Here is a 144179-nt window from a genome sequence, read left to right as displayed (position 1 = left end):
CCCTCCGTCTTCACCCTCTAGTGTTTGTTTTTCTTCCTGTTTTGCATGAGCGGCATGATAGAAATGTCGTCAGTACACCAACTGGCTCGCTGTGAATTCTCCAGACATTGTACCTGCTCTGTTCACACATGGGCTCAATCATTCACCGAATTCTCTTGACTATTCTTCCCTACATCGCTCTCACCCATTCAGAGAACCTGTTTGGGAACTACTACGAGAAGGGGGATCTGATTGCCAAGAGCTTCACTGAGTCAGTGGAAGACCAGGACGAGCCTCTGACCAACGCAAACCGCTACGTGTTGGCCGACATCACCAGCTTCTTTACATTGCTGGTCGGCATCTACTTCCCCTCTGTGACAGGTAAAACCTGTGTGATTATATGGATATTTATTAAATTAATCATTCATTATTTTGGGGGGTGAAGGGTTGTATTGTTAGCACACAAGTTTTTGTATTATGCATTTACTGTATATGAACTAATTAATATTCTGCTGCTTCTAACTCACCCTGTGTTTGTACGTGTGTAAATCTCTTTGACCTTGTTAATGTTTGCCTCTCCACAATCCGTTCAGGGATCATGGCTGGCTCCAACCGCTCTGGAGATCTGCGTGATGCCCAGAAGTCAATCCCCATTGGGACCATTGCAGCCATCACCACCACCTCCTTCGTCTGTATCCTCTCATCACTGCCCCCTGCAGGATAACATAATATTTGTGTTTTCCACACAATTTAAATATTTAAAATAATGCGAGTTTTCAGTCAGATATTATATCTGTGGATGAATATATATATATATATATATATATATATATATATATTAAAACCTACTTATCAGCCCAGATAATTCATTATAAATTAGATAAACTACCCAGGATAAATCCTAAATATGACTTTCTTTGGATGATGTTAAACTTTATTGCCATCATTGGTTGAAGACGTACTCAGATCTTTTAGCTAAATCCTATGTTACAAGTAAAAGTCCTCAGGTAAAAGTATGGAACTATTTGCATCAAAATTTAAATTTTCAAATTGTTTTTTAAGATAAGGGATCATGTCAGACACCACGGGTCCAATGTTGACGGGACTGGAAGCGATGATGCACTGTGGTGCTTTGCTCTGCTGCAACAAAAACACTGATTGGCCTGCAGGGAGCAAGCATAATTAAAGGTCAACCTTTTAAACTATGAACGGCCATAACTCTGACAATACCAGTCTGATTTTGACTAGCAGGATATTTTTTCTGTTTGTTGTTTTATGTTTTTCTGATTGGCCCAAAGTATGACTGTAGGATTCACGGGAGATTACGTTGACTCTTTTCTTAAATCATAGCGGCATGGCTAATGAATCAGTTCGGTGCCACAGGTTCAATAAGGGCTTCTGAGTCCTCCAACATTTTATTAAATATTTAATTTTTTTGCTGTAAAATTATTGTACAGAAGTTAAAGATGCTTGCACAGTTATGGCACATAGTCACATAAAACTAAAGGTCACTGAGCATTAAAAAAGAAGCAAGTGAAAAAAGATTTGGCTGTACTTGAACAAACGAGGCAGATGTGATTAAAGGCCTCCAACTCTGAAGCAGCCATCTTGAATGTCTTCCGTGTATCTCAAAGTAATCAGCTTGGGGTGTACTCAAATTTGATTAGGATCTTTAATTGCATCAGTGGGCTGCGTATGCAATCACAAGTTAATAAAGCAGAAGGAGATTAGTTACAATGTCACTGATCTCTGAGATATTATCCTAAACAAAATCGATTGACGTCTTTTCCCAGCAAACACAATTGATTGGTTTATCAGATCATTAAGTGCATCTTCTTTATAATCAAGTCCTGTCAATCACTAAACAGGTCTTCTGTAAAGAACATTCATGCCAGTTGGACAAATCTAACATATCCACCTGCTTATGTACTTTCCTGAGCCATAACTGCTTAGACATGTCCAGTGTGATTCTGTTCGGTGCCTGCATCGAGGGTGTGGTCCTCAGGGACAAGTAAGTCCACCCTTGGTTAGCCGAGACAATAATGTATATAATGATTGATAATATGCTTACAATACAATAACAAACTGAAAAAGTAACCTTTTCCCATCTCCTTAAGGTTCGGAGAGGGAGTCCACGGGAATTTGGTGATTGGCACGTTGGCATGGCCATCACCATGGGTGATTGTGATTGGCTCCTTCTTCTCCACCTGCGGGGCAGGGCTGCAGAGTCTGACAGGAGCTCCTCGTCTCATGCAGGCCATCGCAAAGGACGGCATCGTGCCCGCCCTTCGGGTCAGTTCGTCTACTCATTTATACAATCACAATGTTAGCTTCCTTTCTAATGGTTTTTCATACCAGGACAAACACCACTCCAGACAGACATACTCTTTAAAAAACAGCGGTGGTAATATATTTCTGTCTTGTCCCTGCAGATCTTTGGTCATGGAAAGGCCAACGGAGAACCCACCTGGTCCCTCCTGCTGACAGCTTGTATCTGCGAGAGCGGCATCCTCATTGCTTCCCTGGATGCAGTGGCTCCTATTCTCTCCATGTGAGAACTGAACTCTCTCTAATTTACTGCCTTTTTTCAAGAACCGATGGTGAGAGATTTCCGAGCAGCCAGTCCCCTGCTATTCCTTAACCGATACAAATGCCAAATTTTATGGGCTCAGGTTTCAGCTCACCACATAAAAAGGCAGACCGCTTTTCTGCTCTGGTAATACATATAAATACCAGTGAATGTGACAGCTATTGAGACAATACACTCTTTGGACTTTAATCAGGGTGAGATCACTCTGTTATGTCACAGGACATAAGAAGAGCTGGGTTTGAATGGAGATTCTTTGTTTCTGTGTGTCCTGCAGGTTTTTCCTGATGTGCTACATGTTTGTGAACTTGGCCTGTGCTCTGCAGACACTGCTGAGGACTCCAAATTGGAGGCCCCGCTTCAAGTTCTACCACTGGTCCGTTCAGCAGTTCAACTGAGAAAATAACAGCTATATTAGTGTATTTTAAAAGGATTTTTACATTTGTCTGTCTGTCTCTCTCTTTACAGGGCTCTGTCCTTCCTGGGGATGAGCTTATGCCTCACTCTCATGTTCCTCTGCTCCTGGTACTACGCCATCGTCGCCATGGTAATTGCCGGCTCTATCTACAAGTATATCGAGTTTGCAGGGTAAGTGGAGCACAACCTCAGGAGAGATTGGATTCGCTGGCTGCCTTTGGGTTTTGCTGGAGTGTGTGTGTGTGTTTGTGTATGTGCATACTTTATGTTAAAAGTTTTCTGCTTCTCAATCCACACATCAATATTTTTTTTTGGGAGTTTAAAAGGAAATTGGTGTTTCTCCGTTGTCTGTTGGGGCTCCTGTCACTTCCTGTCTTGTTCCATGTTCACAACACCAAACATAAATTAAATATATGGCTGAAAACGAGGTTTCTTTCGCACGTTTACAAACAATTGAATTCTCAGCAATAAAACAGGAGAAAAAACGATGTGTGAGGTAACAGATGCCAGACTACCTTTGATTTTACAGGTCTACGTTGCCTTTTTGTTTAGTTTTAGTTTATTATTCACAGTGTGTGCTTCCATTGGTGCTGCTATTGTTATGTGACGTCAGACAATTGTTTCTTCATGAAGTTGGTGTAGATGGATTTATTTTACAAGCAGGAACTCCGACTTCAGGTGGCATTCCATTGAGCTTTTTCTAGTAAGAGGTTGGAAATATTTGATTTCCGAGTTGTCTGGAACGCAGCACAAATATGCTGTAGGAAACATGTTAACACCATGTGTTACACTTAACATACTTACATCCATAAATATGGGCAGATTTTGAGACAACCTTACCTCAGCCTGTCCACTACCCTCTGGTCCTGCCAAATGGCTTGATACTCCCTCACTATGAGGGGGAGGGGCAGCCATCGCTCAATAAAATTCCATCTGCCGTCCTGGCTCCAAAATGTTAGAACAAGCTCCCAACTGACATCAGGACAGCAGTCCTGACCACTGTCACCTGCTCAGACTGCACCTTGGCCCATGAATCATTACTATACATATATATATATATATATATATATATATATATAATGAAAAGCTTTCTAAAAAAATGTAGCATTTAATCATTTTTATATACTAGCATGATTCTTGCACTATTTGGGTTATATCTTCACGGCTGATTGTACCCACTAAAAGTCACTTTGGATAAAAGTGTCACCTAAATTAAAGTAATAACTGGCCAATGGGCACAGACGTGTAACCACACACCTCCACCCCCTCCTGAATAGGAGCAAGACCCTCCGCTCTGCATCTGTTTCAGTTGTGTATTTGCCTGGTGAAGCAGAACTCTCAGGTTTTTTCAGGTCCGTTGGTTCTGTTGCAGCTGAACTTCAGTATTTGGATCACACTTGAGAAAAATATTGACGCTATTATACTGAATACTACGACACGCTATAGAAATATAAATGGAAACCAGCTAAGAAATGAAATGAGTGTTCTGTTTTCTTAAAGTGGTGCCTGTGCTCAGTCAGTAATCCATCCATACTTACAATGGAGTATTACCGAGCCATGCACACTGAGTGTCTAAGTGCTGTGATCCCATGTGGTGAGTGACGTCATGTTAACTTGACATTTACCAGTGAGTCCTAAACCTCAATCATACTGCATTAGGTCAAACTGTCGTCTAAAAATAGATAATGCTGTGTGCTGACTGTATCACTGCCACTGTTTAAATTAAGAATGAAGCTGCAAAACTATTCATGTTTTGATTGAGGAATATTGATTGATTGGTACTTGTTTGTGTCACAGTGCGGAGAAAGAGTGGGGTGATGGAATACGAGGTCTGTCTCTGAGCGCTGCACGTTACGCTCTCATGCGGCTGGAGGAAGGTCCACCGCACACCAAGAACTGGAGGTATGACGCACTGACCCAAAGTCATACATGTTGTTGTTTTATTGTTGTTCTAATTAACAGAAATGAACGTTTGTTTGTTCAGTTTCTCCTAGTTAATGTGATTCTCCTCATCACAGCTGTCAAACAAGTGTTTTTGAATTCATATTAACACATCAACCTTTCATGTTGTTTCTCTCAGTCTCTCCTTCCCAACTAGGACTTGTACTGGGCCCACTCGGCCATTTCTTTTCTCACACTTTTCTTTTAAGCTTCATCGCTCTCACTGCCCTGCATTTCTTTCCCTCAACTTTTTTCTGCCATGTTTTCACTTTCTCTCCCCTCTTTTTCCCCCTCTCTTCAGGCCCCAGTTGCTAACGCTGGTTAGTACAGACGCAGAGCAAAACGTGGAGCAGCCTCGTCTGCTCTCTCTGACCAACCAGCTGAAGGCGGGCAAAGGTCTGACCATTGTTGGAACAGCTCTGGCGGGCACCTACTTGGAGAATCACGACCGGAAAGAGCGTGCAGAGCAGGTAGGGAGCCCTAAAATTCCTTTAAAAGAAAGGTTTTTAAAATCACATAATATTCATTCCTATTCATTTGATATATCATAATATTCACAGGTTTCTTATTAAACACAGTGAATCCACAAATAGTGTAAAAGTGTGGACTTTCCATAATAATTAAAATCAATGTCAAAACTGCAAAAGTTAGCCATATACTGTAAGTGTCTGGAAATACGTGATCATTTACTATGTTTTGATAGAGCTGGGCAATATGGCCAAAATCTTTTACTCTTTCTGCTGGTCATTTCATGAATAAATTGTGTACAATATAAACATATAAAACGTTTATTTTCTGAGAAATTTGAGTTAGTATGTGCTCGTTATTATCTATTTAGTCAATATAATTATGCATCGTATTATTTCTATATCACAATACCATTACAATACAATTTCATTGTAAGTAGATAAATTATATTGAATTATCGTCCAGCCCTATTTTTTTGATAGTAGGATACTATATTGAGGAGTTTTACAGGCAAAACAACTTACACTAAAGTTGTCTTTCTCTTGTTATTACTTTCTTGCCTTTGTAGGCGCTGCGTAAACTGATGGAGACTGAGAAGGTGAAGGGCTTCTGTCAAGTGACCGTGTCCTCGAACCTGCGTGATGCCACCTCCCACCTCCTCCAGGCCAGTGGGCTCGGAGGACTGAAACATAATGCTGTGCTGGTATCCTGGCCACGCAACTGGAGGCAGGGAGACGAGCATCAGACCTGGAGGAACTTTGTTGGTGGGTCACTGGGAACGTAGATAAATTAATGATGTCATCCAAAAGCTTTGACTCTTCCTTAGACAGATTTTAGGGTAGTGTGTTGTTTCTTCAACCACAAACTGCAGGTTTTTTTTTTATGTTTTTCAATCTCCCTAATAAGAGTACAGCATGGAAGAAGGGAAGGAACATTTGCTAATGGACAACATAATTAGTCATACCAAAAGACGCAGTAACAAAAACACACCAGTTTAGATCAGAAAGCAAACACACATCATATAATCATATCGGATAAATGTCAAAGCTTTCCATTCAAACACAGCCAGAAAGCTACATCAAAACATCCAAAACCTTTAAAAATGTGAATGAATCTGTGATAATAGTTTCTGTGATGAAGATTTGTAGAAGTAGTATCTCTAACAACTCCGTCTCTCTGTACGTGTATGTTCTGCAGAGTTGGTCAGAGAAACCACCGCTGCAAGCCTGGCTCTGCTTGTCCCGAAGAACATTGCAGCCTTCCCGTCCAATGGAGAGCGCTTCACTGAGGGTCACATTGACGTGTGGTGGATCGTCCATGACGGAGGCATGCTGATGCTGCTGCCCTTCCTTCTCCGCCAGCACAAGGTACGGTGCAACAGTGATTCCTACAAAAAAAGACAAAACACGGTAATATTTATCAAGTACAATTCAGTACAAACAAGTAAAGAAGCAAAGCATGGTCTAACTTGTTACAGACAAAATAAACACTTTCAAGGTTTCATGCATGATTTGATATCCCATAATCCTTTGATAATATTTCCTGTAATGTTCTCTTAAGAAGTTGCAGTTTAAATACTCTGAGATGCAAATAAGAAATGGTTTCTGTAGTAGAATTATGTGGTGATTTTTTATAGTTCGAAGGAGGTATCAAGATCTGACAAATCACATCAAATAAAATAAGATTCACTAATGATAAAAAAAGAACAAGGGTAAGGATATGTGAGCAGTGTTGTTTTTGCTGTTCAGGTTTGGAGGAAGTGCAAGATGCGCATCTTCACTGTGGCCCAGTTGGACGACAACAGCATCCAGATGAAAAAAGACCTGACCACATTCCTCTATCATCTCCGTATTGACGCCATGGTGGAAGTTGTAGAAATGGTGAGTTTTCTTAAGACAAGACTTAAACCACTTATGTCAGAAAAAAAATCTCTTAAAGTACATACATCTTTAATCTCTGTGGAACACAGTAGGTTGCGTAATCAGAGAACCCTGCGATGCCTCGGGCTTGGCCAGTTGCTCTAGTGAACACGACTAGTATTGTGTGCAGGCAGAGGCATGACTGCCCTGTGAACTTCACTGTTTAAAATTGCTGATTGGTGTGAGGTACAGCATGAAATACAGCGTGTGTAGAGGCATAAGTATGCTAGCCAGATGGTCAAACTGGGGGAAATGCATCAATTTTCTTTTTAAAACCAGATATTCACATGCACTTAATGAAGCGATATGGCACGGAAAAGTATGCAAGAATAATTTTCTTCTATCAAGCTCTTTTTTTTATTCTTAACACATTTACGTGTGTCACTTTTCATGTGTTAAACCATGTGTAACACCATGAATGCCTTTAAGGAAAGATTGTCCAAAAGTGTGCGCCGTCATGCCCATTTGTACGATTCATCGCATCTCGCTCCTGTCTATGGAGCCAGGCTTTTCACTCTGCCTTCAGGTGCGGCCATTCAGAAAAGATATAAACACATCTGCTTTGAGACGAGGTTGGACAACACGTCATTTGAAGCAGTTTTTGTTCCAAGCATACCTCATGCAGGATTCACCAGGAACACAGAAAGCATCATATAAGGGATTTGGCAATGAATATGTGAAAAGCACAAAAGAAAACAATAATGAATAAAAGAAAAATGAACCGTCTGTTTCTTTCACCTAAGCATGACAGTGACATCTCAGCCTACACTTACGAGAAGACCCTGGTGATGGAACAACGGTCTCAGATGCTTAAACAGATCAACCTGAGCAAGACTGAGCGTGAGAGAGAGGTAAGTTTGTTTATGTCAAAGTTTTGTTGTTCTGAAATGCACACATAAACTTGACATGACTTGACGGGCGGACTTGTCATGGCTTGGCATGATTTGACTTGACTTGACACATAAGCCCCTTTGGACAAACTCATATCTGCGGTTAAATTGGAGCAGTGGGACACCCTATTTACCCTCTCTATAGCCACAGCAGCAACTGCTTTGCTTTTGTGAATCACAGCATGATGTTGTTTTGATCAAAGAGGAAAATAAAAGATATTGATTTCAGTGTACTGATTTCAGCACCTCCAAGTTCTTTGTTGAACTTTGAGATTGCCTGGTTCTCCACGTCAATAAATGTAATAAGAGCAATGTAATTATCCTCACTTTTACTTAGCTTTTTTTGAGAATCATTGCTGTGATATACAGTAAATAAATGTCTTGTGAAAACACATTCCTGACTTGCCTTGCTTCTCATAGATTTTAAGTTTCTTTATCTAAAAGATCTCTGCTCATATCACTCCTTTTCACTTTGCTTCATCTTTATCTTAACAGATCCAGAGTATCACTGATTCATCCCGTGGGTCAATCCGCCGTAAGAACCCAGCCGCTGTGACCACCCAGCTGAGTGTGACCGAGGACCCTCCAGCAGCCAGCAAGGAGGAGAAGCCTGAGGAAGAGGTAGAGCACATCCGACCTTAGTATGAAGTTTATGAGTGTGCACTCATGTAGTAGCCTACAAGACATATCTGCCAAACTCATTGTTAATTTGTTCTGGCAGAGGTCTGGCCCTCCACACAGACAGATCTCCAGCGGCTTGATATTGTACGGACCAATCACAACAGTTAATCTCATGTGGGCCGGGTTTAAGATGATGACTGACAGTGTAACGGTCCAGTTTGTAGGTCCATTCAGCGCATTTAACTGTCAAACTAGACATTGCTGATCAAATATGACTCAGTATTCTCTTAATGTATTAACTATTTCTAGCATTAAATATTTAGATGTAATTTGAGAAAGTTTGTGACCAGGCTGCCAATGTTTTCCACTGTCCAAGCTCCGCTGTTTCTTTGATGTGTTTGGTTGTAGTTTATGTTACAAGTAAAGAGTTTTTTTTCCCCCTCAAGACAGCCCATGTGACTGCAAAAGAAACCACGTAATATGCAGACGAAACAACGTGAAGCTCCTTAATCACACTTCTCTTTCCTCTCCCTCTCTCAAACACTGTGACTCTCTGTGACTTTGACCTGCATTCCACCTCAACCGTGACTCTTCCATGTAATGTACATGTAAATCCACATCCGTCCTCTCTTCCTCTCGTCTCATAGTCAAAGTCGGCCTCTTCCCCTGTGTCCCCCCCTGCCCAGGTCCAGCTCATCCACGACAACACCACCCCGACTAGCCCCGCAACCCCGGCCACCCCGCTGACCCCCACAGAGGGGGCTCAGAGCCCCGGGGAGCAGGTCCAGATGACCTGGACTGAGAAGTGTGATGGGGAGCCGGCCAAGCCGCCTGGCGCAGCCACACCAGAGGGCATCAAGGACATCTTCAACATGAAGCCGTGAGTGCTTTAAAATGCTAATTGAACCTTTACCTGTTGTAAAAGTGAACTACCTTTTTGTTCCAGACGAAAAAGAGCCTCAGTCTTCTTTTTTTCTGTACAATATAAAACCTAAAGTGGTCTGAGAGTGCTGTAAAATGATTTAAAAGGTTTTCTTTTAGCAGAACTTGGAATAGGTACACACACAAAAAACATTCACAGCTTAGTGTTGTCACGATACTGGAATTTCTAACTTCGATACAATACTTTGAAAAGGTATTATATTTGATCCTATTATCGATACCACAGAGAAAAATATATTATAGCATCATCTTTAATGAGCAAACACCACAACAATCTGAAAATTAATATAATTAACTGGAGTGAAGACCAGAAACACTGAGTGAGAGGAGGCGGGGCTATGTGGGCACTGCAGCGGTGTGTGTACGTGTGTCAACTCACTGTCAGAGAAAAGAAGGAGCAGAAAGAGCAGCGGGTAACCGTGCATCAATACTGCGGAAAATTAGTAACAAAACCGTAAAATATTCAGTATCGATATGCATTAACACTTCAATCTTTTTAACAAGACTACTTAGTACTGATAATCCTGTGTTTCTCTTCTTGCCATGCTGCAGCGAGTGGGAGAACCTGTAAGTATCGAAGTCCCTATAACCTCATAAAGCCATTCATATCTGATTCTGACCGCCTTGGCCACATGAGCAGATGAAGATGGAATACTTGTGTGTGAATGAGCATCTGTCACCTCGACCAGCTTACTTTCACGAAATGCTTCGTAACACGCTCTGAATTATCACCTAATCTGCGTGAAACACATTGACCTCATTATGTGCTGCTGTGTCTTCACTCAGGAACCAGTCCAATGTGCGACGCATGCACACCGCGCTCCGGCTGAATGAAGTCATCATCAAAAAGTCCTCAGAGGCCAAGCTAGTCCTCCTCAACATGCCCGGGCCACCCAAGAACAGGACAGGTGACGAGAACTGTATCCTTCAGCCAGAGAGAAGCGGGTTTACTGAGAGGAGGTCCTGATATGTTAGAGACAGGTCTGCTTGCCTTTTAAAACACAAGTAGTGAGCTTTGATACTGTTTGTGTTGCAGGAATAAGCTTTAAAACATCACAATGTCACACATGCAGTTCTGGATATCTCTGAATGTGGGGGGCTCAAAATAATTAATACGAACAAGGCTAGAGGCTTAAAATGCAGTCAAGTGAATCTGTATTACTTTTTATCTGAAAACTATCCTCAGGACTTATGAGAAAAGGGGGAAGCTCAAATGCACAGGGAAGAAAAATCACCTTTGTAACAAGGAAAAAGCAAAGATTTATAAGGATTCATATATAAGACTAGTCTAGATCAAAACTGTTTTACACCCAGAATGTCAATTGAAAAAAACCTTGCCATGTGCCATTGAAATATTGGCCTATACAAGTATAAATAACAGATCAGTTCATAAATTGACATTCAGGTGGTGTTAAATACATTGAACTTTTTAGTGGCGCTCTACAGATACAATCAAAATCAGTTTAAGCCTCTGGGCCCTTTCCTCCTCCAGGTATAAACTTAAAGTTAATTGGTTTGGTTTCGGGAACAAAAATAGCTGTCATTTGTTTGTTTTCAGAAAATATGTGTGAGATGGCAATGGGAGCAAATAAGTCGTTAGGAGAAGATAGAATAGCATTTGCAGGTAATATTTTAGTTTTATTCTTTTTGATTACTCTTTTGGTATACTGCATTTTGACTCAAAAAAGTTTTTGTCAGTTACAGTTAAGTAAAACAAATTAGGAAATATGTTTCTGAGACTAAAAGATCTAAACTCTTAATGTCATCTCCTGTCAATTTTGACTTTATAATCTCTGAGGATATCATAGTGTTGTCTGAAAATTTGATTTTTTTTTTTCTTCGATTGACTTCAATCCGGGAAATTTTGATGTTTTTTCTCAGAATATTACCTCCTTTCCCAGCCTACCTACAATGGCCCTGGTACGCCATCAAACAAGGTATAACAAGATAATAAGTGAGATTTAATGAGTCAGGTTTAGCTGTTTCCCTGTTGCCACTCTATATGCTAAGCTAAGCTAACGCTCTCCTGGCTCTAACATCTTCTCATCTAACCACAAGAAAGCCAATGAGCATTTTTACTAAAATTCTGAACCACTGATTTTACGCTCCAGTGTCAGCACATGCAGTATTTTAGTGCATGTATATATTGTAGGTGCTTTTTCTAGTTTCTTTAACGCTTCTTTCCAAGACATGGAATTCCTCGAGGTCCTCACTGATGGTCTCAACCGGGTCCTCCTGGTCCGCGGAGGCGGCCGCGAGGTTATCACCATCTACTCCTGAAAGAGCAGCCCCCTCCCCTACTACCTCCCTCCCCTACCCCACCCTCAGCCCTGTTCCTGTGTCACCCTTACCTCCATCAACGCTGCTTCATTATTATGTGGCTCTTACTGTTTATTTCTGTAAAATAGTCCTCTCACACCCAGCCAATAGCCCAGCTCAGCTTCAGCACCTCTCCCTCAGCTCCATCCCCAGCAGACCGATGAGCTCAGACACTACACCCTTCATCCTAGTCCAGTAAGCTGCTAAAGCTATCATCAGCTCTAGACTCATTTAGATGCTATCTAGATTTGTTCCTGAAGAGACCTCTTTTCTTCGCTAGTCTGTTATCTGCTGTAGTAATTCGCATTGAGTCGGAGTCACTCGTTTAGGTGGAGGTGGTGGTGTTGGGTGTGGGTTGTTAGCTGAGGTGTGAGCGTACATGCATGTATGTGTCCGTCTTTGTTTGAATCTGTACAGATTCTTATTGGGTTTTTTTCAAATACAAGTGTGGCATAGCAGCGGCTTCTGCTCGGAAAGAACGAGAGCCAGCTGAAATGAGCTCAGTGTAGGCTTGTCTGTTTAGTTCCCTCGTGGTGATTGGACACCTCCCAGCGTTCCAGCCTGTTGTCTTTGATGTGATTTATCTTTCAAGGCAAAAGGACACTGCTATCCACGGTCAGGACCACCAGCTGGATGGAGAATAGAGTCGTTACGTATGAACTCTGAAATTCACATTGGTATTCGAAGAAGACTGAAAAGGCACGTGGATCAAACCTGCAGTATTATCTTTAACCTAATCACTCCTTTTAGCATGGCGTCTTTATAACTGTGTGTGTTTACTTGTTCTGTTACCGCCATCACTGTCTTTCTACCTGTCCACCTTTCAACTCATTTCTTTAGTGGCTGTTCATCCCCGTGGCCACTGTTCGTGCCAAAAAAAATATAACAAGGCTAGCTTAGTTTGTAGAGATTGACACGTGATTAAAACTGTGAATAGTGCGTTTCCTACCAGAAGGCTGGTGTAACAGCGGAGTGGGGAGACAGTACAAACACCCCGAGGAGATTATCATTGCCAGCACCTCTCGACCCTCGTGTGGATCACTGTAAATAATGTACAAGCTCTGACGCGTTGTTCAGTATGAGTGTAGTATTTTTGTGACATACTAAAAAGCTTCTAGTGGAGAGAAAAAGTTCCTTCGATGAGAGGGACAGCTCAAAAACGCTATTATAAAAATTTATTTATCTATTTATTTATTTATTGGATGACATAGGCTCCTGTCACTATGGTAACCGTCATTGTAACCTCGACACGCACTGCACCTGCACTGTGCAACAAGTGAAATTTTGATGAATTCATCAAATTCATTGAATTGAAAAAAAAGCTAAATGTTATTTTTTCATCTAGAGAACAAATACATATTTATGTTTATAGACAAAAGTTACACGTATTAATGAAGTTATTGTATGTCATTTTGTCACTCAAAGATATATTGTTGTTTTTTGCCTGATTTAGAAACATTAAATGTGCCATATCAAAGTATTTTTCAAAGAGAAATATCGAACAAAAATGTTTTTGATTGAATTTGGGAGAAAGTGTGCTAAAAAATAAAAGGGAAACCGAGGTGTCTACATGAAACTAGTGCGGTAATGACACTGCAGTTGGAAGGTCACCCTATAGACGATAAAAGAATCGATGTTCAGACTTCAGATCTGAAGTAGACATATCAGCTTTTACCGAGGTGAGACTTCGAACATCTATCAGTTGATCGTTAATAGGGTCAAGTCTAGCTGGGAAACTTGCGTTGTCCACAAGAATGAACTCTATGCAGTAGACTCTCCAGTGAGATTTTATATCCTCTAGATTGGCAGAGATTTGAGCCTCACATGTCCCTTATCGAATGACTTGTGAGCAAATCATATTTAGGTTTTTTAAAAAGTGCAACTTGGAAGGGATGTGTAATAGCACATAGCTGAAATCCGGACTCATGTGATCATGTTATTTATTTTTTTACACATATATTTTGTATATGTAGATTTCGTAAGTCTTTAAGAAAAAAAATCCAGAATCATCTCACTCTGACCAAGGACAGCTGTCACTTTACTTTATTTCTGTTTCTTTTCTTGAAGAAACTGTTTTTGGTCATTTGCACTTGTAGTAGAAATATGAGTATAAATAAATAAATACGTATATATATATATATATATATATATATATATATATATATATATATATATATATATAGATACACAGAATATACAATATAGGAAAGCAAAACAAATTAGTTTCTAGAACTATTTACAAACAGTATTAAATGTTTTTAGTGTTGCTTGAATGTCGGACCATATGTTGTGAATGCTGCTAGTATCAATAGATTTATTTGTACTGTAAATAGAGATGACTAAAGCAACATTAAAGATGAAGTGAAAAAGGGTATAGAAATACATATCAGTGGTGGTGGTGGTGGTTTAACAAGACAAGGCTGTACCTGTAAACATTTGGCCTGAGATCTCTGGACAGCATTAGCTTTCTGTTTTATTAGAAAACTATACAATGATGCAATATTAAACTGAGGGCAAACCATCCACCCTTTTATTCTCTTTTCAAAACAAAATGCTCTCTTGATTATCACCATCTTTAATCCCTTAAGTAAAGTGAACCAATTCTAACGTAACCGCTAATTAATTTACTTAAAGAAAGCTATAGGAATCACCAAAATATATTTAAGTATGAATATTTATCTGTTAAACGTTACTATTTGCAAATTTCTAAACACAACTACCTTTGACACCTGTGATACTTAAGAAGCAGCCACTCCTAGTTTTTAGATTTTAGGGTGCCAAGTCGTGAAGATTTTCTTTAATATGCTTGTCACACTTAACTCTGACAAAGGGGTTGTTTAGCGCTCACAACAGTTTTTGAAGAACGTGGCTATTTTGGGATTGTCTCCACATTGCCTGCATCAACTGAGCCTTTTAAATTTATTCAAAAGAAAAGATATCTGCTGTTTATTGGAGAAGTTTATTGGAAATGAATTTATTTATTGAATAATACATGTTTTATAATTGCTGTTTGCATGGTACTGTGTGGCAATACTCGTTTTAGTGGTTTCTATAGTGATGACTTACACGTTCAAGGTGCAGAGTGTGGTAAAAGGTTGTCAAATGTTCTCATTGAGTTACACATTTTGAGAACTGTGGAGTGTTTGCTGCTCAGTTGGCGACATGGCTACCCTTGAAAAAAAGTATTTTGCAAAAAAAATAAGAAAAAGTATGAGTTCACTATATTGTTATTTGTTCTATTTCAATCTTGCTCAAATAGTCTTATGTAACGCAATAGGATATTTTGAGTTTGCGAATGGATGGGCCTTAGAAATGGTCATTTCACCTTTGTAAATATATATCACTTAAGTCAGAGACACTATAACCTACTAGTGTTGTCTTTTGTTGTACACTGTTCTATCACTGTGGACGAAGTCTTAGAGTTTTGTAAGATTATGTGCAATATTATTCTCACATTGGTAATTTTCATTTTGTCGGTTATGTTATTTATTTTCTAACAAACAACTGGAGGTGTCACTTATTTCATCAAAATGTTTGTCACCAGGTCTTACAGACAATAAAGATCTACAGTGTTCATCCCAAATGCGGCTGAGACAGCAAAGCACTTTACACTCTGACAGGATCAGTCTGCAGGAGTAGGGGTGTCGAACAAGAGTCAGCCTGCTCTGAACAGACTCTATCCCACAGTGGTCTCTGGTGGCACACGAGTGAATTACAGCCAGCTGTGGAGGTCTGACAGCTCAGACTATAAAACCTGATTAATTCTTATCATCTTGCAGCAGTTTTGAACTGCAATAAACCAGAGAACCACCTGCTGATTTTGTTTATATTTAATCATTTCAGCATTTTCTGGGGCATTTTTAGCATGCATCACATTCTTTCCTTTCTCTTGCCAAACTTCTTTAAAGAAGAATAATAGTAACTGTTAACTTTATAGTGCTTGTCACTCAATATGTGAGGTGAGCCTTCCCAGAATCTTTCCACCACCCCCAAATCCCCCTCCTCACCCCATCTGCCCCAAATCTCTGGCCTCCCCCATCCCAGCCATAAATCCACCCCAGCTCTGTATTTTAAATGTGATTGCAGTATAATTCTGAAAAATGATCAAAGAATATAAAACTTGCGCTTCCAATTCTGGCGCTGGCTCTGCTTGGACAACACAAGATAGTCGACTTAGAAACCAGCATGTCCCCTCTCCCCTCAACTGATCCATGATTTAGATCAGATCCTTTCGCCTGCACAACTGTAGCATGAGACAAACTTGCCGGTGATCATTACTCAGTCTCCATCCTTAAATGGATATTAAGGGCTCTGAAACACATCTGTTACCGGGTTGAGGAGGCTGTCCTGTTAAGACACCAACAGAGAAAATACAAAACAAGTCCCAGATTATGGCAGAGAGGGCACACACAGTCTGTAGCTGAGATAAGATCATACCCTTCAGTATATTTTCACAGAAGCATCAGACAGATGTGCCTGATGCTGGAGGTGAAACTGCACTTACATTTCACACAGTCGACCTCTCTGGGAGTTAAAGTGGCTATCTACGCAGTGCAAGCAGAGCCAGATCCCAGTCATGTTGTGTAACTCAGTGCATGCATGCAATTACCCTGAATAAGGTGTATTGAAAATATATTGGGTGTTTGTGGTATAAAAGTATTTTGCTATATCAGTTAGGAACTTTTCTTTCTAGTATGATTTTTTTTCTCTTTCCTTAGGACTGGCCAATCATTGCATCCAAGATTGATATTATTATTATTATTATTATTATTATTATTACAGTACAAGATTATATTTTTTATGGTAGATTTGTTGACAAGGTCCTTTCAATGTGTCAAATATTATCTACAGATAAACTGACTACCAAAGTATATTTCAGTTAACTACTTACATGGTGGCGTGCAAATGTGTGCTCCAGTGAATTAGACGCAGACAGGGGCGCAGATTTCCTTTCAACACTGGGGGAAAGATTTGAGCATCAAGCACTTACTTTCCTGCATTTGTTCAGACAGTCCACCAGACTTCAGTTAAGAGCTAAAAAAATATTGCTTTAATAGAATAAAACTATAAAAGTGCCAAAATAGTAGGAGATTCAGTTATTTAGTGTTGTATGACTATAAATATTAAGAAACCAATCACCAAGACTGGTCTGTAATGTCGGCGTAAAGACAAATTTTAAAGAAAAAATGAGACATTTTGGGAAATGGCCTAGCTTAATATTTTTTCACTTTTTACACTTCGGTTATTGTATGACTTAATCTAATTATTGAGCTTTAGGGGTGACGTTAGTAAGCCGGCTGCAAGTGTTATGTCGACATGTTCCTTTATATGCTACCCCTGATATCTTAAATAAAGATAAAAAAGTATCAAAATGTGCTCCCTGTAGTCTTACAGTACACTTCCCCGTTTGTTATAAAAAATACAAATATAGATGTCACAACACTGACACAAACACATGAGACACCGGTGCCATGTCGATAAATGCTTTGTGGGTTTTTGTTTTTTAATATTAACGGGGCAACGCATATTTTGATACTCTATTACAATATTTTACCTTTGTCAGGGGTAGCCTATTTTGACAGAACACATCCCCTATCACATAATGCTCCCACTACATAGTTGTTTTATTTTGCACCACTACTACTGTAAGACTATGGGGGGCTTATTTTCATACTCTATGTCTTCATTTAAGATTTCAGGGGTAGCGTATTTTGACAGACCAAATCTATTAGATCTCCTGGGGAATGACGTATTTCCAAAATTGTATTTTCCTTTGAAAAATCCAACTGATTTAATAATTACCAGTATTTCCCTACAGAGAAATCTTGTCACTGTCCGGGTTTGTTTTTAATTCACTGGAGTTGTGGGAAACATTTTTGTATGGATGCTTGCCAAATGTAATGGATGTAGATATAGATGATATAGACAGCATACACACAAAGACATACTTGTATCCAATTTCAGTAATGGGAAAGTGTTTTTCATTCAGAACTGTTCATAACTCTTCCTTGATACTGTACCTAGTCTTATGGTAAAGCCGTAGTGTGTTCTTTTCAGTTCTGTGGGAGTGTGTATGTGTGTACATGTGCACTTGTAACTGCTGGGGGCGGGGGTGGGAGGGGGCTAAGTGTAAATAAATCAAATACAGTTAGTGTGGAGGTGTTTTTTGTGTCAGTGTAAGTTAAATATTCTAAAATTAAAAAACAAACCTGTATTATTCTCTATTGTGTTTCATGGTACATTAAAAAAAAAGAGGAAAAAGTAGTTTTATCTTACATTTCAAATGCTTATATCTCTATGGCTTCTGGCGATACCCGTTCCATTTTATAGATTTGTCAGCACAAAATGCAATAAACCAATACCATTTTATTACAGCAATTGTGTCTTGAGTTTTTAATCACCTTTTGAGTTGACAATGGAAAATGTTAAAAAATAAAAAAGACACTCAAAAACTATAATGCATGACATCATGGTTGGAAAGGAAGTCATCATAAACTAAAACATACTGTACTTCACACTGGCAACTTTGCCTCATAGCTTAACTCACATGTAAGAAGAAACAAAAATACAGACCACTAGGTAGTCTGGACAAGTCATAAAATTGAATCAACACAATACTCAAAAAAAATATATTTACTAACTTAAAGCGTTTACAAAACAGCCAACCAACCGTACAATCTACCTACACACAAATGGTAAATTCACTGCACAGGGAATTGATGTGGTGTCTACTGGTTTCGAAGGAATCCTCACATTAGGAGGAGGTATTAATTCTCTACAACCCATCAGTAATGTCGGGGGTACATGGACATAGGTGGGACCTGGCCCATGCTGGGTGAAGGCCTGGGGGGTTGCTGCTGAGAGGAGTCAGGGCCCACCAGGTGGTTGATAGACGGCCCACTCTGAATGAGGGTGTCTAGCGCTTTCTGTACACTCGGGTTGTCAAAATTGATACCTGAAGCAGTGTTGGGGGGTCTTTGACCAACTGGTGGGACTTGCATGCGGCCCGGTGGGGTGCCATAACCCTGGGATGCACCTGGAGAGGGGCCAGTCATGGGCGGGCGAGCTTGGTTCTGGGAAAGGGGGGGGGCAAGGGAGCTGTAGGACTGCGATTGGGAGACGGAGGGCGGGCCACCAGCAGCTCCTGACACCCCACTACCGCTGTTAAACAGGCTGAGGATTTTAGCCTGCAGCTCCTGCTGATGGCTGGGGTTAGCTGAGGCGCTTGAACCCGCTGATAGACTGAGGTGGCTGGACTGTGGGGTTGTGAGAGTAGAAAGGGATGGAGGAGGCAGTCCTGTGGCGGAGGGTTGAACGTCATGATGCGCTACAGCAGGAGTTGAAGCTGCAAAGTGAAATGTTTAGTTAGAATTTGCTGCTCTGCAAAGGACAATACTCAACCCTCAAAGCTCCTGTTTTTCAACAGAGAAAATCAGAGCAATACTTCTAATTTACAATAGGAGAACATTTTGAAAGTCTATGTAAATGGAACAATAATCCCTGTTGAATAATGTAAGTTTGTTTGCTATAATTGATCCTCACCATACTAGTCAAGAAAAAAATTTTTTTTTTTAAACAATTCCAAGACAGAGATGTGGAACAAAATCCAGACTTCTTTCTGTATAAAAATACATTGTGAGGTTGAGCTGAAGTAAACAAGGTTTCACCAATCTGAGGAGGAAATAAAGTGGGTATCGTCCAAATGTAGGGTCTTGTTTCCGCAGACTGTTTCCTTGCTGAGCTGCATTGGATGACTGGTGACAATGTGGAAAAAGACCGCATCTTTGGAAAATACCCACTTTATCTGTCTACCTCATGCTGCCGAAGCCTTATACCTTCAACTTTCAAATGCATTTTGCACAGAATGATAACTGAATATTTTTGTCCTCAATAACAGAAATAACTTCCGAGAAGGACCCATTTAGAGTCAGTGTGGACAGGATGAATGATTACAGCTACCTATTTCTCTTTCTCATGCAAGTATTGTTTTAAAAAAAGATACTTTAAAAAAATCAAACTGATCCTTTAAAATCTGACGCTTTTTCGCCTTACCTGAAAGAGGGTCTGCAGTGCTTCGTAGGAGCCGAGCTCTTTTGTCCTTCAGGTAGGCAGCAAGACACTCTATTTCCTCTGGGGTTACAAATCTACCCGGAAATCACAGAGAAAAACCAAAGGCAGATGTAAAACATGGAAACTGCAATTAAGGTCTCATAGAAACATCGATTATCCACAGCTCCAACATTTTATTAATACATTTTTCATTCAAGACATTACATAATTCTTTTTGTCTCAAGATATTAAACCAGATACCTGTTTTCAGACAGCAGTGTGATGGTGGTGAGCGCAGAAATGGGGTGGCATTCTCTGTCAGGCTCCCTCAATAACACATCGTCTGCCATCTTGGCAGCCTTTCTGACAATTTCCTCACGTTCTTTTTCACGGTTTTCAACTTTGTAGGCGTCAAAATTGTGGGCAACCAGCATCATGGCGTCCTGCATTGGCATGTTTCGATGCTCTACAGCGATTAAGACACAACACATTTTAGAAGGTTGTAACTTCAACAAAAAGAGAAACCTTTGAAAGAATGTGCTATTTGCGGTTGGAGGGACCAAACTGACCCCACCAACCAGCAGATACATACTGTCATCTTGCATTACCTTGGGGTGTGCCGAACAAGAGGTTGACTGTGCAGGACCGATGGACCTGGTGCTGCTGAGTAATGATGATGGCGAAGGGAGTGCGGGCTCGACCTACATCCTCCAGTGCCTGGGTTAGTGACACTTCAGTGTTGAGAAAGATAAGATCCACCACCATGCCCAAATCCCGAACTTTCCGCCCGACTGTCTCAGCATACTCCCTACAGTTGTTTTTCAAGCACAAGGACACACGGGCAGACACAAAAACAGGAGCAACATGAAATGAAAACATGCGATATAATGGTGGAAAATAAACAGAGTGGTTACTGGTCCAAGATCTGCGTTTGCCATAAAGAACATAGTGTGGACATACTTCTGTGCCTTGTTGACGACAATCACAGAGCAGTCTACAGGACGGTCTATGTCGTAACGCCGCTGGAGTTCTTCATAGTACTGTCGATACAATTCATTACGACGACGCTCTTCTGGTCGAGCACGATCATTTAATGCTGAGGAGAGGTTGGTGGAGACTGGAAAGTCAGACATTTTCAGGAGTTGAATACAATTTTAAACAGACTTTAAAAAACACTCCTAATGAAGCATCAGTCACATAATTCTTGGTTCAACTCTGACACTAATTTCTGCAGTTGTAGAGAAAATCGAGTACACTGTCGTTTTTGAGACTGAAATACATAGTTAAAATAATGTGGTTAACCTGGATCTCCTGTTGCGTCTGCTGTCTAGTGATGGTCAACTAAGCTAGTCGACAAAATGCATTAAAAATGATACCCAGAGTTTCGGAAATCACTTTTGGGATGTTGGAAAAAGAAACTTCTGAAAAGAATATGGCCTGTACACTGTACCACACTTACCCTCCGGCTCACGGCGTCCATTCCAGGGATCTCTGAAAGGATCCCTGAAGGGTTCATCCTTCCTCCGGTAATAGTCCTCTGTAACACTGCCAGTGTGGAAGTATCGGTTGTAGTCATCTCTGCTGTACGGAAACATTTCAGGGTCAGAGGAAAATGTAACCACGGAACTCTGGAATTCCAACTAATGGGTTAAGTATCAGTAGTCACCTGTGTGCAGGATCCCGCGACTCTGGAGCTCTGGGGTCTTTGTCTCTGGTCTCCGAGCTGCGATACCGAAAATCACCGTCTCGAGAGTGGCCACTCGGCCTCGACTCTCTACCTGGATCCCTACCATCACGGCTGTCACGTGACTCACGTCCATCGCGGCTCTCCCGAGATTCGCGTCCAAAAACAGGTGAGCGTGACCGAGGCCGGGGCTCTTTGCTTTCCCCATAACTGCTATACGGGGCCCTGAGAGAAAATATATCAATTAGTGCAAGGACGGTCAGAGATAAGTGTCTTTTCAACAACCATTTTTTGAAAATGTCCAGAGATCCGTGTACGCAACATCGATTTGACGACCATTTGAGGTTCATTGACCGTAATCCAGCTCGAGAAATACACAGGTAGCTTGGCTGTTTAACCTTTTTGATCAAGGCAGGTTATTTTGCACATTTAGCGCAATTTGCTTGTGACGGTAACCATTTTGTTCTTCGGTAAGCCACATTCTCATACTGCAATTGGACACAGTGTTTAAAATGCTCATTTGCTTGAAATTCTCAGGAAAATTAGAACTAAAGTAGAACAGTACAGATCTAGTACGTTATTAATTTAATATATTTGTAGAAGAAAAATTGAACTCTCTACATATTATGTTGCCCGAAAGCATTTCTAAACCACACCAAGAACGCCACGCCCACACATTGCAGTGAAAACTCGAAAGTTTTCAGTATCGTTCGGTCACACATGTCTTTAGATGATCCTGACTGATTTTGAAGTTGATCGGGTTAAATCTGTAGGAGAAGTTTGTTAAAGTATGAAACGTGCAAATCTCCAAAATGTGCGGGGGGGGAAAACACAAAAAAACAAACAAATCGCCACTAAATTCAACATGGCTGATTTCCTGTTGAGTTTACGAAATACCTCCTATGAAATACGTTTCCAACAAGTTTGAATTTTGTGTGACGTTTGGTGAATTTTGAATATGACAAAGCTTCCAATAAGGCAATTCATTTGGTGAAAAGGAGGAGAAAAGTCATAATTCCTTCAAGTTCAATAGGTCCCTCTCCGACGACTTTGTCGGTGCTCGGGCCCTATATACCAAAATGTATTTCTAAAAAAGAAAAAAGGCACGTAAGACAAGAATCTTTGAGACAAAGACACTTTAAATTACATTCATGTGTCTATTTTATTTATTTCAACACTTGGAAAATTTTAATTTAGGATGCAACATCAACTGTCCATGAACCATCACAGGCCATATCTAACCGTACGGAAGCTTCCCATTAAGCGGACTTCACCACTGGTGGAAATGACAGTTGACGAACAAGTTATACGCTTTCGCTCTTTTGTATACACCTCAGAGGTGATGGTAGTTCTTTATACCCATTTCGCGTTACTTTACCTTCGTGGAGGGCTCTGCTGGGATTGAAGTTTAGCTTGCCGTCGCTCCACTGCCATATTTACATCTGAAAATAAATCAATCCAAACGTTGAACATAACAGTGACATGTAAATCAGCTCATGTTTTCACGCAGAATGGAGTGGCCGCGTCAATACGACCTCGATCCAAATAAATTTGAGCTCCAATTTCCATGCTTGAAAGTCCAAACTGGACGAGTCGAAATGCAGCAAGTCATGTTGCCAAATCTGTCGAACAGAGTTTAATGCGAAGAAATGAATGGAGTTATTTTCCCTTAAAAAATGGCTAACCTCTAGCCAAGCTTGAATATGCAAATCAGATTTTGAAATTTGTGTACGACTCCACGTTGAAGAAAATTTTGACAGTGTTGGAAATAAAACAAGATTTCACAAATTCAGGTTTTGCCACAATTTAATGATTATTGATGATTAATTATTATTATCTCATCTCATCTTCATCCGCTTATGATTATTTGCTTTGCAACCCATTATACTCGGGGGGTGGAGGTGGTGGACACGGAAAGTACAATGGAACGGTCATTCGAGCCTCCGTAACATGGCGGGCCTACACAGTGAACCGTTTGTGTTTTGAAACATCTTGTAACAATGTTGTAGCTGCCATTTGCATTAAGTAAATGTGTGCTAGATTGAAGTATTAATACCCTTTCCTCTGCAAAACAAATTAACACGTTTTTCAACTTTGTGCCAGGGCTGTAAACTAGCGGTCGCCACTCGCCAAATGAGACTAAAATATTCACCTGGCGATTTAATTTTGGGGGGCTACATGCCACGGGGCGGGTAAATGTTTGTCCCGATGGTCGTGCTCATGCAATAAATTATGCTGATATAGCAAAACATTGTAGTTGCTATAAAATAATAAATTATGACGGTAGCTAACGTTAGCGCTAAAGCGGTGATTTGTTGTGTGTCGCACTGAAGTAGCTCCCCCAGCGTCAATGCTGTAGAAAATAGTTCCCCTCAAAAGCAAAATAGCATACACGTCAAGTCAAGTTTGCGAGGGACTTTGATCCGAGCACAGCTATAATGTGGCACAGGAGCTCATTTAGAAACAGGCGGCCTGACAAGTCAGCCGGCATACTTTAGAGCGCACTCACACTGTCCATCCGTACCGTGCCCAAACAGGTTCCACGGGTAAAGTCTAGTTCGTTTGACCAGTGTGAGTGCAACCGCACCACACCTAGCTGCGGCCAGCTTGCCGGCTACGGGCCGTTTGGGAGAGGTGGGCTTTTGTAAAGCACGTTTGCACATGCACGAGCGTGTGCACATTTTATGTGCACCTGTTCGGACATAGAAAAAAAAAAGACAGACCATGCGCGGACATTTAAAACAATGGCGCCGAAAGGTTCACGTTGGTGTGATGCGGAGGTGGAGTGTTTACTGCAGATTTGGTCAGATGAAAATATTCAAAAACAGTCGACAAGACGCACAAAAACTCTAAGGTCTATGGAAAGATTTGTAAACAAAGAGACGCATCGCGATGACGTCAATCAATGCGTGTGACGTGTTATGGCGTGATGACGTATGGACAGGCAAGAAGCATTCTCGCGAGGCCCAGGTAGTGTGAGTACAAATGGCCCTGGCCCGCGGGGGGGGGGGGGGGGGGGGGGGGACATGTACCCCAAAGCCCGGGGCATGGTACGGACAAACAGTGTGGGTGCGCCCTAAGTCAGTGGCTGAGAGGCTTGCTCCGATTGTCAGCTACGTTCACCGGCAGTGACACTCACACCATGTAACTCTAGTGCCAACTACTGCAGCTCGGTTAGCAAAGTGCGACTGACCGCTGTATTTCCAGCGGCAAAAATGTGCCAGTGGAGTGTGATAAAGTGAAAACACAGTGAGAGGGTCAAAGTCCCGAGACTTTAACACAGACAACACCCAAAAACAAGTCCACGGTTATTTTAATGTCCACAGTGCCGTGGATACACATATCCTGATTGCCAGGTGGCCGTGTAGCCCCACCCTAAAGCATTCGCTGCGTTATGATCTATTTTTACTCTAAATGGGATCATTATTTACTAAATGAATGGCATTCTGTATTGAAGACTTGAAATTAGAGATTGAGACCATAAACTGTATGAATGAAAGTTTACAGCACACACTCCGACCCGGAAGAATGTATGTCTACTTATTTTTTATACAGTCTATGGTCATTACACATAACATGTCCACTATGAATTTGAGACTCTGTGTACGTATACTGTAAAAGTCCAGCAGACCCCATTACAGTATTAACGCAGAGCTCACGTCAAATGAAAGGGGAAACATCTGTATGGATGGTGGTGCAAAGAGGCTGTCTGCTGAAGACAGTGATGAGGAGTTCTGATTAGAGATGCACACTGGATCTGATTGGTCCCATCCGGAGTTCTGATGAGTAATGAATGAATGTTAACATTGTTTTGCAATGTTAAATTTTTCAATTTGCAAGCGGCGATGACTAGCCCTTGCGGCTGGGCCTTTACGCGACTGCAGGATGCTGCGCGAAGGGTTTGTTAAAAGACATGTGAAAACACATGACTTCTTGTCGCCAGCAGGGGGTGTTATGACTGTCAACATTAAGGTGTGGTTATGTTCAAGGCGGGACTCTTATGAATCATGAGAAATGTGGTGCAGATTGGAAAATGTATGCTGAAGTTACAGCTACTTCCTGTTTGAAGGCAAAAGGTCAAACTTGGACGTCATGCCACAGCAACACAGAGCCAAAAAAGGAAAAAGTGCAGAGTATCATTTGATCAGACATGTCTTTAGATGATACTGGCTGATTTTGAAGTCGATCGTGTTAAATGCCTAGGAGGAGTTTGTTAAAGTATGACACGTGTACAAGTGGAAAACCAACCATAAAATTCAAAATGACCGACTTCCTGTTGAGCTTAGCATATCGCAAGCCAAGAGGAGTTTTTGTACGCCTGGCCGAGTTATGTGCCTACCGGTTTTCAGAATTTTAGGTCACTCCTGGTGAAGGGGCTGTAATTTAGTGTTTGCCAATAGGGGGCGCTCTCACTGTGAGTCAATATTGAGATGGAGATGTGTTCAGGCAGGGACTCTTGTCATGTATAGGAAATGTAGTGAAAAATGGACAATGTATGCTCAGATACGAACAACTAACCCTTGTTTGGCGACAGGGCTGAATTTGGCGCCACGTCCACACGGTGCAGTGAGACGCAAACGCCAAGTATCTTTTGGTCACATGTCTTAAGAGGGTTCTAACCAATTTTGACGTCAATCGTGTTAAATCTCAAGGAGGAGTGTGGTAAAGTATAAAGACATGTAAAAACATGTGACTTCTTGTCGACAGCAGAGGGCGCTATGACTGTGCGTCAATATTAAGATGGGGTTGTATTCAGGACGGGACTCTTATGAATCATGAGCAATTTGGTGCAGATTGGACAATGCCTGCTCAAGTTACAGCTACTTCCTGTTTGAAGGCGAAAAGCCAAACTTGGGTGCAATGTGACGGCGACATGAAGCAAAAAAAAAAGGAAAAGGGCCGTGTATCGTTTGGTCACACATGTCTTTGAATGATAATGGCCGATTTTGAAGTTGATCGGGTTAAATCGGTAGGAGAAGAAACTCAACATGGCCGACTTCCTGTTGAGTTTATGGTATACCTCCAATGAAATACGTAAATTTCCAACAAGCTTAAATTTTGTGTGACGTTTGGTGAGTTTTTGAATATGACAAAGCTTCCAATAAGGCAATTCATTTGGTGAAAAGGAGTAGTAGGAGGAGAAAATTTATAATTCCTTCAAGCTCAATAGGTCCCTCTCCGACAACTGTCGGTGCTCAGGCCCTAAATACTAAAATGTATTTCTAAATAATACCGTGGCCTCTGTTCTAAGCATGTATTGCTATGTAATACTGTTATCTCAATGAAAAGTACTGAAACAAATACAGTAAATGTAACAAAAAGAGGCAATTTATTATATGGCCGGTAAAGAATTTACTTGGCCAAAGGATTCTTTCATCCACCGATCCCCTTGGCAGGTGAGCCAAAGAGTTAGTTTAAAGCCCTGGTTGTATTTTAGTAAAATTATTTCTAATTGATGTAGGTCCAGGCTTATGAAGCTCAGAGACTTGCAATATAAACATCAGTTTGCTGTGGGTGTCTATGTCTGTTTTTCCCGGGCGGATGCACTAGTACGCCTTTAGGATGGAAGCTGGAATTAGGGACGTGTACCAACTTTGATGGATTGCAACTTTAGATGGGGGGCAAGCATAGAGCTCCACTTTTATCATCATGTTCATGGGTAACTGGATGCAACATACCACATCATTAAAACAGCATTTAAAGACCAGTTCGTTTTAGGCATTAAACTTAGGTCGACTGATAGTGGATTTTTAAAGGCCGGTAATAACGATCGTTTGGAGCAGGAAAAAAGCCGATAGCCGACTAATTAACAATCTAACAGCTGTATGTTATGTGATTAATATAGAATTATTATATAATATTCATATATTTAATACATGGATGATTTAGTTGCAGTTATATATAATACAGTGTGGGGGGGTTAAGTGATCCACAAAATAACCGTAGTGGAGGGATTTGAATTGTGATTATGTTAGGATTTTACCTTAATCTTTTATCTTAGCCACACTCTTAATGGGTCTGTACTTTATCACTACTAAAGCAGTTTATGGCGCTGTGGAAAAAAACTGAAGCCATTCGCCACTATCAGGGCCAAGTGGCGGCAATTCCGATAGTTTGTAAAACGTCCTATTGGCGCAGATTAATCGGCCAAAGCGATTAATAGGTTGACCTCTAGTTAAATTAACTAAATGAGAGAAGGAACCATTTGTTGTGGTTAATCCTTACAAACCCATCAAATCCCCAGAACAGATAATCTTCAGGATAAACATTTTCATTGCCAAAAAAAAAAAAAAACCTTTCAGTAACTTGGTTGCTCGCTGTATACTTATAAAAAACGAATGATCCTCTTTGGCCAGACAATCATACCCATTGCAGTCAAGGCTTACCTATTTTATAACCTTTATATATTCGCCCCTTATGGCCTGCCTTTGCAGCTTCGGCTTCCTCAATGCGTTCAAATTGTACAAATCCAAACCCACGAAACATGGACACGCCTGGAAAAGGAGAATTTTTAAGTGGTAAAGACTTAGGAACACTTTAAAAACCTAACAGTAGGGACATTATTACAAATTTGACATGCTTGCATTTCATTTAAAAAAAAAATAATGCTACTAGACATGATTCAAATTATGGTCATGTATTAAGCGTATTGTTTGTATTGTGCATTACTAACCGACTATCTTCCCATATGTGCTGAACAGCTCTTCCAAATCCTTCTTTTCCATGTCAGAGGTCGGCAAATTCCCAACAAAAATGCGTCTCTCCAGTTCTCTAGGATCATTACTGCTGCAGGAGCGTGAAAATCTTGATGCCGATGTGCTGCGGCTTCTTCGGCGAGACATGACTCGATCCAAATGATTTGCTGGTTTCTTTCTTCGTGCGTCTCAAATGCTTGAAAAAAGTTTGGCTGTCTTTAAATTGTTGCCCACAATCCTGAAACATGTCAGTGAGTTAAGAGATCAAATTCCTTGGAAAGATGAAAAAGCAGAGCAAAAGTTGCAGAAATCGAAATCATATGAAAGTTCGGATAATTGAAACGCTGTGGCAAATTCATTTTCAAATGCAGCAAATATTCAAATTCGAAACAAATCGTGCAGGTAACCAAAAGTCCCAAATTCTTCTGAAACCTTGAGTAAAAAAAAAAAAAAAAACTTGGAACGCGTCGTGCATTCTGCGCCGCAGGTTTAACGCTGAAATGGAGCTTTGTGTACGCGTGAGCTACTTGAATTATGACACAGCAAAGGACAACGATGGGAAGTAAGTGTAAGATTAATCCAGAGCATATTCAACGAAAAATATAAATTCGCCACGCAAATCCAGTGATGCAAAATAACAGTGTTCCGGTTTTCCATCGTGTAGGGATGTAAAAAGCCTTGCATAACTGGTCCACAAGGTCTTTTGCTTGACACGGATGTATTTTTGTGTAGTACCACAGACGAGCCATCACCGTTAAAGAATGGCTTTAAGCCGATAGTGAAAACACGCATTTCACTGTATGCGACACAAAGCTGTGAACACTAGACACAAAACAAAATTGTGACATTATCCTGCAATTGTGAGAGAAAGTGGAGCAAAAGGCACAGATACCCTGAAAGAATCAACTGTGCAGCTTGATGAACCATTATGAGACTCTGCCTCCACAACTCAAAAACTGGACTCGCCGCATCCTATTTTACAATCCCAGAGCCAGACATAAACAACGTTTAACAACACAAGATTTGGGTCACATCACTCTGTGTCCCTCTGTAAAATTATTAGGCAGTGCACCGATAAGTTAAAATTACCCTCATTAGGTCTGTATGATTTAATGAAATAGCAGTACAGACAATTCTGTGTTCAAGTGTTTCCTACAAATTGGAATGCAGCATTTGTTTAAATCCTCTCTTCTCTTGAAATGGTGAAAATATCTTGAGGAAAAGTTGCATTGAAGAAATGAAATCACCTTGAAAGTGCCAAAATATGAAAGTTTTCTTGTTTCCAAAAGGAACCAATGATCTCAAGTCTTCTGAATAAGTAGATGTTTTGCGCTGCACACATGGCACATGGTTTCAGCAAAGGAAAATCTCTAGACTTTTTAATTCCCAATACACATACATTACAAACAGACATTAGAAAGTAGGGCTGTACCGAATAGTTCGAAGCTTCAATCACAACACTGACATTCGAATTCTGACGTCATTCAAAGCTTTTTTCTAAAACCTCAAAGAAAAAAAATTATACTAGGTACAGCCCTTTTTGAAAGTGAAGGCATTTGTATTCAAATTACCTTTAAGGTTGGATTTAATTTACATAATGCTTTTTAGGGAGCATCCCTTTACATACCCTAATTTGAACCTGGATGCCCTGGATTCTTTGTCCACAGAATTTAAAAAACCCCCAAGTGTCTGAAAGGAAGAGAAAATATAAATTAATAAGGAGTTACTCAGTTAAGAAAACAAATCACTTAAAATGCTCTTAGATGTCTGTAGTAGCTTGACACTACGCTGGTTACGGTGTCCTAAAGGAAAGACTGATCAGATGGAATGCAAGTCCACTGTGTTCACTTAACGCCATGTATCATCAGAAAGTTAGTATTCATAAAAAAAAACTCCAAACAAGGTTAATATATTAACTTTTAATTCTCAAAACAAGCTTCTTCCTGGCACAATTGATAGACCGCCAGTAATAAAATTATTGTTAATGGAAATCCTCATTTTCTTTTGTATATGGGCATGCGCAATTAATGGATGAGTAGTTATACTGCGTACACCGATGTCCTAGGAAAATTTCTTATCTAGATCGACAGTGTTAATTTCATACATTCATTCATACACTGAGCTGGTCTGAGAAAGAAGGGATACAATGCATAAAGGGGTAGACCGATTTCTGCTATTTTAAAATAATCGGCCAACACATGAGCAGGTTAAGCCGGTTATCATGCAGGTGCAACTGCTTCATTTAGACAAGGCTCATCACATGTGTTTGCAAACGTAGAGCCTGTAATATGCATAAACAAAGTTGTTGATTTTTAAATAAATTAGATTGTGGCCATTTGCCTTGTGACATTGAAAAAAACAAACATGCTTCGGGGCAGTTTTGGGAAGATGCGTAAAACATTTTGAGCCCTGGACTATTACTACTATTGACTATCATGTAGCTAAGGCCACTATTGAGAATGAGCAGACCTGACAATTTGGGAGGGGTCTGAACACGTCCCCCGTGTTGGAATCCCACGCTATCGCTTGCCAGGGCAACACTGCACCAGAGAGGTGAGTACATACAGAGTTTTGATCACAAAGAGACAGAATCACTGCATTTAACCTGAGATATGACGAGACAACTTTGAAGAGATGGAGAAGAATAAGGCAAAAGAAAAGGCTTCTTATAGGGACCGATTTACAACCAGCGCTGAACAGAGAGATTTAGTGAAGCTGGCAGATAGACGGCGTTGACCCACACGAGCATGCTGACATGTTTTGCAGCTTGTCATGCTTATTAATGTAAAGTTGTAATTGGATTTTAGCCCAGTGGGAGTCTGTTGGGGACTTCGAAGAGTCAAGTCAGTTCTGGCTAGGCTAGGGCCATGAACAGTGTGAGCAGGGGTGAAAGTTTTTATTTCTTGGCGCTACTATCATATTGAAATATAGTGCGCACACCGAAAACTACACTTATTTATTAAAGTCTACTAATCAAGCATTCACAAGGACTTCTTACCTTCTAGTACTTTTTAATCACTGTTAGTGTGAAAGTCTCAGACTTTGCAACAAATGTCTGTCAGCGAAAACACTTTGATTACCAGATGTGGTTAAGCCGTACACGCACTGTGTAGCTCGTTGTCTGTCCAGCGAAACACTGCACACATAATAACAGAAGATTGAAACATCAACATTTTTTTTCTGTATGTGTTGATTTATTTGGGAGACTTTGCAACAAACGTCTGTTTACTAAACACTTTGGAAACCAGCTGTGCATGTTGGTGCAGGAGGATTATGCCGTACATGTGCATTATCTCACTCGTTGTCTGTCAAGTGAAACACTGCACTGAAGGTTTCAAACATAATTCTTTAACAGTTCATAGCCAGATAGATGCAATCTATACCGGGGAAAACATGTTGCTTCTGATAATTTGACATTAGCAGGTGTGTTGTCAAAATGGCACACTAAAAAAAGAACATCCAGGCAATCCGCTACGGTGCGTTGGAAACACATGAAAACCATGGCTCTGTTATTTCTTTTGTCATTGTCATCCCATCTAACCTGTAAACCTGGGGGAAACACTGTAGATCACAATGGAATTATAGACTAAATTAGTAACCCTGAAATTGTGGTGGTGTTCTTTTTGTAATAGTTGCTAAAAAAGGCTGAGAAATCTAATTCCTTATTCCCAAAGCAATTTCAGTCATTCAAAAGCATTTCAGTGAAATGCTTTGGCGATAACGATGACCTGGAAAAATGAGAACATTCACAGGCCTAATCCCTTATTAATATTTTGTATCATTTGTTATGGTTAAACTGTTATATTTTATCAAACGTAGAAAAAAATGAAAAATTTGCATTGAATATCGGCCGTCCTGATTTCTAAAGATCGGCACAGGCCACAGAAAACCCATGTCGGTCGACCTCTAGAAAGACGGGACACAATGCATGTAGTGAAACGTTTCAGCTATGCGCGTGCACGCGATGGGGCACGCTGTTCGTGGCGTGTACGCGGAACTCTGTGGCTGCGGTCGCACTGCAAAAGGCGTGAAACATCCACGCCACTGCAGCGGGCTGTGAGCACTGGAAACAGGTAGTGTGGCTTCAGCCGGGCTGTTTTGTGTTTAAATTCAGATTATCACGGCTGCAGCTTTACTCCGCCACACCTCTGTGCGTTAACAGCTCACACATGCGCTAACGATGTAGCAACATGAAGCCGTTAGCTCGCTACTTAACGTTAGCATACCCGTGATCCGAAAACCAAACGGCTTCCCGGTGACATAGTCCAGCTACACGGATGTTTCATGTTTTACAGCACATGTCGTTATATAACAGACAACAGTACAACTCCCCACTCACCTTCGTTGTTGATTTTATCACCGGTTACAGCCTCTCAGCGACGGGGAGAGCTCCTGACGATCTCGCTGGCTTCTTGTAAAGCAGCTGCTTCTTCTTCTGCTTTGCGTTTTTTGGCGGATTGCAACACCAACTGTGAGGTGCCTGCCGCCACCTACTGAGCCGGAGTGTGTAGGACAGGCTCTAGTGGTTGATAGATTTACATTAAATTATCTTATATAATAACAATAATGAGACGAAACAAAGCAGAATAATATATATATATATCTTATTCTGCTTTGGGTGAATATATATATATATATATATATATATATATATATATATATATATATATATATTCACCAACTTTATCCTATAAAACAAACCAGTGTTACCTATAAACTCTATAAACCTGTCTCTGTCTCCCACACCTTATCAAATCCCACTCACGTCCTGCCTCTCTCGCTCTGTCTTTCAACATTGTCCACGATATATTTACTACATTGTATAATTACATGCGATTTCTGTTTTCTAACATACTGTACAAAGATCTGAATGAACTTTTCCCAATAAAAATAACGTCTTATTTAATCCAGTGTGATGGGATCTTAATCTTGATAAAACTACCTCCTCTCTTCTTCTTCTTCTTCTTCCCTTAATACTGTGTGCTCTGACTCTGTTCTGTTTTATATAATAAATGCTGCCCTTACTGTCCTCATCCCACTTCTTCTGACAAAATTCGGATATTTTCTTTTTGATTAGTGCTTTACCTTTGCCTTCAGTGGTATGCCTCATGCTTAAAGCAGTTTTGCCACTTTATCTGCACTTTCATTATCTTTTATTCCCACATTGGCAGGCGCCCAGCAGAATTCCAAAAAATACTATTTTTCTTTTGTTTACGGCTCTTCTTCCTTTTCTTCTTCTTCACACAGCTACTGTTGAACGTAGACGTCGCCCTCTACTGGTATTTTCAAACCATGGACATATGAAGACAGATAAAGATTTATACAGTAGGCCTATGTCTTTGGTTAAAACCAAAACCTACTGCTTCAGGTGAAACTATGTGAACACTCTGTGTCTACATACAGTGGTTTATGCTACAAATATGATGTGCTATCAGTATTTATACAACTATAAGCAGTATCTTATATATCCATAGTCCCTACAAAACCATCATGAAAATGGCATGTACATCTTCAAGTAACTACATAATCATATCAGCACAGTGTGTGTCGTAAATCCAAACAGACATGAATGCCCCAGCTGACGAGGTATTCATGTTGTCCGTCTCTCAAGGTAAATACACCCGTCAGTCCCACATGACGTGAACGCATCGGGGTTGCCAGGTTGGAATATTGACAGCTTCAGTTTGCATGTAAAAGTAATATAAATTATATGAATATGTAGATATTAATTATACATTTGATTCGAAACAACAAACAAACGTATAATGTTGTTATCTAATGCTATGTAAAAACATCTTAGAATCCATTATTTTGAAAAAAATAAATTAATAAAGAATACTATTTTGTTCTCGTCGTTTAGCACTTGACTACTTATTCATCTAAGCCGTCTGTGTGTGCCGTCTTCATTAAATGTATGTATTGTATATTTGGGAGGACAACATGGAGAGAAAGCTTCCCCACCACAGGTTGGGTTTGTGATGTTTGTGCTGGGAGGAGTCACGCATACCTGGCAACAACACCGACAGTCGCTTTGTTAACACTTCAGAAAGATGGCAGATTTCGAAGAGCTCAGCGATGAAGAGAAGGTACTCCTTTTATATATTCACACTGTGAATGTTTTATTGCTCGTAAAGTTTGTCTTGGAAATATCAGTGCTTTATGAAACAGACACTTTGTCAGCTGGTGAAGCGAGCTACACCCAGGCAGTGTTGCATTTGACAGTTCAGGGTTGTGCCTTGTTCCTGAGCACAAATACATAATGTGTGCTAGCTTAGTCCGACCCTCTTTGATTAAAATGACATGCTAGGTGTCTGATTTAACATGCATTTGTGTTCAGATTAATTGGAAATGATAAGCTAATGCTAAATGGAAGGAAGTCAAGCTACTTCCTGCATTCACAGTACGGATAATTACATAACAACACCCACACACAGTTTACTACAACTTAATTTAGCATCTTAAACTTGTTGTGATAGCTTCATAAATTAAAGTTAGTCACTAAAGTTTATAGAGTTTGCAGGTATTTTGTAATTAGCCTGAATGCGTGACTGAAGCCTAACTTTTTTGTTGTTGCAGTAGACAGAAAGATGCAGTCTTCCTGCAGTGTTATAGCGGTCTGCAGTGACTGGTGCTCTCCCTGCTTCATGCTGCTACATGTTTTGAAATAATGCTTTGCATTCCTAAAGTGGATGGTGTGACAGGAGGAGCCATCACCTCCCAGCATTACTACAGTGACCCTTTTAAAATAAATGTAAACCAGGCTTGAAATGCCCCTTTCTAGCTTTTATCGGATGTCTACTTCTGATATTTTATCTTTATCAGACATAAGCTCAAATAGTTGAACTGCATGGTTGAGTATCAGAGTCTGATCTGCTTTCTGGGCTTTGAATGGAGGAACTAAACAGGAGCATAGTTAAACTAGGTTACTCATTGTTATATGCCCTCGTGCCCTTTCAGCTGGACAGCTCGTTTGTAGGTCACTGCCAGCTGCAGCCTGAAGGCTTATCACTCCTGTCTGCCTGACAGACGGCATCATTGGCACAGTCACACTACAATGCGGCAGTGACATTAGGATGCAGGACTGGTTTAAGGTTATTCCAATTTCTCTATTGACCTTTCTGTGTGCTGCCTGATTGTGTGTAACTCTCCAATACCTAGCAGTCCGTACTGTGTATTACCTTATGGGAGCACTAGTACCTGCCACAGCATCTACATCTCCCCGTGGCTTTGACACCACATGCTTACACTTGCATACTGGATGCTAAGAAAAGCCCTGTGGTGACATACACTGTTTGCCATCTAAGGAGTGGCCAAAAGAGAGCTAACAAGTCTGCAGCCAAGTAAGTCAGCAGACTGCTCTCTGCTTCACTCTGGTGGCTGCCTGCAGGGTTTTCACTTCTCATATACACCACCTGCTGTATCTCAAAGGAGAATAAATTGTTGAGATTAAAAAAACAAAACCTGGAGCAACTAGTTATTAAGGAGAATGTTGTTATTATGCTCTGCCACGGTTTCAAAGTTAAAGAAACTCAACCAATAAGTTACACACTGTATTTGGTAGTAATGTAATGCCTCTTACTATTTTTAACTTTTATGACAATGTTGTTATATATTTCTAGGTCTGTGTTGCAGCTAATTTTGTGATGCACTGTCCTCCTGGAGAGTTCAATGAAGTCTTCAATGGTGAGCCTAATTTTTTGTGATCTGTAGGACTACCTACATTTGAGTGTGTATGGGACCTAGGGCTGGGCGATGACTCAACATTCAGTCATTTATCGTCTTTCAATGAAGTCGATATGAAAAAATCATACTGAAATGGGTATACATAATTACAACATAACGAGCATATTGACTCAGATTTGTCTGAAAGTATTATCTGAAATATCTGAGGGAATGTCATTAGAAAACTACAGTGTTGGTGTTAAAACCAAACTTTACATTATTTACCACATACTTGACCAGATAGTGTGATATACTGAAATAAAGTCCTTCTCTAGAAGAAGGAAGATGTATATCGTCACAAGGATGCCTATCATATATATTTTTCTATCGTTTCAATCATGATGTTGAAAAATCAGTAGCCAAACCACCAATCCACTCATTCCTGCCACCTTCAGAAGTTTTCTGATGACTCAGCAATAGTTGGCTGCAATGGAAAGGGGGATGAAAGTGAATACAGGACTGTTGTGGTCAACTTTGTCACTTGGAGTGAGCTGAAGCATCTACAGCTCAATGTGACAAACACAAAGGAGCTCGTAGTGGATCTGAGGAGGGTGAAAACACCTGTGACACCTGTCCCCATCCAGGGGGTCCCTGTGGACCCTTTAGAGGAGTAGAAGTACCTGGGGATGTACCTTCATAATAAGTTGAACTGGACTGGCTGACGTCTACAAAAAGGGCCAAATTCGACTCTACTTCCTGTGGCTGAGGTCCTTTAACATCTGCTGGACGATGCTGAGGATGTTTTATGAGTCTATTGCAGCCAGTGCGATCTTCTTCGCTGTCACATGCTGAGGCAGAGGGCTGAAGGTCGCAGACACCAACAGACTGAACAAACTGATCAGGAGGGCCGGTGATGTCGTGGGGGAGGGGCTGGACACCCTGACGACCGTGGCAGAGAGGAGGATGCTGTCCAGGCTCTGGTCTATCCTGGACAATGTCTCCCACCCTCTCTACGACACACTGGCCCAGCAGAGGAGCACCTTCAGCAGAAGACTCTTCGCACCACAGAGCGCCACAGGAAACCTTTCATGCCTGTGGTCATTAAACTATACAATGCATCACATCTTCTGTAATTCAGACTAAACCGCATACAATCTGTATAACTATATATATAGTTATAAATATTTATTCTGTTTTTCTAATATGTGTTGTCTGTATAATATTTGTGGTTTGTTTATCTGGAGTTTTTGTAACGAAAATAATTTCCCCCTGGGAAGAAGTATTTCTGATTCTCATTTGATTGAATAACCAGGGAACATGTTATATCACAAAAATATACCATTATCGTGATATGAAATAACCTATATTGGGATAGAAGATTTTGGCCATATCAGCCAGCACTAATGAGAGCAATTTGGTCTTCTTTTATGTTCTTTACAGATGTGCGAATACTCCTCAACAATGATAATCTTCTCAGAGAGGGCGCGGCTCAGTAAGTTTCATAATTTTCTCTTTTTTAATGTAGTAAAATGATGATATTCTGGATGCATATGCAACCTGTGGTTGTATTTTTGTTTTGTTTTGATACAGTGCCTTCGCCCAGTACAACATGGATCAGTTCACTCTTGCCAAAATTGAGGGATATGAAGATCAGGCAAGCAAAAAATATCTAGAACCCTTTCTTTTCATGCTCATTGAACCCACTGACGTTTAATCATTCTACATTATTAAGACAATGCCTGAGTAAACAGCTTTAGTAATAGCAGGTTTTCTGTACCCTGTAGGTCCTGATAACGGAGCATGGAGACCTAGGTAATGGCCGCTTCTTTGACCCTCACAACAAGATCTCCTTCAAGTTTGACCACCTGAGAAAGGAAGCCAGTGATCCCCAGCCCCATGAGGGCGAGGCAGCCCTGAGGTCATGGAGGGACGCCTGTGATTCTGCACTGAGGGTCTACATCAAGAATCACTACCCCGGTGGAGTTTGCACTGTAAGTTAGCTCTCTTCTGCACCGCCTTCAGCTGCCATGTTTAGCATCACACACAATGACTCACCCACTCATCCTGTTTTATCTGCTTCAGGTTTATGGGAAAACAATCGATGGTCAGCAGACTATTATCGCTTGTATCGAGGGTCATCAATTTGAGCCTAAAAACTTCTGGTAAGTTGATAGAGGATAATGATCTAATTTTAAGCTTCCATATCAAATTCACTTACTAGTGTTATGTGCAGCATGGATGAAGTGATGTGTTATTGTGTAAGGTGTGATTTGGATCAGTTTTCAAGTGTACTACATTTTCTGTTTCCAGGAACGGTCGCTGCCGGTCTGAATGGAAGTTCAGTGTCTCGCAATCTAAAGCACAAGTGGTTGGAGTCTTAAAAATACAGGTGTGTGGAGTAATTAACGGGTGCGGTATAAGCTTAGCTGTGAAGTTAGTTTTTTTTCACTGTTTTCACTATGTTTCTTTTTCCAGGTACATTATTATGAGGATGGAAATGTGCAACTGGTCAGCCATAAAGATGTCAAGGAAGAACTGACTGTGTCTGTAAGTTCTTTATCTTGTGATTTTTTTCTATTCTTGTTTATCCATGGTCTATGTCAGAAAAAGTGGAATTGATATTCAAAACTTGGACGTATTTGCATATTTCACATTTGCTCTATGTGTGTGTGTTTAAGTTGTTTAATAAACCTCTCTGTTTTGGCAGAGTGAGAGTCAGACTGCAAAGGTGCTTGTGAAAATTATTGAGCATGCAGAGAATGAATACCAGGTACGTGGGAGTTAAGAATAACGAGAGTTGCCACCATAGATGAATGAAAAGTTTTAATCATGGTGCCATGCATACTATCAAGACACGACAGATTCGTGTAAGCTAGATTCAGAATACTGCTTATACATTTTCAACAATACAATAGTAAATAATTGATAAACCTGTTTAATACTGGAGAAATCAGAATGAATATTAATTGATTAATTAGCTGCTGCCTTTAAAAATGGCAACACTAGTTTTGTCCCGCCCCACCAGTCCCCTTCGATTGGACAGCTGGGTAAAAACAGTGATAATGACGACAGCATTTTACACAAAGTTGAACACCATGTTCACAGAGCTCAGCACAGAATAGAGAGTATATGCTGAAAAAAAAAGTGAAATCCCCATTGTGAAGAATCTAAAAAGGTTTGCTGTCCTCGGAACAAAACGTTTTGGTGAACACACAGCAGTAATTTAGTTAATCTAGAGACAACATGCAGATTTCTTTCTTCTATTGAGCACCACGGTTTTCTTCGGTTGACTGCAGCACTACAGTTTTCCATCTAAAACTGTCCAGTTGACTGGCACTGATAGGTGACATCACGTAACGACTTGTTTATAGCTAGAAAGCACGACTGACAGGTGTTCCTCTCTTTGTTGTCTTTCAGATGGCCATCAACGAAAACTATCAGACCATGTCAGACACCATATTCAAAGCCTTACGCAGACAGCTCCCAGTCACCCGCACCAAGATTGACTGGAACAAGATCCTCAGCTACAAGATTGGCAAGGAGATGCAGAATGCTTAGAGAAAAGCAGCCGCTCGAGTTACGACAAACTGGGAAGAAGCTGATGCTCGCGCAAAGATGTGTGACGCATTATAACGTACTGTATGTCCTTCTAAAAGAGAGATTCGTTTTTTGTGGTTTTACAAAGGGTGACAGCTTCCGTTATGCACCATGAGGGGATGCTTTTATTTTTCAGTGACATTTGTCACATTACAGTGACAAATGTCATATGCAGACATATTATTTTTTAACAAATAATGCCTTTAGCAACACTGTGAAAGCCTGGGTCATCACCTGCTATTCAAATACTCAGTGAATAGAGAAACACACACACACACACACAGACAGTTTCTGACCCCTCAGTGCTTCAATATGGACACTCCTCCCAAAAACCCTCAACTTTTCATGTAGCAACTGATTTACACTCTCTATATAACATAACTGATATTCCTCACAAGCTTCCAATACCTCCTGTAGTTTTTTATTAACAGAAGGCAATATACTGTATGCAATTTGATAACTGAGAGACACTTGACGGCACCAAATTATACAATTTTAGTCTGAAGATTTGTTTGTATTTATGCATCCCTCTGGATGCAGGGTTGTAGCCAAAGCATAAATGTTTTTCTTCTTTTCCCATCCACTGACCATATTTTATCTTCCTTCTTCAAGTTCTTTTACTTGTCTTTGTTGACATTTTCGGTGATCCACCCTGGACTGATAAAAGTATAGGTGTCCTCTTGCCAGCTGTTTGCCTTTAGCTTTTGCTATATTTTTTTATACAAACTGTAAGTACATTTATTATTCTTGAAATAAAAATATGATCTTCAAGCAATGGTGATCATTTGTGCTTTGCATCATGTGTGGAGTTTTCTTTTAGAGAGCCTGGGCACCAGATGGTTTCTTGAGGTTCTAGGAATTTGAGCGTGTTGTGGACCTGAGGAGGAGTGTACGCTCTCAGTTCAACTGTGAGTTGTAGAAAACCAAATGTTATTGAGGTTTGCTTTATAATTAAGCATAGACAGTATGTCACTGGTTTATAACATCGACCTTTGATGATCATTTCATGTTTCGGGTCCATAAACAAGCATGTAAATAAACAATGTAAGTCTGTAATTTCTATGTGCTCTAATTTTAATTAGAGCTGAAACAACAGTTAATTTATCAATAAATTGATAATAGAAAATTATTTGGCAGCAAATTTAAGTAGAGCTAAACTGATTAGTTGCTTAATCAATTAGTCAGCAGATAGAAATTACACCAGCGGCTATTACATCATCAACTTCTCATTTGTACCAAATAGTTGGTGGTTCCAGCCCCTCCAGTATGAGGCCTGACTGCTTTTTCCTTGTTGTACATTATAGTAAACTTAAAATCTTTGGGTTCCAGACTGTTGGTTGCACAAAATGAAATCATCCTCTTGAAAATCACGATGGGTGTGTTTTTTCTATTTTTCTGATGATTGTAGACCAAACTATCAAACTATTGAGAAAATTAATAGCAGATGATAAAATAATGAAAATAATTGTTAGTTGAATCCCTTATTTTGGTTAAACAAGTAAAAAATCTATTTTAAAAAATCAATCAATTCACCAATTACAATCATTGTGTCAAAATGTATGATTACATAATTAATCGTTTGGCACATATTTTTTAAGCTTACTATTCTATTATACATGAAAGCTACAATGAATAGTTTAATGTAGCTAAGTGTATTTCAGGATTATGAAAAATTTAAACATATATCATATAAATATGTAGAAAAAATTGATGTTAAAGCCAGTTTTACATAACTCCACAGTGTGTGGAGAGCGATTGCTCTAAGACTGTCTAAAAATGTCACCAAAATAAAAAAGTGGTGAAATATGTGCTGCTGTGTGTTCATTTCATTGACTAAATACGCGCTAGAAAGCCTTCATCTTTTGTTCAGAATCAGCTACTTACCACAGGTAACCAGTGCAACTTCCTTCTCATTCATCCCCACAACGCTTTACACAGTCGGACGCTCAGCTTCTACTGACTTCAATGGGGAGCTGTAGAGCGGGTTGTTCCACTGCAGCCAAACTAGACGCTCATTGGATAAATGCTGGGCTTTTTCCCGCCCATCGGACGCTCAGCGTCTCTGGGCGTGATCACACTGTCCTTTTGGCCGCGGCCAAAACCGGTTTTTCAGCTAAAGTCTAGTACCTTTAAGCCATGTCTCCGCGTTCAACTGCGACCAGCGGACCGTCCACGGCCCGCTTGAAAGAGGTGGGCTTTAGCGGAGCCGTGTGCACATGTACGAGCACGAGCGTGCGCATGTGTACGAGCACGAGCCCTACGGCAGTAGCGTTATGTCCGCCTGTTCGGACATGTAAATAGAAGGAACAACAACAACAATGGAGGTGAAAGGTCCATGTTGATGTGATGCGGAGGTGGAGTGTTTACTGCAGATTTGGTCGGATGAAAATATTAAAAAACAGTCGACAAGACGCACAAAAACTCAGAGGTCTGTGGAAAGATTTGTAAACAAAGCCACACACACGCGATCAATGCGTGTGACGTGTTACGGCTTGAAGGCGTATGGACAGCAAGAAGCATTGGCCGAGGCCCTGGTAGTGTGAGTACAAACGGGGCTGGGGCGCGGGGGGGAGAGGGAGGGGGGACAAGTACCCTACAGGGGGCTGGCCCGGACGCTCAGTTTCTGCATCATGATTGGATGAGCTCTCTGAGGCGGAAACCTTTTTTGATTGACAGCTAAATGAAAGAATCAGCGATCTGGAAGAATAAACAGCCGCCACAGCATTTTCCAAGTTTTTCATTCCGTTGTTCTGAACTGATCCGTGGACTTTACCGATCCCCAGCGATTTTGTCTTTGTTAAAAACGACTAGCGTTGTGTTTGTCTGTTCTGTCACTCTGCGGTTTCTTTCCCTAACGACCAGCGGCAGCTGCGGAGCTTCTCCCCCAGTCACGCACACTCACAGGCGGTCACACGCCTAGTTAGTACCATTATCTTGAAAATAAAATGGTAGAATTTACAAATAAACAAACATTTCTGATGTAGGCCGGTAAAATTAGCTTCCCTTCCTTGAAAGACCAGCAGTCGCTACTCCTCCACACACACACATATGACTGTGTACTGTGCCTATGTAGCCCAGGGACAGAGGCGCTGCTGACCAGCGGGCAAGGCAGGCAACTGCTTGGGTCGATGACAATGACAACGTTTTTGTAATCTTACAACATAAATTAGGCCTACCACGTTTTTATTGTTTGATTTTCATTGTTTATATTAATATTTTGAAGATAACCTAAATGTGTACTTTTGAAATAAAAAATTGTTGTCAGTTTATGTTTGATAAAATGGCGATGAATACTGGTTCGAGGGGTCCATGGAAACAGAAAAAAATAAGGCCAGAGAACACAAAATGGCGCCCCATTCATTCCTATGGAGCGCTGCTCAGTGGCGCAGGCTCATGGACATTTAAAAAAGAACGGCCAGAGAACTTAAAATGGCGGCCCATTCATTCCTATGGAAAGCTGCTCAGTGGCGCAGGCTCCCATAAGGACGCCGCCATTTTTTAAAATGTATTTAAATTAAAAAATGTACAACACGTCCACTGTAGTGGACTAGAGGACAATTTTATTGGGAAAAGAGAGCCAGACTTAGAAGATGAAAAATGATGCCTGTATAGTGATATTATACCAAGAATAAATTCTTTATAACAACTTTATTCAAAAAAAAGGATAAATCACCATTTTAGATGGTTTTATTTGATAGATGGTTGCAAGGATGGTAGTTTATTTTCTATTAAAACTGAACGTATTGTCTTAATATGCCCATACTGATTGGTCTTCTTGAGTCCTTTGAGCATGTTCATTTGAAGACTAAAACAGTAGAACTAATGTCAAAGAGATATATTTATCTGTTATTTGTCAAACCTAAACCAATCAAATTTTGTCCTTCATTCTTCATGTTTCATTTGTAGCGGTGATAATCCTGGAAACATTTTCTTTTTTTGGTAATGCAGAGAAACATCTTGCATTTGGTACACCTCTTGTACGTCTTGCTTTTGTAGCCCTTATTTCTGCATCTTTCTGCATGCATGATATCCACCATTTCTGGCATGTGTGTGGCTCCTAGTCTGCAGACAGATGGCTCTGGTTGTGGGAACCTCATTTTTGTTGGTGGTTCATACTCTTCTTCACCGTCGTCTTTGTCAAGCTCTGGACTATCCAACAGCTCTTCAGCCATGTGCAATTTGTACTCTAGGTACTGTTCGGTGTTCTTCATTGGTCTGTTAAGCACTCTGATGTCTGACTTGTATTGGATCCAGGAGTTTGTGATGGCAACATCAAAGAAGTGAGTAATTACATGTGATGTCCACTTCTTGGTCCTGCTTGACATGCGATAAAGCTTAGCATGCAGTCACATAGGTCCACACCACCCGTGTTATCATCGTACTGCCTGATCACTGCTGGTCTTCTCACCTGGACATGGACTTTTTCTTTTTTGGACCAACTGGTGCAGATATCTTCAGGATCTTTCCCATATACAGTGGAAGCCATCAGCATTGATGCTCCTCTCCCCTCTTTTTGCAACTGTTTGTCTCCTGGCAGCTGGCACACCTTTGGGACTCGGTTCTTCATCAAGGTTCCAGTTGCTGGAATGCCCTTTGTCAGCAATGCATCCATGAGGTCGATTGTTGTGAAGTATCGGTCGAAGAATAGGTGACTTCCTGGGAGAACAGTTTCAACCATACGTAGGACTGCTGCTGCTCCAACGCCCAATCGTTGGCCCCTGAATGTTTTCTTCCCTTGGTACACTTCCAAATCCAGCATCAGACCATTTGGAGAAGCAAGGACAACGACCTTAAGGCCGGTAGGGTTTGGCTTGCCTGGAACATATTGCCTGACTGGACAGCAGCCTGTGAAAGGGATGATTTTCTCATCAATGCAGACCTTCTGAGACTTTGGAAGGCTGAGACAGCCTTGCCTCACACGGTCAAGTAATGACCTGACTCTGCAAAGAATGTCTGCCTCCTTTGTTTCCTCTGTTACAGCCCGGTCATCGACAATCTTGAGTGAGCTTCTCAGCTTGAAGAACCCATTCCTTACCATTTTGCTGCTTATAACTGGCACTTTTGTTTTTTTGCCCAAAACATTTTTATTCTTGGATAGCCATGGCAGGCCATGTAGACTGATATGCTGAAGAACATTTTAATTTACTGTGGAGTAGTATTCAGAGACAATCCTCTCGTTTGCAGGTCTCCTTCATTTGTGAATGCTGCCACATCTTCAAATATTTTCTTGTCAATGTACTGCCAAAAGTACTGAATTGGACTCCAGTTTGCACGGGTTGTAGGGTCATCTTGATAGTCTGGAAGCCCAGGTAGCACAGGTGAGAATCTATTGTGATGGAAAAAACACAAATAAATGAAAGTTAATTACAGGAATAATAATTAAACACTATTTGAATTAAATGGAGTCAGGGAGTAGTGCATAATGGGGAAAATTCCAGTGTAATGGATGTAACATTTTTTATTGATCATACTCCTAAGAACAGACTTTGTATTCTTGAGAAAATGTGCATATATTTCATGACACCTCTTTCGAAATCCTAAACCTCAAGGATCAATGAAAAATATTATCCTGTTATCCTGGAACTAAATAAAACATACGTGGTACTCCTGGCCCAGAGAGGACAACATCTTTCCTGCCATCCCTCTTTGTCTCTGTTACTGTATCTGTCATGTGATCTGAACTTCCTGCATCTTCTTCCTCTTCATCATCTTCTAGCTCAGGTTCAAACTCATTCTTATCTCTCTCCTCATCTAATTCTAACTCATTCTAACTCATTTAATATTACCTCTATTTTTTATCTTAAATTATTGTTCTGTGTTGTTCTGTTATTGTTCTGTTATTGTTATGTTATTGTTATGTAAATGTTATTGTTATTGTTATGTTTAGGTTTGTCCTGTTAAATGTTTGGAAACTGTGAGCAAAGCATAAGCCGGAGTCAAATTCTCTGTATGTCCAACATACTTAGCAATAAACCTGATTCTGATTCTGATTCTGATTCTGATCTGACAGCTCCAATTCTGAATCTCCCTCTACTATCCGATAAAGAATCCTCTCTGTCTCCCACAACAATGTTAAGTCATTAAGTACATGAAGATAGTCTTGGTGTCCACTATAATTGACATTCATAAAATTCAATTATTTCAAAACACAAATAATTTAACTGCTTTCAGACCTAAACATATAATTCCAAACATGCTAATTAACAAGAACATATATGAAAATACTAGTTAAAAAAAACAATAGATAAAAAATATTTGACTTACCTTTCCTCTTTCGATAAAATGCACTTGCTGCTGTGCCGTCCATTTTGGATGAAAAGAAACAGGAAGTTCCCAGCAACCTAGCCTGCACATGGGATATCACTGGAAAGCCCAGGATGTCCTCTTTGCAGCACAGAAGGACTTACTAGAGTGGCTCAAAAGACTAAAAGGAGACACATGTGAAACTAATGTCTAGTACAGAGGACACAAGTCAATGGGCTGGGTCTCAGGAGGATATGTGCTGTATTTACGGTTTGAAACCAGCAAAGTAATGTTTGTATTCTTTATTGAGCTTTTTTAAAATTTCTATTCCCTGACTAAGATGTGCCAAAATACCATCTAAAGAAAAAATAATAGTTTTACTGTCTAAGTACTATCTTGAATATAACTGGAATTATTATATTTATATATTTTTATTCATATATTTATTAGAAATAGTATTAACTAAATAAAATGCAAACAGTAAAGCCCAAAGTAGGCAAGTGCTGCAGTACCGCATGGTGGCCATACACTGTATTAAAAAAAGCCTCTTTGCCGGGGCCGTTTTCTCAACTTGATCCAATCGTACTCGCCTCTGGGAGCCGCCATCCTGTCGAACTTTGATTCCTCTTTATTTCCTCTTACCAAAAAAGGACATTGGTGTGACGTTAGGGGGAGGGCGATTTTGGCCAGAATAATGTAGGGGCTAGCCTAAAAGAACAAGTTACTAGATAAACGGAAGTGGGAGTCCTGTGTCTCTAGCGGAGACTACACCGGCTGCGGGAGTAAAGTGCAGGCAGCATTTAGGATCTATGATTTAAACTGATATTCAACACAGTACCATGCTCATAGACTGTAAAACACCGACCCTCATGGCCCGAATCCTCACAGTGCTCCAGATTAGCATCTAGTGTATGTGTCAGGCTGTATTGCAGGTCATGGTGCAAGTGAGGCTATTTAATTAGCATAACAAAGCTAACGTTAACACGGTGTTTTCTTAAATCATCGGTTTGTACAGTTTATCGAAGAGCAAACCATCTTGTCTTGGAAATATTACTTGACCTCAGTGTTCTGTAGGTGCGATTACGAAAAAGAGAAGCGAGTACGCCACATTTGATTACATTTGAGGAATTATAAGTGATATTTACGTATCTATTGAAAGAATGATGGCAGAAAGATGACAGAATGATGTCAAAAAGATGGCAGTGAGTGTGTTTGTCAGAGAGACAAAGACCGTACATTTTCAACCTCATTTATGTGGACAAAGCCTTGGCTGTTTATATTGTTTCATAGAGCCTACTAAAACTAAAGTATGTTAACGACAGAGAAAGAGATCTTAGGCCTGCATTTCCTGGTAATTCATTGAGGTAGGAATAAATGTGTGGGTATAGGTGCGTTTCCATTAGGGTCAAATGTGGCCGCTTGGAAAGTTTCAGGGCACCAAAAAAGGCCCGACAGGAATTTACGAGACTCCGGAGGTGACGTATCACTTTGAATGGGTTTCGATTGCCAGCGATCAGCTGATCAGTGATACAGCAATGCAACGTTCTTCCTCAAAATGAGAAGACAGTACAGTATAGTTTGATTTAAGGTGGCCTGTATGATTCACATCAACTTATGTACAAGTAACATGAAAGAAAACACTCCACCTTAAAAATTCTGGGCACTGTTAAAAAAAAAAAATATATATATATATATATATATATATATATATATATGTATAGTATGTTCACGCTTATATTGCATTAAAGTCCACTCAAAGTTAATTTCCCCATTGGAATGAATGGGATTCTATGGATTTAGGCATTAAAGGTTTTTTACATCACATGAGACATTGTTATGTTGCCCATAGACCGGGTATGGGTTAATTGTGTGGCTGATACATTTTTGACCTGCACAACTGAGGGAAAACTGATTCAACAACCATATTTTTTCTAAAAGTATGTACCCTCAGAATGTGATCTAACATATGTTTTTGACATGTCCCAATTGCCACTTCCTTCACTGTGTATAGGTGAAGTCGGTGTATGGATTTGTCGTTGATAAAAAACTTAACTTAAACCATATATTTCCTGAAAGCATATATATATACCCTGAGTTGTGATATCCTTTATATCCCCTGTGATATCCTTTATATCCCCTGAGTTGTGATATCCTTTATATCCCCTGTGATATCCTTTATATCCCCTGAGTTGTGATATCCTTTATATCCCCTGTGATATCCTTTATATCCCCTGAGTTGTGATATCCTTTATATCCCCTGTGATATCCTTTATATCCCCTGAGTTGTGATATCCTTTACTTTGAGTTGTGATATCCTTTACTTTGTTGCACATAATATGGTGTGTGGTAAATATTATGAAAATTTGATTCATTAATGCATGCACCATGAAGGGAAAACTGATTAAAACTAAAAACCACCTAAACCATTTCTTTTTCTGAAAGCATACCCTCGGGATCAGATCCAACATGGGTTTTGACGCCCCATCATCATATTATTATACGTGCATCCTGTGTTCAGAATTCTTTCTCTGCAATGCATGCAGATATGTCTATATTTAAGTAGTTAATAGCTCATTTCCATATTAAAAAATACAATTAAAAAATCTTGCAATACAAAAAAAAGCTTTGTATGACTGTGAATAAAAGGCTGGGTAATTTTGCAACAGTGGCATCAGAAAACCATCTCATATCTGTAGCCATCTTTATATGTCTATGTCTGTAGCTGTCGCTGAAATACGGCAACGTGTTACCGTGGCAACACCGGAAGTTAGTGAAGTTATCATATTCATTTCTAATTGTTATTTATTATTTTATTAAGTTTACATACATTTTTGATGAATACTAAATGCAGTTTAATTAATAGTTCTACTGTAAAAAAATGTAATTTAAAATAGTGTGAGAGGTCACTTCCTGTCCAAGTGACGTCAGACGTGAGTTGTTAGTGAGAAACAGAGACGAGAGGGAAAGAGGGAGAGAGAGAAATGAGATGAGAGGAGATTGCTACTACTGGCTAAGCAGGCGTACACGGTAATTACTCTGAATATTAAAAACTTGTGTACCCATGTATAAGTAACTAATCTGTGGAAAATATAAATGTAAAATGTATTTTATTTGGTTGCAGTTTTCACGGAGTTTCTTTGTGGAGAGAATAAAGTGGTTGTGGACATCAGTACGAAGCGTGAATCATTTAACCAGGGTACAATAGCCCTTCTTTATATGTCCCGATGATCTCTACCTCTCTATAATTTATCAAACTCTCCTTGTTCATTGAACAGTCTCTTGTTTACACCGGTGGCGATGCTGTCCTGTATTGGTGGGAGAGACACGAAGCAACTCATGTTTAACATATTGGCACCGCGGTGCAGCTGGTTTTATATTGGATATTCAACAGATATTCACTACGGTTCCAGCCTTGACTTCACTGAGGTTTGCCCGGTGTTGGCAGCAGGAGAACGGCCCCGGGACCTCGCGCTGCTCACACTGTCCTTTTGGCCGCGGCCAAAAGGACAGTGTGAGCACGCCAGTGTGTGGGACCCGCTCCGCGCTCAACTGCGACCAGCGGGCCGTCCACGGCCCGCTTGAAAGAGGTGGGCTTTAGTGGAGCCGTTTGCACATGTACGAGCACGAGCGTGCGCACGTGTACGAGCACGAGCCCTACGCAGTAGCGTTATGTCCGTCTGTTCGGACATGTAAATAGAAGGACGGACCATGCTCGGACATTTAACAACAACAACAATGGCGGTGAAAGGTTCACGTTAGTCTGATGCGGAGGTGGAGTGTTTACTGCAGATTTGGTCGGATGAAAATATTCAAAAACAGTCGACAAGACGCACAAAAACTCCGAGGTCTGTGGAAAGATTTGTAAACAAAGCCACACACACGATCAATGGGTGTGACGTGTTACGGCGTGATGGCGTATGGACAGCAAGAAGCATTGGCCGGCCCTGGCAGTGTGAGTACAAACGGGGCTGGGGCGCGGGGGGAGAGGGAGGGGGGACAAGTACCCTAAAGTCCGGGTCTCGGTCCGGGAGGACAGTGTGACTTCCCATAAGTAAATGACAATAATTTAAATTTCAATAGCTTCCACATCATGTAACCCAGTGACTCCAAACTTTTCTCACATTGTATTACTACAGTGATCAAATAACACACACCACTTTGTATGCTATTTTAGTGCTTTTTCTATTTTTTATGAATATTAATATTGAGAAATTGTCTTTCTTTTAATAGCTTCCACATCATGTGACCCAGTGACTCTAAACCAGTATCCAATTGTATTACTAAACTGATCGAATAAGACACACCACTTTTTATGCTATTTAAGTGCTTTTTCTATTATTTTTATGAATATTAATATTCTTTAGCTTAAGGGTACTTTCCCCCCCCTCCCTCTGCCCCTGCAGGCCAGGCCCGTTTGTACTCACACTACCTGGGCCTCGCGAGAATGCTTCTTGCTGTCCATACGTCATCACGCCGTAACACGTCACACGCATTGATCGACGTCATCGCGATGTGTCACTTTGATAAATGACAAATCTTTCCATAGACCTCTGAGTTTTTGTACGTCTTGTCGAACTGTTTTGAATATTTTCATCCGACCAAATCTGCAGTAAACACTTCACCCCTGCATCACACCAACGTGAACCTTTCGCCGCCATTGTTTTAAATGTCCGCGCATGGTCATTCTTTTTTTTTTCCTATGGCCGAACAGGCGCACATAAAATTACGTCAGAACCCCCGTAGGCCTCGTGCTCGTACATGTGCAAACGTGTTTTACAAAAGCCCTACTCTCCCAAATGGTCTGTGGCTGGCAAGCATGCCGCTCCTAAGCACGGTACGGTTGCACTCACACTGGTCAAACGAACTATGCTTTAGCCGTGACGCATGCTGGGGCGCGGTACGAATGGACAGTGTGAGTGAATATCCGTCAAATATCCAATATAAAACCAATTACACCGCGGTCATTTAGGCACACACATTCGCAGACAGTGAAGCCAAATTAATAAATTGGAACCACTTTAGTCACATATTTATTATTATTTATTTGTGCAAGCGTTTTACTTAAATGTTAAAAAAGATCTTTTAATAGTGAATCTAATATTTACTCTTTGTTTATTTGCCTTGTGTGCTTTTTGTATGTCTTACAGGAGCAGTGAGGAGGAATCGCGTGAGTGAAAAAGCCACTGACACCGAAAATAAACCACTACATCCTAAAATGGTTTAATCTGGCTTGCGACGTGTGGGTGGCCGCCATCCTCGCACACACCCACCAGCAGCTGACTAATGTTGGCCTACATGACATGACTAAACTTTACCCTTTATAGTGTGTGAATTGAAATATGTTGATTCTGGCGGCCTCTTTTGGCTGTAAGGTGTAATTGCAGGTGAGCCCTCCATCTTGTCGCGTTCATGGTCACTATGTTGCTGTGTCCCAAATTGCGCACTGCAGTGAGTGTACTGAAATTTGTGCACTGTGTGTCCTATGTACTGACAAGATCAGTACACTCATTTTCCCAGTAAGTGCTGTCTCAAATCACACACTGCTGCACACAAACTTTTCCATCAACTCTTCTGTCTCAGCATACCGCCAAAAATCCTTTTTTTTTTACATTTGTAATGTGAATCTAGTTGTTGCACCATTGCACTGTTGTTCTGCCATTTTCCAGGTTAAATGTGTGTCCAGTTTGCTATGCAGACAAAATAGCAGTGATTGAGGGCGTTGAGTGTTCATCGATCCACACTCAATGGTTTGGACGTTTTTAAGTGTGCAACTGGAGAAATGCAGTACTGAATTTTACCAACTTCCAGCGTGAACACACTTCAACCCACAAAAAAAAGCCAGTTTGAGGGTGGAAGTGCGCGATTTGTGACACAGCACGTGTGTTGACTATTTATTTTTATTTTACTTTTTTGACACACATTCACCTCTCTACTTCCAGTCCGTGTATGTTCCCCTCTTAAAAACACACAGGTTCCTTTTACACTTCTGCCATTACTACCAGCCCTACTCAGAAGTTGAGGTTCCCGGTTTCCGACTACAAGTGAACGCAGCATAACAGCATCACTAACATGGCGGCTTATTTACATCTAGCCCTAGAATGTCGCCACAGACACGGATATTGTAATACTCAGCAAAAATGCAAGTAGAAGTGCTTTCATTAGTCATATGATCAATCACCATTGTTTTAACTCACTCTTTGATAGAAAGGAACTTAACAGACTATTAAATAGATGAAAATAGAATAGAATAGAATGACTTTAATGATCCCAGACTGGGAAATTATTTTGTTACAGCAGTAGTGCGTCAGCAAATAAAAACTTTGTACATAACATAAATAGAATCCAATATATATATAGTGTATATATACAGTGCACAGTGTGCTATAAACAATAATAATATGTACGGCAAAATATGCCAAATATACTATAACAATAATAATATATACAAAACAAAAAACAGTATTATATACAGTGATTGTGATTGTGGCAGGAAAGACTTCCTGTATCTGTTGCTACGACAGCGAAGCTGAAGCAGCCTTCTGGAGAAGGTGCTCCGCTGTCTGACCAGTGTGAGTTGGAGAGGGTGGAGAGGATTATCCATGATGGATAACAGTTTTTTCAGTGTCCTCTCTACCACAGCCTCCAGAGGGTCCTGGAAAATCTCACAGACTTCAATTTTAAAGGATTTCTGTCTGAAGGAATTGCTTGTTATGTTGTTGTTATTATGTTATTGCTTTTTATGTTGATGACTTTTTATGGAAAATAAATAACAAAAAAATATTTGGAAATTTACAAATTGTGCCGGTAGCCTATTTGTTTGGCCTTAATTTTCTTATAGCCTAAATATGAATCACAGACCAGGGCCAGATGAGCCCCAGATGTCAGGAACAGATCTGGGCCAAATCTGCACTACAGGTAAGGGCATTAATTGTTGGAAAGAAAGAGACCGGCCTCGAACCGTTTAGCTGACCTGTGCCCAAATCTACATTTTGCTGTCTGTGCTTCAAGTTGTGATTCAAACGCCGTACTGTTGCATTCTATGGTGCAGTGTTGCCCTGGCAACCAGTAGCATGGGATTCCAACCATAAGACAATTCACCAAGACGTCACAACAATAACATTAGTTCTTCCGGGTGGCAAAAGCCGAAGCGTTCTCCGATGGCACCACTAGTAAACAAGCAATCTGTGTCATTTAACCAGAGTAAATGGCCTGAATTACTGGGTGATCTGCAGTGGAATCTATTTACACACTTCTAAGAATCTTCAAGTGAAATTTCATATTTGTACATTTACATGTCAAATTAGGTTAAGAAAGTGACGATGACAGAAAGCAGTCAGGACGTTTGGGCGACGCCTGAGCGGCTCAGGTGGCGGTTTACATTAAAATGACTTTAAGACTTTACGGTATGTTTAGGAGCTGTTAAAGCATGTCATTTCATTGTGAAGGACTGAAGTATGGTCCAGGATGTTTGAACATCATCGATGTCAATGTGGACTACCAGCGTTTACGGCGAGGAGATCGGGGTGTCCGACTAGGGCCGAGAGGAGCCCACGGCTAATTCACCGGTGTTAGCGTCCTTTTGACCACTCTGGTTAACACAACGATAAATGATGTCGTTAAAACGATACATTGTTACAAAGATAAGAAGTTAGACTGTAGCTTTACACCATTACATTAACTCAAAACATTACACCGTCATTTATATTTGTAGGTTTAACAGAAAGTTTGGCAGAATTTAGATAAAAACTGTCGGTCTGCAGACACAGATCTGTTGTCTGTGAGAAAATGTCTTCACATACACGATGATGGAGGTTTGTTCCCAGTCTGCCCCGTTAGAAGAAGCTCCTCCTCCACCAGGCAGCGGTCTGTAGCACTCGTACTTTTGACGTCCACTCGCTTAACCCTCACCCACAGGTCCCGCTGGATACTTTTTTTTCCTGAAGGAAATCGATAAAACCCTACACACCTTTTGCTGTATATGTCAGGCAGCTCAACCCCAAACACAACACATCTTCGTTTTTAACTGTGTAACACCGTCTACAGTAGCCAACTGGTCATCAATTAACCCAACACTGTGGGAGGAAGCCGGAGAACCCACACAGACACGGGGAGAATATGCAAACTCCACACAGAAGGGCCCCAGCTGGGATTCGAACCGGGAACCCACTTGCTGTGAGGCGACAGTGCTAACCTCCTTTGCCGCCTTACTTACTTAAAGGAATCTCTAAAATTAAAAAAGCAAGCAGTAATTACTAAATTAATATACTACTAAGAAAATACGTAAACATTTAAGAGCCATGAAATGTAATTAACAATGAATAATCTTCTGATTAGAAATAAACCTCTGTCCGTAGCTGAACAGTGCTGCTGTATTTTAACATTGGTCTTAGTGGTGGTACTTGAGAGAGCTTGGTATTTTCTCAGGTGGTTGTCAGGTACAAAGTTTGAGAACCACTGCCATACACCATAGACTGTATAAAAAAGATTAACATGGCGGACGGGCTCAGACCCCTCCCAAATCGTCACGTGTCTGCTCGTTCTCTATAAGTACAACAATTGCAGACGCTACTTCTTGTGGCCCTTGAGGCCTTTGTTAAGACCTTTCCCTCCAGTCAAATGTTGCGTTAAACTGCGTGAAATAGTGGATTTATACAACATTTAATCTAAAAAAATAATGGTAAATCAAATCCTGTGAAAGTTTCACTTCCACAGTGAAGGTAGCAGTCAAATGAATATTTGAGGAAATTGACGGTGACTGGTCAGCAGGTGAACTCGTTTGAGTCAGTCGGTTGTCAGCAGCTGCGAGTGGACGGCGCCAAAACCAGTATGGTGGCGTCGCTTCACCCCTCGCTTGCATCTGGACTGGACTTCATTGAATTCCTGGGAGACAGGATATCCATTACCGACAGGAAGGAGCTTCAGGACATCTACAATACTGAATTCAGGCGCAGGTTGGCTGGCTGCATAATAAACACACGTGTGTCACATGTCAGGATTAACTGGTGATCCTCGTGTGTGTGTGTGATGTCGTATGAGTGACCTTCACCATATAAAACACTCTCAAGAACACTTTCACTCCATCAATGCCTTTTACATTCATCATATATAGTGGTTTATGTCCTTTGTGTACATTTTTAGTTAATTTATTTAGTGTCCTGTATATTGTACAATATATCCTTTACACTGCACATTTTCAATTTCGTTTGTTTTTCTATTAGTTTTGCACTGTTTAGAATGTATTTTTTATAAATGACCTAAGTAGACTACTTATTGCACAGTCTGTCAGTGAGAAACGCACTTGAACTAGAATAAAATCTGCCATCTGACCACAATAGACATTTTGATTACTTCACCCATGTGTTTGTGTGTTAATGTTAACAGAGAAGGAATAAGAGACCCCAACTTTTACAGTGTTCTCAACGCTCTTGGGAAGTTCAAAAAAGCCCGCATAAAAAAGGGAAAAGTTTACATAAATGTCAAACCTCAGGTAAGATGAACTGTCATTTCTCTATTGTTATGAGGGGAATAATACAGGGGGGGAAATGAGGTAGCATTGTGGTATTTTTAATTCTTGCTGTAGGTCCGAGTGGCAGCTGATGGGCCCTGGGCCTCCTCCATTGATCACAGTACAAACAGTCCCAACACTGGCCCTCAGGAGACACCTGAGACACCTTCATCCTTCTCAACCCCCTCAACCCCTGTGCTGGCCCCTAATAAGCAGCTGGCTACAGAAATCCTACGAAAGTTGAAGGCTAACAGGTCGGTTTGTTTTAGTTAGTGAAACATTTGGCAGCATTATAAAGAAAACACTTAAAACAAAAACATTAAGTTTATGTCATGCAACACTAGGTTGAGTTAAGGTGAACATCAACAAGAGTTTGGAAGGGGCTCCTTTATCATGCTGGTGACTTTTCAAGGTCCAGCTTTACTGTCATTATGCAATAGAGTGCTGCAGGAACCAGTCCTGAAACCAGAAATTAGTCAGTATTTTTGCACTGCCCGTTCCCTTGTCACAAGGTCCATGGCTTTTTTTTAAATAGGTTTTTATTTAGATCCCTGAAACAAGGCTTGTGGCTAACACAGGCTTAAGAAATTTTAATGTTTTGTTCTGGGACATACAATACATCAGTCAGTACCCCACTTCTGCATTTTGAAGTTTGGACATGTCCTAAAAAGGTGGTTGATAACAAGTACCATTTTCTGCATTATATGTTTTTTTAAAAAAAGGTTTTCATATCAGCGCGTATCGGAAAACATATACACAGATACCAATAGATACGATATCGCTGTGAAAGGTTTGGTAATGTGCATAAGAAGACCAACATAACAGAGGTAGTATCATGTAGAATGTACAGATGCAGTGCAATGAACCATCTAGCAAGATGTGTAACATGTAGAGCTGAGGTTTATGAGAAGAGTCATCTTTTTGGACTGGAGTGTGGAGGATGAGGGGATTGAGGAGTCTCAGCCTGAGGAAAGAAGCTTCTCTGTAGTCTGGTGGTAGTGCAGCTGATACTTCTGTTTGGCTTGCAAGTGCGGCAGCAGGGTGAACAGGCTGTGGCTGGGGTGGGTGTCATCTTTTAGGATCCTCGGGGCTCTTCACAGGCACCTCATCTCACCGATATCACTGATGCTCGGTAGATGGGGAGCAGTCACATTCTTGTAGGTTTTAATAACCCGCTGCAGAGCCATCTAGGTAGTTTGTGATGTTTCCAGTCAAGATGCTTTCTATTGCTTCTCCTATAAAAGTTAACAATAATTTGGCCTTAAAGCTTTTTTTAACCACTAATACTGCTCCACATAACACCAAACCACTGCAGTAGCATGAGAAGAGTCCCTACTAATAAAACAAATTACCAACAGCATAATTGGCGACCCCAGAGTTTATTCAAAGTGTTTTGATAGACTAGTGGCCCTGGTTCCAGCTTCTCTCGTAGTAAAGTCCATTCAAGTCCACTACCAAATGCAATCCAAAAGGAAGGAGCCCATAGATGATTTTTCGCCGGAATAACACTTTAACTTTCCTTAAGAAGAGCAACCGTTGCTGAGCGTTACTATTCAGGGTGGATATGTGTAATGTCCATAACAGGGAGGTAATCATTTATTCTTTTCACATGCAGTATTTATGGCAAGGGTTGACATGGTGGTGCAGTGGTTGGTTTCAAACCTACCAGTGGATGGGGCTATTCTGTAGAGTGTGTATGACCTCCACGTACCTCTGTGGGTTTTGGAAGTGTTGACACGCATAGGACTAGTGCTATTTTTACACCATCTCACAGTTATGAGCCTTACAGTTGTGAACTCTGTCTCTCTCACTCTCAAAGGAAACAGTTTACAGCTAACAAGGGGGGCATCGAGATCACCTCAGACCCCGTGGCGAGCGACGGAAAGGTTCAGTTCTCTGTGGATCGTCTGAGGGAGTTGTTCATCCTCAGGTTCCACATCGTAAACAAGGGCACAGACAATGTCCACTTCACCTTCTACACTGCCCTGCACAGGATCCGCTGTTTCGCAGTGGAGGATGAAAGGGGAGTGACCAGAGCTCGTCCCCTGTTACTCTGCGCTGGTGAGACTACTAACACTCCTATTTTCATTAACAATAGCACACTGAAGAGAGGTAAGTAAAGATCTCAGCTCTTCCTTTCTTTCACAGGAGAAAGCTATGAGGTTGTTGTTCGGTACACACTGAACCACTATGGATATTTCCCTGCCACAATGTACTTTGAGTTCTGCCCGGATCTGCAAGGGCCGGTGTCTTTTTGCATTGTTAGGGAGATAGAAGCGTCAGCCAGGACCCCGCTGGCTGTGGAGCTGGGGCCCGTGGCTCCTTACAAACCACTTGAGGTGGTAACATACAAGCCTGTCAACACTGTGCAAGTGGAGGGAGTACCTCCTGAGAGGTAAGTTATTAAAAACTGTTTGTAAACCATGATTTTTCATTTGTCACTCTTCTGTAGAATGCTGACACGAAATGTATTCAATGCTTTGGTTGTTAAAGCACATTAAAATCTCATTTAATATGATGAAGTGCTTGAATTTGACTTTGGAAAATGTTGAGGAACCCTGAGAGAAGCAATTTTGTTCTTGGTTATTATAGGAAAACACAGATTTTACTCATCTTGAAGAGTACTGTAAAGTTGATTACAGTTGATGCAGTGTTGTTTGTAAGTTTGAAACCGAAAAAAATCTGTGGGCGTGGAGTTAAAAAGAAGTGAGGATTGAGGCTACCTTCGCTGCTACTAGCATAACACACCAGAATTTTCCAGCCGAACTGTTGATGGTTGAGTGGCATTGTGGGTAATAAAGAATAATAATAAAGAACGTGTTGAATTAAAGAGATATCTCAGGTTCTGCCATTAGTTTGAATACATTTAAAAAAAAAAATTTGTTTTAATGAAAGAACATTGAGCCTACAAATCACAGAGCAAAAGAGAATTGTATATTATTTTGTCTGTTTATTTACCCCCTCAACCCCAGTAGAGCGATGATAACAGAAATAAGAGGACTGGCCGATTTGAGTACTTTTTAACTGTCCATTGTGAGTCCAAAAATGTTATAGGCGCTGTAGCTAAAATGCTGATCCCATATTTTAAGGATTAATATTGCACAGAGTTTAGCAGATAACACAGCACACTGTTTAACCATCTCCAAATAGAATGAGTGTCACACCCTTGCCCAGCATCAGGAAATGAATTCTAACAGATTTAAGTACAATTTGATTTGGGAGCTGGTTGAAGCAGGTTTTCTACTTGTTATTGAAATTGATCAACAAATGGACCCAGAATGGTTTCTGAAATTGTGTTTTATTTATCATAATGTTTGGTTTTTGTTCTCTGCAGTACCGCGCAGCCCCTTAAGATGGCAGTGAAGTTAGCAGGCTATATGTACCCTTCTTACCTTGAGGGACTGGCTAAAGAAAGGATGAAGGAATCTGAGGAGTACTTCTCTACAATTGCCAGGCAGAGACTGCAATCAGTGAAGTGAGAGAACAACCTTATTATTTACAGCTAACCCACTTTTTTCTGGGCTCAACTCCCTCATCACCATGTTTGTGCCTGTACTGTATGTCCAGTGGCATGCTCAACTCTCCCTTAAAGATGAAGGCGTACTCTCATCTATTTCATCTCCTGCTACACCTGGAAGAGATACAGATGGGGTTCGACATCAGGAAGTATGACCTCAAAAATCAAACCATGACTCAAGACCAAACGAACAAAAAACTGCTCACACTCAGAGTAAGGAACTCTCACAGTAGAAAGTAATGAAAAATCTATCTTGTGAGTTTAAAACAGGTGTTTCCTTTAGTGTTAAGGAGACTTATTTCTATATTTTGATACTTTCGGAAAGCTTGTTGATCTACTGTTTATCTCAGTGAATAAAAACGTACTGCAGAAAGAAGGCCAACATGGATATTCTCTCCAATAGGTTCCTGGTGTTGCTGAGAATCGTCCATCTGTACTACGAGGAGATTGTCTTATGGTGTCCAAATCTGAAGATAAGGTCGAGCCATTGACTGTTTACATTGGGTATGTTCACAGAGTAGAGCTGGACCGTGTTAAGCTGGGCTTCTCAAAGAGGTAAAAGCTGGATACTGTATGAATCCCAGTTTATGTCTCACAACACTGTCTGAAGAACTCCTTTCACTCCAATTTTGTTTCAGGTTGTTGCAGATGTTTCTCAGCAACATGGAGTTTAACGTGGAGTTTACTGTCAACCGGTACTCCTTAAGGCTGATGCATCGGGCGGTGGACTTGGCAGTAAAACATCAGCTCGAAGAGGTTCTGTTCCCTTCTGCTGCAGCAGTGGCTAATCTCTCCATGCCTAAACTCAGGTACGGTGCCTAAACACATAAAGTTCATGAATAAAGAACACCAAAGACACTGATGTAGTGTCATTTGCAAACACTCATACCTTACCACCTTCAAGTGGTACTTGTAGTGCAGAAGCTTAATCTGTCTGGCATTGGTGATAAGAGCATATGAACTCCTAATGATGAGTGAGTGTGCTCAGCAGCCTTCACCTCAGTTTTTCCTGGGCACTCATCCATCATATCATACATATCAACAGGCTGTTCTCTGGTTTAATGCCATAAACCTGCCTCAAGTTGATATGGCTTAAATATGGAGAATTAGGTTGGCTGAGGACGAAGTTCACCGTTCTCTGCTTAGACTTGATTTTATCATAGAGATACAAATAAGGTTTTCATCTACACATTTCATCAGCCATACTTTTAGCCATATTTTTTAGCTTTAAGGGGAGACACTACAGGTGATTAGAGTAAAAGATCCAACAAATAGACATCACCATGAAACTTCTCCAGCTGATTGCTCACATTAAAACAATTAGTAAATTTATTACAAGTTTTCGGAAATTGTATAAAAATGATGTGAAATTGTATAAAAATTGTATTGTGTAAATATGCAGCTGAGGCATAGTAGAGGCTTAGTAGAGCTCTACAGATGGGAAATAGACAACTTGTAGTAAAATAAACACATAAGGTATATTTTGGGTTTCTCTCCATTAGTCTGAAAGAAGACATGTGCCTATAGTGTTTGACCAAGGTGGGACAAAGGTTTAAAAATCCATTGATTCTCACATTACTCTGCAGGATGTTCAATCGTCAGCTGGAGAACAACCCGGAGCAACATGCTGCGGTCCAGCGGATCGTAGCTGGATCATCAAAGCCTGCTCCTCATCTTGTGTTTGGGCCTCCTGGAACAGGGAAGACAATTACTGTTATCGAAGCTATGAGTCAGGTATTAAATGCTTAAGATGTGTTGTTATTAGTCTGCAGTTAGATGCTGAAAACTAATTTAAATCAGCCTCTTATTATATGTAATGGGGCAATAATTTAATGTTTCTCATTTGATATTTGATGACGTCATGGCTGATTTTACTGTTTTGTGATGTTTTATAGGTCAAACAATTAGAAGTTTGAGGGAAATAGTTGGCAGTGTAATTGGTAGTTGCAGCCCTTATATGAACAAATCAATCAGTCAATTGTACTTTTTCATCCCCGAGGGGAAATTCTTTAAAATTAATACACGCTATCATTTGCCAGCGTTACAGATTTCTATGTTTTATTTGAGCTCTTCTTACTGTGTGCAAGTGGGCGAGTCTTGTAAAGCAAGGTGATGTCAATTATTTCCACCTGCCAAACACAATTTAACAAAAAAAAAACAGTCCTGAAGAAGCAGATTGGTTTGTGAAATTCTCATTCATTTATAACTCAGCATGTTGTCAAATGTGTTGCTTATTCAGTTAGTGTTTGAACTTTTTTTGCTTGCATCATAGCTTTCAACATTAAATAAAATCAATAAAAGAAACGGCAGGCACATGAAAACTTAATTTTCCATAAAGCCGTGGCTGAATTTAGTAAATTTGTTCCGTAAGATCGATCACACATTTTCAGCTTGATATTTCCTTCCTTAAACCGGATGTATAGATTGATGAAATGTTCAAACATCTCTGTGATTGCACAAAATATCTGTCCGTAATGGGTCAATAAAATTAACAAGACCAGTGTTTAAAATAGACTGGTCAAGTTCAGTTATGCACTCATTTGTTTTCTATTTTGCATGTTTTTGTTGTTGCTTCCAGGACGTACAAGTTGCTACCTAAACGGACACAAAGGGAAACGGCAAAGCATTAAAATAATTTGTCAGTAATAAGTGATGAATTTTACTTTGCTTTACACGCTTCAACAGGTCATCAGGTCAGACCCGTCAGCCCACATCCTCGCCTGTGCACCTTCAAACAGTGCAAGTGACCTCCTCTGTGAGAGACTGTTGGTACACATGGATCCTCATCAGATTTACCGTATGTACACCAGCAGCCGAGACCCAAGAAGTGTCCCCAAAGACCTGCTGGTAAGCATCAGCTGGCATCATAACTTCCACTAGATCATCTGGTTACTGGCCATAAAATGACTATTATTGGTGCTAAATTCTCTACAAACAATCACAGGATAATCAGAGCTCAAGTTTAAGAACACTTATGGCGACAAATTATCTAATTAATGCAATGTATAAACCAAATGTATGCAACATTTCGAGTTTCAAATAAAACCAAAATTGTAAAACGTCACAGTAACTCTAAACGCATTTCAACAAGATTCCTCATCAGTGATTAAAATCAGCTTACCAGTTTTATGTGAATGATTATTGATATTTGTTTATCCAGATGTTTTTGACCTGAGTAACCAAGTAAAGAACAGAATATTTTCTGCATATAGTCAAAATCATAGTTGTGTAAGTGTGTCCGATTTACTAGAACACTTGTGTGGATCATAAATAATTCAAACAGAAGAACCAGCATACTCAACTGTACATACTCAAGTCTAATGTGACTCGACCCTAAAAATCATACAACTGGCAAATTAAGTCTTCAGCACTGAAAAACAAAAACATATTATACTTTTTATAATGCACAGCAGCTCTAAAGGTCAGCCTTAGGCTTTCCTCAGTGTTCCCTCTGCTGCTGTGCATTATTAAAAAGTATTTTATGCTCATTTGTCAGTTCTGACAACTTAATTTGCCGGTTGCATCATAAGGAATTGTAATAAAAGAGATTGAAATAGACGAATATTCACATTCAACCAATATAATTAAAGGACGGATGGAAAATCTTTCATGTTTGAACTCTGATGTGAAGATGAACTTTTCTTACCTATGGTCTCATCTTTCTCTCCCAGAAACATTGTAACTGGAACCAGAAAGAAAAGGTCTTTGTGTTTCCTGGGAATGAAATTCTGGTGAAATACACAATTATAGTTACAACTTTGGTCACAGCGGGCAGGTAGGTTGCTTGCATATACATTCATAATTCAGTATTTAGCACAACACGACTCCTCCGCATCATTCTTTAGTGTCACACACACCATGAGCCATGTCACTATCATAACATTTCTGCTGTGTGTTTTTGTTTTTAGACTGGTATCCGGAGGAATCCCAGTCGGCCATTTCACCCATATCTTTCTGGACGAAGCAGGCCTGGCAGTGGAGCCAGAGTGTGTCATTGCCGTTGCAGGTAAATGCTGCATATCTGAATTACCACTGTGCTACTGCTTTGTTTTGGTGAAACCTTGATGAAAAAATGAAAAAAACAGGCATATTTTTAAGATTCATACACACTGATAAAGTACATACGTTGTGCATCCATTCATCAGTCAACATGATTTCTTATATGATGTCTCTGATACTGTGGGTCTAATTTTGATCCAATTGAGGGATGATTCCTCTTTGCATCATAAACTAGTGTATACAAATATTAGCTTAACTGTTAAGATCAAGATTTTGCACTTTCTTACTGTCTCACTTCTGACGTCTCAACTATTTTTTGTCTGATTGTTCCAGTGAGGATACTAGAAATAAATGTCAATTTAAAAAAAGTCTGAGAAGTTTTTCATTGCTTCCAGACTCATGCAGCACTTCTCAGAGAGAATTGACCTTAAAATGGACTAGCAGAACATTTGTAACACATCCACCTGCCCTTACACTTTATATTGTTTATGTTACTGCCCAATATGTACTTTTCTGCTGCTAGGGGTCTTTCAATCCAAACAATAAAAGACATAGTTTGGTGATGTAGAGAAGTAGCATGGAGTCATGGGAGTTGTTGTCTTCACCATCATAGCAGTCAGCTTCTCATGTCTAGGATTCCTTGTGTTCATCCTTCAGGAGGTTTTTACTGTGATATGACTTATCCACAAAGATTTCTTCCTCTTGAAAAACAAACAGCAGGTGATTTAAAGCTGGTTAAAAAAAAGAAAAAAAAAAAGAAGAAAGCAGTTCACACATTTAAAATGTTTCCCTGATGCTGGGCTGCGAGCCAAGCTGCTGCTAACATTTGCTCACCTTGTTTGTCTGATAACTTAAGATCCAGATGTCTGATGACTAAAATCCATCATCTGGTCAAAAATGACCACGATCTAAAAGCGTATTGTAAAATATGGCTTACATCCAGATAAAAAGTCAGTTTTATGACCGCTTCCTCCAGACAACCTCAGCGCTGACTCATGCACAAAGGGGAGTTAACGCATTGTCAGGTGACAGTGTTATTATAACAGACAGTTACCTTAATTAATAATTACACATTTTAGCAGGTTAGACATTTTAATGCATTAAAAAAAGTTGCATATTTCTTGTTTTAAGGTGGTTTTATGATTAAAGATCAAAATGTATAAGTTTGTAAAAGCTGTACTAGTAGTGATGCATCTTGTGACTAATTGGTCAGACTTTGTGTCACAGGTCTGCTCAGTGCGCAGAAAGGTCAGCTGGTGCTGGCAGGAGATCCCATGCAGCTGGGACCGATCCTTCGATCACCTCTCGCACTGCAGCATGGACTTGGTGAGACAAGGGGGGTGTCTCATATTTTGTCTTGATGTATTATATTTCACACTGATGGTAGTTATTGCAGTGTTTTTACTGCTAAAAGTTTAGGATTGTATAACTGAAACTGTCATTGTTTTTGTTTTTTATTGCGTCTCCACCTCACCATGTGATTCAAGGATATAAATGTAATGCTGTGACAATGATGTTCTCTAGGGCTTTCTCTGCTTGAGAGACTGATGAAACACAACCCTTTATATCAGAAAAGTAAAGACTCTGGACACTTCGACACCCGCTTTGTCACTAAACTGCTGCGAAACTTCAGGTGCGTCTTTCTACTTTTCACATCCATTTTTCTTTTTTACAGTTATTGTTTTGGTTAAAGCTCTTTAGTTTTCTTGATTTTCTCTTTCCTTCACTCAGGTCTCATCCTGCCATTCTGAAAATCCCCAATGAGCTGTTCTATGACAATGAAGTGCAGGTGTTTGCCGACCAGTGGGAGCGTGAGACCTACTGCAACTGGGAACACCTTCCCAAAAAGGTGTGGCCGCAACTTTACCTAGTTTGTAAAGTGTCCTGAGATAACTTTTGTTATGATTTGGCACTATAATTAAAATTGGATTGCATTGAACAACTTTTTTTTAATTTCTCAAAGCATCTGCTATTATCTGAATACTGTCATAATCATGATATAAAGCAAATTTGTGAAAAGTACAGTGACAGTGGTTACATGTTAAATGGCTGGACATAGTTCTCCCCAACTACAGTTTCTATGTTTATGTTAGTAGTATACATTTGGCCGATATCAGGAAATACAGAATTATATCGGAACATCTCTACTTTAAAGGGAAGATATTATGCTGAGTTTTAAGTTCATACTTATGTTTGCTTTTTCCAAAAAACACATTTTCTCTCCTATTGCCTGTCTGTATTAACTCTTTGTCTGAAACTCTTCTGCCTCTGCTATACTGATTTTATTTTGTTTGCTAATCTGTCCCCCACTTTATGGAAATGCAGTGTCCCTTAAGGCATCGACACCCAAATGATCTCAATTCATTTAACACAGAAACCAGCCTTAGAATGTCACAGAAAACAAGACAAAAATCACTACGACAAATTGGATCTTATTATGGAGAGAGAAAAAAAAATCTAATTTGATAAAGTCGGGCGCAAATTAAATTATTGAAAAATCTAAATTCGGGGGAAGCACTATTTAAAGAGGAAAGCATCCTAATATGAAAGCAAGGTCAAGCATGAAACAAAAGACAAAAGTTAGCAGAGAGTTGCCAAAAACTAAATGGGAAAATCACTCCCACCACCCAATAGCATGTACACCAAGGGGACAACATGGATAACTGACAATTGCTTGCTCTCGCATCACGACAGGGTTTCCCACTGATCTTCCATGGGGTGATGGGGAAAGACGAGAGAGAGGCCGACAGTCCGTCTTACTTCAACGTGTCTGAGATTAAAGTTCTGGTCGATTACCTCACCAAGCTGATGGAAACACAAGGAAAGAAGGGTCTCCCCGAACTCTCTGGAAAAGACATTGGCATTATCGCCCCCTACAGGAAACAAGTGAGTCAGAGTGGTGTTCCTTTGTGCTTTAAGAAATGTGGATAAACCGTTCTAACTATATATGCTTACTCTGATTACAGGTTGAGAAAATCCAAAAGGCCCTGAAGTCCGTCTCAACTCTGAAGCGGTTGAGTGATCTCAAAGAGCTCAAGGTCAGTAATTCTGCTGTAAACACATCACTGGAAAGAAACGCATGCATGGATGCATGTTTTAAAGTCTCTCCTGCACAAAATCAATACAAGGAAATTAATCCCCCTATGCACAAGTTTAATTCAAGTAATAAGGAATAAAAATCATATTTATAAAGCTTGGCAGTTCCTCTTCACGGTCTCAGGTGGGGTCTGTGGAGGAGTTTCAGGGACAAGAGAGGAAGATCATCATGGTCTCTACTGTTCGCAGCAGCAACAACTATGTCAAGATGGACAAAGACTTCAACATTGGATTCCTGTACAATAAAAAGGTTTGTTTAATTCCTTCCTTCAAGAGATAATACAACCATCAGGATATTTGATATGTTTCTATGTGAACCTATCTACTCTGCAGAGATTCAATGTGGCCCTGACCAGAGCCATGTCCCTGTTGATAGTCGTGGGAAACCCTGTGATCCTTAACAAGGACCCCACCTGGCAAAAGTAAGGCAAGGTAGACCACAGGCGATGTTATATCAGTGTAAGGAGGCAGAAAGATGTCAGGCAACATACAACAAGAGTATGATTTCAGTTGCAGATGTTTATTGAAATGTGATTAAAGTTGGCACTTTCCTTTTTTCTTCTTTTTTGAGCACTTTAAGGATATTTTGTCCATGTTTTCTCACTTTTTGATTTTTTTTACCTGCAGGTTCATCAGCTACTGTGTGAAGGAGAAGGGTTACACTGGATTTGACTTTGAAGACGCAGAAGGAGAGGATCAGATTGTGTCAAGACTGGCAACCCTTATGATCAATGTGGATTCTGACAGTGAGTACTGCTATAACATTGTTTAAATCCCAAAACAGATTTCCTTTACACAAAACATTTACTCTTCTGTTATGCACAAAGTAATCATGAAATATTCTGCTTATGAGAAACTAAAATTGCGTGTCTCCCCGCATTTGTCGTAGATGCAGGAGGTAGGTGCACTCCAGCAGTATATGGACCCTGAGTGGAAACATGAGCATGAAGATCTCCCTTAGATAACCAACATCAAACAAAGAACCATTTTCAGTGACATCCTCAAAATATACAATTTGGGTACATACGCTTTGTCATAGTTTCTAAGAGCAGTGTGTATATTTTGGTGCAATAAAAAAATTTGGACAATGCAAAAATGAACCAGTTAATCTTTTGTTCTTGACTTTTTCTCTCTTCAGTGGCTTTTTAAATAAAGCCGTCACTTAAAATAGCTGTACTCGACATTCAAAACATTAACATAGTGGCAAAAATCTATAGTGGAGTAATGGCGTCCTGAGCAGAGAATGAAGTCACTCTCCCTGTGTGTTTTTAATCCCAGTTTCTGTTATTTGTTCCGATTCCATTTTTCATAACGATTCAGCCCTGAACAGGTGTATTGGCCAATACTGAGTACCAATCCGATACCAGTGCATTAAAAATAAACATTAGCAGTTTTAATTTTTAACAGCTGTATACTAGCCTACCAACCCTGAATGGATGTGATATGATTGCTATGATTGTTTTATGTCAGGTTTAACCCTTTGTAAAACATGAACAAATACATATGGCGAATTAATGAAGAAAACAGAAAAAGAACAAACTACTTTAAAGTAGATCTTTTTCAGGTGGTATCGGATCAGTGCATAGACCCATGTACTCTGACAAGCATGTGCATGCGAGTGCCATGTGCATCGGTGTTGGACGCAGTGGGTCGTGACAAAACGTTGCTTATTTGACCAGCTATCTTTGAAAGCCGTGTGGAGGCAATCCCAGACCATTTTTTTTTCAGTATGTCGAGTACAGCTCATTTATCAGCAAGCTTTATTTTCATGAACACTGCTGCACAGAAGCCATTATTTCTCTAAATGAGAAAATAAGGAGCAGACTATTGCATTTCTCAGGAATTCATCACTGTATGTCTTACTGATGTGGGCCCTTAACAAGTTAGCGTTTTAGCTCATGTATTTCTTTCTGATAGTTGAAGCCTGCATATTTAAACTCATATTGTACTGCACATTGTCATATCATAACCTTCCCTTTGATTAATCATCACCTTTAATGGCATCATATGCCGTAAACCATAGTTGATTCTTTAAAAACTGACCAATGAAGGTGTGTAGGTCTTGTCTCAAAAATAGTTTATTAACAATGTTCATGTTCACTTCAGATTAAACATTCACTACAACACTTTCTGTTTTACAAAGCATTATTACAATGAGCTTGTATATAAATCTGGATTCTTTATCATATCAAATACTTCCAGAGAAAGAAAGAAAAAGTTACACAATACTGAGCAGAAGCTGTTCCCAAAGGTAGGTGTGTGTGTGTGTGTGTGTGTGTGTGTGTGTGTGTGTGTGTGTGTGTGTGTGTGTGTGTGTGTGTGTGTGTGTGTGTGTGTGTGTGTGTGTGTGTGTGTGTGTGTGTGTGTGTGTGTGTGTGTGTGTGTGTGTGTGTGTGTGTGTGTGTGTGTGTGTGTGTGTGTGTGTGTGTGTGTGTGTGTGTGTGTGTGTGTGTGTGTGTGTGTGTGTGTGTGTGTGTGTGTGTGTGTGTGTGTGTGTGTGTGTGTGTGTGTGTGTGTGTGTGTGTGTGTGTGTGTGTGTGTGTGTTCACTGTAAAGACCCATGGTTTTCCCATGCATGCATCAACATCATATGGACAACTTTTGATTAGCTGTATACACATTAACAGCAATATTGTACATGCTGTTCATAACATGTTCAAACACTAGACCCTCTGCTGCTTTCAGGGAATGCTTTCATCATTATGCTGCACTTCCAGCTGTGAAAGTTATTCCACTCAACCTCCTAAGAATTCCTTGGTGTTAAGCTTTTGGAGACCCTTGAACATCATGCCACAACTATGAAACGCATAACACCCATGTTTTCACTGATTAAAAGTTTACTCCTAAGGATTGGAATCTATTTACTCTTGCCTTGTTGGTGTTCTCGTTGTTGTCCACAATAATGCACAATGTCCAGAGAAAAACAGAATGCACCCTAGAGAGATTTGAGGTCAAATTAATATAGGGCTTGTGCCTGTGATTGTAATCAATGCCCTTTCCTCAAAAAACTCAATGCCTCAGTTGAGCTGTGGAAAACACAACTTGTTTTGTTTTATTAGTTGTTGCCTCTCCAATAGATCGCCCAGTTAAAGCATATGCGCTTGGCCCGTAGAGGGTATTAAGTTGCAATACAGATGGCATTACTATATAACAGATACCGATCCTGCCAACTGGGTAGGTTTGTTGCCACTACTGGCATTGCAAGACGGTAGCATGCAACATCAAAGAACTCACACATTTCAACATCCACCCTCCTTCCAGACCGACAGCAACATGCAACCAAGGGACATGTACAGTACATGAAGGAGCAACAGGGGCAGAGAAAAGGAATGTCAGTTTCAAGCATTTTATATCAAGCCTTTATGTTTCCAGGTCAAGTTCACGATCGAGTATTCTGAGAGGACAGTCTTTGAAGTGTCTTCAAAAGCTGCATGTGGACCATTGATGCCATTCTGTTCCTTTGACTAGAGACATAAAATATGAAATGTTTCCTGCCAAGAAGTGAAGATCAAGATCAGCGTAGATGAGGATGAACACATACTTATAAATCCAGTTTCCATTTGTTCACAGTTGTACTAACATTTTTGGCAGGAGTACACAACTCTCAAACATCAAAGACAATCTTTGACTGCAGATATGTTTTTCCCCAGGGATGTAAAAGAAATACAGTATAAACGTTATGCAATATTCTCATGATTTATCCTTGACGCAAAAGAACATGACGTAAATCTTATCTTCTAAGATAATGAAGACAAGATAAAGTCTTGATGTTTGTTATGGGGACTGTAAGTTTAGGAAACTAATGACAATTTTGCTTAAACCAAGCTTTGTGAAACATGTCAGGTCACTCTTGACCTTATCAGTCACTATCAGGTTGGCATGAAGCAGCTGGTCAACCTGGTCCAGGAGAGAACAACCAAAAGGCACACCAACACCACCACAACAACAGAGAAGGCACCAGGGGGAAAACAAACTTCTCACACAGACCCAACTCAGCTCCTCTCAAACATAAAAAGAATGTCATCCAACTGGAAACATCCCCACATGACGGCTAACAGCTTCTAAAAAGAAATGACTTCCACGACTGGGCTAACACGTTCAACACACAGATTCCAACAGCAGGCGTGACCGGCTTACTTGAATTGTAGCAGAAGAAGAAGCTGAACTCAAGTCACTGGCAATAAACAAACAAGGTAGGTCTCACCAGGCTTTGGCCTTTATTTGTGTTTCAGCTGTGTCATCTCCCTGGCAGTCCTAACAGCTATAGTGCATAGTTCTTATTCCCCCCATCTAGATCAACTGCACAAATTAGTGATAGTTATGAGGTATGCATGTGGATATCAGATCGTATCTCTTTTTTTTTACATGCATTTTTACATGAGGCAGCTACTTTCTTCATCAAACAAACAACAAAACTGACAAGCCACCGTTTGTTGTGCTGGAGCCAGAATCACTCAAAGCCTTACTTGTGGCTTTGCTCAGGTTTCACAATGACATTAGCTACAGTACAATGGAGAGCCCCGCAGCTGAAATGTTAGCTAGCTGACAAACATGAGAAATACAGTGGCGTACAAACGTTAAAAAAAAAAAAAAAGGCACTAGCTCTTATAGTCAAAAGATCAGGACTATCGTGATAAACAGATGTGATACTAACAGAACAGTCTAGACTTTACTCATGAAGAATAAATACAATCTAAGGATGCTGCTCGCTCAAGCTCGTGAAGAACAATATTGCATACAAATATGTGCATCTATCACTGCCTCGTTACATTACAAATATAATGGAAAAAAGTAGGAAAACATTCTATGTGTAAAGACAGATTGTTGAGGGGAAAAATGCAAAATCAACAAGAAACTTTAAACATCAATTTCTAAACACAGTTGTTATATAGACAAAGTCAATTTCCTGTATTCGATTTGTTTGCATTTGATTCATCTGCCTGCCTGTTATTGTGAAATGTGAGATACAGTACAAAGATGCCATTTGGTAATAGGTCAGTCCTTTTTATGTGTTTCCTATTGGTCAGTTGATTTTTTTTGATGGCGTCTGGACTTGCTCACAGCAGCGTGCAGCCACCTCTCTTCTTGCGCTTGCGGACCTGCAGCGCCGCTCTAGTGGCCATCTCAAACACTTCCCGCACGCCGTCCTTGGTCTTAGCAGAGCACTCCAAGTAGCCAAAAGCACTGATCCTGCCGGCCATGTCTCTACCTTCTTCTGTCTTCACCGGCTCCTGCATTATTATAGCAGAGATGGTTAGAAACTGTACGAAGATCTTAAGTAGGGAGGGGCGTTAATTTTTGCCACAATTCTCCAATTATTAATTCTGCTTCTGCTCTCAATTATTTAGGTTTAAACTGAAGTACACCATCTTAAATTCTTTGTGCACTTAGGGGGGAAATATAAACATTGAGGAATGCATTGCATTCTAAAAAGTTATTAATTAGAGCAGCAACAAATAGTAGATTGATCAATTAGTCAACCGTTGGAAAATGAATCAGCCACTGTTTTGAGAGGAGCTGCTGCTTTTCTTGGTCATATGTGATGTAACATGGATGCTGAGAAATTGCAAATGCCAGTTTTTACTGCTTTTATACACTTTATATTTACATAGGCAATCAACTAATCACAAAAAACAATTGGCTGATTCACGGATGATAATACAAATAATTGTTGGTCGCAGCTCTAAACACATCTACAAACTGGATCCAACTGTGATTTTATGACGGTTTACCTCATATTGAAATGACAAATGTATCAAGGTAAAACTTGGAATAAGAGCCTTAAGTACACACCTGTTCCCTAATCCTCTCACCCACAACATGGCTTACCCATGTTGAGCCAACAATGTCTGGGTGACCAAGTCAAATCCAAAACACTTGAACTGATGACTTAGTGCTACTCTTTGTCAAACGCCTCCTGATTTCTACAGAAAGGAAAAGCTGACGGTGGAGTTTGAAAGAGCTGGAAAGCTTTGTCAACATGTTGCTATTATCAGCTGGACCTGTAGACGGACAGACTGGAGAGAATGGGCCACAGTGACATGCTGTGACATAGCAAACCAATATGCTGCTCATTATAGTAAGAGTGAAAGGCCTCTAACAGCCTTTTCAGAGGGCTGTCAGACAGGTGGAGAAATAAAAGTGAGAAAAGATTCAATACATGTTCTGTCTTTCTTTTTGCTTTTTAGAAAATTACTTAATGTCTTCTCTGATCTATTGTCTTTCATATGCTTGTTGTCGGTGAAGAAACATTTGTGAGTAATATAAACATAAATAATTAAGACACACTCTTCACAAATTGAACCTTGTGAAATGTTTCTCCCCTGCACATATCCTCTGGCTTTTTGTGCCTGAGTGTTGAAGAGGTGCCCACTTATGCCTCAATTACCCCAACCCCCAGTTCATTGACCTTCAGAAGCTTTTGTACCTGCTTCATCTTGGCCAGCTCTCTCCGTGTGTGCTCATCATTTCTCAGGTCCTTCTTGTTCCCCACCAAGATGATGGGAACATTGGGACAGAAGTGCTTCACCTCAGGTGTCCACTTCTCAGGGATATTTTCTGTCCCGGGAGAGAAACAAGAAATGAGCAGATATGAGAGCAAGAGAGAGAGATAGACTATAAAAAGGGACAGGCAGTGCAGAGTCATGGTGCAGAACGCTTCTCATGATGGATTGCTCTGCAGACTGCCCAAGGCAGAGATGTTTTTAGCTGCTCTAATCCTACTTCCCATCCAGTCCATTAAGGTATTTAACAAACAGCTTGCTTAGCTGATATGAACTGCCTTAATTCTGTGAACACGATAACAAAATACCATATTTATATACAGTATAAATAATTTATTTACATAGTAGTCAGCTTTCTGTACTCAGCCAGCTTCATCTCATTTCGACCAACTTGTTTAAATATATAAATAAATTTTTTTAAAATGGCATACTGTACTTCAGCAGTTCCTTACCTAAACTGTCTGGGCTGTCGATGGAGAAACACATGAGGATGACATCTGTGTCAGGGTAGGAGAGAGGCCTCAACCTATCGTAGTCCTCTTGGCCTGCAGTATCCCACAACGCCAACTCCACCTAGGAGAAATAAAAATAAAAAATACAGTAAGTGGTAGTCAAATAAAATATGCATACTTATCTTGATTTTAGAACCAGTTATTCTCCTGCTGCTCCTTATTTTCTCCATGATTCATTAATTCATGTTGAAAGTTTAGTCATTTGAACCCCTCTCAAGGTGTAACAATTAAAACGAGCCATCCGACCAGAGAAATCCTACCTTTCCGGAAGAATACACAAAGATTTAACCAGACACAACATCATTAGTGATGATGCACACTCTTTGCTCATCCACAGAGAGCTGTGACTATTTGGAGTATGAACCTTGAGGCGTGCGGTCCCAAGTATTTTCCCCAAGGACCCATGCCAGGAAGTAAATAATGTTAAGATTGTTATCTCCTCTTGTCACACATACCGTGCATCCTGTTTAACCTCAGCTGCATTCCTTGTTTCAGTATTAGGTTCCAGTCACCACTTTAGCTCTGACCTTATCAGTTTTATAAGTCTGTTATGTTCTCAGTGTTGTGGAAATGAACTCAGGAACTGGCTTCATCCCATCACACCAATGATTAATTCAATTAGGGAAAGTGGGAGATTAGCACACATCAAACCAGATACCTTCTGTACAGGCATTAACAGCCACTCTTCACCCGACTCCATTCTTTACCTGACACAGTGTTTAGGTGGAACAAAAAAAAAAGTTGTTCAAGTTTTAAACACTGAAACTTTACGGAATGACAATATATTCTGGTTTTCCCACAGAGAGCGTAAGCATCAGTCAACTGTCCCAAAATAGAGGTGGCGGGGGTAACTACTGGGGCAGATATTCATATCTTTAACCCTCCTCTAGACCCATCACCATCACGGATCCCTAAAATTATATTTCCTGCCCAGAACTCAACAGTTAACCCCTCCTAAACTCCTCCCTCCCATCTAAGTGCAACAGGAAATGAGAGACGTTTATTGGGCAAGAGGGTCCTGGCAGGAGGAGCGGGATTGCCAGGAGACATCCCTGTTCCCTGTCTGAACAGGAAGCTGGGAAGTAGAGTCATTTCCTGTTTTCCCCAGTGGTGATCCTTCAGCGGTGGTCGGCTCAAGAGAACAAAACCATTCGACATAACAAACCATATGTGGCTCAGACTCGAGCCTTGCTGACCAACTCCCTGTGACTAAGAATCAAGACATCACACACACTTCAATAAAGTTGGTTTCAACTCCCTATTTACGATACAGTGTCCTTAATTTACCCTCATTCATTTAATTTGAGTGTCCAAATTGCTGTTTAGTGTTGACACAAAATACAAATGAGCAAAAAAAACGAAAAGTGTCCCAGATCTCAAATACTGGTTATACACTAAACGACTTTGTTATAAAAAGCAAGCGAGCAGTGATTGTCCAATCAGAGCTTAGCAACCATAACCAGGCACGGCAGGTCTGTCCGTCCAGCTTTGATTTCTCCACATTGAAGAGGCATTCAGGGTGCTGAAGTGAGATCGATATTGCGTACAAAAAGAGTGTAAGTTATGGATTAAACAGTGGTTTTATCTGCTTTAACTTAAGATGCCATCTACCTACAGTGGTAACATAAGCCAGTGCTACTTCCAAGGCCAATGAACATTTCATACTACAATATTTTGTGGGGCTACAAGTACTATTTTGTTGTTTAAAAAGCCATGTACATTCGCTGTGGAGTATTTCCCCCATGTGTAAAAGCTGGTCCTGGACCCTAACAGAGTTGAGGCTAAAGTTAGCTGCTTTTTACTGTATGTGGGGAAGTTTAAACCCTAGCGACAGCAGCCAAAGTTACTGGAGGTTACCCTTTACTCATACAATGTTAAAGGTGGAAACAATGAAAATACAAAATACTCTTTTTGTGCTAAGTAAGCTAAGAAGCCCAACAATGAATAGAATAAAATAACAGTCTGATCTTGCATTTGTCCTTATCATTGAACTGAATAAATCTTAGCCTCTTAGTCGTGGACAGCACAATATCGTGGAGCCATCAAGTGCACATTTATTATCTATTTCACAAGATCATCTTTCTAAAAAACATAGTCAAGTAGATTTCATATTATTACTTTAAGAACAGTGCTGCAAAAACATGTTAAGAGTTTCTATGTGAATGATGGCAGACTAGACTGCACATTTGAGTGTCACACATACAAACCTGTTTTCCGTCGACCTCGATATCAGCAATGTAGTTCTCAAACACTGTCGGGACATAAACTTCAGGAAACTGGTCTTTACTGAAAACAATGAGAAGACATGTTTTCCCACAAGCTCCATCTCCGACAATCACCAGCTTCTTCCGAATGGTTGCCATCTCTGTTGGGAAACAAGAATACGTCACAAACACATATTTTGCGTGACAAAATTATTAGCAGTACTAAGAAAGAGAAAATATACTGATTTTTCTGCCATCATGGGAGATTTCATGTCACTCATCTGTTTATTCTGCTTCACCAATATTTAAATTATGTGTAAAAATCAAAAGATAAATCAAGAACACAATGTACAAAAACCTTTCTGCTCATGCTGTGTGGCTCCAAAGCTACCGCTCTGACATATATGACGGTACTGTATCTCATCCCACCTGAGGGAGTCCTCTCTGATCTGCACATTGTCACAGACAGACTTTGAATACCGGTGACATATCTAGACGACAAAGCTACATGAAGAACAGAGGAGATGGAGGAAGAAAGTGTGGTGATGGGGGGGTTGTTGAGACAAGCTGGTACATGAAGGAATGTGCTATCAGGCTCCTGCTCCGCCTTGTTTGTTTCCCACTGCAACCAGTGTGGAAAAGAAAAGCGTCCAGTAAATCAGAGCAGCTGGTAAATTACTTGGTGGTGTCCGAAAGCAGACAAAACACTACCCTGTTTTTCATCTTTCCAGGTGCTTCTTCAGACATTATCCTTATTCTCTCAAAATGCCTTCTCATTTAAGGAACAAAAGCTAAACCTGCTGTACAGGCAGGTGAGGATGTGTATAAACTGCAGAAGAAAAAAGTGCATTATGCAAGTATTTGCCACCAAAACAAAGCCAAACAAAGATGAAGGTTCAATTTTACAACAAGGCTTGATGCCTGCAAGGATGAAGGTTTTCTGGTTTTCTGTGCATAAAATACAATCCATAAAACTAATTTAACCAAGAAACTTTTCCGCAATAATCCCAGATATGAGGACTGGTTTAGTTGGTGCAGGCTGTGTGGGGTGAGTTAGCAGTGCAGCTGATTGATGAGCGGGAGCCCTGCTGCCCGGGAGCAGCTGTGCATATTGCATATATTTGGCTCACCTCATCCACTTTCTGCCAGTTTTGGAAGCAATCCTCTTCACGAGGGCACCCACTTAACAGGGGAAACTAATCTTTCAGTGCTGCTGGCGAAACTTTTGTTGAGTCTGCCCCAACACCCACTCTGCTTGGATGCATAGCAACACCAAAAGTGAGTAAGTAAAGTAAAGAATCATTACAATACTAACTGTTTGTCGTTTGGTTTGATGACAGATGGTTCGGCTTGCTTAATCATTTATTCCTACAGGGCTGGGGGATTTGTGCAAAATGAACATCTCAATCTTCTGATATTTTAAAGCAAATACCATTCTGAAAGTCTTAACAAATCATCAAACTGAGTTTGCATTTACAAAGAAAATAAAAAGGACACCATATATTATATGGGTTTTACTAAAGTTATAGTTCAGCATTTGGGGAAATAAGCATATTTGCTTTTTTGCAGAGTTATAAGACTGACACCACTCATGTCTGTGCAATAAATATGAGGCTACTGCTGGCAACCAGTTAGCTTAGCTTAGCACAATGACTGAAAACAGGGGGAGACTGCTGGCAAATGAGTGAAAAAGTGAAAAAAAATATTTCCCAGTTTCCCAGAGCCCAAAGTGATCTCTTCAAATGTCTTGTTTTGTCCAGCCAATGAGGAAATACTTGCATGTGAAAAACTAAGAAGAGAATTTAGTTATTTTCTCTTAAATCATTACTCAAATCAATCTATCAAAATTGTTGTTAATTGATTTTCTGTAATTTGACTAATTGTTACAGCTCCACTAAACATTTTTAGGTATCAGTTTTAAGTTTAAGGGCAGCATGGCGGTGTGTTGGTTAGCACTGTCACCTGTCGTTAACTGATGACTCTAAATTACCCGTGGGTGTAAGTGGTTGACTGTCTCTGTTTGTCTCTATGTCCCCTGCGATAGGGCATCCTGTCCAGGGGTGAACTCGGCATCACGGCCAATGTCAGCTGGGAGCGGCTTCAGCTTCCTGCAACCCCTTTACGTACAAGCGGTTGAAGATGATGGATGGACACTTTGTTGAAGAACCAGTGACCGAACTGCATTACAATATATTCTGATCCCTAATTTCCAGCAACTGCGCAACGCCTGCGGCGCCGCTCCAGAACGGCTGTGTTCTGACACTGTCAAGGCTCTGGCGATCTGGATCCCTCCAGAGCAGATATGCTCAGGTACCCAGGACAGGCGCTCTCGTCGAATGCTCCTATGGGTTTAGTGGCCAAGAGCGGTACTGCAGCTCTCTCCTTTTTGTGTCGCCAGTCCTGGGCCCGGGAGCACATTCACCCATTCACTCCGATACATGCGGGGAAGAGGAGATCACTTACCATCAAAAGGCTCATAATTATCTTGAGACTCTCTACTAAAAAATATGAAGATGGACATAATGTGAGACCCTACCAAAATCGAGTTATTCGGGTTGTGGAACATGAAGTCGAGCACAGACACAAAATAAATCATCCTGTTAATTTCAAAATAAAATACACTGTGCTCACAGTATTGTACTTAACCACAGTCGAATCACAATTATCTCCACAAAAAAGTATGATCAGGTGTTTCCCTTCTACCCCTCTGGATGGAAACAAACTACATCCTGTTGTATCGCACATTCATACGTGAATTTGTGAGATGTGTGGGTCCTCATGACTGCAGCTGTGGACTACAAGATAAAAGAGCTCCAAACAGAAATATTATGAAAAATGGGTTGAGTTGCAAAAGGAAACAAGAGAAGAAACTGTCACCCAGCCATGTTTCCATAGACATTTAAACTTGGCATAACCAGTAGCTGTACTGGAAATTATGGGTGTGTTTGCTTTTGGGGATTCTGGTCATAGTTTGTTATTGACATTTTCTGACTTTCTCAAAACACCCACTCCCTCTGGTGCAGTGTGTTTTGCTTTGTTACAGCTGCACCAAAAGATGCCAAATAGTCAAACTTGAATTTAAGCTGCCCGAGCAAATTCTGGCAGTGTTCTCACTCTGTTATCACACTGTTATCCCTACATGTAAAATATGTATTGAAAGACAATGATGATGATGACCAAGTATGAACTTTCACTCCAGAGGCAGTTGCAAATGCTACTTTGACACTACTATGAGACTACTATGAGACTATATTAATCAAAACACAGAATATTTAATGAAAACATAGACGTTAACACTAGAATGACTACTGATTGCTGATAAACTGCACAGTATCTTTAAATTTCCTTCCAGAGATTGCCAACTGGACCAGAGGTGGCCTGAAATAGATGATGGGTTCAAAACCAAACAAGTGGGAGACATCGAGGCCTCAGAGGCTCACTATGTGAAACAAAACAATCCACTTCCTGTTCTGTGCAGCCCGGGAGGAGCTTTTGGCTGCAGTTCTGATTGGACAGGCCTCAGCAGAGCCGGGACAAGGAGAGGGCTGCCAGAGGCAACACAACACATACAAGCATGCCTACACATGCATGCTAGAGATGAAACGGTATGAAAGTGCCATATCACGATCATAGTGACCAGAATTATCACGGTTAACAGTACTATTGTAGTATTGCTATCGTGCTGAAAATTTTCAAAAAGTACCAACCACAAATACAGCAAGACTATGCATTTTCTGTCTGCATCAACATTTAAATAATATGAGCTAGGGCTGCAACTAACAATCACTTTCATTATCGGTGAATCTGTTAATAACTTTCTAGATTATGTCAGTTTCAGTGACATTAAATGTCAGAAATGGTCTCAAAACCCAAGATGACGTCCTCAAAAGTGTCGTTTTGTCCACAACTCAAAGATATTCAGTTTACTGTCATAGAGGAAAGAAACAAGAAAATATTCACATTAGAGAAGCTAAAATCACATAATGTGGATAGTTTTCCCCCAAATGACTCAAAACTATTAGATTATCAAAATAGTTGGCAATTAATTTAAAGGTTAACTAATTACTTGATTAATCATTGCAGATATCATAAGATCCTTTTGCAGTTATTTTCTTTCTGCGGACATGGTGACGAAAATCAGACAACACTTTAGACTTATACTCTCCCTTCGAACATGTTTTCATTGACGCAAACAAACCAATGTTGTATTCACTATACAGGCAGTAATTAAACACTGTTTATATTATATTAATAATTTAAAATGGTAATACTAACCGTCAGGAATCTTATGGTGGTTTATTCATTAAACCCGCAAACGTTTCATCCCTAATACACGCGCATGTACAGAGTGGCTCTCGCTCTACTGCATGATGACAGCTTGTCTTTTGTGGCAGTGATATCGGGAACGGATGAAGGCACATCTTCACACAGGCAAAAGAAAATCATGCGTAAATGATGCATGTAGTCACAAAATGTGCCTAATACTCAGGTTGTCTATGACTGATGCCTCAATTTAATCGCTGATGGATACTAATTTTAGCAACAACTGAGGAGAAGTTAAGGTGGTTACCATTAGTAACTGATTTCACTAGTGCCGTCATCCACATCGAGCCTGCTTATTATGTTTCAGACAGCGTTTGTTCTGTCCACATTCATACAAAAGCCTGATCTCACCCTGAAGCAATCAAAACATGTGAATGGGAACCATTTATCCGCCACCAGTAACAGCTGGTTGACCTTTGACCTCCACACTACTGGATGAAAGCAAAGGTGTCAATCTTGAGATTAACGGGTCCTCATGAAAGCCGTGACAAAGGCAGGAATGGATCAACATCATTCTGTCAGCGCTATGTAACCATTACTCAGACGTTTTCAGTTACCTGTCGCTGCGACTCAACACAACACAACTGAGATTTATCCAGCAATACAAAGAGGTATGCTGGAACATATTCATAAAGTTTTCAATCATTCTGAGGTTGACTGACGACCAACTCTAACTGAGACAGCAGGAACACTGTGTTACTCACAGGTCAAAAACATCAGAGAGATGTACTTTTAAGCACAGATGACAAAATAATACAGGACGATACTGAACTGACTGAACTTAATTCACTTCAATTCAATTCAATTCAATTTTATTTATAGTGCCAAATCATAACAAAAGTTATCTCAGGACACTTTACAGAGTAGGCATAGACCCAACAATTCCCCCGTAGAGTACGGTGGCAACAAAAACCTTCCCTATAACAGGCAGGAACGTCAGACAGACCCAGCTCTTAACTTAAGTTAACTGCTCTTTTATAACACACGTTGAAGAACAAATATATTCAACCTGACACAGTGATATGAGTTATTTAGATTATTAGCATTCTTCTTCCCAGTCTTCAAGCAGTGGTTCCAACATGTTTAGCTTGTGAGCCTTTGAAATACGCATTGTCTAAGGCCGTGTACTACTGGTTACCTCACGATGGTCGCAGCACAAGATAAAATAATTCCCGCTATGATAAGTTTCCAGAGTTGTAAGATATTGTCTCATTTAACAATCAACTGAAAACTAATCCAGTAAAACAGTTCCATGCAGACCAAAAAATAACATAAATAAGTACAGAAGCTCAGTCTTGGTGAGTTCATTATGTCAAGCAATAAAGCAATAAAGCAGATAAAGTGTAAAGTATGCTCTTAGACTTTGGAAGGCACACACAAAACAGGAGGAGCCATTAAAATAAAGCAAAGCACCATTACATCCTCAAACTACTTGAGCAATGCCCAGGGTTAATGAACAACAAGCCAACTTGCTGTGTCTCTATTCTCTTCTCTGTAAGAAGGTTTCCTGAGGATTATAGGGGCCAACAGGAGTTATGCAACAAGCTGAGCAAAGTTAGCACTGATCAATGAGGTAGAGCTGCCTTTCAATCCTCATATGACTTTTAAATCAACAACAATGCTGAACACACACAAACATCCGGCCAATAAAAGGCCTGTTTTTCCTGACATGACTCTTTTGTTCCGGGGGTCCTACAAACAAGCAAACATGTTGCAGGAAATAGGTAGAGGAGTATAACTGTTTTGCTCATCTATGCTCTTTCTTTTATACTTGACACTAGACTGAGAAAGCTGGGAGTCACAGATCAGCTGATCAATTATGAAAAGTTATTTCCTGGATTTTTGCTGTTGCCAAAAAGCTCAGTCAAACTCTGGTTGTCGATTAAAGGCTTCAGAGCAATAAAACTAAGGCTGCAGTTTGTCAGTGTTACAGACACAGATTACGAGTCTAGATTGAATCTGTATGGAACAATGGAAAAATATTTTAATGCACAATGTAAAAAATTACTTTTAAAAGTACTCCAGGGACGTGATTTTTACAGGAATGTCCTCCGGCATCTTTGGTCAGCCAAGTACAACTCATTTCTGTTTTCACAGTGATCTTTCTCAAGAGACACGAGCTAACAGGGCTGCATTTTCAAAAAGAGGCTTTTAAATCTGAAGGCATGCAAGAATTTCCCTCATCTCTGCAAGTTCGTCTGCCTGTCTGAAAAATGGGCCAAAGTTCATAAACTGGCAGAGATTGTGCCTGAGACAGAGCAGACAGCCTGTGACTCTGGCCATCTCCACAACCTTTAACTGGGCGTAAAACCATCTTATCTGACTGAATCTGACAGAAAGCAACAGACATCAGATCACATGCAGGTTCGGATGTTGGGTGACTACTCAAAAACTAATCTTACAAGAAAGCTTCAGGCGGTTTGAGATCTGGCATTTATTGATACACTATAGAGATTCCTGAGTATAAGCTGTGGACTCAAGTGCATAAAACTGAAATGTGAATGCTGAGCTCTCTTACACAACAGCAGGAGTATAGAGGATCAGGTCAGGCTCTTGCATTCTTTGGGCGTATGTTACAAACACACCAGCTCCTAGTCGCACTGAGTCACGACTTTACTGGTACACCCGGGGAAATGACCAAATGTCCTAAAATGCAGCCAATCCATGAATTAAAACCAGCTATGACTTTTCCCTTAAGGCCTCTTAAGGATAATAACAGATGTATTCTTACAAAGAAGATAATAACAATCTGACTCTACATTTTAACTAAAGGAACTTAAAGAAGATGTTATATATCAGATACGATTTTTATTTCAATAAATATTTTGACAAATACACTTTTTTTTCAAGACTACAGGAACTCACTGCTCCCAGCCAAGAAACAGCTGAGCAAAACCTTGAACTGAATAATAAGTGCACGCATTGTGGCTGAGGTTGTGTGTTACTTCTGTGTCATTTTCAATATCGATTGCCTGAATTCCTGATTTTCTTGTTTGGGTCTCGGGGAGATCTGAAAAAAGTTGGGAACCCCTGCTGTACCGACGTAAGTGTGTACACATGAGTATCAATCTTCTCATGTCTCCCCACAAGAAAGCAAATAAGTGTATTCCCCAAATTGTCAAACTATTATTTTAAATTCACGTGATGTACACTGATCAGAAGAGCCTCACAACTTGAGTTTGTCTAATCAATATATCGGCCAGGTCACCATCAAGACTTCTGTCTTGCAGCACTTTATAAATACTAAAGAAAGACAGTCCTGCTCTCAAAGCCCATTGAGATGAAGTAGGGCAAGACAAGATAGTTGAGTCAGCTGGTGGCAGCCGGGGTGTGAAGACAAGAGGCAGTGGAGACACCGCACGGCTTTGAGAGAACCTCATGACTCACTTCTGTTCAATAACTCAGGTCATATGCAGACAAACCAGACCTCCTCCGCCCGACACGTCTTTTCCTCCAGGGACAACGACAAGGGCTGCAACTAGTGATTCTTTGAATTGTCAGTTAATCTGCAGATGATTCTTCTTTATTAATCCACTAATTATTTGGTATATAATATCAAGAAATGGTTTAAAATAAGCATCACAGTTTCACAAGGACAAGGTTAAAACTGTTTTTGTCTCAGCAGCAGTCAAAGCAAAATACATTCAGTTTAGTAGAAGTACTAAAATGAACTGAAAGTGCAATAACCCCCACCTTCCACATACTTTTGCAACTTTTGTATAGTACCATCTCATTGTTTATATATTTATCTTGAATAATGTTTTACTCTGATATTTTGCTATTTATATTGCCAATACTCGAAAGGTGTTTTGATGTTGTTCTAAAACAATGATAATAAATAATCTATATCTAAACTAAACAGCAATATTTCACATCCAAGAAGCTGTAAAGATGTTTGGCATTTTAGCCCCCAAAATTCACTCAAACTATTAATCAGTTATCAGAAGAAATGCACATTTTCTGTTGATCAACTAACTTCCAGTTCCAACACCAAAGATAGTCCATTACTTTGACATAAAGCATAGAAAAGCTGTAACTATTCATACTTAAAAACTTTTGCTTGATAAATTACTCAAACAATTACTCTATTACCAACATTTTTCTATCAATTTCCGTTATTCAATTTTATGTGACTTTTAACCTATAATGGATGAGACTTTCAAATTTAAATCACATTAAAGTCCCTTTTCTTTTACATAATTAAGCCAACTTTGGGCGTTTCAGCCTTAATAACTCACCAAATGTTCACCCTCCGCATGTGTTGTTGAGTATGCAGATCACTGTTGGCAGTCCTGAAAGATTGGGAGTCTTAATAATGAGGAAATGCAAGTTTTCCCAGGAATAGACATGGCTCATTAGGGGGATTTGTCATGTGGAGTTGCTTATTGAGGTCGCAGCAGTTTGGACAGACTGTTGCCTACCAACAGGATCTGATCTGCTGCTTTGACTTTGAAACTACACAACAATGAAGGAATCAACAGTTGGACAGAAACACGCCCTAAAAAACTACATTCACATTGCACATATACACTTCATTTACAGTCAGGGATTAAACTCCTACCTGAGCAGGAGAAATGCGATTGAGGTCAAGCCACCACCTTGTTCTCTCACCCAAGTAAGTAAGTGAGCCACAATTAGACTGTCGACTTGTGTCAAAAAATAAGAACATTTAGTTACATAATTACCTGTCCGCAGCCAGGTGAGACGTTTTTATAAATTTTAATCCCAGTTTTCCTCTTGATCGTGACACACACTCACTCTCTCTCTCTCTCACACACACACACACACATACATACATGAATACGTACACACACTTCTTGCTGCAGTATTCGCTAATTTTTACAGAGGGTGCTGAGAAACGGGGCAGGCGAGCAGGATCCTCCGACCGACACCACCGACCCAAGCTGGAATAACTGACGAGTATTTCCGCTCTGGACTTTCACAATAAAGGTACAGAGGCAGATCGTTTAAGTTGAACGCTATCCCGGTCCAAGTAGTAGTACTATTACATTAAGTAATGATATGTGGTGATTAATATATTTTTAAAGGTTGAAGATGGAGAATGAGCAGAACACCACCATCTAGTATTTCAAGATTGTACTTGCAACAACAGAAAATATTAAAAGCACTCAGGTTGCCAGGTTGGTCAGACCCGGCCCAGTAGCCTACAGGAGGCCGGAGTCTGTTTGAGCCTGAGGAGTTTGACTGACAATTACTGTTAGCCATTACAGCAAAATAAACATGAAAGTTAGCTTACCGATCAAGGAGAAACGTAGCCATTTGGGCGTGCGTTTTAATGCTGTTGAACTGCTTAATCTCAGTCCATCGAGTGAATGCTTGGCCTATATTGACTCTGGTTTTTGCCCGTCTCCGGTCACTCAGCTGCCGGGACAAATAAGCAGCTGCAGGATTCGCAAACTCCATTTCACCCAGTGCCAGCCTACAGTAGCTGCACCCAACAACAGACAACCCTGGCAACCGCTATTGGCTGGTACAATGTAGACAGATCGTGACAGGAAGTCATTGTCAAACCCGACAAATATGTTTAAAATATTAATTCAGACTAAATATTTTTTTATGGAAAAGCAATACTTTCATTCTGTACCCTTAAAAACGCCTGTGGTTGTATTTAAAAAAAAAAAAAGCTTTAAAGAAGATTCTATATATTCAAACTTTAATTATAGTTATTTTATATATTATTATATATACTATAAATAATTAAATACTACTCATTATGGAGAAGGATTAAATAAGTTATACTTCTTCCTAATCCTTTACGAATAATTGAATTACATTTTTTTTTTGCTTAAATTATTATTGTATTATTTTCTATTTTTCCTGCAATGGTTTGATCATTTTGGTTTATTTATATATATTTTTTATCGTTTTTGTTTTCTGTTTTTATTTTATTTTATTTTATTTACATATTCAAAATAAACATTTCAGTCAATCAGTCAATCAACTACTACTATTACTACTACTAATAATAATAATAATAATAATGATAATAATAATAATAATAACAACAATCATAATAATAATAATAATAATAATAATAATAATAATAATATGTTATTTATGTTATTTACACATCACTTTTCAAAAGAAAGCTACAAAGCTCTGTAGGGTTGAGCCAAGATTAAAATATGTCTGGACTGCAATGAGGCAATCAAAATCAGACAATGTTAATATTAATAAAATAACATCAAATCAAATTAAAGTTTATTTATATAACACATTTGAAAACAACCGGTTGACCAAAGTGCTTAACGACTTAACATGAATGACACAATAATAGTGAGTAAAATAACATCAACAAAACATCAAAGACAGCAATAAATGACAATTGCACAAAACTTAAGTAGAAAAAATAAAACACATATGGTCCCCAAGATAAGTTGGAAATAAAACATGTACTATCATTATATATATATATAGTACATTATATATAAATGTACTATATATATATTTTAAAAAAGACACATTTGAAGAAATTATTAAAGTAAAAGCAGTAGTAGTTGCAAAACTTCTATTATTTCCATTTATATTGTGCTCACATTTTTCTAAATAAAGTGTGTGTCTTAAAGTCATAGAAAACCTGGAGCAGGTTTGTAGCCATGGAAGTTTACAGGAAAACTGGTTGGGTCTTTGTGCAAACTACGAAGCTGCCGTCTATAGTGTGCTGTGTGACACTGGCCCAAAAACAGGTTAATCCAGCCACTTTTATTCCCTCCTGCTCTCTTAACTGACCTCGGTAGCACTACATAAACCAATGTCCTCTTTTACAAAAGTTTTAACAGTAAAAATCTAAAAAAAGAGAACATCTTTATTATCTTGCAAACACCTTGTGTTACAGCCCATCAATACACAAATAAATAATAAATAATCAATAATAATAATAATAATCAATTATTAATTAATAATCTCCTCTTACATATCTGGACACTTGTCTTCTTTTTTGTGCAGTAATTTAATCTTGCTGCTCTTTTCTGTCATAGCTACAGTCAAACATATTTTATCTTATACATTTCCTCTACATTTAACTTATCTGATTTCATTCTCTGTGAATTTAATTTTACCTGTATTTTTAACATCTACCTTATACCTAAGATTTTATTGTTTACTGTTTATATACTTTCTGTATTTATTTAGCTAAGAGTTTATTGGTTATACTATACTGTATTTTTTTATACCTCCCTCGGATTTTTGTAAGCTGCTGGTAATTCAATTTCCTTGCAGGAGTCATCCCAAAGGATCAATAAAGAGAAGTCTAAGTCTAAGTCTAAATAAATCAACATTTAACTAAGAAATGACTCATTAAATCTTAAAGTATGCCAAAGGGTGACGTCACTGATTTATCAGCCCGATAAAATTACTAATATTAATTGTTTTGCTTTCCACCATTTCCCCCTTGAAGTGGCATTCACGTTAAGAGTATCATTTTGAAGGCTACTGCCTGTATTTCCGGTATTGTAAAGGTAATTTCTGAGTAACTTGACGGAGCTGGTGCAGGCGCTGGAGTCACCCAGGTCCCGCCTCCCCTCGCCGGTCAAAGATGACATCATCTTTAGTACAAGAAGACTCGTGCAACAGGAGGGATGGGTGTGATCTCACCAGTGTGTCCCTCACTTCACTTCATATCTGAAGGCTGCAGGTGTGTCTTTGTTACTCAAACATGTACTTCTGCACCAAAATGTCTCCGTATTACGGTTTGTCTTTTCTTTTTCTTTATTGATTGACTGAATAATTAGCAGTGGTTGAAATTAGCTAAATACATTAACTCAAGTATTGTAATTAATAGGCCTACAATTATTCAGTATTTGTACTTTACCTTTATGTATTTTATCCACAACCTTTCAGAAGGAGTATTGTAACCTACTTTAGGACTTTGGACTTTCTCAACAAATTTGAATAAAAAAACACACGACCAGCTTATACAATAAGATGCATTTTTATTAATTAAAGGCCTGCAACCACACATGTCAGTAAGTGCAGATGACATGTTTGCTTAGGTTGAGGTTGATTGGAGCTCTTTTTTCTCTTTTTACAGACCTGTAATCCATGAATGCTAAAGGGATACATATACTTTTATTTTATTTGCTTTATCTATGATAATTGTTCAGGATAAGGATATTTATTTGTCATTCCAGGACAAGTCAAACATAAAGGGAATTAATGAAACGACTCAGTTCTCTGTATAATAATACATGCAGTACAATATAATCATATGAATCGACTATTGAATATTTTATTCTTATTCTCTGTCAAAAAAATGTAACTTTAAATGAAACAATTCTGAAAATGTAATAAGATATTAAAATCACACACAAATATGAGGGATTTATAGGTTATTTGTAGAGTTTTCTGTCCTCTGGCTGTTTGTCTATGAGTGGGTCCTTATTTTGTTTGGCATGTACACGCAGGTGGACAATGGAGGCCTTTGGCCTAAATGCCATTTGACTGCTACTTTAAAATGATTACATGTTAATGCAATAAAAGGCTAATATAAAGCAGTATAACACTGTTAAAAGTTTGTGTCAAAGTGAAAGGTTACCACTTCAATACTTATTTAGATTTTAAGGGCAGAGAAGATGAATATATCTTTTTATTTTTTAAAGTAAGAATTTGAGTTTGTGACACCCGCCGCCTAGAAAACAGCCCAGACTCCTAGATTGTTGTAAATTTCTGAAAACCAGTTGGCACATATAACTCATCCAGACTACTAAAAAGCCTCTTGAAGCAATGGCCTAAATTCAACAGGAAGACAGCCATTTTATGGCCATTTTCCACTTTTGCATGTGTCATACTTTAACAAACTCCTCCTAGAGATTTAACTTCAAAAATATATCAGTACCATCTAAAAAATGTCTGATCAAAGGATATTGAAAACTGAGTTTTCACTGCACAGTGTGGGTGCTACGTGGCACCAAATTTAGCCCTATCCCCAAACAAGACGACCACATTTCTCATACATGACCAGAGTCACGGCCTTAACACACCTACATCGCAATATTTACTCACAATGATAGCACCCCCTATTGGCAAACACTAAATTACAGCCCCTCCCCCAGTATTGATATGAAAGTTGGAAAACGGTAGGCATATATAACTCAACCAGACACACAAAAAAGTCTCTTGGACCAATATGCTAAAGTCAACAGGAAGTCAGATATTCTCACATGTCGTACTTCAACGAACTCCTCCTAGGTATTTAACACGATCGACTTCAAAATGATAGTGATAGTGCCCCCTTTTGGCATACACTTAATTACAGCCCCTCCTCAGGGATTGATGTAAAATTCTGAAAACCGATAAGCATATATAACCCTTCCAGATGTACAAAAAAATCTCTTGGAGTGATATGCTAAAGTCAACTCTACGGGGGAATTGTTGGGTCTATGTATATCTTAAACAAGTCATAGAGTGTGGTCTTTACCTAGTCTGTCCTGAGATAACTTTAGTTATGATTTGGCACTATAAATAAAATTGAATTGAATTTAATTAAGTTGAACAGGAAGTTGGCCATGTTGAATTTTATGGTCACATTTGCACGTGTCATACTGTAACTGTCTGAGAGACATTTTTCTGTTTGACATGAGAAGTAAAACGTACCAGAAAATTACTAGATTTATTCAAAGTTTGCAAAAGGGTTCTCATAAATTTTAGTAATTTGGTGGGAGTGTAACTGCCTGAGAGACATTTTTCTGTTAATATTTTATTGATATGCTAAGTATGTAAAAGGATAACTTTATTTTGAAATCCAGACTGTTTTGTGTAAACTGTATAAATAATGTCAATTCAAGAGTTTGAGGGGTCACACGACCAGTTTGGTCATGTTTTTTCATTATGGGATGTAAGCTAAGCATGGCGGTAGAGAGACCCATCTTGGCAACAGAGAAGGAACACACAGCCACAAACTTGAATCATTCTACATGGTTCGAGAGTTGCACACGGTAATTTCATGTTTATTGTAATTTCATTTTTTTCCATATTGGTGTGAGATATTCTGTGTGCACTTGTACTGTATGTTTTGGAGATTTAAGATTACCTTACTCGTGTAAAGGCCTTTCTGATAATTGACACTTGATTGAGAGTCTTTGAAACGGCTGGACGTATGTTTAAATGTTGTTTATGTATCTTTGTTTTATAGTTTTCACGGTGTCTGCTAAGGAGCAGAGAGAAAAAAAACTTAAAAAGACAGCTGTATGAATCATGTTGGACAGTGTCACAACTACACCACCAGAGGGCAGCACCAGTGCAAGCCATAGCTCTGCAACTATTCTCTACACAGGCAACTGTTTGAACCGACCAACCCACGACTATCAAAACAAAAAGAGGACGGCTATACAGACGGCCCTAGGTTTGAATGTGCTATATCCCTAAAGAACATTTGTATGTTAAAGAAAAGAAGTTAAAAATACTGGTTTATTAATAAAAGAGTAATTGATTTATCTTTAAAGCCCTTTTGTTGTTCCAGATTTACCAGTGTAATTGTTCAAAATGTTTTTAGCTGTTTTTTGATTACTGAGTTTAATGCAAGATCAGAGGAGTTTATTTGGGTAAAGAGAAATTGAACTTGAACTGCACTGATAACTGCATAAAGGAAAGGGCTCTATTCTCACAATAAGCAATGATTTTGTTGAAATACAGTGCCCTTTCTAAAAACCTGCAAATGTCAGAACATGGGGGAAAATCACAAGGTGTGGAATCTATTGCAGATATCACTTCTCTTCAAGAAGGGTTACAGGTTAAATGAACAATTAAAAACAACAACTGATGATGTTGAAAAGAAGAGCTTGGAATTACTTATAGGCGTTATTCACGCTGAAACTGGAACTACTCAAAATAACAATGGTTGAGCCTGCACCCGCCACCTCCCAGCCAGTCAAACTCAGGAAATCTTCTACAGAGAGAACGTTTACCCCATACATTCTGGAGTTGATGCATCAAGAGGTTTCCAAAAAAAATAGTAAATCCATAAGTCTATATGGAAAATCGAAAGTGCAAGTTAAGGCAGTACACACCAAACTTAAGGATGAGCTCTCTGACAATGACTTTGTTTAAAAATGGATACAGTTGAGGAGCTTGACATACAAGTGAAAGATGCGTATGAAAATGTAAGATCGCAAACAGCACCATCAACTGAAATAAGAAGAAAGTTGGATCTATTATCTTAACTAGCCCATGCAATTGCACTAGTGTTTGACTAACTGTCCAGCTGATTGTCTTAACTAGTCCACGTATATTGCACAAGTTAGGTCTTTCAAAACCTTGACTGACTGTCGAATCTATTGTCTTAACTAATAAGTGCCTGGTGAAATAGTTAGCTACTTTGTAGCTCTATACTTTTTTAATTAGAATATAAAAAACTGTGTGTTTTTCTTTGATTCTATTGAAAATAAAATTAGTTATATTTTTGGAGCCTCTTGTCCCATTTATTCTTGACTGTACCCGTGTCAACTGTACCCGTGTCACACTCTAGCTCACCCCCAGTGGTGAGCTAGAGTGTGAAGGCATAACGGATTAGTCCTTAATGCACTTTCACATCACTACACAATAATCAAAACATCATTAGCACAACCTCTACATGACACAATGGTTCTTACCAGACTTCCTGCACCTGAGCCCTCAGTCTTCTCAGGAGACCCACTTACGTTCCTGGAGGTGAGCACAAGCTTCAAGGCATTAATAGAGCGTCAATGCACAAATCCTGCAGACAGGCTGTTTTACCTGCAGAAATACATCAGTGGTGAGGCACGATCTGAAGTTGAAGGCAGCTTCTATAGAAACGATGATGAGTCTTATGACCAAACACGGAAGGCAATGAATGCCTGGTACGGCCACCCACTTATAATACAGCGTGCATTCAGAGAAAAGCTAAACAACTGGCCAAAGATTGGCTCTAGTGAGTCTGGTAAACTGAGACAATTCAGTGATTTTCTGACATCCTGCAGAAATGCCATACCACATGTTAAAGGGCTCCAGGTGTTAAATAATTACGAGGAGAACTCCCAAAACTCCCTGATTGGTTTACCTCATGCTGGAACCGCCATGTCACAAAGCAGATGAGTTTTCTGTTTTTGTGGCAGAGGAAGCAGAATCCTGTTACATCCTTTCAAGCGTTGAAAACAACTAAAGAAAGACCAACTAGAGGTGTCAAGCGCCCAAAGGCTAATGCGTTGATCACAAGTGTGAATGCAGCAGATAAGACAACAACAGTGATGAAGACGTACGGTGCTGTGAACAGCTAAAAGGATTCAAATGCACCAAAGAAAGTTAACTCTCCCTTTTCGTCTTCAAACCCAGTTCCATGCAAGTACATCCCCAGGTACTTATACTCCTCTACAGTGTCCACAGGGATCCCCCGGATGGAGACAGGTGTCACAGGTATTTTCACCCTCCTCAGATCCACTACGAGCTCCTTTGTTTTAGTTACGTTGAGCTGCAGATGATTCAGCTCACTCCAAGTGACAAAGTTGCCCACAACAGTCCTGTGTTCAGTTTCATCCCCCTTTCCCAATGCAACCAACTATTAATGAGTGATCAGAAAACTTCTGATGGTGGCAGTGCAATAGTATAAGTCTGAGGTGAAGAGGGTGAAGAGAAAGGGAGAGAAGACAGTCCCCTGTGGGGCCCCAGTGTTGCTGACCACCCTGTCAGACACACAGTTCTGTAGGCGTACATACTGTGGTCTGCCCATCAGGTTATCCACAATCCAGGACATGATGGGGGCCTCCAACTGCAGTGTAGCCGTCTTCTCACCCAGTAGAGCCGGACTGATGATGTTGAATGCACTAGAGAAGTCAAAGAACATGAGTCTCACAGTGCACACACGCTTGTCCAGATGACTGTTGATTCTTTTCAGCAGGTAGACGATGAAGTCCTCAACTCCCACGCGGGGCTGGTAGGCGAACTGTAGTTGATCACCAACGGGGGAATTGTTGGGTCTATGTTTATCATAGAGTGTTGTCTTTACCTAGTTTGTAAAGTGTCCTGATATAACTTCTGTTATGATTTGGCACTATAAATAAAATTGAATTGAATTGAATTGATCAGTGAAGGGCCTGACCATAGGCCTTAGCTGCTTCAGGACAAGTCTCTCCATGGTCTTCATGATGTGGGACATCAGGACCACCAGTCTGTAGTTCCACTAAGCAGGATGTTTTCCACAGCACAGGGACCCTCTGGAGTTGCAGGCTCAGGCTAAAGACTTGACTTGGTACTCCACACAGCTGGGGGGCACAGACTTTAAGCACCCTGGGAAATACACCATCGGGGCCTGCAGCTTTGCCAGAGTTGAGTCTCGTCAGCTGTCTTCTCTCCAGGTCAGGCGTGAAGGACACTGTGGAGGGCTGAGGTCATCAGGTTGTGGAGGACATGATGCAGAGCAGGGGGGAGGGGTGGAATAGGTAGGTGAGAAGTGAGGTGGTAAAGGGGCAGACAAGGCGTCGTTGGCCTGGTCCACACGGTCCTCCAACCCAGTGCTACCAGTTTTCTGGAACCTGATGATGGTTCTCATGCCACTCCACACATCCCTCATGTTGTTTCGCTGGAGTTTGTTCTCCAGCTTTCTCCTATAATTGTCTTTAGCCTCCCTGATTTTAAGTCTGAGTACCCCTTGCAGTCTCCTCACCTTCACGGTCGCCATCTCTGAATACTCTCTTCTTTTCATTCAGGATGGCCTTATTGTCCTTGGTGATCCAGGGGTTGTTGTTGGCGTAGCAGGTTACAATCTGAGCAAAAGTTGATGTAGTCTGTGATGCATGTAGGCTTCCTCTTCACCAGAGGCATATAGCAAGGTTTGAGGTGAACCAGGTTATGATCTGACCTGCCCAGAGTCCTCTCAACGTTCTCGGTGCAATCCTTGCCAGCCCGAATGGTGTGGAAGCCATCCACGGAGACGTTTTGGTCTGTAATGTCCCTGTGCAGCCATGGCCCCGTGAAACACATCAGACTGCGCTCACGGTATTATGGGTGGCTTCGCGTTAGCGCTGTCAGTTCATCCATTTTGTTGTAGAGAGACCGTACATTGCCCCTAGCAACAGAGGGGAGACACGGCTTAAATCTTCTCCTCTCCATAAGCCTGTCCCATCTCGACCCTCCTCTATTGCCCTGACGTTGCTTCCCACCTCTGCGTCCCTGTTGTGTTTTATCCCAGAGTTCGGGTGGAATCTCAGCTGGTCTGGCTGCTATGCCAGGCCGCATTAGCATGATCAGCTGTTCTCCGGAGTAAATAAAGACAGCATGGAAGCAGCATTGATAAAACAATACGGAAAAACACGAAAACTAGCGAAAGTAACCTCATTGTAGAGGGCAGAACAGAAGTTAGGGTTAAGAAGCAGAACGAACAAAAGGAGAATAGAAGGTAAGAAAGTGTAAAAAAAGCGAACTCAAAGACCGGAGCAGTAACAGGCAGCATGCAACTTCTATGCATGCATACTAATGATTCATGCAAATAAATTGCCTTTTTGGAAGCTTCATCATATTCAAATACTCCCAAAACTTCACACAAAATTCAAGCTCGGTGAAAATTTACGTATTTCATTGTTTTCAAAAATGGGCATGGCAAATTGGCTCGCTAGCGCCCCCCAGAATCAGCCAGGGCGCTATAAACGAGGTACACTCATTAAAAATCGATAGGCGTGTAGAACTCTTCTCGCCAAACAAAAAAGCCACTTGGAGCCATATCGTAAACGTAAAACGTTTTTTTGTTTTACATTTTCGAGATTTGCACGTGTCATACTTTAACAAACTTCTCCTACAGATTTAACACGATCAGTCAGTACCATAAAACTTTGATATTTCACTGCAACGTGTGGGCGTTGCTGTAAATTCAACAAACATTGCCCAATCTGCACCAAATTTTTGATAGTTACGCCTCTCGCCATAAAACCGGATGTTCTGTAAATTCACCATAAATTGTCCAATCTCCCTCAAATTTCTCATGATTCATAAGAGTCACCCCCTGTACACAAACCAATCTTAATATTAACTCACAGTCATAGCGCCCCCTGCTGGCAACAGGAAGTCACATATTTTTATGTCTTCCTACTTTTACAGATTTTACAAGATTGACTTCAAAATCAGTCAGTACCATCTAAAGACATGATTAAACCATACTCAGTGTAGACGTGGCGTCGCCCCAAATTCAGCCGTATGGCCAACAACAGGATGTTTTTGTAACTTGACAATACATTGTGTAATTTGCACCAAAGTTCTTAGAAATGACAACAGTCCAGGCCTGAACACACCTTTATCTCTAGCAAGACACGGGGATGCAGGAAGCGCTGCAAGAATGGCGATAGACAACCCACAGCCCCCCACCCCCGGCGCAGCATTCAGCGGCCGAGCAAAGCCACGACTGCCCCCACCAGGGTCTGGCAGGCTTCCTCGATGCGCGGCAGGTGCAAGGGCCATCGCTGCTTGCAGCTTTATTTATTATTACTCTGGTGCCAAATCCTTTTTGGAGGTTTTATCATTTTCAAAAATTCACCAAACTTCACAAATAATTCAGGCGTGGTGGAAATTTACGTATTTCATTGTAGTCAGAAATGGACATGGCAAATTGACTCACTAGCGCACCCCTAGAAAACAGCCCCAACTTCTAGAATGCCAAACATTTATGAAAACCGGGAGGCATATATAACTCATCCAGACGTACAAAAAAAGCCTCTTGGAGGAATATCCTAAACGCAACAGGAAGTTGGCCATATTGAATTTTATGGCCAGTTTCCCACTTTTTGCACGTCAGGTCTTTATACTTTAACAAACTCGTCCTAGAGATTTAACATGACATGACTTAAAATGATTAAGAAATTTAATAGATCAGTACCATCCTAAGACATGTCTGATTAAATGATCTCGAAAACTTTGAGTTTTCACTGCACCCCGTGGGTGTGGCGTGGCGCCAAACAAGAGGAAGTTGTTGAAACCTGACCATACATTGTCCGATTTGCACCAAATTTCTCATACATGACAAGAGTCAATTCCTGAACACAAGTTAGTAAGTCACAGGCCCATAGTCAAACTGTAATCAGTGACAGGCTCTCTGAACTATTCTGATTAGTTACACCAAAGGCTAATTAGCTTTTGAGTAATACATATGAGAGTAAATAAACCAGTACAACTCAAGTGGGAAAAATCAGATTTATTTCTAAGCTGGTACACATTATCCCTCTACCTCATATTCTAGGGCACACACCATCTCTCTAAACAAACAGTTAATGGATAGTAACATAAAAATAAAACTTCTGATACGGCTTACAACAAAAATATATGGATAATCTAAACAACAAAAAGTATGGTACAAAAGAGGTATACGTTACATTAAAGGGCACACAATGTTCTTCTACAAGGATCAAATTTAGTGCATCTGAAGAACAAAAAGCCTCCATCTTTTAATAAGGCATATGTGTGTAGGTTATCACATCTTACTATACCGAGACATTTACTTAGAACAGATTACCTTCTGCTCTATGAGTTAAAAAACAACAACCATGTAGTTAAATTAAACAAATGATGTTCCTTCATAGGTGGTTGACAGAAAACTAGTGCCCTCTGTTCTCTTTATTGTAAAGACAAAAATAAATCAAGCTTCTATTGTGTCGTCAGTAAGACAGGAAGTAAAGCCATATAGATTCAATTGATTCCACTGCTAAAAAAAGGTACATTCCTTTGTTTTTACTTCCTACATGCGTCTTTTATGCACAGGCATGATTTCTTTTGTTTATTTTTTATGTATTGATGTCTTTTTTTTTTCTTTCTTTTTTACAGATTTCCATCCTTATGCCATAACAGCATCTCTTTGGTTTCCTGACATTCTTTACTGCAATCCCCTTTAAAATGTGTGAAACTGTGGAAGGCCATTTATTGAATTTTTATTTTTTTCAAAAGGGAGTCACATTCGAGGTATGAAACATGTAAAGGAACAATCCATTCAACAATTGATTAGCGGTCCAGGAAACAAAAATACTACAGGGGTTTAATTCTCACTGGCAACCGTTACAGATAGCAGGTCTGGGAGGAAGAGTGTGACTTCTCTTATAATGTCATTGAAAATCTTTTGTTACATGACTGAAACCAACCAGATGATATGGGATCCTGGGTTGGGCTGAAGTGAAGAGGCTGGGTCCGGGTCCAGTCTGGGTTAATGAAGTGCTGCTCAGACCTGCGTCTTACCTACGACAATGTTTTATTTTTTTTTCTCCAACTGCAGCACTGGTCCAGGGTTTTAAGGAGCTTGGACGGACTGTGGGAAGGACCCTAAAGCATCATCCCTGCCATAGCAGTTGCTGCAACATCTTGTCATGTCTCTGACTCCTGCAGCCCAGCCAGTGGAATGACAAACACAGTGATGTCATCGCCTGAGCCCAGTCTTTCATTGGGAAGCCGCCAGCCGCGCTCTTTCAGCACGCCTCGTGACCTCATCAGCAGGTCCTGGGCTGCCAAAGTGTACCTGTATAACACATAGAGCATAGGAAGGAAAACAGTCATTACACAGTGAAATACATGATAATTTAAGATGAGCACAAACACACACAAAGTTTATCACATAAAAAATAAATCTTGATGTAGTTTTTTACCAACTTTAGAGGGGAAATATTATGCTAATTTTCAGGTTCAAACTCATATGTCAGGTTTCTACTAGAACATGTTTACATGCTTTAATGTTCAAAAAACATTATTTTTCTCATACTGTCCACCTGTATTCACCCTTTGTGTGAAACACTGTTTTAGTGCCTGTCTCTTTAAGCTTCCTCCAGAAAAAGCTCAGTCTGCTCTGATTGGTCAGTTTTTTCTGGGTCTTTCGCAGTTGCACTCTCATCATCTCTACACCAGCATTTTTCAGTATCATGCAGCCGGGGAATGCAGAGGTCCTGACGGCTCGTTTAAAGGCACAGTTTGTCAATACAGGCTGAGTGCATTTCTCTGTGGATGGAGAAATGTGATTCCTTCCCAGTATTTATATAGTCCCTCAACCTGCTTTAGAATCAAAAAGACATGTAAAAGTGACTTTTTACAATATGGGACATTTAACTTTTCAATATCTGCCTGAAAATACATCTTTATGAATGACAAAATGGGAGGCCTAGATAACAAAATGGAGCCATGATTAATACTATACTTTACAGTATATACTTACTATAACAATAGGCACAACTTTGCAGGAGACCTGAGTATATATTACCACCGACTGGACATACTGAGTACTACACAGGATTTTATTTATGAAACTGTAGCTTTCCTGTAGGTTCATGTACATGTTCACACGGCACATGACATAACATACAGCCAGAACAAAAGCCTTATGTAAAGGAATATTTGGCATACCTCATGGGATCAGAAGGGTCACAGCAGGATAAGTAAGTGGACACAGCATCTGCCACTTCCCTGTCTGTTGTTACATCCCACAATCCATCTGTGCCCATGACCAAGACGTCGTCTGGGCAGTGTTTATTTTCATCCATGTTATAAACCTTTACCTGTGACAGAAAAACACAAACTTTTATTCATCATGCTGTCATGATTTTTTTTTTTTATTATTTTGCTTAGTGAAGAACATTTTGTGTGTTTAATGTTGGAAGATTATCAAATGTGTGTTGGCATGAAAAGGGCACAACATCACATTTGCAGTATTAACGCTGCTTCTGTTCATTCATATAATTTCACATTAAGTTGAGCCACTTTTTTCGAGTGACTTACAATAAGCGTGGGATATAGTTAGAAGAGTTAGTTTAAGAAATGGAAGCCTGATAATATTCCTGTAATGCTGAGCTGAGAAATGCTTGAACAGGAAATGAGAAATAAAGTCTATAAAGAGATGCAGAGTATTTTTTAATCTATAAAATACAAGTGCTGTGATGAGTTGCAAGATACTGAAAAAACGATGTATGCACTTGTAACCGTTCTTGGAAATGCTTCAAATTACTGAAAGTATTACAGCCATGTGCGTATTATACATTTTAATAAACTGAAGAAGGAATACAAAGACAGGGTCAGGGATTATCATATGATGGATATTTAAAAGAAGACACTCTTCAGTGAATGATGTATTGGTTGGTGCACATAATCAGAACAAATCAAGAATCATCTCAAAACTGTATCAGGGGTTACAAATTAGGTAGCCTGATGAAAGAGTGGCTTCTCAATGTGCAACAACTTATTTCTGGATTTTTATATCTGTAAAAATAAGTATTAAAGCAGACATATTCTCATTTTCAGGTCCATGATTGTATTTTGGGTTTCTATTAGAACATGTTTTTCGGCATCACTGCAGCCTGTAAATGACTGTAGCACTGTAGCAGCACTTTCTACCGATATATAGTATAACTGTGACATCACAACCGTACAGAAATCCTGACGGCTCGTTTACGGGCTGTGTGCATTTCTCTGTGGATAGAACTTTTTGATATTTTCAGAGTATTTATATAGCACCTCGACCTGCTTTATAATGAAAAAAAAACATGGAAAGCTCACTTTTGACAATATGGGACCTTTAACTGATTTAAAACCGAACCTTACAGACTTAAATAACGTATAGTTGTGATAGAGAATTGAGCCCAGGGCCCAAAAGCTCTTCAAATGTAGGCTCCAAGATGTCTAAAGCAGCGATGCAGAGAAAATGCAGAGGCGATGCAGAGGCAATGCAGAGGCGACTCCTCAGGTGGCGCTGACAACCACTACTGCTTTGAGTTCTCCCACTCACCTCAGGGACACATGAGAGGAAGGGCTTGATGTAAATGTTGGAGTTGTACACCTTCAGGTCATGATCTCCCAGCCCACGGGTCACTCCGATTGTCGCCATGACACGAGCCTGTGTAAGGACAAACACCCACATAACGTAGGTTATTGGTTCAGGATGCGATTCAGTTCCAGGAAAATACACTTATGAGGGATTATTATGTGAGGAACATCTCAGATAATAATAAAAATGTTCAGCAGGTCTCATTTTCTTGATGGGTGGATACTGAAGAATTGAACTGGAAATGGAATACATTTTAATTGGGTTTTCAGTGTTTCTTACCTTTTTACCCTCTCCATATATCAGGGGGAATTTCAGATCATCTTCAACGATCGTTTTATAAGCCCTAAATCAAAACAACCAACAGATCTAAGATGTTAGTTGTTGAAACTGTTTGGAAAATTAGCAGTAATTTTGATAACTTATTAATTGTCATTCTTTTAGTCAATTCAAGCTTTTCAAACATTAATGGTTGCTGCTTTTCTCAGGGTTTAAATCATTGTAAAATTCATACTTTGGGGTTTAAACCATTTGAACAAGTCAGCTTTAGCTGTGATGGACATATTATATTCTGTCTTCGGATATGTTATAGCATAAACAAATAATCAATTCATCTTGAAAATAATTGGCAGATTAATCGATAATTACAATCATTGTAAATTGCTGACGTTGATTGGAAATCTTTAACTATAGGATCCACAACAATACAGGGTGTTCATGAATAGTGATTAAGTGCCAGATGTGTGATTAAAAAGGGTTACCAGCCGGTCATGGTGTGGTCTCTGTAGAGCATCTTTTTGCCCAGCTCACTGTGTTGGATCCTACGAGGGAACTCAATGTGAGTGAACTCATTACCCAGCAGCTCTGGTCTCAGGAAGCCCTGGAGTGACACAAAATGGAAAAGCAGGTTGCATCAAATTACAGAATAAAATGTTTTACCTCAGCCTAAATGTCTGTCATGACTCTGGAGAAAAGCTATACAATTACATGTGTAACAGAAGACCTGCAGTACAGTATTCTGTAGGCACAAACAGCTCCCTGTTTTAGCAGCAAACATCATCCACCCACTCTGTGACTCAACCGATGAACGTCAGATTATTTAAGTGTGTTACAGGATTTCCTCCCTTGACTTCAGGTTGCTCGCTTATCACGCCCAACTAAAGAGTAAAGATGAAATGTTTCTATTTATACTCCTCCTTTTACAGCTCGCTATGTACTCACAAGTTTATAAAATATCTTAATAAATATCTAATCTAATTGAACAGATTTTATACATATAGTTTATGTGTTTATTTGACACATAGAAGACATAGGAATACCAGGTACTGTAGCCGCTGTCTCTCTGATTCAGGTGTGAATTCATTCGTCATGGGAATAACTTCATTATTTCTTATCATTATGGCCCTGCAGAGAGAAAGAGGGAGGGGAGACAGGAATGGAAAGGCTCACACAGACAGAACCACATTTTCATATGAGTTGGTCAGTGAGGAAGAGTGTTGGTAGAAGAAGGCTAAGAAGAATCTCCATCCAGTGTACAGCGGAGAGGTACACTGAATTACACAGATTTTATACTGTGGTCTGCAGTAAAACGTTCTCTCACCTGCTATCTCCAGCGTTGGCTACATAGAGTTTCCCCATTAAATGAATGGCAGCTAAGGCACAACATCCACCAGAGATGGCATATGATGTTTTTTCCTTTTCAATGAGGTCATCCTGAAATAAAAAAAGAGTAAAATCAAAGTAAAAAAAATAAAGGCCATAAAACCTCATTAGTTTAAGATCTCAATTTGCCTCTCATCCTCTTGAATAGCCCATTAATTTCACCATAAATATTCATATTCAAAACAAAACAGCAGTGCTGATGGACAGGAACAAGGAGGCTTTGAGGAATAAATTACCTCGGCTGTGGGTTATCATTAGCATCATCTTAACCAGACAGCGGTTGCTGCATCAGAGAAGAGTATAGCTTTGAGTTTACTGACAGATTCAACCTATTTGCCCAATCTCAAAGCGTAGTGTGTAGGATCTTAGGGGGAACTTTTGGCAGAAATCAAATATAATATTTGCAATTGTTTTTTATTTTTGTGCAAGTGTTCTGGGAATTCAAGTTTAAATCTTCAGTAATGTTTCTGTTAACGTTGCATAAATATGTAGTGCAGCATGAAATATGCAACGTTCTATTGTCTTGTTTTCTTCACATATTTTGTTATTGATCATCTGCTCACCATCTGTGTGAAGGCGGTCTCTATGACTCCGATCACCAAGCTCTCCAAACTGACAACCTTCTCCATGTGAAAGCGTACTGAGGAGTCGCATACAGCATCGGGGTCTTCTGTCTCCTGTGCGGCCCCCTTCTTCGTGTCCGCCTGGTACGGACTGCCGTTCTTGGCCAGGCAGATAGGAGGAGCAGTGGTGGGGTTCTCCAGGAGGTGGCAGATTTCTCCCAAACGATCTCTGATGAGGCGGTGAAGAAGCTTGGAGGCCATGATTGCAGCTCCAGAACCAGCATGACCATCAAACACGCCCCAGAAGTGGAGAGGGATTCCTGTACCATCCTGAAAATGATATGACCATAAAAATACATAAAATAAATATAGTAATAGTTATATGGTTTGAAACCTCTCGTGAGATTACAACTCTGAGCAGAAAGCACAGATTTTTGAGGGTTTACAGGCTCTGGGTCTGTAGCTGGCGGTGACATTTTTTATTTTAAGCAATATACTTCCTCCATTTTAGGTCTTACTGAACCACAGTGGCAGCAAATCTAGATCATACTATCATGGGAAACTGGCAAGACATCAAAATCTTGTTTCAAGTGTTCTCTGATATAATGTGAGACTACAAAAGAAATCACAGGACTTTTGCTGATCTACCTTAATGCAATGTGTCATGGAAAGGCGTTGCCACCTTTGTGTGTGCAGGTATGTTTACATGCAGAGTTGGCCTGACTGACTAACTAGCAGATGAACAGGAAAAAGACATCTGCTTACCCTCTCTGATACTAGGCTCACATGAGGGAGGGGTGCAACATGGGATGATGTCATTCATTAAAATCTAATGGAGGAGAAGAATGCGTGTGTGTGTGTGTCAGCGTAGTAAATCTAAAACAGATGACCTGAAGAGTAAATGTGTTTATAAGATTGAAGGACTACAATCACAGATTAACAAATATTTGGTCTGAGCTCTATAGGACCTATCACATTTCTTATGAAAAACCAGTTCAACAGGGCAAACCTGTGTGTGTGTGTGTGTGTGTGTGTGTTTGTGTGTACGATTATTATTTTGAAAATGAATCACTGCACAGTCTTGATTGTAGAGAGTAACTATAATTACAGTATTAAAGACTTTTAAGGAATTAATTAAAGGTATTAAATGTATTTCTTGGCAAAATGTTAATGCTTCACACACAACTCCCCAAAACAATCACCATAATTCAGTGTCTGACCAAATGTATTCTCTTCTGTTCCTGAGTTATGATATTGAATAATGGACAGAAACATTATAATGGCACAGTGAAGTTGACCTCTGACCTTTTGTCACCACTTCATAATTTTATCTTATTACACATATGTGTTAAAGGTTTCATAATTAACATACAAATTCTTGAGTTATGGACGAAAATCCCCATCTCCTTTGACCGCCAAAACCTAATCAGTTCATCTGACACTATCCACCCTGTGTTGCTCAGATATGAGAGAATCAATATCGATTTCTTGAGTTAGTTGGGCAACACACCTGTTACAGATGGATTATTATTGCTGAGCTCCACTTTACTTTTGCATCTCAACTCAACTTTGACAATCAGGTTACATGTAGCCTCTGTTAAATTCATGTATGATAAAATAGCAGCCATTTAACTGGGCTTGGTAAGGTTGGTATGTATGTTAGTAATAAATGACGAGCATTGTGGAAACAACAGTACCAGTGTGTCTGCAAGTTTTAAGCTATATTGTCCTCTATGACGCCCTTCATCAAGAAACACAGACCCATACTGTTACAATATGTTACAATCGGTTGCCTTACACATTCTGCAGATATATGTGCAACATTAGGACTGATTTGGAGTCGTGTTCTCGGCTACATGATAAATCTAAGTCCATTGTTCATTATCCCTGGTTAAAGCATCTGGCCCTTCAGCTGCAAATGCACCACTATGTTCACCAGCAAGTCTAGCTAACTGTGTCTGTCTGCTGAGAGCCATGAGAGTGATCTAAAACAGTAAAGTTGGAGGACTGACCACCAAAACGATGAGTTGAAAGATGTTAAAATTCTCCATAGAGGGTCAATATAGAGCAATGATTATATGACCCCTTCAACATTCAACTAGTCTGTAAAAAAATACTGATTATAGCTGCTTTAAAAAAATGGAATTGTGACAATCCTGATTATAGCGAGAGAAAAAAACCTAAGCTGCCTTTTTAAAAAAAAAAACTTTACTGAGATAAGCTGAGAAGATTTTATAAAAACACTCCAAAATGCTTATCTTGTATATTTTCTAACCACTAGCACTTGTTTCCAATGCTTTGCTTTTTAATGACGCAACAGGGAACAGTGAGGGATATATCAGAAACATTTGCCTTTGCTCAGGGACTGGTGGTGAATCAATACCAAATACGAGGACACAACTATTTGGTATATACGATGCATGCAATGATGCAATCAAAATTTCACTGTACTATTGCTCAGACCATATTATGTTTGAAGCTACAGCAAGAATTCCAAGTACCTCAGACAACCTCAGGACTTTGATGTTAGTTTTTAAAAACATTATCGCTAATTCGGAGCAGCCAGACTTCAGCCAGACATTTCATCCCTCATTCACTGACTCCTGTTCTGATGTTCGGGAGCTTGCTGCTTTGCTCACCCCGTTGTCCTCCAGCAGAGAGGAGTTGCGGTGTTTGCCACTGGGCTTCTTCACAAACAGCTTCTCGCAAGAGGCCTGGTCCTCGTTCAGCATGCTCTTCCCCGCATTGATCACCCTGAAGGAGAAAGAGTCGAGGGGGAAAGGTGAGCCCGGAGTCGGATGATTTACAGTGCTTAAACTCATATCTCTAACCACATGAAAATATAATAGCAGCCAGAAATATGGAGTGAGTTGAAAAATGAGGAATAAAGTGGGCCAGGATGCTGTCGTGTCCCAGAGGGAACTTGCAGGAGGGATTAAGTGTTTTTATTATGAGCTGATGCCAGTGGAGGATAATAGCTTTAGAGTAATGCACTGTTTCAGAGCATCTACGCTGGTGTGTGCTGCAGCACTGCTCACTGGAGTTACCGATGAAGAACCGTGGTGAAAAGAGTGGTGAGGCTGTAGTAAACTGTGCTACCTAGCTCTATCTATGACAAATGGTAAGAAATACTAAAAGATTACCAGCTACACCTTAAAATCTGCGCATGATTTAACAATCTAATCACAAATTTAGTTTGACCTATCAACACATTTTTAATTGCATGATATAGTGTTTTAGATTTCTGGATGTATTTTTCCAACCTTTCCAGGTAGTCATTGATGTCCCTTCAATTCGGTTCATTATGAAAATCAATTAGCAGATTCTTGAAACTTGCTTGAGTTGTGTAAGCCTAAACCTGCATTTGGACCCATTAAGTCCAATGTCCAGTCCTTTTTGCTCTGTTTTAGACTTTACAAACTCCAGAGGAAGCTCTTTAGCTGCTAAATGCTAGACCATGTTCACCAGCCTGCCGCTATCTAGTTGCACTTTTGGTAGAGAACAGTTGTCTAGAAACCAGGTCAATGAGAGCCCTGTGAGTGAACCAAAACAGTAATGTTGCTGTAAAACTAAAACAAAGAGCTGAAAGATGCTAAACAGCTCTGTAGAGCTGAAGGTAATTGCAGTCTGGTGATCAGTCTCTGTGGGTTTGTACCTACTAGCTAACCCTTTCACATTACTTATAGAAATTTGATTAATTGTTAATATAAAAATATTGATTAGTGCAGCCTTAACTGCATTAACATGCAATGGTAATCTCTCAGCACCAAAAATTAATGCAGACTTGATGTTCATTCTGATAAATTACAGAAATAAAGCATGTTTCAAGAACATGCTAATTGATTTTCATTCTTTATTGAAGGGAATGGAAACTAATTGCTGCATGTGGGGAAAATACTTATACAAGTCTTAAACACAACAGCATGTTTTTAAAGCTTACATATATCCAATGTGTAGAAAATGGGTCACAACATACAAACATCCACTGGACTGATCCTTTAAGTTAAAACACACAGGCAGACTTGGAACGACTGCAGTTTGGACTCATGCTGACATGTTATGTAACATTTTCAGTTTTCAGATAAATGCCACATTAGATAGATAATACGGCATAATGCCGCATTTCCAGTAATTCAAGTGTTGCCACTGAGATTCCCTCGGAATCGTCGGCAGAGGTGAAAATGAAAATGAAAGGGAGACTGGTAGTTAGAGAGAAAGAGAAAAAACTGGACAGTCAAACAAAATAGACGAGAGAAATCCAGAGTAAAATTGTCACCAAAATAAGACCCTTGACCTCTCATTTTTCTATTTTCTTTTTTTTGTGGCTAACTCTTACAGTAGTACACTTGAAAAAAAATGTATTTTATTATTTAAGATTTTTTAGATTAATCATTAGTTTTCCAAGCCTTTTATTAGATAGGACAGACAGGAAATTGTGTGAGAGAGAGAGGGGGAGCAGCAACCGCTGCCTCGAGGACCTTCAGCCTCTTTACATGGGGCGACTGCTCTAACCACTGTGCCACCGGCCGCCCCGTACACTTGAATTTTAGAAACACATAGGAATATAGACAGACATGAAACAAGGACAGTAAAGGACAACATGCACCTATATAACTAAAAATATCAGAGATGGGACAATTAACAAGCAAAAAAGAAAGAAAAAGGAACAATTACAATAAGTAAACTATAAATACATTAAAATAAAATAATAAAAAGAGGCTGCATCAATATTGGGACCAGGTGAGTAAATGCATGTGTGTGTGGAAGAGACATCTCTTCCATTTTAATTAACACCGTTCCATCCTGCCCGGCAATAAGAACCTGCTCATACGCTGCCACCCTAGCACTCTAGCACATTATGCTGGTCTGTGACCGATGTGTGAGCTGACTTTCATTGCTGAACAAGCAGTCTCCTACCCAACATGACAGTGGTCTGGACTCATTCAGTATGTGTCAAGGAAGTTGTGTCATTCAGGGTGGACGGATCCCCCAACAGAAATAAGTGAATACAAAAGGAACTTCCTGACCAACAATTTTCTGAATACAGTCGTGATCTGATGAATCGAAAGTCCCGTACCTTGAGGCATTACCACAAGACATGAGTTAACGTGCCATTGTCAGAGCATTTCCAGCACCTGGTATCTTTTTTTAAGCTTTAAACTATACAGTCTAGAGGACGTCCAATACATTGGGTTAATGATCTTAAATTGAATTAAGCTGGTGCGAACATTTCCTGACATGCAGTGTATCAACTGTACGTAGGATGTCAGTCCATTCTTTTTCTGTAAATGTAATTCTGAAATCTGTTTCCCACCGTTTACAATGAACTATTAGTGTAGTATATTTCTGCAATAACATGCAGTAGTAAAGTGATGCTTCATGACCCCTACCATAGCTTGAAATAATGAAAGATCTAGTTTCTGCACTTTGGGGGGCTAGTGTTGTTGTTTTTCCAATTTAAATTTGGCATGTAATTGATTAAACCTTTCACTTCCCGAATATTTCAGCTGATTAAAATCATTGCAGAAAATGATCGGTCTGCCCCGAAGCTCTGATATCAGTTAGCAACAGAAATGAGGTTGAAAAAGTGCAACTGCTGCCCAAATCTGGATTATAAAAAGCCCTTTCACTGTCTAATCAGTTGAAAGCAGCAGCCAGGCACCACAGTGTCCTGCACTATGTTCCCTGTATTAGGACTAATGGCAGGGAAGAATTTAAAGTCAACTGATTGTCGTTTAAACTTTCTGCCAAGGCCATAACTTTGGCACAAAGCACAGGAGGCTGACAGTATGTTAGGTTAGCTGACAAAATCGCCACCTCTCAAGGAGGCTATGTTTCCCGTTTGGTTTGTTTGACTGTTTGTCAACAGGATTAAGGAAAAACTACTGGCTCGATTTTCATGAATCTTGGTGGAAAGGTAAAGCGTTGGTTAAGGAAGAACTTCTTACATTTTTGAGCAGAATTCTTGATCCGAATCAAGGAGCGGATACAGATTATTTTTCCATACGTATCTTTCATTTACAATGAATAGCTTGTTCTGATTGACTTGACTTTTGTTTCAGCCATGCCGTAACTTCTGTATTTTACTTATGTTTCTCCTTCCGTGTTTTCTCTCTCTCGATTTGTCTGTGTGTGTTGGAGTGGGTATGGTCTCCTTCCCTCTTTCCCCTGGCTTTACTCACCTGACTGCATTCAGCTCATCAAGCACACATGCCTCTCATCACCTCATCCACATGCAGTGCATTTACTCCTAGCCAGATTGTTGTCTCTACTACAGTGGTATTTACTCATTATCGCCAAAATCAGTTCTGCTTTTAGTGAAAGCTTACTCATGTTTCTAGCACTGTTTTCCTGATGCTTCAGGATTATTATTGGCCAGTTACGCATGCCCTCCACACTTCCCATCCTTTTCTTTGCAGACTCATCTCTGCCATCACCTTTCCTCCCATAGATCCCAGACTTTAATTCACCATCATTCACATCTTATGTGGCAATATTGTGGCTCTTTTGCAACATTATTTAGTCTGTCCTGACCTTGGGTTGTGTGGTGTGGGGGTGTTCCTGACAACTTTAAAGTACCATTAATCATTTGTTCACTTCATAAAAGTAAATGCCATATATATATATATATTTTTTTTACAGTGTAATAGAGTTTCACCACACACCACTGTGTAGAATCAACAGTTATTCGGTTTTGAAAGCAGTCACATGTGCTCAATGAGCTATAATTGAACATAATGTCGGTGGCGTGGGAGGATGTGATTCTTTCAAGAATGTAACTTAACTCTTTCACATCTCTACGTTTTGGTCATATGCTTCGACAACTTGTGACTAAAAACCATTTTGGCCATGTTGGGTAAAACTGTTTGAACCCTACTACTGTTCAGTATATTATGCAAGGAAAGTTCATAAGAGGAAGTTGAGAGTTCCTGTGAATTCTCTAATTGCGGCTGCCAGATATTTTTACGTCATAACTATGATGAAAATGTCTGGTGTTATTAGACATCTTCTCTCAGGAAAAGTACGTACATGTAGAAACATAAACAGAGGCAGAAAAGTGGTGCAGTGAAAGAAACACCTGAAATACTGTTTGCCTAATGTGTGTTTGCGTCATCTTTTTTCCCCCATGGTGCTTCCTGCTAGTGATTGCTAGTTGTCAATACAGAGATACAAAGTACCTGTTTGAGAAGTCTGCCCTGGGTGTGTATCTAATCCCTCTGCTCATAACACAGACACCTTTGAGGTTAAAATAGTGGACTGATTGAGAGGATTTTTACACATTTTTAACTGAATGTGCAAAACTTGAATCTCTGGCTGCTGCTATATATTACATCAGGTGGAGGTAAACAGCTGAACCAACACTCCAGGTCTGTACAAAGTCTTCAACCGTGGCATGAAAGAAGTCTAGTCATATTATAAATTCCTTTTCAGGGAGAGGAAGTTGCTTATCATGTTTGCAAGGCACATGGTGCAAAGCTGAAACTGACACATCCCCAAATACAGTCGTAACAGGTACTGCAGTTACTTGAATAATGCTTTGAACATAATGTAGGTAAAGTACTGTAATTAAAACGTGCTGTAGCTTGTAAACTATGTTTCATCATCACTTTAGGTTTTGGACACAGAATAGCGTCAGTTTAAACATGTGAGTGAATGTGCATATTCACTTCAGGATCAGAGAGCTTCGAATGTTTTTTCTCTTTTACTTTTGTGCTCACCTAACATCTGTTTATTAATGCATTATTAATATTATCACATAGAGTTATTGTATCATAGACAGTGATCAATTATATATGAAGTCATAGATGATATATACAGTAGGAGTTATTTAACTTTCTCCCCATGCATATCTTGGTTGAAAACAAGAGAAAATATCCATGAAGCATTTCCAAAATGTATCTTTGGGTTCTCACACTCTCTTAGTGCGCATGCACGAAAGTTGCATGCTGCATGTTAGTGCTCCGGTCTTTGAGACACGCTGCCTGTGTTTACTCCGGAGAACAGCAGATCGTGCTAATGCCAGCTGGCATAGCGGCCTGACCAGCTGAGATTCCACCCGAACTCTGGAGAAAAACACATCAGGGACACACAGGTGGGAAGCAACGTCGGGACAGGCTTATGGAGAGGAGATGATTCAAGCCAAGTCTCCCCTCTGTTGTTATGGGAAATGTACGGTCTGGTCTCTCTACAACAAAATGGATGAACTGACGGGGCTAACACGGAGCCACCCTGAGTACCGTGAGTGATCTGATGTGTTTCACAGAGACATGGCTGCACAGGGACATTACAGACCAGAACGTTGCCATGGATGGCTTCCACACAGCAGTAAGAGGAAAGGAGGGGGTCTTGCCGTTCTAGTAAACAGCAAATGGTGTAATCCTGGTCATATCACCATTAAAGAACAGCTCTGTAGCCCGGATGTTGAACTGCATGTCATCACTGTTGTTCTGTACATCCCTCACTCTGTAAACCTGACATCTGCTTGCAGCATCATACACACCACCATCTCAAGACTCCAGACTCAACACACCAGTGCCTTCACCATCATGTCGGGACACTTTAACCACGTCACCTTGGATAAAGTTCTGCCGACCTTCCAACAGTACGTGAGCTGTCTTACCAGATGAGAAGACTCTGGACCTGATGTATGCTAACATTAAGGATGTATACATCTCCTCTTCTCTCCCCCCTCTGGGCAAGTCAGATCATAACCTGGTTCACCTCAAACCCTGCTATGTGCCTCTGGTGAAGAGGAAGCCTACGACCCCAAGGACTGTGAGGAAGTGGTCTGAGGAGGCTTATGAGACACTGCAGGGCTGCTTTGAGGGGACTGACTGGCCTGCACTTTGTGAGCCGCACGGAGAGGACATCGATGGGCTCACTGAGTGCATAACCAACTACATCAACTTTTGTGTGGACTGCAATGTCCCAGCTCGGACTGTAACCTGCTACGCCAACAATAAACCTTGGATCACCAAGGACATTAAGGCTTCCCTGAATGAAAAGAAGAAAGTATTCAGAGGCTAAAGACAATTATAGGAGAAAGCTGGAGATTAAACTCCAGCGAAACAACATGAGGGATGTGTGGAGTGGCATGAGAACCATCATCAGGTTCCAGAAAACTGGTAGCACGGGGTTGGAGGACAGTGTGGACCAGGCCAATGAACTGAACCTATTTTTCAAAAAGTTTGATACTGCGGCCCATTCCCTACAGGACGCTGCTGTTGCTGGCCCCTCAACTAACTTTACCTCCCCCTACTCCTCCTCCTTACAGACCATTTGTCTGCCCCTCACTACCTCACTTCACACCTACTATCACCCCTCCCCCCTGCTAAACATCATGTCCCCCACAACCTGACGACCTCAGCCCTCCCCCACCGGACACCTTTACAGTGTCCTTCACACCTGACCCGGTGAGAAGCCAGCTGACGAGACTCCACTCTGGCAAAGCTGCAGGCCCTGATGGTGTATTTCCAAGGGTGCTTAAAGCCTGTGCCTCCCAGCTGTGTGGAGTACTAAGGACGTGATCACACTGTCCTCCCGGACCGAGACCCGGACTTTAGGGTACTTGTCCCCCCTCCCTCTCCCCCCCGCGCCCCAGCCCCGTTTGTACTCACACTACCAGGGCCTCGGCCAATACTTCTTGCTGTCCATACGCCTTCAAGCCGTAACACGTCACACGCATTGATCTCGTGTGTGTGGCTTTGTTTACAAATCTTTCCATAGACCTCGGAGTTTTTGTGCGTCTTGTCGACTGTTTTTGAATATTTTCATCCGACCAAATCTGCAGTAAACACAACGTGAACCTTTCACCACCATTGTTGTTGTTGTTAAATGTCCGCGCATGGTCCGTCCTTCTATTTACATGTCCGAACAGGCGGACATAACGCTACTGCCGTAGGGCTCGTGCTCGTGCGCGTACACGTGCGCACGCTCGTGCTCGTACATGTGCAAACGGCTCCGCTAAAGCCCACCTATTTCAAGCGGGCCGTGGCGGCCCAGCTGGCCCCAGTTGAGCGCGGAGCGGGTGCGCTCACACTACTTAAAGGTACTAGACTTTAGCTGAAAAACCGGTTTTGGCCGCGGCCAAAAGGATAGTGTGATCAGGCCCTAAGTCAAGTCTTCAGCCTGAGCCTGAACCTCCAGAGGGTCCCTGTGCTGTGGAAGATGTCCTGCCCCGGACCTGTGCTAAAGACGCAGGGTCCCAGTGGCCCTCAGGACTACAGACCAGTAGGCCTGACGTCCCACATCATGAAGACCATGGAGAGACACGTCCTGGAGCAGCTAAGGCCTATGGTCAGGCCCTTCACTGGTCTGCTACAGTTCACCTACCAGCCCCGCCTGGGAGTTGAGGACTGCATCGTCTACCTGCTGAAAGGAGTCTACAGTCATCTGGACAAGCGTGCGAGCACTGTGAGAGTAATTTTCTTTGAGTTCTCCATTATATTTAACACCATCCGTCTGGCTCTACTGGGTGAGAAGATGGCTGCGATGCAGGTGGAGGCCCCCATCATGTCCTGGATTGTGGATAACCTGATGGGCAGACCACAGTATGTACGCCTACAGAACTGTGTGTCTGACAGGGTGGTCAGCAACACTGGGTCCCCACAGGGGACTGTCTTCTCTCCCTTTCTCTTCACCCTCTTCACCTCAGACTTCAACTATTGCACTGCCACCTTCAGAAGTTTTCTGATGACTCAGCAATAGTTGGCTGCAATGGAAAGGGGGATGAAAGTGAATACAGGACTGTTGTGGGCAACTTTGTCACTTGGAGTGAGCTGAAGCATCTGCAGCTCAATGTGACAAACACAAAGGAGCTCGTAGTGGATCTGAGGAGGGTGAAAACACCTGTGACACCTGTCCCCATCCAGGGGGTCCCTGTGGACCCTTTAAAGGAGTATAAGTACCTGGGGATGTACCTTCATAATAAGTTGAACTGGACTAGAAACCTTTAACATCTGTCGGACGATGCTGAGTATGTTTTATAAGTCTATTGCAGCCAGTGCGATCTTCTTCGCTTTCACATGCTGGGGCAGAGGGCTGAAGGTCGCAGACACCAACAGACTGAACAAACTGATCAGGAGGGCCGGTGATGTTGTGGGGGAGGGGCTGGACACCCTGACGACCGTGGCAGAGAGGAGGATGCTGTCCAGGCTCTGGTCTATCCTGGACAATGTCTCCCACCCTCTCTACGACACACTGGCCCAGCAGAGGAGCACCTTCAGCAGAAAACTCTTCGCACCCAGATGCACCACAGAGCGCCACAGGAAACCTTTCATGCCTGTGGTCATTAAACTATACAACGCATCCCTTGGCGAGTCTGTCACCTCCTCTCAGTAATTCAGACTCAACCACAGACAATCTTTGATCTTGTATATATTTCACTAATGTAAATATTGATTTCCGTAAATTCAAATTTGAGTCTTTTCCAATATATGTTCTGTATAATATTTGCTGTTTGTAGATCTGGAGTCTGTAACAAAAATAATTTACCCCTCGGGTTTATATTAAAACCATTGAAAACATTCTAAACAAACTAATTATGTCATATCAAAGTGGATAAGCTGCAGTGAGTCTGAATGTAACTGGACAGCATCCACCTCCACTGTTTGGCCACCATTGTTTGCACTAATTAAATCACAAGGGGAGTAACAGCCCCAGACAAAATGGATGATGCTGATGGATGCTCTGTGAACATTATAACTTCAGCCAGATTGACCTGAAGTGATGCTGCGTAGTTTAATCTTCTGCGTTTCGATCGGTCCACACACATCCCAGTTCTTTTAACACCTTTTGGTGGCTCGATATAGTCTGATCAAAGCCATATCAGCTGTGTGAGTTAATAAATAAGTGTACAACCTTCACAACCTGATAACAGCAGTAATTTTACATTAATGCAGCACTTTAGAGAGTGGACAGTCCTTATGTCTAGTGTTATAGAGATAGCTATGGATAGATAAGGAGTTTTTGAAATGGGGTTATATGAGGAAATTATCCATAGTCCATGTATTACCGACAGTAGATGATGGTTGGCACACCCCCAGTTTGGAGAAGCAAACAGGAGTCCCAACATGGAGGCTAAGCAATTTACTACGGGGGCAGCAGTTTAAGTGTAGGCTATATTTATAATATTTTCACAGCTTTACCTTGCTGTCAGGCAGCCCTGCTTAAGTTTACACAGGGGGAGGTAAAGCTGTTATCTATGCTCTTGTCAAAGCCACCTGACTCTTTTGACAAAAACAGTAATTTTATCTCACAGCACACAGGAGTTATTGCTCTACTGCTTCCTCAATCGGTTCAGCCACATTCATTTGGGATTGATATTATCAGCTCACAATGTGTTCATTTAATGGGTGTGGACTTTTGGGATTTTTACAATCGAGTTCTGACCACTGATGCGAGAACAGATCAGCCGATTAGGTTGTGTAGTAAACAGTACTGCTACTGCTGTGATAACAGTTTCAGCGACTTACATCACAATAATTTGAAGCAGAATGACGGATGACAGCACTGACAACGGTGCACATTCCCACGCACTAGCATCCCTTCATGCATTACAACATCCTCATTTTGACCTCTCTGTTTCAGTCTTTTAAATCTTGTCCCTATTCCCTTGAGACTCTCTGCATAAATCAGCCTTTTTCTTTTTTGTTTCCACACTGCTCAGGAGGACAGGTGGGGATGGTATAGCCCATATACTGTACTTTACTGTAGGACTGGAGCTATTCAGTCCTTCATATCACACCCGCCCTCCTCTGGGAGAGTGGAATGTCTGAAAGTGTTTTTCCTCAGTGGGAATCGCCTGAACAGCAATTCCTTGCCAATGTGTGAATAAAGTGGTGCTGCTTTGTTTCCACCTGAGAGAGCACTGCAGGTGTATTAAAGTATAAAAGCACCTGCAGTAAAGCCAAGGACACGAGGAGTGGAGTTCTGCTCCTACGTCAACAAGAAAATGTGTCACTTAACCCCTTTTAAAAAAAATGAAAGACAAAGATGAAATGCCACCCAGGCAGACCCAAAATAAAGGTAATTTGAATTTTTAAGGTATCAAAAAGGTCATGGGATCAAGAAAACACACAGAAAGTGAAAGCACAAGTGAAGGAAAGCATTTGCTTGCCTTTGCTCTCACTTTTGTATCGTCGGACATTTCTCTAGCATAAACTCTTTAAATCGACTTGAGGGGGGAGCCTGCAGCCAAGTCAAATACCTGGGAAGAAAAATAGTCATAATAGGAAGCGATTTTGATTAATTACACACTGCTGCAAATATCGTTTAAAGCATCAGGGGAGGAACACTGTAACTGTACCACAGCAAAAGGCCATATTGGGCATCATCTGGCTGCTGCAGTGCTCTCAGAGCTGCTGATGCTGCAGAAACACAGGCTGACACTCATCAGGACAACAAGAAAATAATCATATTTGGTGATGTGGGGGGGCACATTTCGTCAGTGAACGCAACTCACTCTGCGTATCCCGTCCGCCAGGCAAGCCTGCTGTCTCTCTTTAACGTGAGCACCGGCCGTGATGCGTGCTCGGTGGAGTACTGCAGGAGCTCCGGGGTGAGGTCTAAGAAATCCGGCCGGCCGTAAGGGAAGCGCGGCGGCAGGCTGTCCGGTCCGCAGGTCTGGCCGCCACCTGAATGATGGTTGTTGTGGTGGTGGTGGTGGTGTCCGTGCGGCATCATCCCTCCCACCAGGGTAGACATCGCGTTTTTAACTTTGCTGATCATCGTCGACAAAACAAAAAAAGATCTGGACGTGAAATTAAACGCGAAGCGATGTGTCGTTAGAGAGAAAAAAACAAACAAATAACACACAGCCTGTGACGAGGATCATTTCAGGAAGCGATTTTACCCCTCCTCGGCCCCATGTGACAGCTTTCAGGCAGGCAGACGCGATGTTTTCCTCATTCAAACAGAATAAAGCTCTCACTGGCTGCGCAGGCTACAGGCTGTAATCGTGTAGAGATGGTCTGTAACTTATCTCAGGAGGCAGTTCTTCAGTTCACACGGTTGTGCAGCCAGCCGTGAACACACCATGCATGCACATCCCAAAAAATATCAAACATCTACAGGACATATTTATAGGCTGCTATGTTCACGAGGATTAATCGATCTTAAAGGGGAACTACGCCCATTTTCAAAATTTACATGTAATTGCTATGGTCTAAAACAATCAGACAAAGAAACAAACAAAATTTTAGATAGCATTCTTCCAAATCCAAAAACTACATTGCAAAACTCAAATTCTTAGTGGCGGTTCTGGGCCATATCAAATGGGGGTACAGGTTACAAATAGATATTTTAACCTTTTACAAAGATGGTCAAAAATCCTCCCAAAATACATTAAGGCTCTTGAGACCTCTAGGAACACCGTAGTAAAAATGCATGCTGTGATTTGGTGTGAAAGACTTTTGACATTTGAAGATTTCAGCAAATAAAATGTAATCTGATTTTCTGCTCTGAATGACAAAGAGCACAGACATTCAAAATATTATATTAAAGTGGGCTACTCTAAAAGTTTTGCGCCTGAGATAAGGTGTTTTCTGCTACCAGTAAACAGGGTTGTTGATAAGCTACACCTCGCAGAACATGTACTGTAGTGGCGTTCCCATCATAACCCAGTACATATTGTTCAATATCAACACTTTATTAAGGGTGCCTCCTTAAAGAAGTAGCCTACTAAATATTCTCCTGGAGAGCAAACAAATGGATGACGGATAAGATGTCTAAAATATGGTTTCTGGTTTAGGTAGGATTCGTAGGAACAGGACATTATGGACTGACACGTGATTTCACTACATGTTATTTACACATTCACAATGCAACCACAACAGAGTAGTACACTGACTAATCCCTACAGTTGTATCTGCATGTCAATTTTAGTAGAAAAAGCTAAACACCATATGTCACTTAAACATAGCACTCAAACACAGCAATACTGCATCGTTAATTGATGCTGGAGTTGTTTTTGTCCAGTTTTGAAAGAGGAGCAGGACTCATGGCACATGAAGAGTAGCCTCTAACTGTGTTACATAATCACTTTTATCTAAGGTCACAGTCCATCTTTCAGCTGACAGCACTCAAGGACTGAGGGGAGGCTGATGTGGGATTGAAACGCACCAGTATTGATTGTTTTAGCTTTTAGAAATCACCGTCGCCAGATGAACAGACCATCCATCGACCTGTTCCTACTTATTCCAACTGTCAACATGACTCAATACTAAAGACGGCAACTGTTCTGCTATTTGTGATATTGTTATCTTTGTTCTTGACTGTAAATCACTTAACTTTGTTTTGAAAGATGCAATAGTTAGGCTTTGTTCATTTATTTTAGTTGTATTTTGGAATTAGTAAAAGCAGAACCAGATCACATGACAACCAGTAGTTGTATCTTTGCTTACTGTGTGTTTGTGTATTTGTTAAGTTAAAACAGTGGTGGAACATAACTGCGTATGTTTACTTAAGTAGATCTAAAAAAAAAAAAAAAAAAAAAAAAAAAAATTCAATTTCCCCGTGCGGGATAAATAAAGTAATTCTTCTCCTTCTTCTTCTTCTTCTATTTTTGATTTACAGTCAGAGCCAAATATTATACTTTTTAATCCACTACATTTGTTCGACAGCTGCAATGGTTGAAAGTACTTTACTCAAGTACTGTAGCCTACTTAAATACAAATTGTGGCTACTTCCATCTTATTCTACTTCATGTTTCTACTCTTTTTACTCTTTTTGTACTTTTTGCTACATAGACAGCTAGCCTACTAGCTAGCTTTACTTGTTGCTGATTAAGGTTTTTCATTCAACATTTAGATTGAATTAGATTTATGGAATATGATACCCAAAATACGAACCAGTAAATGCTTTTTATGAGTAATAATAATGCAATAATGTAACATAAAATAGTATAATGCTCTTTTAGAGACACTTTTTCTGCATTCAGTGGGCTACTTTATTTTCAGGATAAGTCAGGACTTTTGAACCTTTTATTTTGGAAAGCACTTTTTGCTAAACTTGAAAAGTGCTATATAAATAAAAGGTATTATCATTATTATTTTACTTGTAATGTAGTATTTTCACAGTGTCGCTTTGCAACTTTTACTTTAGCACACTGATTTTACATACAAAATCTATTTTTAGATTTTAAAATGTGATGCATTGTCATTGCATAGATTATCCGAGAGTCCTAAACTTTATTAAGTACTTATTTTAAAAGTAGTGCTTATATTTAGGTACATTTTTTTATTGCCATGAAACAAAGTGAAGAGACCACAGTCAGTGTGCTATTGAAGGAATGAGGTTATGTGCACTGAGAGGTTTGCACCTGGGTGTGTTTTCCAGTAGATGGAGCTAAAGTATCACAAGATAAGAAACAATTTGAAAATAATGGGGCTGTGATGCTGTGGAGGAGGCTCATATGAACCTATCAATACGTTTGTTGACCTTTTAAACAAATTGAAGTTCTGTCTGTCTGTAATTATAGATGACCAGCAGGAATATTTGGATTATCACCATTTTCGTTTTGCAATAACAGCTTTTTATTGCCGTCTACAACTCAACACAAGGGAAAATATAGACCTATATTTAATCAGGCAAGTCCTATTGATATTGAGATCTATGTTATAAAAAACCTGTTATAAAGCGAAATCAAATGATTTCTTATTCCTTAAAGCAGGGGTGCCCAATTCCGGTCCTGGAGGTCCACTGTCGCATGTTTTAGGTTTTCTCTCTGCTCCTACACACCTGATTCTAATGATTTGCTCTTCATCAAGCAGCTGAAGTGTGTCACAGATTTAATAATTGTTAGAATGAGTTGTGTTAGAGCAGGGAGGAACCTAAAACATGCAGGACAGCGGTAACCTTGGGAGACCATCCTAATCTCGCGAGCTCCATTGTATTTTACTCGCAGATCAGTCTGGCAACCTGTGGCAGAGAAAATTTAGAGATGGTTGCCCAAGCGACCGAACCAATCATTGTTGGTTTTGAGGTGACTTAAAGTGTGGCGCAACGAGAAGCGAATGTCTTAGATTTTGTTTTCACTCTGATGCTGGATTCCAGGTTCTGCAGTCATCAAAGTAGCACTCATTAGAATAAAGAAGACATACTTTATTAATGTCTGAGGGGAAATAACATTTTTACATATTACACAGGCCCAAAATACACACAGATACAAACAGGACCTATACATATGAATCAAATAGAGAGTTGTCCGAACGCGGCTGCCTGTGGAAAGGCGCTCCAAGATGTTTCCTTGTTCAAAGGCACCTCAGCAGTGCAGCAACTAAATTTAAAAGAAGGAATAATGTGTTGAAATGTTAATCTAAAATACTGACAATTAGATGTCTAAAGTAAGTAGATTTACTCAAGTGGGGGTTTATTTGGACTCACATTTGTTGGCAGCCTCAAGTGGACATTTGAGGAACTGCAGTTTTTTGTCCCTTCAGCACTGGCTTCATTTTTTCAGCCAGGAGGTTGCCTCAATGTATATAAAGTAGTTCAAAGTAGCTTCACCTCAACCAGCTTCAGTAGCAAAATACAACTTAAGTATGCATCAGTATTACATCTAATCATGTCATATCATGATAGTATGACACTCACAGGGGCCCTTTTTTCTGATGAACGACAGACTTTTACTTTTGATACCTCACAGTATGTTTTGCTGATAATACCACAGTACTTTTGTATGTAGGAATGTTTACTTGTTGAAGTCTATTTATAGTGTTGTATTGATACTGTTACTAACAGTAAGTTAAGGGTCTCAACAATCACGTGTGAGTTATGAGAGTGAGACTTTCTCTTCCTTTCTTTGAATTAGTCAGAAAACAGTTTGCCATTTTATTTGAACCAATCAATTTCTTCATGTTTTGAGCATTTATTCTGAAAAACACTGTTGTTGAAGTAAACCTCCTCATCTCGATGGTAGATTTATCCACTTGTGGTTGAACTTGAATCTACTTCCTGTCAGACAATATACATTCTATATGGTAATCTTTTGCAGTGTAACATTGGCTGTTTTGATTGTGCTCTGTTTTTGTTTATTAAAGCTGTCAACACTCACCGTTTGGACTTAATTTAGTTTGTATATTCTGACTTTGTGTGGCCATTATTTATTTCTCTGTGGCTACAGCTCCGCACTGGTATCTGAGTGAGTTGGTGAAGTTGGAAACTCCATTAGGACGAGCCAGTGATGAAAACCCATTAATGGCTGCACAGTCGGGATTAAGGTCAAGGGAAAGACCTAGCAGTGCAACCGCACACAAGACCATAAAGCCTGATGTAGCTGCCTCTCATCGAGCATCTGCAGCTGAGGAAGAATAACTGTCCCGGTGTCTGCAAACCTGTTGAATTAAAGGGGGCATTAACTGCTGCCTCCTCTGCATTATTGATGGTCAGCTCCATTCCTGAGGCCTTTTTGCCTCCTATTTTTCCTCTTGCAATTTTCTGGTAGACATCCCACTGTCTTCAAATACTCTTTCGTAGTGTATGCGTGTGAGAGTTCAGGCAGAGGGCTCGCACTGTTCCCTGCAGGGTGCTGTTATTTAAAGTCAAACCACCACAATCGATGCGTGTACCACCCAGCCCTCCACAACTGTTGTTCCCTTTGTGTGAAGTGAAAGTAATCACAGGGTGACAAGCATGGCATGATAGTGTGTTATGCAAGGTGCCAACTAGTAACAAACTCTCACAAGTGTGGCTCCCTCTGTGAGATGCCAAATTCGGGAGGCCACTAACTCAGCATCAAATGTGTGTTCCTCACTTCCCTCGCACTCTGACCTCAAAGAGACAAAAGCAAAGACTTGTTCGATGCCAAATGCTCACTAACCTGGATTACCTCATGACTCACCTCAGCTGCCACATGCATTTGTTGTTGAGCTCTCGCTCAGAAGCTAATACAGCTAGCTTTATCTGCTCTCACACAGCTTGAGACACCTTACCTCACGGCTGACCTCATCCTGTCAGATGATTTAATGAGCAAAGCTGTGTCACAAACCACAGTGTCAGGGGTATGACAGGATAGGTCTATACAATGCACTAAAGATTAATGAGGTCCATCTCCTCTCCTGTGTGTGTGTGTGTGTGTGTGTGTGTGTGTGTGTGTGTGTGTGTGTGTGTGTGTGTGTGTGTGTGTGTGTGTGTGTGTGTGTGTGTGTGTGTGCGCGCATGTGTGTGCGTGTGTGTAAAAAAGACACTTGATGACTTTGGGAATCATATAATAAATACAATTTTATTAAATAAAATAAAATTTCTATTCATAGGCAGTTATGAAGTGATACGTAAATCTCTGCTTTGAAATTTGTAGTTCCGACAATGAAAATAGCCTGACCTTTTTGTATTCTACCCTCTGAATCTGCTCACATGAGTGTGTTTTGTATGTGGGTGTGGGTGTGTTTGCAGAGATATCTATGAGGTAGATGGCTTTTGGCTTTATGATGATAACAATCTCTGAGGGTGTCCAAAATCAATCAAATCCAAATCCAAATGCTTGCCTCACATCTCCACAGGCTATCTTAAAGGTTGGTATTGATTATTCCATCCAGTCCTGCCTTTTGGATGGCCAGACAAAAGAGACTGCTTGAGAAATGGAGAGATGATAATGCAATTACTGGGGGGAAGCCTTTGTAGACCAGGCAGTAATGTTTGAGGAGAGTGGAAGTTGAATGTCAGAGACAAGCAGATGTATTATGATAACCTTGGTGAGTAGATAGGAACCTAATGCATGTCATAACACCCAAGTTCTTCTGAGTAAGGGACTGCACACAAATTGTTAAGGGAGGAGGGATAGAAGTGCCTTAAACCTGCATTCTTTCGAATGGCCAGCAGGGATGACTTAACTGGCTCCAAAAAGAAGTCTGGGTTAATTGTTAGTTTCAAGTCTTAAATACAGCATGATTACAGCATTTTGTAAATTATAGTCCTAATTTGAGTAAAATAAATGATAAAGCAGGGTATGCTTTGGGATTGTGTCTACCTTGCCATTGATAAGTCACTACCATGGCGACCTGTTGATCAGGATAGAGGCATATGAATGTGTTTCCATGTCTTAGAACTTTGATGCTTTCACTGTGTTTCTTTCACTTCAGCAAAGTTAAAGGTTGAATATGGAGAATGAGCAGAACCCCGCCATCTAGTGTCTCAAGATCCTAGTCGCAACCACAGAAAATAATTCCATCACTCAGGTTGCCATGTTCTTGCTGTTTGAACCCATCGCCTCCGTCAAATCGCACCATAGAAACAAGTATTGCAGAGGAGTTTGACTGACAATTATTGTTAGCCGTTACAGCAAAATAAACATGAAAGTTAGCTGACAAATAACAGCTGCAGGATTGGCAAACCCAATTCCCCCAGTGCCAGCCTACAGTAGCTGCACCCAACAACAGACAACTCTGGCAACCGCTATTGGCTTTTACAATGTAGACAGAACATGACAGGAAGTCATTGTCAAACCCGACAAAAATGTTTAAAATATTAATTCAGACTAAATAGCAATACTTTCATTCTGTACCCTTAAAAACGCCTGTGGGTGTATTTTCTTTTTTAAACATAGCTTTTAATAAAGATTCTACATAGTCGACCTTTAATTTTTACATTTTGGTCCCTTAAAAATGTCATGATGCACTAAAAGAGACTTTAAGGATTTGGCTGTTCATTTTCTCCGGGGAAGTACATCTTGCTTTAAGTCTATTTTCTGCTCGCCAATTCGCATCCCATTAAATATGTTAATGTCAATTGTGGTTCAGTTTGCCAACCAAGCCGGAAACCGTTAGCTGGTAACTTAGCATTTAGCTTAGCACTCCTCCCTAGATCCACCCTCTTGTCCAAATATGGTCACTTCGGTGAGGAAGCTTTGATCCTAAGAAAATAATAAAAACGTGTTTTTTTAAATTAAAAAATGAAATCTAACATTCAGCACTCCCCTCGAGCCAAATAGTTTTCATACAGTCCCTAAATATATTTTATGCACTTTATCCAAAACTATATCACATCATAAACTGGCCTCATTGGTTTGTTTGCAGTAGCCTACATTTCCTCAATATATACGAGCTCGAAATTGATAAAAAATTCATAAAATGTGTTAATCAACCTAAAACGAAGCCACAAATAATGCTGGAAATGACATGGAAGCCATTTGTAATAACATTAAGGAACATGTTTTTATCTGCTGAGATAAGCGTCTGCACTGCTTCCTGTCACCATCACAAAACTCCACTGGGTGGCGCTAAAACACCAGCGCAGCAGCAGCAGCAGCAGCAGCAGCCTCCCACACTCACACACGAACCCGTCTCCTCGCTCATCACTCGGACACCTCAAATCCGTTTCTCTAACTGCACGAAGACGTTGCCAAAACCCGACTGCAACCTGGAAGGAGAACTGTAGAAAAAAAGATGCTTGAATCGAAAGTATGAGTGACAGTCCGGCGTGTTGTCCAGCTGCTGTGGAGCTCTGGCTGAGGGGAAGTTGTAAGTCAGAGCCGGAGGACCAGCAACTTTTATAGACTTTAACATCCACCGACCGCAAGTAGCCAGCAGCCCCAGTTTAGACTTCTTTCACTCGGGGATTGTGCATCTGCAGAGCTTTGACGTTAGACCAGTGTTATTTAGGTTATGTGTTGTGGAGGGCGTCTTGAAGCGACAAAGAAATGGCATTTCTGTGAAGAAGCGGTCTCTGGCTTTTGTGGTTGACTATGGAGAATAAATGAAAGGCTCATTTCAGGCGGATTAACGGACAGCAAAACGACAGGTAGGTTGACATACCCTCAAACTGTTTGTGTGCATTGAACTATATGATTTGTCTGTCTAAGCGCAAATAAATGATTGACTTGAAATTCAAAAAGCCAAAACAGCTCACGTGTGTGACTGCGAAATGCCCATTCAGCAAAACCTGAGAATGAACTAAGCGTATCGATTACAGTATTGATTACTTTCACTATGATAAATAGTTATTAACTTGTGAGACACCCGGCAAGAGATTGGAAACTAATGACTTAAGGTAGTATGCAAATGTTTAGCCTCATGTTGCCTGGATCCAGAGAATATCAGATCTGTGCAGCATGAAACCAGCATTGGCTGCTTAAATGAAACAAAAAAACAAACAAACAAACAAACAAACAAGTTTTCCCCGCAGAGGGATCTTGCTGCTCATTTTGAGTGAACGAATGCACTGAAGCAACTATCATATGAGTTTAATAACAAAATCTACTTAAAAAAGTAATATAAAAGGCAAGTGTGTGTTGTGTGTGGTCTCATAATAATGCAGACAGGTTATCTGATCATGGCTCCAGAGAAGAAGGATTTAATATATATATAAATGGCTTTATCACTGTGTGAAAAACTGTAATGTTATCTATCTATCTATCTATCTATCTATCTATCTATCTATCTATCTATCTATCTATCTATCTATCTATCTATCTATATATCTGTCATGCAGTAGATTAATTTCAATATGAGTCAGTATATTTTGAACCCCCAACAACAGTGCATGATATTTCCATATCTAAGCTAAGTTTCCATCACCTGTACCTTGCTCATAAAGGGTTACCCCCTAAACATAAACACGGCTCCCCACAGTAAAGCTCTACAGCCAAATCAAAATCGCTGCTCTGAACTGGGCCCTGGAGGTGACTTTACAGCGTGGGCCGTGTGCTCCATCTGTGCGATTCCCCTCAATTCCAAAATAATACAGAAAAAAAGAAGCTCCAGCTATAAGCTGCTTGTTTGTGACTTAAGAAAAGTACAATGCTGTTATCTTGTTGGATTATGTTGAGAAGACAGATGGAGCCCCTAATGAAAACTGGCTCTTGTGTTTGCTGTCAGCTGCTCTGCACACACTGTAGATATTTATGATTATGCTTACACACCACCAATGTGAATATTTCTCTTTCTACAATCCCTCCTCTATTCACTCCCTCCCTCCCACTTCCTCTCTTCTTTTTATTTTATCTCAGTCTCATCTCCTTGTTCACCCCATTCTTTTATCTGTCCTTCATCCCCTTGACAAGCGTTGTACGGTCAGCTGTTTTTTTTCTCTCTTCCCCTCAATTAGTGCTATCATCGCATTTCATCCTGCGGAATATGGGGATGGTAATAACCTTACACTGCTAATGCGGGGTGATATAATTCTGCTGTGATTAATTGAAGTCCCCTCAGAGAGTCAAAGGAGCTGTAGATCTTCCCTTTCACACTCACTGACAGGCAACCTATTATATTGTTTTATAGATCGCCGTCAGTAGCCCTTGAAGCTGCCTGCGGCCCTGTTGTTCTGGAGGGTTTTATTGTGCAGTGTTATTGGTTGGTACTGCTGACAGGCAGAGCAAAGGCCACCCTGGGATTACTGGAGATGGGATCCCTGTGACAGTTCCACTGTATTTGATAGCAACAACGGAAACTTGGAAAAGATTTGTGTGCTCCGCATTGGTTGTTGTAAAAATATGTTGTGGAGCTAAAGGCTTAGAATAAAGTTGTCTGTGCCTGTAAACATCCTGCTTCAATAACGTTGCTATGCTGCACTGAGGCATGCTTATTCCCCATAGAAAATATGGACGAAGTCACTGTGATGGCATCCATTGGTTTCTGAAGAGCCAAAGTGAAGCTCAAAGTGGGTGGCTCCTGGTGGAGATATTTTCCTTTTTCCTAGGATTGCAAATGTATGTCCCTCCTTAATCTGCCTCCGATTGGCTTACCCTGAACTTCTTACCAGTATACCTCTTCATTCAAACCTATCTAACTCCAACCAATGAAGGCAAGCCAAGAGTATTAGCCAATCAGAGTCAGAGTAGGGTGGGTCATGCCTTTATCATAGTAGGATTCGTAATTTAGCCTCCCGGTGGCTCCAGCAGTCCCCATCTTGGCAGGGCCTGATGCTGCCTGCTCCCAGCTAATTAAAAAATGGCCACGGAGGTGGAACATGGGTGGAGCTGAGACGGAGGAACCCTTTCACACATGCACTGCAAACCTGAAATTATGTAGACATTAACCAGCAGTGCTGTATGTGTGAGCACAAATATCTGATTCAGTCAGACTTGACATCAAACAGAGTTTACCCCACCAGCTCCCTAGTACAAACATCTCCGAATGAGCCCATGTGTGAATACAGCCTCTTAGGGCGCACTCACACTGTCTTTCGGTACCGGGCTCCAGGCTTTAGGGTACTTGTCCCCCCTCCCTCTCCCCCCGCTGGCCAGCCCGTTTGTACTCACACTGCCTGGTTCTCGCGCAAATGCTTCTTGCCTGTCCGTCATCGTGATGCGTAGCTTTGTTTACAAATCTTTCCAGAGTTTTTGTGCGTCTTGTCCGACTGTTTTTAAATATTTTCATCCGACCAAATCTGCATTAAACACTCCACCTCTGCATCACACCAACATGAACCTTTCGCCAACATTGTTGTTAAATGTTCGCGCATGGTTCGTCGGTCTTTTTTTTTTTTTCTATGTCCGAACAGGCGCACATAAAATGATGTCAGAGCCGCTGTAGGCCTCGTGCGCGTGCTCGTACATGTGCAAACACGCTTTACAAAAGCCCACCTCTCTCAAACAAGCCGTGGACGGCCAGCTGGCCGCAGCTAGGCGCGGAACGGTTGCACTCACACTGGTCAAACGAACTAGGCTTTACCCGTAAAACCTGTTTGGGCACGGTACGGAAGGACAGTGTGAGTGCGGCCTCATTCTTAGGTGTATCCACGAAGTTGAATTAGGCGTCTTGATGACGTTTACATCATGCATCAGCGAACAGCGGTGCAAAACAAACCTCCTGTGTTGAAGAAGGGGGATTTACACAATGACGGCAAAGAAAATGTTTAACTGGCAAGACAACAAGATTTGTTTTTGTCAGTAAAATCATCAGACAAATTCAAAGAATGGCAAGCGATAAGGTTGTTATAATGAACTGGCTCTGTCGACGTATTGCATTCATGCCCACCCTCACGTAAATCATAAAGCTGTCCAACCATAGAGTAATTGAGAACACATATGGCACGGAGAATCTCTGTTTATGTGCTGCATGTGTGAAAGAGAAACTCTGGATTATCTCCGGACCTGATTCTCCTGACATTGTCCGGGGTTCATATGTGACAATGGCTAAAGCTTGTGGCCTGTGACAGCACCCACCTGTTACCCAACACGATTAGCCCTTAATTAAGCAGAACTTTAAGTCTTAATATAATTTAAACGAGTGAGTGATATAAAAATTCACCGTCCGTATGGTTGTCGACGAGGAAATAAGCTATAGAGACCAAAACCATTTTCGTACCAGCCTGTAAACATGTTTATTTCTGCTGTAAAGTTTGGCATTTTAATGTCGGGGTCTATGGGGACTAACTTACTTTTGAAGGCAGTCTCAATTTACAGTTTCCTTTTAAAAGCTACCAGCCCAGAGACATTGCAACAAACAGCACAGCCCGAAGAAGGCAGAGTGCAGACTGAGGCTTGGAAGAAGTACTTGATATGCATGAGCCACCAGGTGATTTCCAGAGGAAGAGAACACCATGGATAAGAGGCTTGTCTCTAGCTTTAAGGAGCCACCCCAGGCAGTATTTGTGTTCTCCGCCAGCTTCCTGCTCACTCTGTCAGATCAATAGGACATAATATGAGAGTCTGGCTTGTGTTTGCAGGCATGAGACAAAACAATACATTTTAGTTTTTGCACTCTACTTATATGTAATTCACAGCCCTGTGGCAGGTGTGCTTTAAGATTGCCTGTTGAGACTACAGCTCTTCCAATTGTCTCCATGTGACACTGAGATTACAGATTTTCCTATTGTGTGAGAATGCCAAATATATATATATATACAATATATATATATATATGCAGGATACATATACATTTGACAGCCCAGTCTCTTGTCATGGCACTGCAAAGTTAACCATAAAATCTTGGCTACATGGCGTCATTTCAGACTTTGTATTCACCACGTGCTTTGCAGTTTTGGCTTAGTGGAACAATGAAAAGTCAGCCATCTATCTACATGATTACACCAGATTTCAGCACCTCAAGATTTGCTGCTCAGCAATGTTCATAGGCTAATGTGTTTAGAAAGCACAGTTTGTTCCACCTCTCAGAATGCCTGTTCGAGCTGCAAGTGTGAATTCATGGGGTGTTTAAAAGGAAATTCAAAGCCCCACCATAGCGAACGAAATGCAGCATTGTTACGCTCGTGTGCAGCTCTGTCATGTACAGAGGAGGAGGAGAGCACATCCCATGTTTTATAGATGCCATTTAAAGGAGCATGCCCAAGATGGGCTTGCTGCAATGAACTGTAACCGCCGACAAAACACCAAGACAATAAACAAACAAATTGGTTTCCTGGAAGCCAGCAGTGTCCCAAACTCGCCCGTGCTGATCCTTGCCGATGCGGCAGGCTGCTTTTTCCTCAGAGATTAGGCTGTGAAGCACAACTCCACCTCTTATTTATTCATGCTGATTTGCTGTGTGTATGTTTGGTTTTGCGTGTGTGTGCGTGTGTGTGTGTGTGTGTGTGGGTGTGTGTGTGTGTGTGTGTGTGTGTGTGTGTGTGTGTGTGTGTGTGTGTGCGTGCGTGCGTGTGTGTGTGTATTATGAAGTGCAACAGTGTTTGTGAAAGTGGGTGTTTAAGTGAATGATTTGTCTGGGCACATTATGCATGTGTGTGCAGGCTTCTGTGTCTCTTATTGCTCTGTTACACTGCATGTGTGTTTTGTGATATCATTGTATTATATCACTTCCTTCTGTTGTTTGCTCAGTGTGCATGACTGGAGTACATACTGTGATCCTACAGGGCTCGATCATGTTCGTATGACTCCATATGAGTACTAACTAGAGTAAACAGCTCATGCTCTTGCTTGAATTCCTGCATTTTTTGTCAAAGTAGGATGAGGTTTTTTGGGCCTCCCTGGTTGCAGAATTAAAAGTCCTGGTCTTTCTTTCTTTCTTGTTCCTTATATTGTTTCGAACATATAAAAAAAAAATACATGAAATTAACAATTAACTTCCAATGATAAAATTCTCATGAACGCAAATTAAATCTTACATGTCCGAGAACATGTAGAAGACTGCCACGTTCGCTTCCTTATCCCCTGATTCGTCATGCCTCACTCATAATAACCTTTCTCGGAATAAAACAAACAACATCCTTCACTACCTGGGGTTAACTCAGGCATGTTAGTATAAACAAAGTAAAACTCTTGTGTGGATGGAGATGGAAAACGTTGTAGTGCGGATGTAGCCAGTCTTCCATGGAGGTGGTTTTCAGGCTTTTCCACCAAATCTCTCTCTCTTGCTCACTCACTCACTCACACACACACACAGACACACACACACACACACACACACACACACACACACACACACACACACACACACACACACTAACACACACACACACACACACACACACATACACACATACACACGCACGCACGCACGCACGCACGCACGCGCGCGCACACCCACACATACACACGCACGCACGCACGCACGCACGCACGCACGCGTGCGCACAAACACACACACACACACACACACACACGCACACACACACACACAGACACACACACACACACACACACATAAACATACACACAGTGGTCTCTGGCAGCTTTCACTCGTAATATTGTGCCCTCACACTGAATTCCCTTCAATTCCTTCTTCAGCACATCAGTGAGGAACTCCATTCTCCAAGCCCTTAACCATTGGCATGGTGAAAAGGTTTGGGAATTGCAGATTCTGAGAAGACCACTTCTAAATCCAGGTTCCTATGGACTAAAGGAGCTCTCCTTTTATGTTCGGCAGATTTCTCTCTCTCTTTCTCTCTCTCCCTATTGTGGTGCCAGAGGGTCCTTAGCAATATGCTTTTTTTCCTCCTACTCTTTTCTGGTGTTGTTGTCAAGCTCCACCTCATGCCTGTAATCATTAGACTGCAATTTGGGTATAAAATTGCAATTACAGGGGTTTAGAATGAGCCTTTTATTTTCTATGGTTATTTCTTTGTTGAGAGAGCAGGAGAATGGAAATCCTGTTGTAATTATAATCAAACAAATTGGATGAAATTCGCAATTAATGTCAAAGGTTTCTCTTCTTTCTTATTAGAAGTTTGGATTATTTCCTCCTGTGGTTTGCTAACATGATTTTGACAGGCCCTTCTTCTGCCCTCCTGCCTCTCATCACACAAACAATAGGAGGTGGGTTGGATTTTGTGACCCAACGGGGAGGCCGGTCAGGTTTCCTGATCATAAGATCCCAGCGGTTGAAGCGTTGAGGACTCTTTTTTTCAAAGCAGGCTCCTATCTTCAAAAGAAATGTGCCCATGTTATTAAATGTATTGTGCAGAAGCCAGCGTCTCTGAGCCTTGATGTAATGTACACGATGAGAATGAGAAACAGAAATCTGGGTACTTGTGTTATCTCTCCATGGTAGAATTAGCTCAAGGCTAGCTGCAGTTCACGCTCCTCTTTCATCCGTTCAAACACGCCTCCTCTATCAGTCAGCTATGTGCACAATGTACTCGCACTATAAATACATATGGAATATTTCTCTTTTAATTATTCTTCTGCAGTTTGATTTCAGTCACATTTCAATGTGACTAACTGATGAAGCTCAGTAGTGTGTGTGTGTGTGTGTGTGTGTGTGTGTGTATGCAGACTTCAAGAGTGCTCTTGTAATATGTGTAAACATAGTTTTATCTCACATGAGCAGAGGTCAGGTCAGGTGGACCCATGAGTACTTTTATAGAATGTTGTACACCTGGTAAATCCTATAAAATGTTATTAAAATAGTACAAAAATATTAAATATTAAGTGAGATAAACTTTGTTTCCTTACATTACTTTTTCATTATTATTCCAATGATTACATTTAAAGTTATATTTAGGGAAGGGTGCTATGTAGTTTTCCAGAAACACCAACTTAGTCACACTGGCATTCAAAGATGAAGATTTTGAATCATCAGATATCATATATTTGGCAGTGGTCTACTCACAGAAGGAGGGATCAGGGTTCGAACTGGTCTGCCAGTTTGGTCCCTCCTTATTTGGCCTGTGTCAGCGTGGGTTTTCTCCAACACTCCAAACACATGCAGGTTTTGGTGACTCTAAATTGTAACTGTGAATGTTAGTGTGTGGAGTGTCAGCCCTGTGATTGACTGGCGACCTGTACTTTCCACCGCCTCTGGGATCGACTTCAGCCCCCTGTGACCCTCTAAAGAGAAGAGGTTACAAATAATGGATAGACATATATTGTATATTGAGCCTGTTAAAAAGGTGCTGGAAAGGAGGGTTCTTCCTATAGTCAAACCTCAGATTGAAGAGGAACAATGCGGATTCCGTCCTGGACATGGAACAACAGACCAGCTCTTCACTCTCGCAAGGATCCTGGAGGGGGCCTGGGAGTATGCCCATCCAGTCTACATGTGCTTTGTGGATCTGGAGAAGGCATATGACCGGGTCCCTCGGGAGATACTGTGGGAGGTGCTGCGGGAGTATGGGGTGAGGGGGTCACTTCTGTGGGCCATCCAATCTCTGTACACCCAAAGCGAGAGCTGTGTCCTGATCTTCGGCAGTAAGTCGGATTCGTTCCTGATGGGGGTTGGCCTCCGGCAGGGGTGCGCTTTGTCACCAATCCTGTTTGTGATTTTCATGGACAGGATATCAAGGCGTAGTCGTGGTGGGGAGGGGTTGCAGTTCGGTGGGCTGAGGATCTTGTCTCTGCTTTTTGCAGATGACGTGGTCCTGATGGCATCGTTAGTCAGTGACCTTCCGCACTCACTGGATTGGTTCGCAGTGTGAAACGGCTGGGATGAGGATCAGCACCTCTAAATCTGAGGCCATAGCTCTCAGCAGGAAACCGGTGGATTGCTTTCTCCAAGTAGGGAATGAGTCCTTACCCCAAGTGAAGGAGTTCAAGTACCTCGGGATCTTGTTCACGAGTGAGGGGACGATGGAGCGTAAATTTGGCCAGAGAATCGGAGCAGCGGGGGCGGTATTGCAGTCGCTCTACCGCATCGTTGTGACGAAACGGTCAATCCTTGTTCCTACCCTTACCTATGGTCATGAAAGCTGGGTCATGACAGAAAGAACAAGGTCGCGGGTAGAAGCGGCCAAAATGGGTTTTCTCAGGAGGGTGGCTGGAGTCTCCCTAAGAGAAAGGGTGAGAAGTTCAGCCATCTGTGAGGAACTCGGAGTAGAGCCACTTCTCCTTTGCGTTGAAACGAGCCGGGGTTGAGGTGGTTCGGGCAACTGGTAAGGATGCCCCCTGGGCGCCTCCCTAGGGAGGTGTTCCAGGCATGTCCAGCTGGGAGGAGGCCTCGGGGAAGACCCAGGACTAGATGGAGAGATTATATCTCCACACTGGCCTGGGAAAGCCTCGGGATTCCCCAGGTAGAGCTGGTTAATGTGGCCCGGGAAAGGGAAGTTTGGGGTCCCCTGCTTGAGCTGCTGCCTCCGCGACCCGACCCCAGATAAGCCGTTGAAGATGAGAGTGATTAGTGAGTGATGATGAGCCTGTTGACAACCCTCAGTCTCCTCTTTGGCTGCTGAGCTAACATTACATCATCATTTTCTCAGCTCTGAATGTCCAGAGATCCAGATTAAGTTTATTAAATAATTAGTTTAAATAAAGTATTACTGAGGGATCAGATTATTGTTTACTCTCTACTGTTATTAGTTGTTGGTCAGTGCTCAACTGCTATCTGGGCTTGGAAAATGATCTCTATTGACCAACAGACTCATCACTCTGTTGGTCTTTGTTAACAGTAAAATCACACAATCCTTGCTAACATTTGTGGCATTTCACTCTCCAAAACTACAATAATCACCTTGCAGCTGTATGTCTCTACTGACGGGTCAAGTTACACTTCACATCCAAACTGTCCAGACTTACATAATATATGTAGTGGAGGCTTTGACTTGATTTAATAAAAGGTATACATTTTTAGGTGAAAGATAGATACTTCACACACAGCAGCACAGTTTCAAGATTATTGTTACCAATTCAGTACCCAACCAAATCTCTACTTCTGTTCCTGAGTTATGCTGTTGAATAATGGACAGAAACACTATAATGTCACAGTGAAGTTGACTATCCAAATGTCTCCCCTTTGACTTTTGAACTTTTGGATATAAAAAGTCATCACTTCAACATTTTCACGAGTCATTTTAATTAATTATCATGTTCAAATGTGTGTATTTTGAGGTCACAAAAGTCCAAGAGGACATTTGTGCAAATTTTAATACATTTCCTTTAGGTGTCCTTGAGATAACACATTCCCAACAACGGGATGGACTTACAACCTGAAAACATAATGCCTCTGTCCACAGCTGTCACCAGCATGGGGGCAGAAAACATGCTTGGCAGAACATGCAGACATTATGTTTGCAATACACTACAATAGCCTACAGTCATATTGCATTTAGACTAAAGCTGGATTTATACTTCACCTGCATGTAATGAATTGACATGGGTGTGGTTCAGACATGTTCAAATGTGTGTTATACTTGAACAGCTTTGAGCTGTAATAAAAGTCTGTTCTTGGAGGAAGTATCACATTTTCCAAACTACATTGTCAATGCTCAAACCCTGTGGGAGTCTGTGAACATTTTTTAAGGCTCTTGTAGATTCTCTTATCATTTTCAGTCCTTCCTCTTGTGACCACTACTGTATCTGTACAGCACAGCATAGGAAGGCTTTTTCTGTTACTGCAGCACATTTCTGATGCTTAGATTGATGTTCTTTTTTCAGACCAGCATCAATTTTCAGATATAAAGCGGAATTATAAGCCTTGGGTTGGAAAACAATTTTGTTCTCTCTCCCTTCCTGTTCTCTTTCGTCTTGCTTGCACTCTCTCTTCCCTTCAAACACTTCACAGCTACACGATCAAACACACACACAACAGCTCCCTCTCCACTGCGTGCAGGGTGACTAATTTCTCTTGGGCTTTGGACTTCGGTGGGAGAGAGGGTGAGAATTAAGGAGAAAATGAAAGAGAGAGGAGAAGCAGTGATGCACTGTCATCCCAAAGGAAGCCGCCCATATCGAAGGAGCCTATATCACCTCTTATCTCATCTTTTTGGTCGCCTGCCTGTGTGAGCACCCAGCATGTGTGTAACTTTTTTGGGACTGTGTCAATTTGATCATTCTTTACTCGCCAGTTTCAGGTACTGGAGACAAATCACAAGCAGTGTGCAAAATGCTCCCATCTGGGAGGAGAAATTGAAATCTAAGTGTGCTGTTTTTGCATCCAATTATAGCCATCTTTGCTGGATTCTGTCGAGCAGAACGGTCGCCAGTCAGTCAGGCTTTGTTTACTCACTGTGTGCTGCTGACAACTGGCTGGTACAAATATCAGCTGCTGTGGTGTCACACACTGTGCATTTGTACAAAACAACATTCTCAAATAGGTTATATGGCTCTTGCGTTTGATTAACTGCACATACATCAGTTATTTGAGAAAACCATTTTTTTTAAGACCTAACTCATTTAGGAAACTAATTTCAATTTTGAATTCATCACCAGATTTTTAAAACCTTCTCTCACTCATTTAGTGTTGTAGTTTAAGGAAAGGTTGACCTACTGTAACCTTAAATTGTGTAAAAGAACTGGATGTAGCCACCGTGATGTCACCCATTGATATGTGGACCAGAGCATGTGAGTGGAGTGGTGAAACTGTCCGGGCCGCTCCGCTCAATATCACTTCATGCTCAACTCAGATTTCACCCTGCTACATTAAATTCGCTTACCACTCGCTTCAAAAAAAGGCGTTGTATTATCAGAGGAATGGCCTGCCATGACGGAGGCTGAGGTCTCCGTTCATCTGCATGTACTGCTGCGCTGTAGGACAGCGAAAGCTCCAGAAGGCTTAGAATTCATGGTGTGAGCGGTACTGGAGTGTAATTGGAGAGAGGACATGCAAAAAGTTATCAGATAAATATAATTTAATAATATGTAAGTATAATATTTCCACTGAATAGTAGTGGTGGAGGAGTATAAAGTAGCATGAAAAAAAATACTCAAATAAAAGCCCTTAAACTTGTAGGCTTACTATAGTACAGTAATTGTACAGTAATCCAGAAGCAGTTATATAGAAAGGTTAAGATAAATTAATATACCGTGATATAATAAATGGACTTTTATAGCGCCTTTCTAGTCTTCTAACTACTCAAAGCTTTCAAAGTCAAAAATGTCACATTCACCCTTTCACAGTGGGGTTCAGTGTCCTGCCCAAGGACACTTCGACATGTGGACCGGGCGAGTTGGGGATCGAACTACAGATCTCTTGTATGGAGGACGATCCACTACGCAGATGCGGCACAGTCGCCCCGTAATACTGTTACGTCTATGCTTCAAATTATATTGTGATATCAATTTTAGATCATACTGCAGAGCCGTAGTGCTGCACTTAGCTAATCACTAAGAATGGAAACTGCCAATTTTCAATTGGTTGGCAGGCATCATCTGGAAGACTCTTGCTGCAGTAACAAAGAGCTGGTTAAAAAACTTAAAAAGCTAATGCTAGCTCTAGCCACATTTATAGGCGACCAAAGTGCTCATACACACAGAGACGCGTTTTCCTCTAACCGCACAACTTTAGTATCGTTTTGGCCGACCATCCACACGTAGCCTGCGTTATCGGAGCCTGAAAATGGTATCTTTTATAAACCGGGTCCCAGAGTGGGAAGATTTGATAATGCCTTCCATGGCGTTGTTGTCTGGACGGAAAATCGCATACTTTGTTAAACGATGCTGTTATCGCCCTACCTCCGGCCTCTAACCCCCGCAGCGTCACATAACAGTGCTGCTGCTTGGAGAGAGACGGAGAAAATGCGAGCCTGTGAGTGCTTTGGTATGGGGGATGGGGTGTCCAAAACACCACAAAAGTCTCCAATAACACCAGAAACAGTAGCTAGATTTCTCTTTAGGATGGAGGAGGATTTAAGAAGTCGCCGTATTTAGCAAGAAAGTAGCCGGTGATTGTATCATACACAGCATCTCTCCGTCTCTTCTTCTCTGTTGTTGGTGCAACCACTAGAGTAGCCCACTGCTGGCTATTAAAAAGAATAAAAGTTTAAGACATTTCCACACTGGCTTCACTTTTCAGACTCCGAAGCCACGTCCATCTTTATAATACGGTCTATGATTGTGACTTGTTGTCATTGTCTGGCTATAATACTGTGTGGTCTGTCTTTGTGTCTTCAGAAATAGCTCTATTGACTAATTCATACAATATCGTCTCCTCACTGCTGTTCAGCAAACAGATAATTAAGCTGAAATCTTCTGCCAGTGCCAAGCCGTGTGCATGTATTTGAACTGTGTGGAAAAAAAGGCCTGTATTTTCCGCTGCCAGTGCGTCAACAGAAATCTGTCCAAATCCCAGCCTGGTTGAAAAAAACAAGCGATGCTCGACAGAATTGTCAAAGCTAGATTTTATCTAGGACTTAGCATGCAGTTATGTCACCCCACTGATGTGATTTATCATGGGTTATTACTGACACAGAACACCTCTCTGCGCTTCATGATTAGAAACATAATGGAGATATCTTTGCTGCGAACACCCCCACCCCCTCCATCCCTGTACATCTCTTAACACCTCTTCCCCTGGCCCTAATTCATTTAAACATTTAAAACAGGGACCTCAATTATTCATGTCCCCCAGTTGTCTGTGGCCCTGGCCTGGCCTCCTGCAACTCCCCGGTGCAGAGTGTGTCTGGATGGACACATTCCCAAGCTGCTCATTAATTGACGCCAGAGGTCTAATGCACTCTCATTCACTGCTTGTTCTCTCTGCCAATCCAGCATGTCGTCTCTTCCCTCTCTTTCGCACGGACGGCTTGAGGTATTTTTTTACAGAATGCTTGATGTCATTAAGTTGTGCTTAAAAGGTTCAACGGGTGTCTTCACCCCACTGGCCCGCTAAGAGGAAAAACTATGTTTGACAAGGGGTTAGATCTGAAGGAAAACTCGGATCATGGTCAGACAACGGGAGTCAAGACTACAAGTGTAGTCAAGTGTACAACATACATTTTATAACTCCACTTCTTGTTTCCTGTTTCTGGAGTTGGGCTTCGTATTCTCCATCATTCAGCTCAGAATGTGGTTACCTCCGTTGTAACAGAAGGGAAGGTTCAAAGGGGGTCATTACACTGCATATTCGCCACAGGGAACCAAACATGAAGGGTAAAACAAAATGAAATGTTAAGTCATTAAGAACTGCATTCTGTCTTTTCCACCCATTAAAGAGAGTGGAAGGCAGAATTTTTTGATCTGCCTGACTATCTCATTTTCACAATTTTAGCTGGAAATATGCATTCCATAGGAAGCTACTGGAAACAGTACGGAAAAGATACATGGTGAATGTACGCATTCAATGTCAGGTGTTGTGAGGGATGTGCTTAGCACCTTGTGAAGAGTAAAGAAAAAAATGCAGTAAAATGAAGGACCATGTTGTTATGGGTTATTGTTAATGTACTTAAGTAAAATAAGAAAAATTACATCGAAAACAAATCAGCCCCCAATGATAGGGCTGGGCAATACGTCTTAAAAATATAATCTCCCAATTTATTTTGATTTAAAATAACGGCCTGAATGCTTTGGTTTAAAATGCCTAAAGCTCAAACCCCCCTGAAACTCATTCAGATGTTCGTACCTATATACTGAACCAACATGACACTCTTCTTTATATTGTTTAATTTTAATGGATGGAGGACTGAAGAGATTAAATTACAAAATGTGTGAAAAAACACAATATAATAAGCAAGATTTTAGAAACATCAGAAAAACAAAGAACTTGTGTAGCAGAGATGTTTTCAATTTCATGCACTTGTTAATTATCTTGTGACTCCTTGACTTCTCATATTTGATGTTTTCCGTGTCATTCATAGGTTAATTTAGTATTTGTTTGTAGTATTAGGTTTTGAAAATTTCAAAATAGAATTGCTTCAAAGGATTTCTGTTTGATTCCTAATGTTTGACCTTGATAACAAGCTGTAGAAATAAAAAAAGGGGATCTTGACTGTTGAGTGTTTTCTCTTTTTCTCCTGAAATACAAAGCCTGCAGTACATGGGGCCTGTCATGGATGCCTGAGTGCGAGCCTGACCACTGTATTAGAACTGTGCAAGAAATCAAATCAGGAAATATAGAGGCAATTATTTTGTCTCCCACATACGCTGACAAAGTAGCAGCTAAGCGAGCCAAAACGAAAATACAAAATTAAAGAGAAGAAAATAAATAAGTCTCCACTGTGGTAACATCTGGGTGATTTGAAATCCTATATACTTGCAATGCAAAACAGCTGTAATAAATGAGACTGTGACTGTTATTGATTTTCTGAAACCTGTACGGATATTTAACCTTGGGCGTGGTAGGAACATAGACTCAGAAAAGTGTCAAACTTAAGGTTAGGCCAGATTGAGGTCAGCGAATTGAGTGTGTTTTTGCATCTATCATCCACTTGCCTATAGAGTCAGTGCTTTGTAATGGGTCTTTTGGGCATGACTCATGCACAGTATATTTGTGTTCATGCCCAGGAAGTTCATTCAGTGTCACACAAGACAATACTTTAGAAAATAGATTTAGTTGTGCTGCGTGCGTCATCGTCTTAGTATGTGGTGTAGTTACTGATGGTTTGAATTTACCTCAGGTATATCCCCTCTCCCCCGTGGCCCAGGCCCGTTTGTACTCACACTGCCTGCGCCTCGGCGAATGCTTCTTGCCTGTTCATACGTCATCACGCCGTAACACGTCACACGCATTGATTGACGTCATCGCGACGCGTCGCTTTGTTTACAAATTTTTCCATAGACCTCAGAGTTTTTGTGCGTCTTGTCCGACTGTTTTTGAATATTTTCATCGACCAAATCTGCATTAAACACTCCACCTCCGCATCACACCAACATGAACCTTTCGTCGCCATTGTTTTAAATGTCCGCGGATGGTCTGTTTTTTTTCTATGTCCGAACAGGCGCACATAAAATTGGGTCGGAGCCGCTGTAGGTCTTATGCTTGTGCTCAAACACGTGCGCACGCTCGTGCTCGTACATGTGCAAACGTGCTTTACAAAAGCCCAACTCTCCCAAGCGGTCCGTGGCCGTCAAGCTGGCCGCAGCTAGGCGCGGTACGGTTGCACTCACACTGGTCAAACGAACTAGACTTTACCCGTAAAACCTGTTTGGGCATGGTATGGATGGACAGTGGGAGTGCGCTGCCGGCAATAGGGGGAGAGGAGAAATTATCTGTAAAGTAAATGTACAGTATCGGTTTCTGTTTGTCCATGAATAAACACTACAGCTTCCCAAGACCAAGTAACCTGCTGAGTAAAGTGAAGCTGTTTATAACTTATAATATTCTACTCTGACTGAAGGACAATTACACATATGTTATCATATAAATTCATGCATCATTGCATATCATTTCATCATAAAAGAGCAGTTTCTATAGGGTTGGGCAATATGTCAACAACAATATCATGGTATAACATGTTTTCTGCTAATTTATAAAATAACCACATGATAAAGCATCTTTGTGTTTCCTGTGTGAATTAAATAAAATAAATTGAACTTTAGGGCAAAATGAACATAACATGCAAGGATCAGAAGGTAAAATGTCATCTGAATGACATAAATATTGCAGTAAAGGCTGCTGTTTTTTTTGACATCGTTATATAAATCAAAATTATTACAAGTATTTTATCATGATATGATTCTATTAAAAGTTAATAAATTAAATTATCACCCAGCCCTGAGTTTATATCTTGAGTGTATCCACTGTTTTGGTCATAAAACAGAATTTTTAAATGTTTGCGTATAGTGAATTATACAGAAGATAAGGAACTTTTAACTTTATACTTTTATAAACAATCGACTACTGAATTGCAGTCGCAATATTGGTCAACAAAAATCGCAGTTAGATTATTTTCCCTTATTGTTTAGCCCTAGATCAATAATGTAAGTAGTGATTTATGAGTTTGAGTCACTACCATAAAATCATCCTCATCAGTATCTTTTATTAATCAAAATTAATCCCTGATTGATTCCATATTTAATTTCTGTCATTAACTGTGTGAGTTTTGGCATTTACTCCCTAACCAGATCTCAGATCTACATTACGCTCACAGGTCTCTCATGCAGAGCTTCTCAGCCTCTTATTTCCCGTTAAATGAGGTGTGCAAAGATCAGCTGTAAGCCATCAGCAACAGAGGCCAAATGGAGGGGTAATACCCCCCCTTATGCAAAGATGCACAGCTGTGATGTATGTATTAGCATTTAGGAACAAATCTCAAGCCTCGTAATCCTCTGGATGATTAAAAAGGGCACTTTTCCCCCTGTATGGCTTATTATCTGCAAATGAGGTCCATAACAAGTGAGGGAGAGACGGAAGGTGGGAGAGAGGGAGTTGATAGCTTGACAGTTAACAGTTTGTGGAGCCTCCATAGAATAAATAGTCTGAGACTTGACAGACAGTTATTCTGTATTAAGATATGATAAATCTTGCCCTGGATGCCCCTGGGGCACCACTGGGACCACAGAGTTGGACGTGGACTTGGACATTTGCATTACAGCGAGCGCTGTGAAGGCATTTACCTTCTCGTATCACAGGAGTGAAGCCAGAGAAGACCGGGCTACAGACAGAGCCTGTCCTTTCCAAAGAGCATGTTCTATGACACGACTGTAAGAATCTGACAGAACATCATCCTGACCGCTGTGAGGAGAAGAATAAAATTCCACTGAAAATGGAGGAAAATTAAACGGTTCTGGCTCGCTGCTAATGAACTGTGATACTTTACAGAATTTGTCTCTTTCATCTGTTCAGACAAAAAAAGAAATAAAATTCTGTCGTATTGATAGTCTGTGTCTCTTGCTCATTCTTCCTGCCAGGCATTTTGGTGTAGGCAGCATCTCTGAACAAAAAAATGACCTGCTCATCAAGTCTACCATGGATAAATAAAGGTTAATATATTCAACCTTTTCCTCCAGCTATATATCACTATACAGCAAGGGTCTGTTTAATTTTTTTTTTTTTTAATACTAATGTACCTGTACTTTGTCACAAACCTTCTCATTTTATAGTTAAAATATGTTTCTTAAGGACTGTATGCAATTACAGTCCTTAAGAAACATCTTTTTTTGCATTGTATTAAAAAAATGGAAACGGCAAAATGCAATAAACTTTTTACAAATGCACATAAACGTTTTTACATTTGCTTGAAATAGATTTGATTTGCTAGATGAGACATGGAAACACCTTTTACCAATATGTCTTTGTCTCCTGACAGCCTGAAATGTGGCCAATACCAGCTGACATGGAAGACCTATTAAAATGTGCACAATTGTAACAAATTCCCTAAGACCTCTGTGCGTTTTTCTCTCGTGGATGTGTTGAGATGATGAAGCGACTTGTTTTGTTTCCGGTTAACAACCTCTTCTTCTTCTACTCTGTTTACTGGACGTGAATGTTGCAGCCAGCTGATGGAAACACTTTCAATTTCTTTTATTGTGACATTTCAGCAGTTTTTTTATTTAAAATTTGCAGTCAAATGTAAACGCAGGTACTGACATTGTGTCAGAGACTCCTCAGTTCTGATTGGTTGTTGGTTAGGCATGGTGGGATCTAGCCTATGTCATTAGGAGTAGACAGAGAGCACATGCAAATATGAAAAAAAGCATTTTGTGTAGTATCCTATCACTCATACTGGCACGCTGATTAAAAAGAAGATTTCCAGACCCTTTATGTACAACATCTGAATTTATTTACAGCAACATTATCGGTAGCTGCTGGCTCTTCTTTAATAATTGTCTTCTGATGCTTCATGTGGTTCATGGTGAGGTTTAATCGCCCTATCATCTTTCAGCATTTCTCATCTGCCAGGATTCTCAGTTTTTGATTTCTTTCCAAGAATACTGTTGCACTGATTGTGTGCACCTTCAGTGTGCGTCGATATCGTGTTTGCCGTGTGTTCATTATTAGGATACATGAATGTCTGTGTATAAGTATGTGTGTGGGAAGCACAAGGCTCAGCTTACAAGCACCCTGGTAGTTGAGTCCTCTGAAGGGGTGGAGCAGACACTGAGCTCAGACACACCTATTCATCACTCTGAAGCAGGGAGTTCATTAAAATAGCCCACACAGCCTCCTCTGTGGCTCCTGAACCAGAGCCAGCCTCCCATGCTAAACAAACAGAGTCAGAAAGTGATTTCATCACACGTTCATACAGTTCAGAAAACTAACTGACGGATACAAATGTATTGTGTCTAATACTGTTTCTTTGATAAGAAACTTTCTGATTTAAATTATAATTGTCTTCGTTTTATACAGATTTTTTTTGTATGCAAAGATCAAGTACTTTTATTCATGTAAATACTTTTTTTCACTGCAAAACTATCAAAATGTTGATTAAAATCATACTTTTTCTTACAATAAATCAACATTGTACTGGTGTCTTGGTAGTCATGTTGAGAATTATTGTTCCCTCAAGACATCAGGGTTTAGTATATACTGTGTATATATATATATATATATATATATATATATATATATATATATATATATATATATATAATTATATACACTCACCGGCCACGTTATTAGGTGCACCTTTCCAACTGCTCATTAACACACATTTCTAATCAGCCAATCACATGGCAGCAACTCAATGCATTTAGGCATGTAGACATGGTGAAGACGATCTGCTGCAGTTCAAACCGAGCATCAGAATGGGGAAGAAAGGTGATTTAAGCGACATGGTTGTAGGTGCCAGACGGGCTGGTCTGAGTATTTCAGAAACTGCTGATCTACTGGGATATTCCAGATGTTCCACCTTGAATGCTGTATCCCGTTCTCTTAATACATCCATGGGTGGTATGAGGTACTTCGTACTCTAGTGTATTACCTACAGAAGATGGTGCCCTCCAGTTTGAAAAAGCCGGCAACAGGAGCAAAACGTACTGCTGTGGATGGAGGCAGCAGCATTTAGCCACCTAAAACCAGTCAATATCAGTTTAAGTGTATGCTATATTTAGAATATTTCCACCTCTATACCCTATACAAGGAGCCAAAGTTGTTATATCCATCTATGATCTCTTCAAAGCCACCAGGCTTCTTTGATGAAAACAGTATTTTTACCTTACAGAACACATGAGTTGCTGGTCTACTGCTGCTTTGATATGTTTGTTTGTGTTATTGTGCCTGGTGAATCCGAACTAAATCTTTAAAATACTAGCCTAAGTACTCCATGTCATAGTTTCTTAGACTGGAAGGACATGGAAGCTTCCACACAGCTTACCCATCCTATGTAAAGATAGAGATAGACAGATAAGAAATAATTTGTTCAGGAGGATACGTTAGATTGTTGGCAGAGGTAATTGTACACCAATGAGGACTTGTTTATGAATGAAGACATTGATTTGAGGTAATAAATCACTTAAAACTCTACATAGTGTCCCTTTAACAAACACTTGACACTTTTTTAAATTTATATCTACAAATTCATTGTGATAGACAACAATGTGAAAATATTTATTTTAAATACTCTTTCCACCACTTTTACATCAATTTCTTTTTCTTTTTTTTTTAAAAGATGATTTTTTTTGGCAGTTTTTCAAGCCTTTTATTATACAGGACAGACAGGAAATGGGGCGAGAGAGAGGGGGGGGGGGGGGGGGGGGGCAAAGGGCCGCAGGTCTGAGTCAAACATGCGGCCGCTGCCTCTGGGATCTTCTGCCTCGTTACATGGGGCGACTGCTTTAACCACTGTCCCACTGGTCACCCGTACATTAAATTTTATAGAAATCTGCCTAATGTTTTTAAAAAAAAAAAGATGTCCTGCTATAATAAACACATCTAACATAACATTTGGCAGATTAAAGACAAACAATAAAAGTGCAAACTGTTGGCCATAAGTTGCAGCTAGACTGCTCATCGGCACACGCCTTGCATCATTTCCTGTTGGTACATGGCACAGCACATTAGTTTCTTGTCTACATCAGTGCAGTTGAGTTCACACAGTGAGCCAACCAAATGCAGGCAGTTGGTCAGATGTTGTTGGACCTCATTTGCTCTGTGACCAATGCGCTCTTTGGTCCTCCTCATTGTGTGCAGCTTCTGTGACCTCTGTAGTTATCCTCGGCCATTTCTACAACACATGACAGCGGCACATGCATAATTTGGCTCCATGTGGGTTACTGGGGGCTAAAACATTAGATTTTATTCATTTTCTCTTTTTAGCTGCTTGTCAGGATTCAGTGCGAACTTTCCCCTTGCGTGAGCGCAGACAGTATATGCGAGTGTGCATTTATATGTATTTGATACATTCTGCAAGTGCTATATTCTGATGTTCTTTTTGTGTTTTATGGTTGGCGGATGGTGTAGCACAGGAGCAGATGTGGCATTTAAATGGCCTTCTTTTTAGGAAGCAGGTGGCTGAGTGTGATAGATCATAGTTGTCATCTCTGGCTCTGCTTTGTTCTGTATTAGTATGACCAGAATGAATTCCTGTCTTTGGTGCTTTAGTGGCGCATGCATGCATGTACCGAGACACACACAAATGCACAGCATCCTCATACAAACCTTTAGAGTAATTTATTTGTCTACATTCA

General features: G+C 40.6%; 6 protein-coding genes and 1 long non-coding RNA gene across 24 annotated transcripts in view; 4 read left to right on the top strand and 3 right to left on the bottom strand.

Moving 5' to 3' along the window:
- The window catches only part of slc12a5a (solute carrier family 12 member 5a), a gene marked incomplete at its 5' end in the record, with an annotated part of 169115 nt that extends 156888 nt beyond the window's left edge, over window positions 1–12227 (top strand). For 2 of the 5 annotated variants that reach the window (XM_083938584.1, XM_083938586.1), the window contains 18 exons: window positions 193–360; window positions 573–671; window positions 1933–1990; window positions 2097–2271; window positions 2412–2530; window positions 2844–2942; window positions 3035–3154; window positions 4781–4885; window positions 5226–5394; window positions 5961–6156; window positions 6590–6759; window positions 7141–7272; window positions 8055–8162; window positions 8697–8822; window positions 9509–9702; window positions 10317–10331; window positions 10551–10684; window positions 11953–12227. In XM_083938584.1, the coding sequence (XP_083794710.1) occupies window positions 193–360; window positions 573–671; window positions 1933–1990; window positions 2097–2271; window positions 2412–2530; window positions 2844–2942; window positions 3035–3154; window positions 4781–4885; window positions 5226–5394; window positions 5961–6156; window positions 6590–6759; window positions 7141–7272; window positions 8055–8162; window positions 8697–8822; window positions 9509–9702; window positions 10317–10331; window positions 10551–10684; window positions 11953–12044 (2279 nt within the window). In that variant the 3' untranslated portion in view covers window positions 12045–12227. Of the gene's footprint in view, window positions 1–192; window positions 361–572; window positions 672–1932; window positions 1991–2096; window positions 2272–2411; window positions 2531–2843; window positions 2943–3034; window positions 3155–4780; window positions 4886–5225; window positions 5395–5960; window positions 6157–6589; window positions 6760–7140; window positions 7273–8054; window positions 8163–8696; window positions 8823–9469; window positions 9703–10316; window positions 10332–10550; window positions 10685–11952 lie in introns of all 5 variants that reach the window. The other 3 variants (XM_083938582.1, XM_083938585.1, XM_083938583.1) reach the window with 2 other exon arrangements.
- A 6244-nt stretch (window positions 12228–18471) lies between these two features.
- Window positions 18472–32950, bottom strand: ncoa5 (nuclear receptor coactivator 5). Of its 11 annotated transcripts, none has more exons than XM_083938591.1 (13): window positions 32851–32950; window positions 31510–31647; window positions 30139–30200; window positions 28490–28783; window positions 28203–28310; window positions 23195–23258; window positions 21799–22041; window positions 21592–21713; window positions 21093–21249; window positions 20741–20943; window positions 20394–20598; window positions 20136–20227; window positions 18472–19428 (listed from the first exon to the last, which is right to left on the bottom strand). In XM_083938591.1, the coding sequence occupies exons 4-13, from the start codon at window positions 28656–28658 to the stop codon at window positions 18869–18871; spliced, it is 1923 nt and encodes a 640-aa protein (XP_083794717.1). In that variant the 5' UTR covers window positions 28659–28783; window positions 30139–30200; window positions 31510–31647; window positions 32851–32950; the 3' UTR covers window positions 18472–18868. The 11 variants fall into 11 exon arrangements, with proteins under 11 accessions (XP_083794717.1, XP_083794714.1, XP_083794720.1 ...); XM_083938588.1 differs by having other exon boundaries at window positions 28490–28749; XM_083938594.1 differs by having other exon boundaries at window positions 20741–20940; window positions 28490–28749.
- A 1570-nt stretch (window positions 32951–34520) lies between these two features.
- Window positions 34521–40565, top strand: LOC310965602 (F-actin-capping protein subunit alpha-1-like). Of its 2 annotated transcripts, XM_083939299.1 has the most exons (11): window positions 34523–34597; window positions 35469–35602; window positions 36131–36194; window positions 37614–37665; window positions 37764–37827; window positions 37958–38164; window positions 38256–38335; window positions 38484–38562; window positions 38649–38720; window positions 38881–38943; window positions 39591–40565. In XM_083939299.1, exons 2-11 carry the CDS (start codon window positions 35585–35587, stop codon window positions 39729–39731), a joined length of 840 nt encoding a protein of 279 aa, XP_083795425.1. In that variant the 5' UTR covers window positions 34523–34597; window positions 35469–35584; the 3' UTR covers window positions 39732–40565. The 2 variants fall into 2 exon arrangements, with proteins under 2 accessions (XP_083795424.1, XP_083795425.1); XM_083939298.1 differs by lacking the exon at window positions 35469–35602 and having other exon boundaries at window positions 34521–34597.
- Window positions 40566–48973: 8408 nt separating this feature from the next.
- Window positions 48974–51688, top strand: LOC310965638. The gene is made up of 3 exons (XR_014593787.1): window positions 48974–49040; window positions 49135–49209; window positions 51161–51688. It is a non-coding gene; the product is annotated as an uncharacterized lncRNA (long non-coding RNA).
- Window positions 51689–54839: 3151 nt separating this feature from the next.
- On the top strand, window positions 54840–67126 carry mov10a (Mov10 RNA helicase a; the record flags this gene model as incomplete). The annotated part of the gene is made up of 22 exons (XM_083939537.1): window positions 54840–54964; window positions 55395–55500; window positions 55594–55772; window positions 57338–57579; window positions 57667–57913; window positions 58853–58993; window positions 59086–59248; window positions 59439–59590; window positions 59674–59844; window positions 60622–60769; window positions 61721–61882; window positions 62707–62810; window positions 62944–63041; window positions 64262–64360; window positions 64559–64667; window positions 64766–64883; window positions 65729–65920; window positions 66001–66072; window positions 66255–66380; window positions 66464–66552; window positions 66758–66876; window positions 67020–67126. The coding sequence occupies 22 exons, from the start codon at window positions 54840–54842 to the stop codon at window positions 67058–67060; spliced, it is 3003 nt and encodes a 1000-aa protein (XP_083795663.1). The 3' UTR covers window positions 67061–67126.
- Window positions 67127–68632: 1506 nt separating this feature from the next.
- Window positions 68633–84520, bottom strand: LOC310965341 (rho-related GTP-binding protein RhoA-D-like). Of its 2 annotated transcripts, XM_083938870.1 has the most exons (6): window positions 84358–84520; window positions 83911–83964; window positions 75353–75510; window positions 73086–73206; window positions 72558–72688; window positions 68633–71361 (listed from the first exon to the last, which is right to left on the bottom strand). In XM_083938870.1, exons 3-6 carry the CDS (start codon window positions 75506–75508, stop codon window positions 71188–71190), a joined length of 582 nt encoding a protein of 193 aa, XP_083794996.1. In that variant the 5' UTR covers window positions 75509–75510; window positions 83911–83964; window positions 84358–84520; the 3' UTR covers window positions 68633–71187. The 2 variants fall into 2 exon arrangements, with proteins under 2 accessions (XP_083794996.1, XP_083794997.1); XM_083938871.1 differs by lacking the exon at window positions 83911–83964.
- Window positions 84521–95804: 11284 nt separating this feature from the next.
- On the bottom strand, window positions 95805–115536 carry ppm1j (protein phosphatase, Mg2+/Mn2+ dependent, 1J). Of its 2 annotated transcripts, none has more exons than XM_083938945.1 (10): window positions 115101–115536; window positions 104278–104392; window positions 101639–101968; window positions 101014–101126; window positions 100733–100817; window positions 100175–100293; window positions 99696–99759; window positions 99378–99485; window positions 98003–98154; window positions 95805–97127 (listed from the first exon to the last, which is right to left on the bottom strand). In XM_083938945.1, the coding sequence occupies exons 1-10, from the start codon at window positions 115364–115366 to the stop codon at window positions 96977–96979; spliced, it is 1503 nt and encodes a 500-aa protein (XP_083795071.1). In that variant the 5' UTR covers window positions 115367–115536; the 3' UTR covers window positions 95805–96976. The 2 variants fall into 2 exon arrangements, with proteins under 2 accessions (XP_083795071.1, XP_083795072.1); XM_083938946.1 differs by lacking the exon at window positions 115101–115536 and adding an exon at window positions 107821–107884.
- Between the last annotated feature and the right edge of the window lie 28643 nt (window positions 115537–144179).

This window comes from Echiichthys vipera (genome assembly GCF_963691815.1).
Source record: "Echiichthys vipera genome assembly, chromosome: X".
In the NCBI taxonomy this organism is placed as follows: Eukaryota; Metazoa; Chordata; class Actinopteri; order Perciformes; family Trachinidae; genus Echiichthys; species Echiichthys vipera.
Note: the sequence above shows the minus strand (reverse complement) of the source record. Positions and strands in the feature narration are given on the sequence as shown.

Coding starts and splice junctions, on each gene's coding strand:
- ncoa5 (XM_083938591.1), bottom strand. CDS start 28,658: ATGTCTCGCCGAAGAAGCCGCAGCACATCGGCATCAAGATTTTCACGC. Junction 21,714..21,798: donor TCGCGGGATCCTGCACACAG/GTGACTACTGAT, acceptor GTTTCCGTACAG/CAGAGATGACTACAACCGAT. Junction 20,944..21,092: donor GTCGTCAACAAGGCACAGAA/GTATGTCCACAC, acceptor GAAAAACAACTG/TAGGGAGTATGCTGAGACAG.
- LOC310965602 (XM_083939298.1), top strand. CDS start 34,562: ATGGCAGATTTCGAAGAGCTCAGCGATGAAGAGAAG. Junction 36,195..37,613: donor GTTCAATGAAGTCTTCAATG/GTGAGCCTAATT, acceptor TGTTCTTTACAG/ATGTGCGAATACTCCTCAAC. Junction 38,721..38,880: donor AGGAAGAACTGACTGTGTCT/GTAAGTTCTTTA, acceptor CTGTTTTGGCAG/AGTGAGAGTCAGACTGCAAA.
- LOC310965341 (XM_083938870.1), bottom strand. CDS start 75,508: ATGGCAACCATTCGGAAGAAGCTGGTGATTGTCGGAGATGGAGCTTGT. Junction 73,207..75,352: donor TCGAGGTCGACGGAAAACAG/GTTTGTATGTGT, acceptor TATTTCTCCTAG/GTGGAGTTGGCGTTGTGGGA. Junction 71,362..72,557: donor AGCTGGCCAAGATGAAGCAG/GTACAAAAGCTT, acceptor ATAATAATGCAG/GAGCCGGTGAAGACAGAAGA.
- ppm1j (XM_083938945.1), bottom strand. CDS start 115,366: ATGATCAGCAAAGTTAAAAACGCGATGTCTACCCTGGTGGGAGGGATG. Junction 104,393..115,100: donor TGGCGGACGGGATACGCAGA/GTGAGTTGCGTT, acceptor TTTCTCCTTCAG/GGTGATCAATGCGGGGAAGA. Junction 100,818..101,013: donor GCCAACGCTGGAGATAGCAG/GTGAGAGAACGT, acceptor TTCTCTCTGCAG/GGCCATAATGATAAGAAATA.